Below are 144,179 nucleotides of genomic sequence, written 5' to 3'. Positions count from 1 at the left end.
TAGTTTGATATAATACTTTTTTTATCATATTAATTCTGATACAGTAATGCGCGAAGTATTATGTTCATTGCTGATATTGAATATTTGATAATAAAGCTTTTTTTAGTAATATGCTCTATTCATATTTGCCTATCTTATTTATCTTAATCATTATTTTCTCTTCTATTTTCGAGGTATTTTCAACAGGAAACAGAATGTCGTGACACCGACGAAAGAAGAAAAGTATTAACAGGAATTGCCATGTTTTTTTTGTTTTTAATACTTTATTTGATATAGATAGATTTAGAATTAGACCCATTCCCGCCATTAGGAATAATAGGGTTTTTATTAGGCTTAGATACTTTTAATGTTATTCTAGTTTCTCAGGCACAGAACTATAAAGGAACTGGGAAAATTAGGAAAAGACTGATGCAAGGAAAATCTACAAATTACATGTAAACATTTTTACGAATTTTATTAGGCTTAGATATTGTTATTATTATCTTAGCTTCTCAGGCTCAGAATTTTGAAGGCACTGGAGAAATTGAAAAAAGACAAAATCAGAGACAAATCTGAAATTCCGGTAAGTATGTTACAAGTGTTTCATTAGTCAGGCTTACTTCTTCTATCTTGTGTTTATTTAGATTTTAGTTTGATATAATACTTTTTTTATCATATTAATTCTGATACAGTAATGCGCGAAGTATTATGTTCATTGCTGATATTGAATATTTGATAACGAAGCTTTTTTTAGTAATATGCTCTATTCATATTTGCCTATTTTATTTATCTTAATCATTATTTTCTTTTCTATTTTTGAGGTATTTTCAACAGGAAACAGAATGTCGTGACACCGACCACTAAAGAAAAGAATTAACAGGGATTGCCATGGCATTTTTGTTTTTAATATTTTCTTTTGTTAGAGATAGATTTAGACCCATTCCCACCGTTAGAAATACCTGCCATTAGGATTAATAGGGTTTTTATTAGGCTTAGATATTTTTAATGGTATTCTAGACTTTCAGGCAAAGAATTATGAAGGCAATGGGGAAATTAGGAAAAGACTGATACAAAGAAACAATGAAGAAAATAGGAAAAGACTGATACAAGGAAACAATGAAGAAAATAGGAAAAGACTGATACAAGGAAAATCTACAAATTGAATGTAAATATTCTTACGAATTTTATTAGGCTTACATATTGTTAATGTTATCTCAGCTTCACATGCAAAAAGTTTTGAAGACACGGAAGAAATTGAAAAAAGACGGAATTAGAGACAAATCTGAAATTCCAGTAAGTATGTTAAAAGTGTTTACTTAGTCAGGCTTACTTTTTCTATCTAGTGTTCATTTAGATTTTAGTTCGATATAATACTTTTTTGATCATATTAATTCTGATACAGTAATGCGCTAAGTATTATGTTCATTGCTGATATTGAATATTTGATAATAAAGCTTTTTTAGTAATAAGCTCTATTTATATTTGCCCATCTTATTTATCTTAATTATTATTTTCTCTTCTATTTTTGAGGTATTTTCAACAGGAAACAGAATGTCGTGACACCGACGAAAGAAGAAAAGAACTAACAGGAATTGCCATGTTTTTTTTGTTTTTAATACTTTATTTGGTATAGATAGATTTAGAATTAGACCCATTCCCGCCATTAGGAATAATAGGGTTTTTATTAGGCTTAGATACTTTTAATGTTATTCTAGTTTCTCAGGCACAGAACTATAAAGGAACTGGGAAAATTAGGAAAAGACTGATGCAAGGAAAATCTACAAATTACATGTAAACATTTTTACGAATTTTATTAGGCTTAGATATTGTTATTATTATCTTAGCTTCTCAGGCTCAGAATTTTGAAGGCACTGGAGAAATTGAAAAAAGACAAAATCAGAGACAAATCTGAAATTCCGGTAAGTATGTTACAAGTGTTTCATTAGTCAGGCTTACTTCTTCTATCTTGTGTTTATTTAGATTTTAGTTTGATATAATACTTTTTTTATCATATTAATTCTGATACAGTAATGCGCGAAGTATTATGTTCATTGCTGATATTGAATATTTGATAATAAAGCTTTTTTTAGTAATATGCTCTATTCATATTTGCCTATCTTATTTATCTTAATCATTATTTTCTCTTCTATTTTTGAGGTATTTTCAACAGGAAACAGAATGTCGTGACACCGACCAAAGAAGAAAAGTGTTAACAGGGATCGCCATGGCATTTTTATTTTTAATATTTTCTTTTGTTAGAGATAGATTTAGACCCATTCCCACCGTTAGAAATACCTGCCATTAGGATTAATAGGGTTTTTATTAGGCTTAGATATTTTTAATGGTATTCTAGACTTTCAGGCAAAGAATTATGAAGGCAATGGGGAAATTAGGAAAAGACTGATACAAAGAAACAATGAAGAAAATAGGAAAAGACTGATACAAGGAAACAATGAAGAAAATAGGAAAAGACTGATACAAGGAAAATCTACAAATTGAATGTAAATATTCTTACGAATTTTATTAGGCTTAGATATTGTTAATGTTATCTCAGCTTCACAGGCAAAAAATTTTGAAGACACGGAAGAAATTGAAAAAAGACGGAATTAGAGACAAATCTGAAATTCCAGTAAGTATGTTAAAAGTGTTTCATTAGTCAGGCTTACTTTTTCTATCTAGTGTTCATTTAGATTTTAGTTCGATATAATACTTTTTTGATCATATTAATTCTGATACAGTAATGCGCTAAGTATTATGTTCATTGCTGATATTGAATATTTGATAATAAAGCTTTTTTAGTAATATGCTCTATTTATATTTGCCCATCTTATTTATCTTAATCATTATTTTCTCTTCTATTTTCGAGGTATTTTCAACAGGAAACAGAATGTCGTGACACCGACGAGAGAAGAAAAGTATTAACAGGAATTGCCATGTTTTTTTTTGTTTTTAATACTTTATTTGGTATAGATAGATTTAGAATTAGACCTATTCCCGCCATTAGGAATAATAGGGTTTTTATTAGGCTTAGATACTTTTAATGTTATTCTAGTTTCTCAGGCACAGAACTATAAAGGAACTGGGAAAATTAGGAAAAGACTGATGCAAGGAAAATCTACAAATTACATGTAAACATTTTTACGAATTTTATTAGGCTTAGATATTGTTATTATTATCTTAGCTTCTCAGGCTCAGAATTTTGAAGGCACTGGAGAAATTGAAAAAAGACAAAATCAGAGACAAATCTGAAATTCCGGTAAGTATATTACAAGTGTTTCATTAGTCAGGCTTACTTCTTCTATCTTGTGTTTATTTAGATTTTAGTTTGATATAATACTTTTTTTATCATATTAATTCTGATACAGTAATGCGCGAAGTATTATGTTCATTGCTGATATTGAATATTTGATAACGAAGCTTTTTTTAGTAATATGCTCTATTCATATTTGCCTATTTTATTTATCTTAATCATTATTTTCTTTTCTATTTTTGAGGTATTTTCAACAGGAAACAGAATGTCGTGACACCGACCACTAAAGAAAAGAATTAACAGGGATTGCCATGGCATTTTTGTTTTTAATATTTTCTTTTGTTAGAGATAGATTTAGACCCATTCCCACCGTTAGAAATACCTGCCATTAGGATTAATAGGGTTTTTATTAGGCTTAGATATTTTTAATGGTATTCTAGACTTTCAGGCAAAGAATTATGAAGGCAATGGGGAAATTAGGAAAAGACTGATACAAAGAAACAATGAAGAAAATAGGAAAAGACTGATACAAGGAAACAATGAAGAAAATAGGAAAAGACTGATACAAGGAAAATCTACAAATTAATGTAAATATTCTTACGAATTTTATTAGGCTTACATATTGTTAATGTTATCTCAGCTTCACAGGCAAAAAATTTTGAAGACACGGAAGAAATTGAAAAAAGACGGAATTAGAGACAAATCTGAAATTCCAGTAAGTATGTTAAAAGTGTTTACTTAGTCAGGCTTACTTTTTCTATCTAGTGTTCATTTAGATTTTAGTTCGATATAATACTTTTTTGATCATATTAATTCTGATACAGTAATGCGCTAAGTATTATGTTCATTGCTGATATTGAATATTTGATAATAAAGCTTTTTTAGTAATATGCTCTATTTATATTTGCCCATCTTATTTATCTTAATCATTATTTTCTCTTCTATTTTTGAGGTATTTTCAACAGGAAACAGAATGTCGTGACACCGACGAAAGAAGAAAAGTATTAACAGGAATTGCCATGTTTTTTTTGTTTTTAATACTTTATTTGGTATAGATAGATTTAGAATTAGACCCATTCCCGCCATTAGGAATAATAGGGTTTTTATTAGGCTTAGATACTTTTAATGTTATTCTAGTTTCTCAGGCACAGAACTATAAAGGAACTGGGAAAATTAGGAAAAGACTGATGCAAGGAAAATCTACAAATTACATGTAAACATTTTTACGAATTTTATTAGGCTTAGATATTGTTATTATTATCTTAGCTTCTCAGGCTCAGAATTTTGAAGGCACTGGAGAAATTGGAAAAAGACAAAATCAGAGACAAATCTGAAATTCCGGTAAGTATGTTACAGGTGTTTCATTAGTCAGGCTTACTTCTTCTATCTTGTGTTTATTTAGATTTTAGTTCGATATAATACTTTTTTTATCATATTAATTCTGATACAGTAATGCGCGAAGTATTATGTTCATTGCTGATATTGAATATTTGATAATAAAGCTTTTTTTAATAATATGCTCTATTCATATTTGCCTATCTTATTTATCTTAATCATTATTTTCTCTTCTATTTTTGAGGTATTTTCAACAGGAAACAGAATGTCGTGACACCGAACAAAGAAGAAAAGTGTTAACAGGGATCGCCATGGCATTTTTGTTTTTAATATTTTCTTTTGTTAGAGATAGATTTAGACCCATTCCCACCGTTAGAAATACCCGCCATTAGGATTAATAGGATTTTTATTAGGCTTAGATATTTTTAATGGTATTCTAGACTTTCAGGCAAAGAATTATGAAGGCAATGGGGAAATTAGGAAAAGACTGATACAAAGAAACAATGAAGAAAATAGGCAAAGACTGACACAAGGAAACAATGAAGAAAATAGGAAAAGACTGATACAAGAAAAATCTACAAATTGAATGTAAATATTCTTACGAATTTTATTAGGCTTAGATATTGTTAATGTTATCTCAGCTTCACAGGCAAAAAATTTTGAAGACACAGAAGAAATTGAAAAAAGACGGAATTAGAGACAAATCGGAAATTCCAGTAAGTATGTTAAAAGTGTTTCATTAGTCAGGCTTACTTTTTCTATCTAGTGTTCATTTAGATTTTAGTTCGATATAATACTTTTTTGATCATATTAATTCTGATACAGTAATGCGCTAAGTATTATGTTCATTGCTGATATTGAATATTTGATAATAAAGCTTTTTTAGTAATATTCTCTATTTATATTTGCCCATCTTATTTATCTTAATCATTATTTTCTCTTCTATTTTTGAGGTATTTTCAACAGGAAACAGAATGTCGTGACACCGACGAAAGAAGAAAAGTATTAACAGGGATTGCCATGTTTTCTTTTGTTTTTAACACTTTATTTGGTATAGATAGATTTAGATTTAGACCCATTCCCGCCATTAGGAATAATATGGTTTTTATTAGGCTTTCATTGCTGATATTGAATATTTGATAATAAAACTTTTTATAGTAATATGCTCTATTCATATTTGCCTATCTTATTTATCTTAATCATTATTTTCTCTTCTATTTTTGAGGTATTTTCAACAGGAAACAGAATGTCGTGACACCGACCACTAAAGAAAAGAATTAACAGGGATCGCCATGGCATTTTTTCTTTTTAATATTTTCTTTTGTTAGAGATAGATTTAGACCCATTCCCACCGTTAGAAATACCCGCCATTAGGATTAATAGGGTTTTTATTAGGCTTAGATATTTTTAATGGTATTCTAGACTTTCAGGCAAGGATTTATGAAGGCAATGGGGAAATTAGGAAAAGACTGATACAAGAAAACAATGAAGAAAATAGGAAAAGACTGATACAAGGAAAATCTACAAATTGAATGTAAATATTCTTACGAATTTTATTAGGATTAGATATTGTTAATGTTATCTCAGCTTCACAGGCAAAAAATTTTGAAGACACGGAAGAAATTGAAAAAAGACGGAATTAGAGACAAATCTGAAATTCCAGTAAGTATGTTAAAAGTGTTTCATTAGTCAGGCTTACTTTTTCTATCTAGTGTTCATTTAGATTTTAGTTCGATATAATACTTTTTTGATCATATTAATTCTGATACAGTAATGTGCTAAGTATTATGTTCATTGCTGATATTGAATATTTGATAATAAAGCTTTTTAAGTGATATGCTCTATTTATATTTGCCCATCTTATTTATCTTAATCATTATTTTCTCTTCTATTTTTGAGGTATTTTCAACAGGAAACAGAATGTCGTGACACCGACGAAAGAAGAAAAGTATTAACAGGGATTGCCATGTTTTTTTTGTTTTTAATACTTTATTTGGTATAGATTGATTTAGACCCATTCCCGCCATTAGGAATAATAGGGTTTTTATTAGTCTTAGATACTTTTAATGTTATTCTAGCTTCTCAGGCACAGAACTATAAAGGAACTGGGAAAATTAGGAAAAGACTGATGCAAGGAAAAGCTACAAATTACATGTAAATATTTTTACAAATTTTTTTAGGCTTAGATATTGTTAATATTATCTCAGCTTCTCAGGCACAAAATTTTGAAGACAATGAAGAAATTTAAAAAAGACGAACCAGCGACAAATCTGAAATACCGGTAAATATGTTACATGTGTTTCATTAGGCAGGATTACTCTTTTTATCTGGTGTTCATTAATACTGATACAATAATGCACGAAGTATTATGTTTATTGCTGATATTGTATATTTATTATTAATAAAGCTTTTTTTGTAATATGCTGTATCCATATTTTCCTATCTGTTTTTGTCATAATCAATAATTTCTCTTCTATTTTTAAGATATTTTCAACAGGAGCCAGGATATCGTGACACCGACAAAAGGAGAAAAGTATTTACAAGGCTTTCCATGGCTCTTACGTTTTTAATATTTTATTTGTCATAGATAAATTTAGACCCATTCCCGCTATTAGGAACAATAGGATTTTTATTAGCCTTAGGTTTTTTCTAATGTTATTCTAGATTCTCAGGCACAGAACTTTGAAGGCACTGAAGAAATTAAAATCAGATACAAGGAAAATCTACACATTACATGTAAATAATTTTACGAATTTTATTAGGCTTAGATATTTTTAATGATAAGAAGTAAGTGAATTTTATTAATAATTTCGATTCTATTAGATGTTTTTATTAAAATATTTTTTGTTTTCAGAAGATTACTTACCGAGAAATAGAAGAAGCCGAACAAGATCTGTGATGACAATCACGATGAGATATAATATAATGCATTAATGACTGGGTGGGTTTTTATAATTTTGACAAGCCACTATTTGTGGGAGTCAACGTTTTGAGTGTCCACTGTGGTTTTATTGGTATAGTCATGTATCCGTTTGGCATTTAAATATGGGCATAGGGCGTTTCAGATTTTTCTGGAGCGCGATAGGACCCCATCAACAAGTCCTAACGAGTGGGGAAACCGACACCCCTTGGGTCCACATGGAAGCTCGGTATTATATTTTGACATTTTAAAAAATACTTTTTTATTTTAATTATTAAAAAATGCAATGTTACTATATGTAATTAAATATATATTACTTTAAATATGTGACTACTCCACTTACTTTGCAATATGTTTTAGTTGTATCTTGCATATATATAGTAAATGGAGAAAATATATCTGTATAATAAAATAAATTTATTTGCTTTGATCGATTTTGACTGTCTTGTTCTATTTCGTTTCGAAAGGGCAGAGCTAGTCCACAGTTAAAGTGATAAGTGATATTAGTTACTAGACAAATATGCCGAAAGACTATTACCAAAAGAAATGCAGTGAGAGGACACCAAGTAACTTCATGCATGGGTGGTGAGCATGGTCAGTTTTACTTCGCAACTTCATGCATGGGTGAGCATAGTCAGTTTTAATTTGTAATGTCATGCATGAGTGAGCGTAGTCAGTTTATTCGTGGGGTTGTACTTTGTAACGTCGTGCATGGATGAGCGTAGTTTGTATTACTGTAACTTCATGTTTTACTGTTATTTCAGTTTTTTTTTCGTATCGTCGTGCATGAGTGAGCGTAGTCAGTTTTACTTTGAAATGTCATGCATGGCTGAGCGTAGTTGGTTTTACTTTGTAAAACTTCATGTGTCATGCATAAGTGGGCGTAGTCGGGTTTACTTTGTAACGCCGTGCATGAGTGAGCACATAGTCAGTTTTACTCTGTAACTTCATGCATGAGTGAGCATAGTCAGTTTTACTTTGTAACTTCATGCATGAGTGAGCACATAGTCAGTTTTATTCTGTAACTTCATGCGTCATGCATAAGTGGGCGTAGTCGGGTTTACTTTGTAACGCTATGCATGAGTGAGCACATAGTCAGTTTTACTCTGTAACTTCATGCATGAGTGAGCGTAATCAGTTTTACTTTGTAACGTCATGCATGAGTGAGCGGAATCAGTTTTACTTTGTAATGTTATGCATGAATGCACGTATTCAGTTGTACTTTGTACCTTCATGCATGGGTGAGCATAGTCATGTCTACTTTGGAACTTCATGCGTGAGTGAGCGTAGACAGTTTTACTTTGGGACTTCTTGCATGGGTGAGCGCAGTCAGTTGTACTTTGTAACTTCATGCATGGGTGAATTTTCAGTTTTACTTTGTAACATCATGCATGACTGAGCGTAGTCAGTTTTACTTTGTAACGTCATTCATGCATGAGTGAGCCTAGTCAGTTTTACTTTGTAACGTCATGCATGGGTAAGCGTAGTCAGTTGTAACTACATGCATGGGTGAGCGTAGTCAGTTTTAATTTGTAGCTTCATGTGTGGGTGAGCGTAATCAGTTTTACTGTGTAACATCATGCATGACTGAGCGTAGTCAGTTTTACTTTGTAACGTCATTCATGCATGAGTGAGCCTAGTCAGTTTTACTTTGTAACGTCATGCATGGGTGAGCGTAGTCAATTGTAACTCCATGCATGGATGAGCGTAGTCAGTTTTAATTTGTAGCTTCATGTGTGGGTGAGCGTAGTCAGATTTACTTTGTAACGTCATGCATGAGTGAGCACAATCAGTTTTATTTTGTAACTTCATGCGTTGGTGAGCGTAATCAGTTTTACTGTGTAACATCATGCATGACAGAGCGTAGTCAGTTTTACTTTGTAACATCATTCATGCATGAGTGAGCATAGTCAGTTTCACTTTGTAACGTCATGCTTGGGTGAGCGTAGTCAGTTGTACTTTGTAACTCCATGCATGGGTGAGCGTAGTCGGTTTTACTTTGTAACGTCATGAATGGGTGAGCGTTGCATGGGTGAGCGTAGTCAGTTTTACTTTGTAACGTCATGCATGAGTGAGCGGAATCAGTTTTACTTTGTAATGTTATGCATGATTGCACGTATTCAGTTGTACTTTGTAACTTCATGCATGGGTGAGCGTAGTCAGGTCTACTTTGTAGCTCCATGCGTGGGTGAGCGTAGTCAGCTTTACTTTGTAACGTCATGTATGAGTGAGCACAATCAGTTTTATATTGTAACTTCATGCGTTGGTGAGCGTAATCGGTTTTACTTTGTAACATCATGCATGACTGAGCGTAGTAAGTTTTACTTTCTAACGTCATGCACGAGAGAGCGTAGTCCGTTGTATTTTGTAACGTCATGCATGGGTGAGCGTAGTCAGTTGTACTTTGTAACTCCATGCATGGGTGCGCGTAGTCGGTTTTACTGTGTAGCTTCATGCGTGGGTGAGCGTAGTCAGCTTTACTCTGTAACGTCATGCATGAGTGAGCATAATCAGTTTTACTTATTACTCCATGCGTGGGTGAGCGTAATCAGTTTTACTTTGTAACATTATGCATGAGTGAGCGTAGTCAGTTTTACTTTGTAATATCATGCATGGGTGAGCGTAGTCAGTTTTACTTTGTAACGTCATGAATGGGTGACCGTAGTCAGTTTTACTTTTTAACTTCATGCATGGGTGAGCGTAGTCAGTTTTACTTTGTAACGTCATGCATGAGTGAGCGGAATCAGTTTTACTTTGTAATGTTATGCATGAATGCACGTATTCAGTTGTACTTTGTAACTTCATGCATGGGTGAGCATAGTCAGGTCTACTTTGTAGCTTCATGCGTGGGTGAGCGTAATCAGTTTTACTTTGTAACGTCATGAATGGGTGAGCGTAATCAGTTTTACTTTGTAACATCAAGAATGGGTGACTGTAGTCAGTTTTACTTTTCAACTTCATGCATGGGTGAGCGTAGTCAGTTTTACTTTGTAACGTCATGCATGAGTGAGCGTAGTCAGTTTTATTTTGTAATGTTATGCATGAATGCACGTATTCAGTTTACTTTGTAACGTCATGCATAGAGAATTTTCCTTCTAGGGTCACTTTGGCCAAGATCTTGATATTTAAACCAAAAACGTGACAATTTATACCAGCCAATCCTTAGTTTCGTCACGCAGTTTTGTACATATATGTTAAGCTAATACAGCAGAGTGTGTCGATATGTTATGTAGAATATGAGCGACTTAGTATTAATTATGGGGCTCTATAAGAAGCCTATAACGTGTTGGGCGGTGACATTTCGGGCTATTAACTTCCTTTGATGTATCCCTGCCATGTTTCACGATAATTAACAACTTCACCACTTTGAATATGTAAATGTGATGAATGAAACGACGAAATTGTGTGGTGATAAAAACAAATGATTCCAGTATCGTAGATATAGACGTGTAAATAATTCTTGCAATGTAGAGGTCCAAATAAATATATAGTAATGTTGAGGGCTGCTAAAGTTTACGGCAAACCCAACAGGCAGGTTATTAACATACTTTATTCTAAAATATGCAAACAATAGCAACATTAAATTATGCAAAACAAATTAAACCTCATCATTTAACTTAAAAACAAGCAAACATATCCGCTCATTGCGGCAAGTAAATTAGCACTACTCAACGGCAAACTCCTAACACTAAATAAATAGTAAACAGCCGACTGGCAATGATTCGAAATAATAAATAAACAAGAATGAGTGAAAAAGAAAAGACTGATAAAGGGTTTTGTTTACGCCGAAATGCCTATTCCTGCCCACGGACAGATGGTGAAATTGTTTCAAAAAGGAAGTAATTTATGAGCGGTCAACCAAATAACAAAGCTCAATGATCGATATCTCTTAAAATAAACACGGTCAAATATATACAAAATAAAACAAAGAAACTTTGTCTGTAACATGTTACGTCTAGATGTTAATTAATTAATTTAAGTCGCTGCTTAAGATAGTTATTTAACCCGATGTCAGTCATTCAAAGCTTGCACAAGGTTTTAAAATGCCAGCCCAAGCCCCATAAACGGCGCTCCAGAAGTGTGTGTACAAATATGGAGGTAACTAATTTTGTTGCCCACTTTACATCAAGGACTGAAACCTACGGTAAGGGGTATATTTACTTGGCCAACACAGGCAGTCCGATTTCAAAATATAACGAAAATAAGGAAAATCTGAATAAAGTTATGGTATATTAACCCTAACCCAGTTCACATACTACGGGAATATTCATCCTATAAACTTGGCAATGTGTAGAAATATGAACCAGCTTGCAATTTTATTTACAATTACCAGAATATTAATGAACGTGAAAGACTTCTAGCATACTTCCCCCCATGTTTATTTTTTTGGTTAGACATGGGCATTTGTCACAATATTCAAACATAGGTGAAGCAAGTGTTTGCCTGAAGCAGCGGGCTTATATTTTTTGCCATCTTGTAATTTTCATGGCATAGAACGCATCTGTTATTGAAGCTGACGTTTGCTATCTGTGCCCAAATCGTGCGGTACTTACCACCGTGTCTATTTGATACAGAAAACATGAGATTTTAATATATACAACGATGACTTGTAATATCTTGTTACAATGGAATTGTTTGTCGGTCAATGGTACAGAACAGTCACCTAAAACTGCATGGTCAGCGAAAGTCATTTTGCTGTCACCGATTTTGACAGACGGATCTTGATGGGCGACGTACCAACAGTTGAAAAGATGGATTGGTCTTCTTGTACAAGAGCTTATTTACTTGTAATTACTGATAATGTTGGCAGTTTTGTAAAGCTGGGCGATTTTTGCTGCGCAAACATACTTCTATAAAAAGCCACGATCTGCATTGTGCTGATAACAATATTGCCATATCATCTCTATTGTAAATATTGTATAATGCCCAGATACGTTTAAATAATACTCCTACACCCCTCTCTTTGAAGTCCCAGATGAGCAATTTCATAAAAAAAATACAAAAAGGGTAGGATTTGGGTCAAGTCCCTGCTCCCTTGGCACAAATAGAAATAGCTACTCTGAATTCAAGTTTACTGGTAATGCGGTTTATTAGTTTTCAATATTCAACTTATTATTTAGTATACTTGCGTTATTAACATACAGATCTTCCGTACAACGGAAATTTTTATATTAATTTATGACATCATATTACATGAACATCTTTGTTATGACGTCAAAATTAATTTCACTTAGAAAACCATATGACGTCACTATGATTTTTCGCATTGTTGAAATACATGATACTAATTACATTAACTGGCGTAACCTTTTTCCAACTATCCATAATCAAATGAATTATGGTAACCTCTCGTACATTGTGAGCTATTTTCACAGAGATATATAAATATGGAGTGTGCTTCTAACTCGTTTTCGCGGGATCATTTAAAGCCTCTCTCGTTTTGACGATATGCTTCCAAATTTTCCGATGCGCGCAATGCATTTCTTATGGAATTTTACAAAAAATAATTATTTGCGTCGATTTTTTTTTGCATATTCGCATGTTCTTGATTCGTTTCTCATTATATATCAAACTCTAATATACCCCAGTCCACCATACGGTCTAATTTTGGCAGTTATATGAATATGCGTAAGTCGTGGTTACTATTATGGCCAATGTATCAGTCAAAAGCGAACAAAAACGACCACAGAACATCAGCCAAGATGGCTTATCGGAATCGATTCCCCATTTGCCTGTATTTGGCCATATTTTATTGCCGTAAGTATTTTGCGTGGCCTGGCGCCGTAGTGGCCTACCCGAGATATATATTTAAATTTGCCAATATGGAGGTAACTAATATTGTTCGCCTACTTTACATCAAGTTGTGTAAAGGGACTGAAGGGTATATTCACTTGGGTAACACACAAAGTACCCGAACTCGTAATGTAACTAAAATAAAAAAAAAGTCGGAATAAAGGTATGGCCTAACCCCAACCTGGTACACAGACTACGGCAGTATCAACTAAACTTCTCTTCGTCTTATACTGGAGACTTACGTGAAATCTTCCCCGTGGAGGTTATTACATTTTATTATACCAGGCAAAAACAATTGTTTCCACTTATATCTATTGTACAATCGTCTAAACCTAAACAACCAACTTTTTTCAAGAATGAGATCCACATCAGGCTCTAAAAATACAACTCGAATACAATTGTATTTGAATACCCACAAAGTGTCGCATATACATTCATATGCGGCGCACTAGGTAGTACAATAGACAAAAACTGGCCAAAACCATATGCAACACGAAGAAACTTTGGAAGCATAGATGCCAAGATGGCGGCGATAATATGATCCCGCGGCGAGACAACGCAAAACGAGAGAGAAGATCGTTCCATATATTTTCAGTTCAGTGGCTATTTTGGACGAATCCCACTCGGAAAAATACATTACCTGGAAATCGGAAATTGAACGCTGCACAGTTGAAATTCAGATTACAAGGAGCTAATTAGCCCTAAAATCTATTCTAACAAACTGTGGTATATTTGAAAGCTCTGTGACCTTTCAGCGGCTGTATTCCTAATTAAAAAATGGGATTCAACATGTTATTGAGACTCGTGGAAATGTAGGAATTAGGACAACTCTCTATACCGCAAGTCTAAGTCGCTCATGCCGATACCAAGTTGTTTCATTTTCCACTTTCATTTCTTTTGTTCTCCAGTTGGAATTATATAATTAAGCAAACTCACCGTCATCAGAACACGAAACTTTGCATTCAATAGGAAAGGAAAAGTTAGATGCCTTCCTAGACCGAGCTATTGGATTTAATTCTGCGGGAATTCGAGTTTTCATACATCGCCGATTCTTCTTCCCGTTCCCGAAATGGTAACTATATTTGTTTAAAAAATTGTTAATTAATCAGGTGAAGGTTCGATTTAATGATGTGAAGTACCAAAATGCTAGGTTTAGTTTTAACTTGCTCATATAAATACTTTTAATTGCTAATACATTATATTATCGCTAGAAAACCTAATAATTACGGCGAAATTGCGTTTTTGATAACATCACCATCCATCTTGAAGCGATATTTTGAGTTTTTTGCCTAAAGTTGATGAAAAGCACGTGCAATCCACTTGTTATATTCAAATATATTTGAATACAACTACAAAAAAACGAACATCAAAGGCCGAAAATTAAATTATAATCAATGAAACCCTAGTAACTTAATTCGATATGCAATAATAAGTTTCCCAACCCCATTTATTTGCAAATTTGAAAATTTTCAATTTTTTTTCCAGCTATCCAGCCATTAAATAATATATCGTTGAAGGCGTCTCTCAAATACCAATTGAATGGTAAAAACATTTTTGGTTTGTTTTAATTATATCAAAAGTTATGACCAAAAATCGATGAATAAAAAAAATGTTGAACCCAATTTTCTCGAAAACTATTCAATGAATTTTGATTATAATACTAGTTGTGTTTCATTAAAATAGATTCGAGAATACTAGAATTTTGAGTACAGCTTCAACAGAACAATTTTTATTTATTTGGGGGTCAAAGGTCAAATATGTAATTGAAACCACTCCGGCCACGATTGGGCACCAACTCTACTATATTAATAAACGAACTGTATTACTTGCGTGACATTTTGTCATACCATTTTCTATTAAAAACCGCTAAAAATAACGCTGCGAGTAGCTCATTATATGCCACAGAAAACGAGTGGCCCAACTGCAGCAAAATATAGCATATGTATATGTATATATATATGGAGAGAGAGTCATTCGAATGATTTACATAAACAGTCAATGTATTTTAGATGCATGTACTCTATTCACATGCCACATCATTGTGTCTGTGTTATCGACTCAACTCCGATAAGAAAAGGATTCGCCTGCACAACTAATATTTATCTCAATGCATTACTGGTAGGCTCGCAGGCCGTGGGCAAATGTAACTGCCAAATTTTGAAAATATAGCTTTATGCGAAAAGCGAGAATATGGTTTCGCGAGCACGAATTACATTTCCCAAAATAAAACTACTGTCAACCCTAACCCTAACTCTTGGTTGGAAGAATTTAGGTTTGCGCGTATGAATTTTTTCAGAAAAGGTCCACGGAATTTCGATGCCAAGGCTTTTTTAATCGAAATCAAATAGACTTGGACACAGTATATGCACAAATTAACCTAAGTTCTACAAGGAGAATTTGCAAACATCATGCGATAATATATCTTGAAGAAAATATCTTGAAAAAGTTTTACTATATATTGCACGTCAACACAGTTTTTGTGATATTCTATAATAGCATATATTTAAGGAAACGTTTTTAAAAATAGAAAGTCATAGATTTGACAAAATACCGAAACTTATGCCTTTTTAATAAAACAAACTAAGCACTGTTGCAATCTATCGCCATAACAAAAAGGCGACATGCGATACTTTTGTATAAAATACACCAAGTAACCCTTGAGTAAACGGAAGAAATCTAATGGAAATCCCATTTTATGATCTGATTTTTTCAATATTTGTACATTACTTTCTATTGTGACCACTTGTAACACAAACATTTGTATAACTTATGTGTATATTCTTACAGTTGAATCTCATGCGAATAGCAACACAAAGATTTTATTTGCATCAGATTATTTAGCATATATTCTTGCTGTTGATTGTAATAAATTTGAAGGTAATTTTTGAAGTGTAACAATTGCAGGGAACAAATTAGTTTTTACTTTGCGTGAAAGTAAACGTGAGTAGAAATCTTATATTTCAAGTCCCCGTTTCGAGAAACATCAAATGCGATAAATGAGACAAAAAAACATAATAGCATTGTGTTTCCAGCGCAATCAGACACGCACAAGATAACAGATGTCATAATCTAATAAAATGAAATAAAATCTAAAGTGTGTGAAATTTGATACCAAAACGGATACCTTGGTGTACTTAGTTTTGATCAGTTCTTACCAATATCCACTATAGTAATTATTTTCATAATACAACATTATTACAACATACTCTCAAACTTTTCGAGTTTTCGATGGATTGGAGTGTTTACACCAGTGTTTCCCAACCCGAGTCCGCGGTCTCAAATGAGTCCGCGGAGCGTTTGAATGAGTCCGCAACGAGCCGGAAATTCACAGCGGGCCGCAAACGTTTTTGCGAAACTTAACCATCAGCCAAGTTACTATTTACGTTAGAATTTACATAAAACATAGAAAACAAGTTTATTCACATAACATTAATCGAGTCAATAATTACTGGATACTGAGTAGGACTGGGCATATTCGAATATTAAACTAAATAGCAATTTACTATTCGAAAATTTGGTAACAGGTGACGCGACAGGTCACTTGCGAGTCGCTTAATCAAACGATTGGATTTCACAACTCACTTGCGGATTTCCGACAAAAACACGAGACGGCACGCGCATGGATAGATAGATACCTAAGTGGTGTTTCTCGCCTGCTCGAACAACGGGGAATCATTTTTATCTGGTGTGTGTCAATGGTGACAACCTAAATTTGCTAAATTGTAAAGCGACAATAAAAAATACTAGAAATAAAACGGAGAACACCATAACTTTTGTTTCAAATTAAAAACGCTATTTTAGACATTGCAAATCGCAAAATTTTGGGTGTTACTGTAGTATACGTGTATCAGGGCATTTTCCCTTAATCTTGTATCAGGGCATTTGCTTTACTGCTTCCACATTAGTAGGTACAGTACTGGAGCGCCGTAAATGTTTTACGGACAGCTCAGATTTGTCGTATTCACAAAAATACGAATCAAAACAAAATATAATCGGGCACCACGCATTTTTGTGTCCACTGATTGTCATAATATTTTCTGAGTAGTATTGCTGCAGATTAAAATGATCACAATAAAATAAATATTATTTAAAGCAAGGCGATGATATATATTTTTTGATTTACTAATATACTTGAATTATATTTTTAATAAGTACTGAATCAAGTTGTACTTTCTGGAAATTTATAACAGATAGTAGGATTTTTCTAACGGCGTTAACAAATTCGCAAGATCGCGAAAAATATGTATCAAAACTAAGTATAATGGGGCAATGTATTCTCACATTATTATGTTCGCAGATGGCCGTGGAATTTTAAAGAAGTAATTCTTTCATCTTGTTATAAGTCGACGCAACCGCGAGTGACCACGAACACAATTAAATTAAAATAGAACAGGTTTTTCCAGTTTTAAAATTCTGTTGTGTTTGGTTTTATTATTTCTTCACACAGAGTACGGTTGCAATAAACGCACGTTGAGTCCGCAAAGGTTTTCGCCGTTGAAAAAATAGTCTGCGACCAAAAAAGGTTGGGAAACGCTGGTTTCCACCAACACCATATCCAACAGCGGAAGATCTTCTTAGCGTCAGAAATACTTTGATTGATTTGAATGTGACATCGCCTCCAAATTTTCTCAATGCCACGGCCGAAAATTAAATGGTTTGACTCATATTATATCCACTCATCCTATTATAGAACGATATAGCAAATAAATATTCACACGCATAACAAAAAAATATTCACCAATTTCACTGTTTGTTTGATAGACAATGTTTGGAATACTAGCTTTATTTACTATCGGATCTCTCTATCAATCTCTCTTTCACTCTATTTCAAAGGCGGGGTATTACAGAAAATGTATTTGGAGAAATTGATTCTATATAATTGTTTAGAACGTAGCGCCTAACGTTTCCACAAAGTTTCCACGACAAAGGAATTTTCGAGGACCGCTTATGTCAGTGGTTCTTTAACTTTGTGAGCCTGCCGAACCCCTACGCTATTCCGCAAGCTTCTGTCGAACCCAAAATATTTGAACTAAGAGCGCAACCTGAACTTATTAAGGATAAGTCAATTTTGTACAAATTTATAAAAAATTTAACCGCCTTCAATTGATAAAATATGAATTCGTTGCCTTACTGATGAGCATAGGTTATTTTTGCGATTTAAAATCGAAGGAAATGCTTTGTCAAGAGAGTATCAACCACCGAAAAAAAAACTGGTTGCTCCATTGGTTGTAGCAGAATAAATTGCAACAAACAGTAAACTTCAATTATTCATTAAATTCATTAGCGATACTTCTGCTGCTGTTTTTGGGTAACCAATTAAGGAATAGGTGGCTTCGATTCAAAAGGGGCAATTCTCACGTCATTCTCGCATTGGAGTCACGTTCAGTTGAACCGGTAAAGCCATATTGCAAATAGTCATCAGACCAAGTTCTTTTCTTGGATGACATATTTAACGAAAAAAATCCTCGGAATTGCAAAGAGTTTTTGTAGAAAAGAAACGTTGAACCTATGTGAAAATTGTGGTGCAATCTTATATATATACCAGTACGCCGGGTCGAAATGACTTGGAGGTCATTTGTAATATTTTTTATAGCTTGACAATTGACTACTCTCGAAAACATTCCATCTGGAGATTTAGATGACAGATACCAGAAAAGTTAAATATAGTTTGATCTTATTTGCAATTGGGTATTGAAGAGTTTCCCTAAATTGCCGCACCCCATTTCGAAGGGCAAGTGTACTCATATTTACTTATTGAAGTATTCCATTAGTTTAGCATGTATACCTCATACATCAAATACGTTCATAAATACTTGCCTGAGACCAGTCTACATTCTCTTTTGGTGTCAAACCACATTTGTCATAAATGAACGAGGTTGGATGGCTATGGACATCTATAACCAAAGTAATCCACGCTGCTAGAAATAGGCTGCATGTCAACATAATGAAGTTTATACAACCTTCTTCCAGCAAGATTTTCAGAATCATATCGCCAGATGTAAGCCATTCCATATATATATCAGACGGGATAGAAAATGACGTTTCAAGAGATACTACATGATTTCTACAGCTTTGTTTACAATTCTCTTCCATGTACTGTCATATATCTGCACATTTTCTAGGTGTACTTTACAGTTGTAATGTTTTAGGTTTTCGCAAAAACAAACGGCAGAATATACTTCAGAAAATAAAAATCACTTTGAAATTAACGCCTTTCGAAATCAAAATTTTAGAAAAGTTACAGTAAGGAATATCGATCACGACATTCTTCATTTCGTCATATTATATGATACTACGTTTCAAAATCATTACTGAGAGAATATTATTTGACTGTTTTATTATGCTTTGAAATAAATAACCAGAAAAGAGAAATGTTCATAAAATTAAACGAAACCATGCAGTAAAACGAAATTCGGCATCTTTTCATTATTATGGCGGTATGCAATTGACACGGATATAAAACCTATAGTTACGCCATGGAAAATTCTGTTGCATTTCTGATGCTAATTTTACTTCAAGCATATATATGTTTGCTCATTTGTTCAACTAAAGCTAATTCATCACGAGTTTATTGAAATTTGTGATAAAGGCATAAAAGCTTTCAAAGTTCATATATATATCCTGAATTGAGTTAAGTAAATATTTGTGTGAAATACATACTCTTGACATATCAAAAGTTTTATATGTATTGCAAAAAAAAAACAATTCGTAGCATGAATTGGTGAGAGATATCACAAAGTGTTGTTCAAATCATTGTCAAAGTAGTGCCGGACTTTTTTCTCTCCTTGCACCCGATTAACGAGAGGAAATATATATACGAGGTGCGGCTAAAATGAAACGGGACTGACGTCACAGATTGCGCAACACGATTAACCATCGGTAATCAACACTTTTGCAGTGTGGCGTAATATGTGTTCTTTGTTTAACAGCTGTTTTGACACAATATTGCAATTATTTTTGCTTTTCAGGATCCATAACTGAATGTGATATATTTCTTGTTGAAAAAAAATGCTGTGCGAGGTCTGATTGAGTTTTTTGGCGATAGGGGGTTCAATTGCAGAATGACGATTGAGCAAAGAATTAACATTAAATTTTGTGGCATCTTCTTTCTAATCAATAAAGTGTGACTTCGTTCAACTTATTTTATATATACTGTAACAAAGACATCGAGAGCGAAATCATTGAGGGTCATTGGTCAAAAATTTGGGTGGTCAACAGCAGCAGCCTCAGTCAAGGCAACTTTATTACATATTCTTATCGATACCACCGATGTGGATTGCTTCGGCGTTGAGACTTGATTTGCTATTTGGAATTGAAAATGTTGAATGATCAGATAACGGACTTTGTGGTGAGTTACGCGTCAAAATAATTCGTGTCCCAATTGTATGATTGTCACCTCATGTGAATACCGTAATCATTTGCTCCAAAATATATATATATTCTATAATCTATATGATAACAGTTGGAATAGTGGGACATTTGGTATATGTGAGACAAATGTCGTAAAATGGCACAAATTAGAAACGACATTTGTAGACACCGTAGGCTACCGGTACTGTGTCATTGTTAGTCATTGTACATTCGTACCCATCTTCGGACATTGCTCTCTTAGAATGGAATAAATAATAAATACTTTTTTGGAATAAAAACGAAGACTTCTGCATATTTCAGAGAAAAACGGTGTTTTTCATTCTCGTTCAATCTGACCAATTTATTTCTCTGTGGAACTGGAGATGAGTGGAATTCTATCAAACAAAAGCTGAACGCTGAGACACGGGACATGTGGCAAATAAATCCATTAAAACCGTTTTTCCTGCTTTTACTAGCTATGAGACACCAGGGACTCTATTGAGCCCATTTGCCTTTGAGTCACCGAAAGTTTTTAGATGTTCTTACACAGTGCATAATATTCTTTCTTTATTTTCTATCAGCTCGCTCTATCTGTATTTTTGTCTATTTAAAAGGTAAACAAAAATTAACATTTACATAAAATCGGCTTAGGTTTCATGGCATTATTTGTAGGGTTTGAATCAGCAGAAATCGATTACAGCCACTTCAATGAACCGAGCTGACCTTAGAGTAGATGACGCTGGAAGCAGAGTCCGATCCCAAACTTTGATTCAAGTTATATATATGTCTTCGTAAGGTACCATTATTTTCTATATTTGATTGAAGCTTCCCTTCGCGTAGGTAAGTGGAGAGTAAAGAGAGAAAGTAATTCACGGAAGGACGCATATTACAATATATATCATATATGTGATGTACTTTTTGGTAGGAGAGTGGGTTCTGAAGTGCTGATTGTGTAACTAGTTTGGGGTTTCGTATTCGGCTTGTAAGATGTGTACATAGTAAAGTTACTTCCAACGTAAATGTACCGCACCGTCCTTGGAGATTGCATCGTGCGCCGCCTACATGCTCACATCATATTCAGTGTGATGCGAGATTGTAAGGTGTTCAGAATGTCAGAAGTTATTGCATGAAGACTTTTATTTGGGGGTCCAAATGACAGGACAAGGCTTCAGTAATACCCTATAACTCGGAGCCGTTTTAAAGAATATTACCCTACACGTACTGATTTCACCTACAGGGCTTTCAATCATATTAGTGTTAATTTTGCTTTGAATTGATATAATTTATGTATTTCGAAATTCTAAAAATCGGGTAAATATGTGAGTATGATGACAGAATAAGTGGCGACGAATAGGAAAATAGTAACAAGAGCGGAATTATGTGCAATAGAAGTTCTACAGAAGGGATCAAGTATGAACTTGAATATATTGCTGAGAAGCTTATAGTGCTTGAAATCAGTATGATCGAAAATAAGTTGCACCATGAACGTCTGGAATATGGATATGAGAACAAATAAATAAGAGCCTAGTGTTAACGATATCACAAATCGTGGATTCGTGAGTAATGAACCTAGTTGTATTACCCAGATTTTCCGGTTTACGATGTCATACTTGTCCCAAAGTGATGAAAATTGGCGTATAGGTGAATTGTACATGATTAAACTAGTGTAATCATTGTGTCATCAAAGTGAGACAATTTGAGCGACAAATTGGACACGTGGCACAAGTGAGGCAATTGAGGTGGCAAATGGGATACATGGCACAGGTGGGAAAATTAGGACGAGTGGGACACGACATTTTTGAGACGCCCTTCTTTTTACTGCCTCATGTTGGGTAGGGTCTATACTGCGATCTTTGAAGTGACTGCAATCGACTTTTACTTAATAAAATTTTACCTCAATTGGCAAAGCCAATACTCCATACAGCGGCAATTCGATGATTCGTTCAGGTGTAGTTCTCATTTAGATCGCCTTTTGTTGTTCAGGTATACCAGTATAGGTCGATAAAGGCGCTTCACTACTTTGATAATAATTTAGGCGCTCCCGTAGTATGTGCACAGAGATGGCGCACAACCTCAACCCTAACCTGATACACATACTATGTTCAGGTTGTGCGCCATCTTGGTGCAATACTACGGAAACACCATAATTTGACCCCACACTTTGTGATATCTCTCATCAATTTATGCTACGAATTATTTTTACGACTCTTATAAAACTTTCAATTTGTCAACAGTGTGTTTGACAAACATAAATTTTCGAGATAAAACGTTACTTAACTTGTGATTCATTAATTTAGACATTTTTTATGGAGAAGTAAGAAAAGTTTAACGAAATAGGCAAAAATATATGCTTAAAACTTAATTAGCCTGAGTAATTAACAAAATTTTCCACGGCGTGACTGAATTTTTCTATGAATCTCATTCGTTTCAGTTGCCTACCGTCATTATGTTTAAAGATTTGCCGGTGTTTGACAATGTATATCCATGACGTCGTTTCACTCGTTTTCGTTTAATTAATTTTATGGGCATTTCTCCTGTTTGGTTATTCATTCCAAAGCATAGTAAAATATTTGAGTCCGTTGTGATACATATTCCTGACTGTAACTTTTTTAAAATCTTCAATTTCAAAAGGCGCAATTTTCGGAGTGAATTCTTTCTGAAATATATTTAGCCATTTTTATTCTATAAAATACCCAAAACTTTACAACTGTAAAGTACACATAGAAAATGTACAGATATATGCGAGTACATGGTAAAGGATTGTAAAAAAGATATAAAAATTATGAAGTATCTTTGGAAACGCCATTTCCTATCCCGTCTGATATCAATATGGAATGACTTGCATCAGCCGATATGATTCTGAAAGTGTGCTAGAGGAAGGTTGTATAAACTGCAAAATAATTATGTTGATATGTAGCCTATTTGTATTAGTATATATAACTGTGGGTATAGATGCCCATAGTCAATCAACCTCGTTCATTCATGACAAATGTGGTTTGACACCTAAGAAGAATGTGGACTGGTCGCAGGCAAGTCGTTGTGGCCTGAAGAGTTAAAACATGAAAATGACTCTGTATGAAGCGATATACTGTATGAAAATATAGAGGTCAAAATAATAAAATATTTCGAAAAGAAAAAACGAAATACAGAGTTACCTAAATAACAGAACCCTTAAAGATCCCAATTACTTCTTCGAAATTTGAGAAAATTTATCTAATTTTTTTTTACAGAACTTTTTGCTGAAACCACTAATCGTCTTAATCATCAAAGTCGTCTAAATAATGTCCAGCACTTCTCCAGCATCATCACATAATATTCCATATTCACTGTTTGATATTCGTTTCCATATTCGTAGGGAACATTACGTACGCAAATGTCTACACATTCCGCGCACTGGGTGTGGCGTTCTCTGTAAGACTTCCCAATGTGCCCCTCCCTGTAAACAATATTTTTGCTATTGACATGCCCAGGTAGCCGGAAGTGCGCTTCAGCATAAAACCACAAAACCAAGACAATTTTGCGCAGCGTATACAAGTCTGTCTCCAACATCATGAAGATAGTTTAAATTATATAACATATATATTCTAGAATCTAGAGCAATGGTTCTAAACCTTTTTTCATTCGTGGCACATTTTTGCTGCACAATAATTCTGTGGCCCACTAACTTTTTCATGCTGGAGAAAAATTTCACGAAAAACATGAAAATTTTCTGCGTAAATTGACACTTTCACTTTAATAATAATTAGGTGGAAATTACCACCCTGTAACAAAAAACAGCATCATCCGTTGCTACTACCATCAAATTTAACTAACTTTATCAGCAACTCTAGCAATTTTTAATAGATCTGTAGCCCACCTTTAAATGTTCCTGTGGACCAGTGGCCATGGCCCACTGGTTGAGAACCAGTGTTTTAAAGCAGGGGTCCGCAACTACGCGGTCGCGACCCAAATTTAAACAATTTAAATTTTCCATAGATATGCGGATCGCGTCTGTGCAGCGTATTTATGTATAACAACTTTAGAAATCTCTGATTATAATTATGAATGTTTCCCCGAGTATACACTTCCTTATTTACTGCCGTAACATTGGCCTATCAGCATAAGTGCAAAATTGAAGTAACAATAAACGTTTCAGAAGCGCTCAGATACTTTTGCCATTCAGACAGTTCGTGGTTGTGATATTACCTCGTTTTGTTGGTTTTCGCGTGTTATTTGTTAGATTTTAGTTGTGTTTTGGTAAATATAAGTCCTAAACTCGCAAAACCTTTCTTGAAATAAGTACCAATAATTTTGCAATGGTAGAGTGTAAAGAGGAAGAATTCAAGAGATCAAAAGTCGGGGAAACATTCGTTACTTAGTTATTCGCATTGTTATATTCTACTCCGTAGACTTTGTGTTCTCAAAGTGCTCCGTACGGAGCCTCAGAACTCCGTTAAAGACACTTAAAACTGTCCTCGACCCACTGCCCTATCTCCATCTACTTACCTATACTCGACCCACTGCCCGATCTCCCTCAACTTTCCTATCCTCGACCCAATGCTCCATCTCCCCAACTTTCGAATTCTCGAACAACCGCTTTATCTCCCTCAACCTCTCTCTTTTCGACCTACTGCCCTATCTCCCTCAACTTGACTATTCTCGGACCCACTGCCCTATCTGCCACAACTTACCTATCTTTGACCTACGGTGCTACAATATTCGGTACTTGACCTAACGGCGCTTTATTCACGACCCGATCGCCACACTGAACTTTACTATCTTGTGACCAACTTCCATGGATTATACTGGTCGTGTATGCCAATGTGATGATTCAATCGTATGTCGACAAAACATGATTGGCAGCATTTGTATATATGTAGGCTGGAATCTCGAAGAGTAAACAATAACCTTAATTGGCAGTTTAAAAATGTTTTACTAATTGGGCTACTGATGGTTTTTTGTTAGAAATAACAGTTTTCTAAGTTTTAACAAGCCGTTTTATGAAAAAAAAGAAGCCGTTTTATGCCCTTAATAATTGGTCATGTCGAAGGTCTTGTGACAATGTGATGCTGATCCAAAATAAGCAATAGTGCTCTGGTCCGTATAAAGTATTTTTCTTCAACATTTTATAGTAAAAGCGATGCCAAAGATTACGTGATAAGATAAGCTCAATTTTGGGACTATACGCTGAATTAGAGGGCAGTTGGCAACGCTAGCTCCGACAAACCATTTCAAGGCTTAAAAATAGTTTGGAAGGGATTACACTCACTGAACGACTTATATTTTTGACTGTTTTTGACTTTTCAGCCTTCTCAGTCACGTAAAAGAAATTTGTATATACAACAGAATATGGCAGAACATTCGTTGAAAATGACCAAGCGTGCAAATATTCGATTATTTCCTGATCGTTTTGCCTTGCACGGAAATACAGGCGACATTGAATGAGTTTCTGAAAACGAACTCGGGTATGTCTATATCGAATGGCCTTTCAAAATTTTAAAAACAGTCACCTCAAACCCGATGCAATCAGTAGCTTAATTAGTAGCACATTATTAAGCCACTAATTATGGTTATTGATTACCAATTGAGATTCCAGCCTACATATACAAATGCCGTCAATCATGTTTTTTCGACGTACGATTGAATCATCTCATTGGCATACTCGACCAGTATAACACATGGAAGTTGGTCGCAAGATGGTAGGGTTCATTTTGACGATCGAGTCGTGAATATAGCGCCGTTAGGTTAGGTATTGGGTGGTATAGCGTTGAGGCAGATAGTGCAGTGGATAGCGGAAAGAAAAGTTGAGGGAGATGGGGCAATGAGTCGAGGATAAAGAGGTTGAAGGGGATGGGAAGGTTGGGGGAATAAGACAGTAGGTCCAGTATAAGACGGTTGAGGGAGATAAGGCGGTGGGTCGAGGATAGGAAGGTTGAGTGGGGCGAGGTAGACAGGGCAGAGGATCGAGAATATGAAGGTGGAGGGAGATAGGGCAGTGGGTCGAGGATTTGAGTTGGGATGACTGTATAACTTCACTGGCTCTAAAGTCTTAAAGGTTGCAAATCATTGGCGGGTAGCACGTATTTTAGAAAGTTAAAAACCAAAGGAATGGCCAATGAATCACATTTTTTCACCCAGAAATTTCAAGCAGTGCGCGAAGACTGATCATTTGAATATTTTCAGCGTCATTAAACCATTTGCGCTCAGCATCAACTTTTTTACGTTCTGTTGCCATTTCTCTACTTATAATCAATTTAAACGAGTGATTGTGAATTATATACTTGTAGGTTATAGTATAATTTAGTTTCTCAAAACAAATTTTGTCACGTAAAGAATATACTCGTCAATAAAGCTGTTTTGTTAATATAATTGAGTAAAGAGTCGCGGGCCGAATCCGGCCCGCGTGCCGTAGTTTGCCGACCCCTGATCTAAACCCTCCAATGAAAGTTTGATCATTTTACTGAGTCGGCCGATATTTGTCCAATCACTGCATCTAGAAATCACTGATACATTTATGCATAGACCGAATTCGATATGAAGGTATCAAATTTAATTGGCTTCATAACTGCAAACTCTCCCTTAACAACGAAACATTACGATAATCCTAAGTGCTGAAAGAGCAACTCAAAAATACGATTTCAATCCATTCATTGCTAGTAGACGGTTTAACAAGTATTTCATGGTTGCCGTAGTATATTAGTTAACTCAAAGGCGAGCAACGATGAACACAATTGAATTGATATGACATGACATTTTAAATTCTCGGGTCGGCCATGGATTGAGCGATGAGTGTTGCTCGGAAGTTTTCTATTCTGAACTTCCTCTATTTTAGAAAACCATGGCTGCTGCGCCCATAGGTATAGATAATGTTATATTTGAATCACTACCACATTTCGACACCACCATCGTCAAATTTTATTAGTGATAGTGACATTAATGCTTCTTCTCAGATACAAAATTAACCAAGTCAGTTTTTCTAGTGAACGAATAGCTCGCGGAGCCCTGAGGCTCCGTACGGAGCACTTATAGCAGTGGGGATCAACGCCCGACAAAAGACTTCTTTTCTCACCCTCATCGAATGGAAATACATCTCTCAAACCATACATATAAGCGGAAAAACAGCGAATAATGTATAAAGATTAGTTTCACGTGTAGCTTACAGCAAAGCCTCCAAAATTCATTAAAAAAACAATACATTTTTTCCCGCCTATCAGCGTTTTCATACATAAAATACAATTACAGATCAAGGCTAGAGGTAGAAAAATATCTTTGGGAGTTGCCGTCTCCCAAATTAAACCTCGATTTGATATGTTGTGTATTATACACACAGCTTATAATTTGCATTAGTCATAATGCACGCTATTATTCACAATTTTATTTGATAAGTTTCATATAATTATGTGTAAGAAAAATGTTAATGTCGACAATAGTCTTAAATTCGATTAATAATTACATGTCTACCAAATGCTTGGGTCGCGAGAAGTTAGAATTTTTTTTTTTGGGGGTCGCGCTAAAAATTAGTTGTGGACCCCTGTTCTAGAGAGAACATGACTTTTGTGCAAAACGTCCTAGACTACTGTAATTTTCTGGTATAATCATACACAAACAGAAGTTCATGGGTAAACAATGTTTATTAAATTTACTTCATTTTTGTACAAGTATGTGTTCTCGCTGCAATATGGTGCTGCAATGCGTGCTCGGTCTCACAATCATTGAAACTATGAAAATATGGTAATTCTGGGAGATAATAAAAATATATTTTAATTGATATTCGATAATATTTAACTTTGTTTTATGAGATTTCATCGTCAGATTGGTATCTTTTGTTCAAATCATCAGATGAAATATATTCGAAAGTTGTCAATTGTCGAGTGGTAAAAAATATCACAAATGACCTCGAAGGCATGTGAAATTTCATTTTAAGAACTATTATTATTCTGGGTAAGTTACTATGATAATGATATTGTTGAGTTTAATGGGCATGTTGACATCGCATTCCCGCCGCAGCAACATTCTGTTATTAGGGCTCCAAAGCATATCGATTGCGCGGATAAATAAATTTTGAGTGTATCCTGTGAAGGATTGTGCGAAGCACATTAACAAATTGGATGTTCACCTGCTATTTCTTTTTTAGTAGATAATGAGAAACATTGTTTTAGAAAGCTTAATATAAAATGAATCTAAAGCAGCTTCATAATTGTATTTTTACAAGCAATCTATTACACGTTATTTATATTTCAAACATAGAAATGAGCCTAAAGATTTCGTGGTCGCACTTTTCAAAAGCAAGGAAACAGCAAGATATCGAGGAATTCGTGAGTTCTCAGTCGTTAAACACTACCTGATTTATTAGTTGCAAATTGTAACTATTCCTATAAATACAGAAGACGCAGATCATAGAGAAGCCGACTCTCGAGTTTCTTCACCCGTCCATGACACAGCAGCTGCGCAGGAAGGTATTGTGTTATTGGACACGTAGTGGACATAACGATCGTTTCAATATTATGTTGTTGTTGTTGTTGTTCTTGTTCTTTGACACGTTTTTAAAAAGTCGCTTTTCTCTTTGATTACTGGACTAATTGCTTTGAAATTTTCAGGGGTTGAAGATGAAATTTTTCTCCAGAAGGCTATTACTTTTATTTATTTCAAATATTTCTGTTAGCTCTGTAAGATTTGTTTTTGTTTGCTATGACGTCACTAAACGTTCTGCGGATATCGGACGCCATTTTGTGTCCAACGGACCATCTTGCAATTTCAATTCACGCTGTCACAAGACAGGACCTTCTAAAGATAGAGAAGTTCTGGTACCGTAACACAGTGCGGTGACACTGAACTAACTCGTAGCTGTCAAAAGCCTGAAAATCCATACAAATATGACAAATAAAAAGATGAAACTTGGCAGGTGGGTAGAGTTGTGTTTCTTTTAACCATATTTGAAAGTTTCGCGTTTCTACATTTGAAGGAGGGGGAATAGGGGGTGTGCATTTCCGATACGTCGATAATATCTTTGTCAACCAATTTGCGGCCACCGTGTTTTCGTCTGTTTGATTGCTGTGATGTGGTGCTTTGTTTATAATTTAACGAGTTTTGTTCGAAATAACCGTGTTCTTGAAATATATGACGGTCAGAAATGCAATTAGAAGCCCAATGTTTTCACGCTGTCACAAGACCAACAATTGTCAACCAATTTGCGACCACCGTGTTTTGTCTGTTTGATTGCTGTATGGCTGCGTATGCGATAGTCTCGACGCAGCATAAACGGTGATCAAGGCTTGAAATCCGTGGTCGCACACTGGTCGGTCGCAAATACGTCTTTCGAGTGCCGTACTTTGGGGATTTGTATAGCTTCAACCCTTTGTCGTAGAAAGTTAATACGAGGTTTAGCGTGTAGAATAAATGCCGCCAATGCACCCACGGTGAAAAAATTAACGGGTTAGATATATTGGTTTTTGTTTTATAGCGGTTTGAATGAAATTGTCCGCAGACTGGCTACACTACCCTAGGCCTGGTGAGTTGTCCGTGTAGTCGAATTGTCCATCAGCCCTAAACGGCTATGACAGTCACTGTACCAAAAATTGTACCCCGATTCGGCTGGTGTTAAGTTGACGCATGTTATTTAGTAACGTTTTTATGTGAAATGTTTGACTGTGATTCGGTACCTGATCCGATAATACGGTACATAATTGACTCATATCACGAGATATTTCAACTGATGTTTCAATTGTCACAGGACCTAAAATATCTATGACAGTCCCTGTACCGTCACGGTACCCCGATACAGGTACTGGTAAGTCACCGCCGGTATGTTAGTCGTTGGTCACCGCATATATATGATTTTTGGGGAATTGTTCTGCGTGTCCATATATTTGAGCATTGCTCTCTTGTTTTCAAAAGGAATTCATCAGAATTTAACGTTGATTATGTTTCACAAACTTATAGTTATCATGAGGCATTTCAGATAAGTACAAAAAGTATATACATGTTCGAAAGCAGCAGACAGGCGTAGCTGAAGAATGAGCTTTTTCGCAAATACAGCCTTGCGTGAAAATGGGTTCCATTACATTTGAACCCACGTACATTTGAACCCATGGCAATTGCACCTGTATGCTATTGCACCTATGGAATTTTTTTGTTCTTCGGATAGTTGAACCCACACTAACCCTAACCCATGGGTTTTAGCACCCGCATATAGATTGAACCCGTGGATATACACATGGGTTCAAATGTACGTGGGTTCAAATGTACGGTCACCGTGAAAATGTGGTATTGAGACAACGGACGAGATACTAAATTATTCGACTTATTTAAAAAGTAACTATGCACTGGAATCCATTTTTAGCAAAAAAGCAATATATGATATCTAATAAACCAAGCAACTCATTAGTCAACGAGGGCAGTTTTAAGAAATTACATTTTATAATCTGATTGATTCAATATTTCTATATATATAGTGTGAACAATTACTTCGATTGTGATCACTATGGTAACACAGCCGTTTGCATAATCCATGTGTGTACGTACGGTAAAAGTTGAATCTAATGAAAATGGCGACACGGAGATCATGGTTGCAACCGACTATTCAACATACATCGTTTGTATAGATTGTAATATATTTGAAGGTAATTTGTTTAGGATTTGGAAGTGGCAAGAAACGAATTATTTTTTTTTATTCATACACAACCGTAAGTTTATGAAAACGAGTAAAGCATCTTATTTGTAAATTAACTGTTTCAAGTTACAGCAAATGCGTTAACTGAAATCGAAGTAAAACTTTGAAATGTGGTTTTGAGTATTGTGCTGCCAGGGCAATCAGTCAGCACAAGATAACAGCTGCCATTATCATCTACTGCTACATAATACCTGAAATGGTATGCCACTTATTGTTGATCAATTCATACCAATATAAAATATGTGATATTTTAAAAAACAATGTCAATTAAAACATAGTTAATATCTTGCAGGGATTCGGTTCATCGGAGTGTATACATCAACACCATATTCATCAGCAAAAGACCTTCTTGACATTAGGAATGCTTTGATTGATTTGAACGTGACATCACGTCTAAATATTTGTCAATGCTCAGATGTTATTGTTGCTTCTGACATCTCAACAAAATAATGCAACGACACAAATATTACATTGTCTGACTAATAAATATCAACTTATTTTATTATTATAGAACAAGGTAGCAAATAAATATTCAGACGCAGGATATAGTAGAATGTTTCTTTTAGCATAGTAACTTTGCTTTCGACAGGCCTGGGAAGCGTTATTTTTACCTTTTGTATAATCTGATGCGATCGCTTAATTGTGGAAGTGGAAATAAGTTGAGAGCCAACAAACGAAAGTCGATAACTCGGGAGAGGTAACAAAATTTGTCGCAATACCACAGGAACGCTAATTAATGCTCTACATATTATCAGTAATTCCCTATTATATCACAATGCGAAACATATTGAACATAATTGCTTTTGGGTCACCGATTTTAATAATCGTTCGATATACATTGTCTAGAATAGCCTACTTTCCATATTTCAAAGAATTTGATTCTGTTCAATTATTTAGGAATTTTGGTTTACATACAGTCGATCAAGTTTCCAAGTAATGAATTTTTAAGGAACACTGAGGGAAAAGTGTGCGAAATGAACTAGAAAGTGCTTTGCTATATTTAAACAGCAATGGTCTAGGTCTAGGTGAAGTATAGGGTCCCATAGTAATCGGGGAAAAAATGAATAAATTTAATAAAGCTGCTCTGGCTGCTGCTGTTGACCATCTATGTTAGGGTCGTCAAACCCGTGGCCCGCGGGCCACATGTAGCCCACCGAAGGTTTCCGAGTGACCCGCGTGGTATTATTCGAATCCCAATGTCTTTCACAAATCTGAGCCTTTATTGAAACCTCTAATAAAAAATGTTGTTCAAACGCACGAGAAGCAACACCTAGCTATCGAAAGCTTCTTTTATGTCCATTTATGGTCGTTATTGCTAGTAAGACATGTTTGAATTTATTTTTATCGTCTGCCATGTATTTCAATCTGTTTTCCTGTATTTTTTCTGGGAAGCTAGAAGTGGCAGTTTTATGACCTCAATACTTGACAGCATTCATTTCTACGAGCAATTTTTTTCACGGATGAACCAAGTAAAATCCCCCGTGAGACACCAATTTCTGACAGCCACCTGAAAAATCCGCTCCGCATTTCTACATCGTTCATTGCACCTATGATTGATTGGCAAACTTGTCGGATAAACGCAGTGCCATACTTCCCATAAATATTTATGTGTGGTTAAAACTTTTGACTTTACTGTATCTTCGTATTTTCGTTGTTCTTATAATTTAGGTGCTTTGTTTGTTTTTTCTTTGATCTGCATTGGGTGAAACTAGAATATAACCACCATGTCAAGTGGACCATGCAATCATTTGTAAACTAAATGTGGACCTTCGCCAAAAAGGTTGGACAACCCTGGTCTATGTTATGAGCTTATGTGCCTCAATGATTTATGTTACTTAAGCTGAGTGAGGCCACACTTCAATGGTGAAAAAGATGATGCACCCCAAAACAAGTTTGAGACCAATCATATTCATAACTCATTTGATATTGGTCATGAAGATAAATAACAGTACTGGGAGCACCAGCACAAATGTGGCAACAATACTCCATAATAGACTCCATCTTCAGATTGGTATCTTTCGTTCAAATCATCAAATGAAGTATTTTCGAAAGTTGTCAGGTGATAAAAATTATCACAAAATGACCTCGAAGGCAGTGCAAAATTTTAAGAACTATTAGAACTAACTAATCCCATACCCGACATGGAATGGTAACCGGACGAGAGGCCGTGGTTTGCCATATGGTTTAAGCTTATTTCAAAATACAATGTTAATAATGACATAGTCAACATCTCGCAGGGATTCAGTGGATCGAAGTGTACACACCAACACCATATCCATCGGCAAAATACCTTTATGGCATTAGGAATACTTTAATTGATTTGGACGTGACATCGACTATAAATTATTCTTAATGCTCAGATGTTATGAGTGCTTCCGACTTCTCAACGAAATAATGCAACGACGCAAATATTACATTATCTGACGGTTCTTAGGACTTAGAATTATCTACTCATTTTATTATAGAACAATGAAGCAAATAAATATTCAGACATAGGCTATAATAGAATGTTTCTTTTAGAATAGTAACGCATTGTTTTCAACTTTTGTATGGTCTTATGCGATCGCTTCATTGTGGAAGTGGGAATAAGTTGAAAGCCATCAAATGAAAGTCGAGCACTCGGACGAAGAAACAAAATTTGTCGCAATGCCGCAGGAATGCTTATTAATGCTTTACATATTATCAGTGATTCGTTATGTCACAATCCGAATCATATCTACCGTAAATACTTTTGGGTTACTTTTTATTGTTCGTTTGATATACTTTCTTTAGAATACTTTCCATATTTACTATCTATTTTGAAGGTAGGTTACCACGGAAAATTTATTTTCGAGAATTTGATTCTATTTAATTATCCAGGACTTTTGGTTTACGAAAGGTCGGCTAAGTTTTCAAGAAATGAGGGATTTTTGAGGAACACTGAGGAAAAGTGTGCGAAATGAACTAGAAAGTGTCTTACTATAAGTAAACAGCAAAGTTGAATATCGAGTCCTGTAAGAATCAGAAACAAATTGAAGAAATGGATTTATTTAAAAAACGTTGCACTAACTGCTGCTGCTGTTAATCATCGAAGTTTTAGGCCAATGTGACTCAACACTTCATTGGTGAGAAAAATGACGCATTCCGAAACAAGTTTGATACAAGTCATATTTACAACTCTTGATATTGGTCAAAGTTCTAGGTTAAATATCGAGTCCTGTAAGAATCAGAAACAAATTGAAGAAATGGATTTTTTTAAAAAACGTTGCCTCAACCGCTGCTGCTGTTAACCATCGAAGTTTTAAGCCAATGTGACTCAACACTCCATTGGTGAGAAAAATGACGCATTCCGAAACAAGTTTGAGACCAGTCATAATTTCAACTCTTGATATTGGTCATGAAGCTTAATAACAGTAGCCTACTGGGAGCGCCAGCGCAAATGTTGTAACGATACTCCATACAGCGTCAATTAAGTGAATAGTTCAAGTAATGCTCTGATTTCCAATCATTGTTGGACACGAAATGGACATGACGATCGTTTCAAAATTACGTTGTTGTTGTTGTTGTTCTTGTTCTTGTTCATTGACACGTTTTTAAAAAGTCGCTTTTCTCTTCGAATACTGGACCAATTGCTTTGATATTTTCAGTGGTTAAAGATAAAATTTTTCTCCAGAAGGCTATTCCTTTTTTTCCACGCTATGACGTCATCAAAATTATTGCCACTGGCGCTACGTGTCCATATATTTGAGCATAGCTCTCTTGTTCTATTTGGCTTAAAAAAGACTCTTCACCCCTTTGATTATAATCTGAACCAGACCTTGTAATATCTTTCATCAAATTATGCGAGGAATTGTTTTTACGACCCATATATAAATATATAACTTTTAATGATATGTCAACAATATATTTTATATAAAAAGATGTCTGACATGAAACCTTACTAAACTTGAGATATATGAACATTGACAGCTTTTATCCCGAACGTTATTGTCATCGTTATGAATTAATTTAGTCCGAAGAAATGAGTAAATTCATATATTATGGTTAAAATAAAATTAGCTTCGGGAATGAAACAAAATTTTTCTCGGCGTGACTGAGTTTTCCTTTAAATTATATCCGTGCCAATTGTATACCGTCATAATATCAAAAACTGCGCATGTTATCGTTGTTTTTGTTTGATTTTATGAGCCTTACGCTTATTTTTATTCATACAAAGCATATTGAAATATCTAAAATAATATTCTTTCAGTTGTGATTTTGGAACCTAGTTTTGTAAAGTGGGACCTCGAAGCAATATATCTTGGGAAAACCCGAAAATATAATTGTAATTAAGATTTGTGGTACGATTCAGCGGGTTCGTGCGAACCCGTTATTGGAATGAACGCGTTCTTGTTTTAGACCAGGGGTCACCAAACTTTTTTGACCGCGGGCCGGGTATGACTCAAATTGTGTTGAAACGGGCCGGATGAATATTTTTGTCAATGCAATACAATAAATTCACAAATGTTGGGAATATCGCAGAATATAGATCGAGAACATCCTAGGAAAAAAAAATCATAAAAACGACTACCTGCTGTAGCTTGGAATTCTATTAAATTTTGACATAATTTAGATAAAATAAACAACTATTATCTGGTATTTGATTTTTTTCATTAGCGCATAAATTTCCCAACATTCGACGCTTTTAAAAATTACGCTCCAGTTATACGTAGTGCAAATTAATGATATTGTCTATGGACACCAATAAAATGTATGTGGACGTGTGTATTTCTTTCCTAACTTGATAAAATTTTTATGAAGTTCGTACAATCAGCACATCGTTAATTATTACCCACAATGAACCACTGTCAAACTATCATGCACAACTCCAGCGTTTATTTGCGACGATCTTTCGGCGGTGTCAATGACCGTTGCCAGAATAAAATTCTGAAATAGTCTCAATATACCATAGATGTGACGCACATCGAAAGATTAGTGATTGATATGTGGTATTTTTCCATATTTAGTTCAGTTCTTATAAAAAAAGCAATACAATCATTATATGGAAAAAATTGGCCTGTCGGGCGATACTAAAATTCCGATATCTTCGGTATTGTTTTCTATTTTTACTCAGATCTTTCCACTGAAGCAGTTTTTATTTAAATCGGATGGACAGTTTTTTTGTAACCTACCTACATGAATATCCGCATTAAAGCAGTACAAAAGTTAGTGTGGCATTTAAAATTGGAGCAGTACGCGAGGGATTACAGTACTGCACAAAATGCACATTCGACGTTTATTTAAGCACAAAAAACAAACAGTTTCGTCGAAAGCACGCGCCACGAGTGTAGAAGTGTATCGCAGAAAACGTTACGTACTGGTAGCAATGTTACGAAAAAACAAAGACGACGATGCTCGTGAAAATCTTCCTTGAAAAAAAAAATTTAGCTATTTTTGTGTGTTACTGCGGACCGGATAAAATGACGCCGCGGGCCGGATAAAATGACGTCGCGGGCCGGATCCGGCCCGCGGGCCGTAGTTTGGTGACCCCTGTTTTAGACGTTAAACAAATGCAACACCGTAGTTAACGATTACGATTATATTTGGCGTTCCGTAGAACCTGTTGTTGATGAGTCAATACAAAAGAAAACCCATTTTTAAATTTTCGAACCCAGCACTGATTAAGATTCAATAATATTTCAACTTCTTTTAAAGGATTTATTTCTCAGTGGTATTTTTCATCTAAATCTTCAGATGAAATATTTTCGGAGGTTGTTAATTGTCAAGTAATAAATATTTTACAAACGATCTAATAGGTGCTGTGAAGTTTCGTTTGACAAATTACTATTATTCGGGGTGAGTCACCATGAAAATAAGATTGTTTAGTTTGGAGGACATATAATCATTCCATTTCCGTGGCCGGAACATGCCTTTGCTTAGTTCCAGAAACGGATCAAATGTGCTAATATTTATTTGAGTGTGATTACAACCAACATTGCAGGGGAAGATGGGGCACGTTGGGACATGGGGCACAGTGGAAAATCAGCTCTCGCACTGATACTATATCCGCAATCCTGTCCGCGGTCCGATGTTTCAATCCGCCCTTCGGTGAGTTACAACGTCCCCGCGAATGGACAACGGACGGGTAGAGCGGCGCAAGCTATGAGGTGAAATTGGTTTTGGGAGGTTGAAACTAAAATTTCACCGTTCCATTTTTTTTTTCTAGTTTAGCTTTTCCGACATGACAAACCACCGTCTGATATTTTTCAGCTTTAGTCCACTGTAAAATATTCAAAACGTTGGCGAGTGGATGAGCTTTCCGAATTTCGCCGTGGTATGGTCTGAAAATATATATTTGTTTCCTATGGGGGACAATGGACCGGGGTTCAGTGGGACATGTCCCACAGGGCACAATTCGAGAGTGTTTGATACAATAAGTGCTCAGAGACCTAGAGATGCGGTATATTTTGTGTAAGATTATGATTTCTTTCGACCCATGACCCAATATGGAATATATTCGAGAATCAATAATATTTCCAGATTTAGATTCGAGGAAGGAAATAATCAAATTTGTTTGCGAAATTTTTTGTCAAAATATCTGAACTATTTCAGTTGAACATTGATTTCAAAAATATTAAATCTTCAAATTTGAAGTCTCCCTGTTCTTTAGATGATTATGCTGATTAATTGCTCATTTTTAAGGGCATACTTGAATTGACAGACCATTGTGCCCCAGGGTCTGTCCAAATGTTCCCCACGAGCGGGGTACAGTGGGACACTTGACAGACGTTTTCAAAGCATTTTGGTAGTAAGATGTGTGTCTCTCATCAACAAGTTCCAGTCAGTCATTTGCTTAATTTGTAATACAAAATATCGAGTTAAAATAAACTAAAAATTGACCAAGACCGAGAAGAGCCGGAACTCGGGCACAATGGAGAGTAAATTGCCTTTCTCCTCAATTTGTCGTTATTCAGTGATAATGCATGTATTGATCCAAACTTTTCAACTAGTATTGCATTGTATTTTGCAAATTCGAATCCGTATACAGTCACCAAATCAGTGGGCGCTTTGTCTATGATTCATGTTTTTTTGAAGAGAAATTATAACAGTTCGACGATTGAAATCTATTCATCTTGATTTTTCTCAAATACCGATGGGCCGATTATAGAGTGCCTTTTATTTATTTTCAAAAATAGCACATTGCTCGCTTGTACGTATTGTGCTACAAAATCCAATTTATTACCTAATCGATTCCCTTACTAGTTTAGACCCGTTTTATGGTGGCCATACGTTATTACCCGTTGCATATTCATTTATATATAGGTGAGGTTTAGAACATCAATATTTTCTTAGATATTTGTACCAGTGTATGAACAATTGTTACATTGATGACAAAATAATTTTAATGACGACACTAGGGATGATAATCTGTAATATCTTTCGAATTTTGAACTAACATACATATTCATACTAGACTTAAACCAAGAGAAATTTTAGGCGTGTTTGGATATTGAGATGTGACGTTAAAATAAAGTAAGGCCAGATATATTCGAATAAGAGAAAATTGTTTGCGAAACATCTAATCTTCCATGGCCATATATTTCCGTTTGGTATCCATGTCTTTCAGTTGCGTTGCGTTCTTCATATATAGCAGAAGGAAATGAAAAGTTTTGACTTTCAGATTCCGTTTCTTCTTTGAACGACATTTCCTGTCTTTGAAGTCGTCTTTTTCTAAAGCTTCCGGTATTTGAATGTATACTACCATCACGATTGGAGACCACACGGGTGGTTTGTTGTTGTATAGATGTTATAGATTCCATTTTAACATATTATAGTAATTAGACGTATTGATGTACAGCCTAATTCTAAACTGCTCTCTGTGTCCTAAAGTACCACTAAGAACGGGTATATAAATGAACATCTTCCGTCACTCAATGCCTTATGCATCAGATGAATGCTTGATCAAATTTAACTTTCGACCGATATATCTCGATACAATATGAGCTAAGAGGTCACTGATGACAAACTTTTTTATACAACCACGAATTTCCCTATAATTTGCATTTACGTGGTTTTTAAATTATAGGTGAATTTCAATAAGCAAAATATATAAAGTTACAACACATTTTATCTAATAAAACAATATTCTTTTCTTTTATTCGCGAACTTTTCAAAGTTATTTGCTATTATACTGTATAGATACTACGTTGTCGAGTTTAGGGAAATGTTAGGTATGGTCATAACATAAGGTGATTATTAGTCACTACTCAGCTACATTCAAAAGGCGGTAGACATAAACGGTAAAGTGTTGAAGGTACCGACTAGGTATTTTTCATATGTTAGTACTCTAGATATAAACTCTGCATAAGTAACAATTTAATTAGTATATATGTATATGTCAAAACATATTTTGACTTCACCTGCTGTGTACCAGTATATCATAATCCTAATTGTTCATTAAAACACATAAAGACACAAATATTTGAAAAGGTATGGCTTTTAATAGACTAATACTCAAAAATCTGAATTCGGGTAAATTGAAAATGGTTTGAAAATAAAAATTAAATTCCGATTCCGAATCGGACAATAAAATTATTCGTAATAGGCATTGAGGTGGACGAGATAATTTAAATAACAAATTCACTCGAACAATGTGTATTTGGCAGCAGAACCTTCTATCTCTAACTTAAAATCATTTATGAACCTTCATGTATGTTTGTTTGTTTATTCACAATATTCTTTCAAGATAAACTCAATCTACGCCCTGACCTGGAATACCTTGTGCGACTTATAAATTCGTACCTGTTCTCACTTCCTTATGCAATAATTTCTTTGGATTATCTTATAATTTTAATGAATTTCTGCAGCAACAAACGTTTCATTTCGACATTATGGCACGGCTTATTTTATATTTACTTAAGACTCACAACAATTCTTTGATCGCTATGGTTTCGACTTCGCAACCAAATGGCTTTACATTCCATTACTCAAACCTATAGACAGTGTTTTGATATGTAAGGCAGATGAAAATTCTTTTTTTAAAACTCCAAGCAAATTGCAGGTTTCTTACTTGGTTAGTCATAATAATTTGTCTACGACATGAAAGGTAAGGTGATCACGAGCAAAGGTAAAATAGATTTAGCATGGTTTAGGTTATTTATGCATCAAAACTTGTATACTCCACGCTTGGTATATATATAGTAAAAAGATATCACCTATAGGGAAGTTGATTAAGACGTGGGTTCCTTCGTGTTGTCATCAAATTGTTACAGGCGGATATTTAAATTTATTTTCCGGTCGTTGCTAATATACATAAACCGACAACACAGTTGCTGATGCATCATCGGCACAGTTTCGAAGACAATAAGTTATAGTAGGGAATACAGAATTACCGTAAGCACAATTACCTAACCAAGGTAGCTGCTGACAGGTAGACCGAATGGTCATTTCGCGGTTATCCTGTCCATTCTGGGCAAAGTCATGAATATGTATATATATATTTTTAATATTGCTTTAACTTTGTTGTGCCCGTTTGCCTGCATGGATGGCTAATAAAAACGATTTGATTGATTGAATTATTCGTGACTATGATTATTTTAAGTTACAGTTTTTAATTGTGATAATTTTGATTCTTTGAGAAATCATATAGCACGGATAATATTTTTTAAGATGCAAAGAAATTTCAAAATAACGTAACACACGCATTTAATAGCAGGTTTTGTGGTATTCACCACGATAACAAGTAACCTATTTTAAAAGATTCAAATCCCGTTCACTAAGACAATTCAGGAAAATGTAAAATACCATAAAGGTCCTAGATACTCAGCTCTAGCTCCTTAAAGGCAACACGGCTTTCGCCACCAACCCAATCAATGTATGTCGCCGGAACATTTATATATATATATATGACTTACCATATTCATTGTCGACGGTGTTGGTAATCGAGCAGTAGACTGCGATTGAGTGGAGTTGTAGCTCATTATACGTTCATCGAAGAAAAATATCACTGGGCAACTGTATTTTACTAAGTAGCCTATGTGTTTCAGATAATGAAGAAATGTTGTCTTTCAATCGTGGGTTTACATTATCAAAATAGTGTATTTCCCAATCAAAATCATATTAAAATTAAATGAATATATCGATTTATCGGTATTTTTTATATAAACAAAACCAGCTACCCAAACTAGTAAATATCTGACATGTGGGATAGTATGAGTTGGACCCTTTGTACAATGCTATTAGACGTACGGTCATTCACATATAACAGATTGAAGAATTTGGGAAAAGGGAAGGACAAAGAAATATTTTACATGCATACTTGATTATAATTTTACGCCACGATTTAAATCAGATGCTAACCACAAGTGTCTATGTGTTATACGGCTATGATAAATTTAGCTTTCAATAACGCACCCAGAATAATAGTAGATTTTCAAATCATATATATTGCACACCGTCTTCGAGGTTATATTTATGACTTTATCATTGGCACGTTATGAATATACCTCACCTGAGGATTGAAATGAAAGATACCAGGTATCTATCCAAAGTGCTGTGCTCTGTTGCAAATAAGCTATGAATGAACACGCAAGCAAATCTATCAATATCGTGCTGGGTAGGAAATGAGGCATTTCCCATTTTCGATATCTGTCTTATTTATTCGGATATATTTGTACATGTATCATGTGTATGGTGTTAGTTTATTTTAATTTTTTTTTCACAAATTAAAATAGACGAATAGAATTAAGAAGCAATTTGAAAAGACTTTTCCAATGGTTCTGGAAAAATTCGAGATGAATGCAATTAAGCAGCACTAAAGTGGTACTCTGTCCACCATTTCATATAAAACTTGTTTTCGCATCTGATTGGTACGCTTGCACAGAAAATCGTTTGCAAATTGTCATTTGCCAATTGCCAATTGCTTTGAAATTTTCCGTGGTTAAAGATTCTATTTTTGCTGGAAGGCTATTACTTTTATTTGTTTCTTAGTTTTCTGTGAGATCTGATATTTCATCCAAATTGCGAAATTTCCGCTGTTTCGTCGGTATGCTAAAATGAATTATTGCAGTGTACGCTACTAAAAGCTCAAGATCAAATGCGAAGTAGTTGCTTGTCCTATATTGAATGGTTTTGAAAAAGAGGTGACCAGTATGATTTGGATGGACAAGCATTGTTCCAGATGCTAGTTCTGATTTAATCCTTTGGAACGACTGACGCGTGTTTTTGCTCTGACAAAATAGTAGGTTACTGGTTCAAAAATCCCCCAGAGCAGATGAAAGCAGCTTTGATGATATGCTGTCGAAAGGTCGCATTTGCTAAAATATTGTCAATCATGAAATTTATTAGTGAAATCACGCATGCGGGGTATAAGGTTGCTAAGTATGACTACTTACAACTTACAAGTAATCGTTTCTTATCCTATTCCTAAATACCTCAGAACCCACAGAGACTTTTGAAATAAATAGACGTCAAAAGCCTTTTAGCGATAAACACACACACATATATGCACATAGTGAAGTTTACGACGTGGTAGCAACTCAGCATAGCAGTGAAGCAGTTTCCAATTCTAGTCGATTCCGCGGAGAATCGATTCTGTAATCGAATCCAGACTCGATTCCGCCATCCCTAGTGAGGAATTGATTATCTGTCTGTAATCGTATGATTTTATGGAGCTCTATAGTCAACGCAAATTCACACCTCATCGCTAACCGTTTTTGGTACAATCTATGGGAGACGAATAAGAGGAAGCGGAAAGAGCTGTTTCTCAATATTTTTATAAGTTTTTAAGTTGGTCCCTGACTTTTTGACGTAAATAGAGCGGGAAAGGTGTAGCTTTAGAATGCACTGGTTGCCCGGTTGTAATATTACGGTGGATCGTGTTATGTTTCGCGCTAACATCTGTCAGGGCGAAACATGAAGTTGAAAGAAATGAATGAAGTTTGCTATTGATTTATTGTTCTGACAGAGAATTCCCTACCAAATATGGGGGTATTAGAGTTTGGGATGAAGAGGCGTAAGTCGACCAAAAGATCGTGTTCTGACAAAAAGCAGCTCTTAATGTTGGTTGCGTAACACGTGCTATTTAGAAAATGAAAAAATTTGTGATAGTTTCATATATTGAAAGAGTCAGAACTTGTTGACCCTACCATGATATTGGCGTATCGTTGGTCGAGAACGTTACAACTTTCAAATGTGGGGGATTAAAGAAACTGTTGCTCCTGTATCAAAAGGAAATTTTCGACTGCCTTTTCTATCAAATAGCAGAGAACGTTTGTGTTTGAAGAACTGGAATTAAATTTACGAACTGAAGTTATATGTCGCTGTGATGGTCTTTACTACGCCCTAGGCAGAAAATATAACCTCGTTTGCAAAAGGTAACGGGCTGGACGCAGTCGCGTGCTAAATTCCCATAACGCTGATAGTACCAGCAGGACGTTGTAGCATTGGATAAAGATTGATGATTAGAGTAATTGACTTTGTTTTTACTGCCACTCCCATAGGACAGGGGTTCACAACTACGGGGTCGCGTCCCAAATTTGGGTCGCGAAGCCCTCCGCTCTGGGTCGCGAAACAATTTAAATTTTTCATAAATATGAGCATCGCGTCTGTGTAGCGTATTTATGTATAACAACTTCATAAATCTCTAATTATAATTATGAATGTTTCCACAAGTATACACTTCCTTATTTACTGCCGTAACATTGGCCAATCAGCATAAGTGCAAAATTGAAATAACAATAAACAATTGCAGATAAGATAAGCTCAATTTTGGGACTATACGCTGAATTAAAGGGCAGTTGGCAACGCTAGCTACGACAAAACATTTCATGGCTTAAAAATAGTTTGGAAGGGATTACACTCACTGTGCGACTTATATTTTTGACTGTTTTTGACTTTTCAGCCTTCTCTGTCACATAAAAGAAATTTGTATATACAACATGATATGGCAGAACATTCGTTGAAAAAGACCAAGCGTGCAAATTTTTTGATTATTTCCTCATCGTTTTGCCTTACACGGAAATACAGGCGACATTGAATGTGTTCCTGAAAAGGAACTCAGAAATGTCGATATTGAATGGCCTTTCAAAATTTTAAAAACAGTGACTCTAAACCCGATGCCATCACTAGCCTAATTAGTAGCACATTTTTAAGCCACTAATTATGGTTATTGATTACCAATTGAGATTCCAGCCTACATTTACGAATGCCGTCAATCATGTTTTGTCGACGTACGATTGAATCACCTCATTGGCATACTCGACCAGTATAACACATGGAAGTTGGTCGCAAGATGGTAAAGTTCATTTTGACAATTGAGTCGTGATTGTAGCGCCGTTAGATTAGGTACTGAGTGGTATTGCGTCGTGGGGCAAAGATAAGTAAGTTGAGGGAGGTCGGACAGTGGGTCAAGGGTCGGAAGTTCGAGGCAGATAGTGCAGGATAGATCGAGGATGGAAAAGTTGAGGGAGATAGGGCAATGAGTTGAGGACAAAAGGTTGAAAGGGATAGGACGGTTATGGGAAATATGACAGTGGGTCAAGGGTACAAAAGTTGAAGGAGATAGGGCGGTGGGTCGAGGATTGGGAGGTGGAGCGGTTGGCCGAGGCGAGGGATACAGGGCAGCGGATCGAGAATAGGAAAGTGGAGGGAGATAGGGCAGTGGGTCGAAGATTTGAGTTGGGATGACTGTATAACTTCACTGGCTCCAAAGTCGAAACCAGAGGTCGGCAGAATTTTGTCGTTCATGGGCCAAAATTAAAGGTTGCAAGTCTTTGGCGGGTCGCACGTATTTTAGAAAGTTAAAAACCAAAGGAATAGCCAATGAATCACATTTCACCCAGAAATTTCAAGCAGTGCGCGAAGACTGATCATTTGAATATTGTCAGCGTCTTTAAACCATTTGCGCTCAGCATCAACTTTTTTACGTTCTGTTGCCATTTCTCTAATTATAATCAATTATAGGCTCATTAAACGAGTGATTGTGAATTATATACTTGTTACGTTATAGTATAATTTAGTTTCTCAAAACAAATTTTGTCACGTAAAAAATATATTCGTCAATAAAGCTGTTTTGTTAATACACTTCAGTGTTTGCCGTAGTTTGCCGACCCCTGATCTAAACCCTTCAATGAGAGTTTGATCATTTTACTGTGTCCGCCGATATTTGTCCCATCACTGCATCTAGAAATCACTGATACATTTATGCATAGACCGAATTCGATATGAAGGTATCAAATATAATTGGCTTCATAACTGCAAACTCTCCCTTAACAACGAAACATTGCGATAATCCTAAGTGCTGAAAGAGCAACTCAAAAATACGATTTCAATCCATTCATTGCTAGTAGACGGTTTAACAAGTAATTTATGGTTGCCGTAGTATATTAGTCAACTCAAAGGCGAGCAATGATGAAATACTAATTAAATTGAATTGATATGACAAGACATTTTAAATTCTCGGGTCGGCCATGATTGAGCGATGAGTGTTGCTCGGGAATTTTCTATTCTGAACCCCCTCCCTTTTAGAAAACCATGGCTGCTGCGCCCTCAGTTATGGATAATGTTATATTTGAATCACTACCACATTTCGACACCACCATCGGCAAATTTTATTAGTGACGTTAATGCTTCTTTACAGATACAAAATTAACCAAGTCAGTTTTTAAGTGAACGAATAGCTCGCGGAGCCCTGAGGCTCCGTACGGAGCACTAATAGGAGTGTGGATCAACGCCCGACAAAAGACTCATCTTCTCACCCTCATCGGATAGAAATACATTACTCAAACCATACATATAAGCGGAATAACAGCGAATAATGTATAAAGATTGGTTTCACGTGTATCTTACAGAAAAGCATCCAAAATTCATTAAAAAACCAATACATTTTTCCCGCCTATCAGCGATTTAAAATACAATTACAGATCAAGGCTAGAGATAGAAAAATATTTTCGAGTTGCCGTCTCCCAAATTAAACCTCGATTTGATATGTTGTGTATTATACAAAAAGCTTATAATTTGCATTAGTCATAATAAACGCTATTATTCACAATTTTATGTGATAAGTTTCATATAATTTTGTGCAAGAAAAATGCTAGTGTCGACTATAGTCTCAAAATCAATACCTAATTACATGTTTACCAAATGCTTGGGTCGCGAGAAGTTAGAAAAATTTCTTTTGGGTCGCGCTAAAAAGTAGTTGCGGACTTCTGGTTTAAATAACACGTCAGCATACCTTCAGTAAATGATTGCTAGCTGTACAGGTATATTTGCGTAAAACCAGTAAACAAACGTGATAGAAATGGTATGGGTTATAGATTGTCAATGTTAAACGCTTCCAGTACCGGTACCGTACCCAGAGGGTGTAAAAAATATTCTATCCTCAAAACTGCACACGTCTACATTGAAAGATATCTAAAAAATTACAAAAAAATGCAAATTTCTGCTCTGGTGATCACATTCACCATAAGAGCTGATGTCAAAATTGTTTTTTTACATCACTTTTCTTTTTGCGCGTAGGATGGGTTTTTAATGAATAAGGTCTATTGGCAATTAGGTGTATTGTTTTTTTTTTTGACGCCCGGTGTGATTTCGTACCTAAATGATGATTTTACTCTATGAATCTTTTTGTTATGTTTCATTTATTAGACAACAAGCTTTATGTAATATCACATCAAATGTGATGTTTTCTACTAAAATAGAAATGTCATGTTACTTCGCAATCCAAGAATATAGTTTTTGCAGTTGTAGCGTACCGACAGTCTATGAAATTATTATACAAGTTCAGAATATCTTCCAATATGGTATGATGTCAAGTTTCCTCTCAATATTCATTTCAATTCATACTATTTTGTTCTATTTATTAATTATCCTCCAATGAGACGGTTAATACAACCAAATACTAGCTACTTACAATTTGCAAAACAGGCTGAAAATTAACTTATGACAGGCATTTTAAAAGACGATAAACAATTCTATATGTGCACAACATTCGAACAGTACTGATGATAGCTAATTTCATGATAAAACTGAAAATACAACACTACAGGAACTGCAATGGCATCACACTCAAACCACAACATGATCACACTGCCCAGCACAAAACATCTAATCAATCCCAATCCAACAGTCACAAAACCACAAACAAACATCTCCGATCACCCACCGGAGACCAGAGGCACTACCACAGACACAAAACAGCCAAAGTCCAACCAAACACAACCACACTCAGACAACTGAACCCTGCCAACCCACAGCACACGCCAACATGCCACACCCCAAAAGGCGTCACAGCGTCACAGCGCACCCGTGTCCCCAATGCCAAAACACCAAACACGGAAACAACATCACATGACATCACCCAACAGACAAAACAAGGTCCGTCACACAGTTAAGTATGTCTGCATCGAAAGGATATCAATTTCCACACAACTTTGCTCGACATTTCAACTGCCAAATAAAGAAAACAATGTCAGTGATTCGGTTTCTGTTTTGTTGAAAATGCATGTAAATTGTACGCACCTGATTTTTAGTTAAAGATGTAGGAAGATTCTACGCACCGCAACAGAGATCATGTTCACGCACATACCGCATCGCTGACGCTGTAGTATCGTTTATATTCAACCATACAAAGCACAGCCAACTCAAACAAAACGGGCATTCTCCCAACTACACTCCCACGACAGTACAAGTTTGGTATAACTTACCATGACATATTGTGTGTAGTGTAGCTACAAATTGGGAAATGATAAGTCCGCATTTGCAAACGTACCCAGGGTTGATATAACCAAAATGAAAGTTTTAAATTTTTACCGGGTTTATATCTGTTGACCTTCGCAACCTTTTCTTTACTGGCCTTAGCTTACTGTAAGCTCCGACTAACTCAACGCCGCAAATTGCTTTTTAAAACCAGCAGATCCCGCACCTCCGCTTGATCCTAAACTAAAAAAAAACGTTATTATGTATCAAATGTAGCACAGAACAAGTCAAAAATTAAAAAAACGAATAAAGAAATAAATTAAATATCTACCTTCCAAAACCAAACTACCGATTTCTGCTTATAACTCGTTTGCAATAGCATTTAGTCCGTTAAAATTTTGTGCTATAAATACGCAATTATCGTCCAGTGCATCACCATTTGCACTTAGCTAAATTAGAAGATTTGTGTCAAGTCAGTAATAGAAAAGCTTTCGAATTCATATTGGACAATAATATGGTGAATAGGATTATAATGTTCATTTCAGATTCTTTTTTCCTTTCTGTATACACTATTTATTCAAATTTTCAACGATATAATAATTGTTATGACAGTATCAAACGAGAACATATGTGTAACACAAGTTTTATTTGCTCTTAATTATGTTGTGTTAACGTTCCGTGCACCAGCCAGCTCCAACGGCGTATGTAATCACGCCAATATCCCGTAATTTATCAGCGTTCCTGGATACGTCATTTTTGTCGGTGGCTCTGCAAAAATGTCAGACGGTGATGGAAATTCTACATAAATAAATCGACCTCCACGGGTGAAGATATAAATAATCACCGCAAACTTTAAATTTGCACTTTAAACCTGCAAATTACTTACGTTCCGTCAGTGAGTAAAAAAAATACCTTGTTTCGTTGTCTTTTTGTTGTAGTTTGTAGTGTTCTGGAAATCGATAGCTGCTTTTTTCAATGAAAATTTGTGTTGCAGGAATATACAGTAGGCTACTCTTAAACGACAAATGCATTCAACGACGTTTGAATAGCCTTTAGCTGGCAGCGATGGTGGTTGGTTTCAATGTTCCATATTTCATTTAAACGCAATTTATGATTTAATGCAGATTAGACATATGGCATTTATCAATTCAAATCGTTCGTCACTATTTCCCATATATACTGAGTTGAGACTAAATAACTCATCGACTGATATTTTAGAGTGTACATCACATAAATAGCTTCATATTCAGTCGTATATATTTTCATATGACGTTGTATGTACATTCCTTTAATGGCTGTATATGTATATCGAGTTGGCTGTATAAGTCACTGACATTGGCTGAGTATGTACACTACTTCAATAGCTGTACATGTATATCGTATTGGCTGCATTTGACATTGACTTTTGTGTATTGATTTGACTGTATATGCTTATGATATTAACTTTCGTGTATTTCTTTGACTGTAAAGGATGGCTTTGCCTATATTGAAAATGCTCTTAGAAAATTTTCTGAAATTCTCATTCAACTGCCCACCACAGGAGGGAGAAAAGCAATTATCACTCTCCACATTGCCAGGGACTCTTGCGAAACGGTCTTTTTTAAATCTAGCTTGTATGTTGTTGAAGCCAATCGAAGCAGTTTTTTCATATGCCAGTCAGAGCGGATCGATGCTCTGATTTCACTATTTTAGACTAAAAACACAGATTCGCAGATCCCAAACGCAGATTGTATGCACTTCAGTTACTTCCCTCAAATGGTAAACTACGAATTTGCCGCCATTCTTAGTTTTCAGTAGTTGTAGTGCAATAAACTCTCCTCGCATCAAAAAATGCGATTGTGATGTAATAGTGGAGAATACATGGTGCGCCTTCGAAATAAAAGAAGAATGCAAGATGTATCATAATACTGTATGTTTAATCGAAACGTGATGAATCGTAGTTTGCAAAGTATTCTCCCCTCAGACTGACCAATCCGAAAAGAGCCGCATAAAATCAGCTCGCGAGCCGCATGACAAACCTTAGCATGAAAAAACACTTCGAGTACCATGGTAGGAGTATTTTGATCAAAGGGGTAAAATCGTGTTTGGAATATTTTAATTTCATTGAAACTGTTATGATAATACATATTAGAAACAACAATTTTGAAGTTTCGTTATATTCCCTTCAGGAGAATTGAGAACGTTAGCAAAAAAATTAGATTCTGCTCCTATCCCCCACAGTATATCTGTTTGAGCAAGAATGTCCATCATTAACAGTAACCAAAATGAACAGTCGCAATCGTTTCAACTCTGGCCATGATTTATATGGTTTTCACCAAGATAGAATCGAGCATCAAGGACGTGAGGCACAGGCTCAAATGTTACCAATATCATCGAAAAGAGGATTTGAAATACTACAAATTTTTGCAATAGTGTCCTACCGTGCGTAATTGAAAAAAAAGCCAGATTGTCGTCTCGATCTTTTTATTTACGTTTAGCTCTGAAACGCGGAATTTGCGGTCTATGGGTCAACTAAATTCAAATTTGGTCCACAATGAAGAAGTTTGGGAACATATGCGTTGCGTGTATTGGAAAAACGCATGCATGGGCTAATTGATAGATTGCTATTGTGTTTGTTCATTAGGCTACTACCGTAGTATTTTATTCACAGAGGTAAAAATAAAATACCTAGGGGAAAGAGTGAACTTTTTCATCCATATTATGAAACGAGTTGTAAATCTAACATGACAATCTTTCTCGTCGCCTTGACTAATAAACCTGGTATGAGTTGAATCTAACACATCCTAGTTAAAACCCATAGTATATCTAGGAAGAATTTTGTAATATAAATTTCTAGTCTTCGAACATTTTTATGGTGTAAGTCACAAATTCGTTTGTAAAGAGAAAGAGATTTTATTGTACATTCATCTGAAATACAGATCCTCCACACTGTTGTAGATGGTAAACAAAGCCTATTGTTTTCGGAAGCCTACAAAGAATTTTGAAGGGATATGATGTTTGTCTTACATAAAATAGTTTTCAGGAAATTTAATTATTTTTTTATTATGCAATGACATATAACGACATATTGTTAAAAATTACAAGGCTTCAGAAGAAGGTGGTTATATATTGTATATTAAATATATAGCCTTTATGCTAGTGAGTAGACTGGAACGTGACGTATTCGGGCACAAATAAGTGATTCTCGAAAACAAGGATTTCCATAGTTTAATCATTCTGAGTGTTTCAATTGAGATCGGAGAATAGACGAAATGGAACAAGGAAAAGTGGGTTCTGCGCCTTATGCGTCATACACTGATCCACCTGTAAAATACAGTTCCCAAAATATAGTTGTAACAACTCCTGTGTCGCAGGAAATTCAGCGATCGAAGTGGTCAACAGGACTTTGTGGATGCTGTGAAGACACCAAAAGCTGTAAGTTGAATTCAATTCCTAAAATTTAAATGCGTTATACATAAGTTCTGGGCTTCCGGCAAACTTATCCTTCTCGATTGACTTATTTTTTATATTTCAACTATTATATTTTCATGTCTCGCAAACGTTTATTTAATAATTCCGTTATTTGAGTAGTTTTTTGGGAATATTCACTCATGTGAGGATATTATGGGTGAGTGGTGGATAACTGTGATATTGATATAAGTACCGTGATCGTACATTTTTGGACAAAATCATATTTGCACAATAAAGTTACTACAATCTAACGTCGATACTCATTTTAGTTAAAAATAGTCACAAAACTATTATTTGCAACTATTTGAATTTCAAGGTCTATGTGCATATTTCTGTTTTCCGTGCTTCTTCTGTAACCTCGCTACAAGGTTTGGAGATTCATGTGCGTATGGTTGGTGTTGTCCTCACCATTTCGTAACAGTTGCCCGTCCGTATCTCAGAGCCAGACACAATATTGTTGTAAGTTGTTATTCAATTGACTTTAGAAATGTTTGCAATGTTAAATGCTACTGTTTTAGATCTTACAGTAAATTATCTGACATGTAGATTTCTATCGCACACTATATAAAATTGTTGAGTGCCATAACCAGTCTTTTAACTGGTACGAGCAAATTTAGTACAGCTAGTGCGTCTTAACGACCTTTACTGTGAGGCAAAGATGTTTGTTTTGACAAGAGAAGTATCTCATTGCAACCTTTCACGACAATGCAAGATCTATATATAATTATACGATGATTGGTTACCCCTGATAGTATTGTGTTGATGTTAAGTTGCACTATATACAGGGCTGCCATCGATATATGAACCCAAAAATGAGAACATCAGGAAAACATAATAATAAGATAACAAAGAACGAAATGTAATAAACAATGTTTTTACGTTTACCATTTTATCTTTTATGATGTTCCAAATCTAAACTAAATTTAAAATATAATTTACCGGTATAGTCGTGTTTTGTCTAAAGCACTGATTATTGAATAGCTAGAAAGTTCAAATTTAACGCGTGTGGAAATGCTCGGGGAAAAGACAGTCGCTCAGAACGTCAGAAATTAATTTGTTCAGTCGCTTAATGAAAATTAATTTGCTCTCATGTCATAAATGCGCGAAGCAATCAATAGGTTCTAATATTATTTCTAGCAAATCAGTCATTCGAAATGACCAAACTAAATGCCCGGTATAAAAACTTCTACCCCTAAAATAAAAAAATAAGGACACATGTCAAATGAGGACGTTTCTTGGAAATAAGCACAGAAATATTTTCTGGGACAAAGACCTTCAAAATAAGGACAAATCTTAGAAATAAGAACGTTATGGCAGCCCTGACTATATATAATTGCAAAGACCTACCTATGATGTACTTAATGAATGAAACTGACAAAATTTAATACATTAGTACCTTTATCATTAAACCGCATTTATTAGAACATAGGGACATTATATGACCAGCATATAATAATGCTCTAATAGTCTAATCCAGGGGTTTAATTTAATATGGCGAGTAATCACTTTGCGTTGCAAACCTATACCTACCAATAAGTAGTACAATTTATTATCTATGCCCATGACGTTACTACTAGAAAGCTTATGTCAAATCAAGACGCGGCCCGCGGTTTCATCCAGTATTTCATATCTGGCCCGCCTGTATCAAAGGTTGCACACCCCTAAACTATAATAATTTCATTTTGGAGTAAATAATGAAGTGAATGAAATTTGGGAACAATTAACTAGAATGTCTTTCCATATGGCGAACTAAAAGTTGATATATCTCTCAAATCTCATTTCACACGCACAAAAAATTGGATTATACCGACTACAGATCTCTATTTATTAACATTTTTCAATATCTGTTTTAAGGGTGGACTTTGTGATGATTGTTGCGTGACTTTTTGCTGCACTCAATGCGTCCTGTGTCAGATTTCAAGAGAGATGGACCATCGTGGATATCCGAAGGGTTGCATGTTTTAGTTCAACATGATGTGACAGCAGCAGTAGTGTCTGTACATATACCATCATTTTTCTTCAAATTATCTAAATACGTGGTGCTAACTATAACCCAGGGGTGGGCAAATTACGGGCCGCTGGCCAAAGTGTTTCATCTGGTTCACTCGTGTCTTCTGAAATTACGACTATAGTTTTTATAGATTAAAATTTCTGTTGAAAATATCGAGAAAAATAATAAATCGTCGGCCAAAATAAATGCCGTAATTACCCACGCTTTGAATATAATGTGTAAAACGAGCCACATATACAAGCGGTCTGGGAAATTAGCACAAGCTAATTCGAGCCTGATATAAACAAGCGTTCGGACGAATGCAGGACTCTACATCAGTCCTATTAAGCAATTGTGCCACTCGATAAACTAGCTGTTCGTTATTACATTAGCTGTTACGCTAGTTATTTGTAAATGAACTGTTTTTTTTTTATTCATAGTTTCATATGGAGCCTCCGGCCCAGTATCCAAGTTCATTATCTGTAACTGGTCCACTCAGGAAAGTAATTGCCCACCCCTGATATCTCCCCTACTTTTTATGTACATAAATTGCCAGTTTGTTATACACTGACCTATCAACATTCAATGAAAACGAATTGACACGAAACGAATTGAAAAGAAGGTCCTCGCGGAAATGAAACTAGTCACCACACAACTCAAGTCCCAAAGTCGCAGTTTAAGCAGTCGCTAAACAAATAAATAATTTTATTGTATATGTAAGAAACGAAAAGCGGAAACCTAGAATAACACATAGCGAACAAAAAAATTTGTTACAATTGGACCCGAATATCTGATTTGATATTCGCGCTTATTCAACCAATTCCCTTTTTTACTAAATAATCAGTTTATTGAAGAGAAAGCTATTTTTATCGATCTAAATGACCAGGCGAAAAATTATGACATTTTAATTATTGTGCATTTATAATTTAAAAAAAAAGGTATACATAACAATGTTGTTCATATAATTTTGAATCATCAGACCAGTATAAAAAATATATTTATAAGAAGAAAAAAAACGCATACAAATTTTCCTAGACACTCGATGACTTTATCTCTTTCTTCTTATTATAAAATCCCATACCAACCTATACATTAATATACTTTTGGTGATTTACTCACGACAAGATTTCATGCAACGTTTCTTATGTGTCAATGCCAAGGTGATTGGTGATCTAGAGTCGTTTAACTTTCTATTATATGGGGTAGGATCCTATTTATCCCGGGGGAGAGGAAAGCCCGTAAGACGGATTAACCATATGGCGAACCACGGCCTCTTGTCCGGTTACCATTCCATGTCGGATATATATCGGATTAGTTAGTTTTCGTCAGCCTGAACTTAATGATAGAGGAAGCCGTAACCAACGGTTACGTGAACCACCGTACGGCGGCGAGGAGTCCACGAGTCCAATCCTCTCGCAAATAGCCATCCCTGCATGGGATTCGAACCTGCGAACGCACGCAGAGTAATCAGAGGTGTGGTGGAAAGCGTATTCTTAACGCTCAGCATGATGAGCCACACCGCCGCTTCTTTGTTAGTTAATATTTCGGCTGCATCACATTGACCTAAGACGGAGTTCAGCTAGCTATAGACATTCCGGTAATATACGTTTTAATATTACAAGAAGACAGAATACGCAGACTCTACTCAATCTGATGTCTGTCTATAGTAACTATAATTCAGGGTCACCATATTTGAAAAAGCAAAATTCCCTACAGTGCATGACTATTTTCATGACCCCGTAGTAAGAAATATCCGCACGGTACGAAATAACAATGTTCTGTATAAGCAGTGTGCACAGTACGATTGCAGATGCGGATTCAGGACATTTGAGCATTTTTTTAAATTCTTCCCGGATGCAAAATTTAACCCATTTTCCGGACGGTATGGCAACCCTCAACTATATGAATTGCTAAATGGTATTCAATATTTTTGTTATCACCGGTTCAGCCGCCATTAAATTCGACACTACCATAGCGAATGAGAATAGTAACTATGACGTCACAGTTAATTAATTGTCAATGCGGTCCTTTTTCTGAGATTTTCTGAATGCGGCCCATGCAAAAAAGAAAACTTTGCCCTTGAAGGTGTCACGCATGCCACAAGATTGATGACATGTTTTCCGCCCTAGCTCAAGAATTGGCTTTTGTTGGACACGAAATGGCCATATGGCTATGGTTCATTTTAAATAAATTGTTGTTGTTGTACTTTTCTTCTAATCGTTGTCCTACAGTAGTTTGAGATTGTTGTTGTCGATTTGAAGAGTATTCCTTTAATAAATTTCATCCAGAATTTCGCTCTTCTATTTTTATTCATGGAAACAAGGCCTTTAACACACCAAGCGGAACGACCTACGGTAAGAACATCTTCAGTTTTGAATTTGCGAAGTCAGTAGTCCTACTAGCTCAACGTAACTTGTTTGATAGCGAAATGCCAAATGAATAGACTCACAACTGTAGTATCAATTTTTTTTTTACAATACTTTAACTTTTACAGTAACTCACCATACGTTGCCTAGTCCAGTGGTTCCCAAACTTTTTGTACCATCGCTCCCCTACAGTAGTTTATACAACTTCATCCCCCCCCCCCCCCGGCACTGCAAAAAAAATTGAAAGTCTGAAACGAATATATTACAGACCAAATAAGAAGACAGATAATATTTTATAGTGTTTTCTAATGAGATGGATGAGCTTGGTGTTCTATGTGAATCAGCTTTTTGGTGTCGCTGCTTTCGAGGTCACTCGCGACTCCTGTCACACAATTAGGGCCTTCTGGAGGAAAATTTCATCTTTAACCACTGAAAATTTCAAAGCAATTGGTCCAGTGATCGAAGAGAAAAGCGGTTTTTTAATATTTTCACTAGATGTCCAAAAAGTGTCAAAGAACACCAAGAACAACATAACAACAAAACGATCGTTATGTCCACTAAACGTGTCCAATAAACAGAGAAGTCGATGTTCTGGGAAACATCCATTACTTTGGTTATCGCTATACTTGGATGATTTCGCTAGAACGAATTCCATCGGGGGAATTCCCTAAATGGAACACAAATCTTCAAGAAAACGCTGAAAGTAGGCCTATGGTCAGACAGTCAGAATGGATTTGGATCTTATCTTCGAAAATGCCGTCAGATATTTGAATTTCAATGTAAGTTAAATAAGCATTTTTAAATTTCCGGTTGGTTTTAAATCTGAAAACTGTTCGATAACTTACCGGTATTGTCCAGTCTAATTGCCTAACTTCGGACACATATCGTACCGTAAACTGCCATGTTCTTCAAATTATCTTGACTAAAAAGCGCCGTATATTGATCAATTATTATGTTACGTTTAAATCTAATATTAACTTTTTGTGAATGTTGCATAATTCTGTAATTAATTTTTCATTAAAAAACGGAAAATTTTGCTGGTAAATGACACATTCAAGGACACAGAGCGTCACTCCTACTAGTCAAAATACCGGGTCTCATGTAGTTTCTTACCTAACATACTTCTAGTGGGCGTAGCATGACAATTTTTTCGCGTATCAATCCTAACCCCCACCTGACTACACCATCCAAAAATTACGTCATCACAACGTCACAGTGACGTAATAGAGCCCTTCAAACTATACGAACTGCCATCCAAGACGCGCAAACGAGCACCCGAAATCGAACAGTTATTTCTCTCGTTTTCTTGTCGCAACGATTCCAATAGGAGAGAGACCAATAACGTCAGTCAGTTCTTTATCGTCGGCACCAATGCCATTACGGTCGATCGTGCGTATATTTGGCAAGCTCTATGACTGGATTGTGATGTCGTAGCGATTTAATTTTTGGATGGCGTAATCAGATGGGGGTTAGGATTGACATATCAAAAAATTGTTATGCAATGCCCACTAGAAGTACGTTAGGTACGAAACTACACGAGACCCAAAATACCATCATTAGATAGAGGAAATTGAAAACCATATACCGTATTTTCCCGAAATTACGCCAATATCGAGAATAGGCCGACTCCCTAAAAACGGCCTTAATGACAACGATTTTATAAAAAATCGCACGTAAGCCGGTCCTTCGAATTGTTACACGCCGGACGCTTCAAGAAAAACGTAATAGAGAACAAAATTACTGTAACGCAAACATTTCTCACGTTTATCGTTTCTGCACGTTAGCGAGGGCCGTAGGTGGATTATTACCCGTAAGTCTTACTTGTTAATTTATGTTAATAAAGTCTATATTGCTTTCCAATGTGTCGTGATTGTGTCGGGAGTTTAAAATAGAGTTCCTGAATCAGCATAAAACAATTTCCTTTGATCGCCACAACGAAGATTAATTTCGTTCCTTGTCCGTTTCAAGGAAAGAAATAACGCTGTATTAACACATTCTTATAAATCACTACGAATCTTAACATGCCAGACGCCTTAAGAAAGGCGCAGAAAGAAAACAAAATTGCTGTAACACAAATATTTCTAACGTTTATCATTTCTGTTTGTTAGCGACGGCCGTAGATCCTTACTCGTAACTCTTACTTTATTGCTTTTCATGCGTCATGATTTGTATTAATGGAAGGGATTGTTGTCGGGAGTTTAAGAGAGTCCCTGAGTCAGCATAAAACAGTTTCCTTTGATCGTCCACAACGCGGTTAATTTCGATAAGAGTCCTTATCACCGCCCTTTAACGAATAACATATCCATATCGTAAAGGTGATTAAAATTTGTGCGCCGTTAATTGCCTCTACGGCGAAAGTGCACCAAATAATAAAGTTTTCGCCATGAAACAACTGACCGTAAATCGACACTGTTGCTGTTATATAAAAGAAACACAAGCGAAAACAAACAATCACAGCCTGCACAAGCGTCACATGTTAAACAACCAATCACAGACTGTACAAGCCATTAGCTGTATGATAAGACAATCCACTTTCACAAGCGAGTGTGTGTGCGCGACACTTTTTATCGTGAGAACTTGGTATGGTTTGAAGCTTTTGGAATTACCGGCAAGTCAGCATAATATCATCTCGTTGCGTGATCAAATTCTGATACGTGAATGAGCCGATTTTTTTGGTGCAATCTGAGTCTTGCGTGTATAAGACGGTCCCTTGGTTTGGCAACTTTTTTTTTGAGTTTTAAACACGGCCTATACGCGATCATATACGGTAAATCATGAGAGGCGACATGTTGTACAAGTAAAACCTAGAATTCTGATTTTTAGATTTCGCAAAAAAAAATTGAGGTTTGATGCTGCGCCAAAAGTTACATCAATCTCATGTAGATCATTTTTTGGTCACCTACCTCAGGGGTTCTCAAACTTTTTGTGTTGCGGAGCCCTTGAAAAGGTTGACTATAATTCACGGAGCCCCAAAATAAATGTTAAATTGTTACTTTCCAATTAATATTCCTGAGTATAAGTTAAAAGTACTTTACTTAATTTAAACTGTAAATTTGACACTTGGCAAACATATTAATAATTTAGGGGTCGAATCTTTTCCCTTTTGACATTTTTGGAAGATATAAAGGGCCGCTAATAACTTGCGCGATTGCATTTTGTTACAATTGCCGTTTGTTTTCGTCAGCATGGCGTGTTTTTAAACCTCAAACATCTTTACGCCAGTGTTTATTCTCCCTAAATCGAAAATTTCCTTTGGCATATACATGTATTGTTCCACAATGACGACAATAATTGATTTTTTGTTCTCGTGGGAAATTATGTGTTCAATGTGAAAAAAAATATTATGGTGATAGGCGACGGAATGCTAAAAATAATAATTGATAAAGAGGTAAATCCGCAACTCAAATATCTTGATCGAAAAGCGGCATTCTAAAATATATATTAAAACTAAAACTTAAAATGGAAGATCACACTATAAGTTTGGTTTCAGCAGACCTTAAAACGCTTTTATAAACATTGTTAATCACAAATTTTGGTGTTATGTTAGGTTTTCTTTGGTTATTCATCGTAGTAACTGCGAAATCGAAACAAAGTCAATTGTGCGCGCGATGTAGGCTACCTTTTTTCATTCTGAAACTACCGACGGAGCCGCATGCAATAAAATAAATTTCAATCGTTCGTATTTTGCCCAGACCTTGTGATTTTTTAAACGTGATATCTTGCTCAAAAATAATCTCGAGTGCGAAAAAACAAATCAAGTTTGACAAATCCCAAGCTCGCAAAAACACGACTCCAGTTTTGTTTATAGTTGGCAGTTTATCACGTATTTTATGTTATGTTAGAATAGTATTTTTTCATTTTAGTAATCCTAATAGTAATCTCGAATCAAACGTGAGTAACGATGAGCCCAAATAAATTATAACGACAAGACACTTTAAATGCTCGCATCGGTCATGGATTGAATATTTTACGCAACAGAAATCTCGTTATCCTTTTTAATCGCGAAGAATGTTGCGCGGAAATTTCCTATTCCAATTTTGAACCCCCTCCCTCCTAAGAATCCTGGATGCGCTCCTGCTTATAAATAATGTCATTTTTTAATTCCGCCGCTTTGCCATATTTCGAGGCTATAATGTTGTCAAATTTTATCGAAGCTGTTATTGCTTCTTTGAACAGTTACCAAATTAGCCAAGTCAGTATTTTGAAAAGTAATCGAATAGCTCGCGGAGCCCCTGGGTTTCTCTCGCGGAGCCCTGGGGCTCCGTACGGAGCACTTTGAGAACCTATGACCTATCTGATGATTTTTCATTGAATTATAACATTCACATGGTTGAACTCAGTATCATAAAAATAATTTTTTTGAATATTCTATTCATAGGAAAAAGCAGATGTAAACTGGAAAGAGTCTGATATAATTGGAATGAAAAGAACATTATCTTTGCTACAAGAAAATAATTTATTAGAATATTATGAACTTCTTCTTTATGATAATTTTCGAGAAGATTTAAAAGTAAGTATTGTACTGTTTCAGCTTTATGTCTTTGATTTTATGCTTGATATTTTGCTTATATTCATAATTCATGTAATTAGAGATGTTCTGATGCTACTTTTGCCGCCAATACCGATCCGATACCAACTAAAAAAAATGATGCAGATATTTCAAAATAGCCGATATTCCGATACTGTGTAATTATTTTCTCAAGTGTGCAGGGAAGATGGTTTAAAACAATAGCCTTTGAGCACTATTTTTAGTGCACATCATTCCAGATTGAAAAATGAATATGTCACATATTAAGGAATTGATGTTTGTGATCCAGATGCGTCAATTGATTCAGATGCATGGTGCACTGACGCTTGTAATCAATTAGAAAACTCATTGGGTTTGGCCACCATGTGTATGTAGTAAAATAAATAAATGTTTAGTATACTTTTCCTATCAAACTAATACATTGAGTTACGTGCGCAGGGTTTGTGCCAATATAACGTATGATTCTGTATTTTACACATCAGAAAATCTACTACTATTCGATTGATATATTTCATCATAATTGCCATGTATAATTGAAAATGTCAATATGAAAATTTGGCAGTGAGAAATAGCCGAATTAGTTGAGCTATTTTGGCTGAAAACAGGTCAGAATCCCATTCCTGTTTCTACTTGCGGGGGTGGGCGCGTGCATGGCTCATAGTTCATGATCCCTCCTAGCAAAAAAACAATTTCAACATCAGTATTCTAACTTATTTTTTAAAACATTCTGGAATCTGGATCATATTAAAAAGCTAAATATATCGGAAATATCGGTACAGTACCGATACCAAAAAATTGGCCGATATTGTCGATACCGATATATCGGTACATCTCTATTGATAATCTGTGTAATATAGAAGAGTATATGTACTGTCAATTCTATCATCATAAAATTTAGGACTCTGTTATACATAATTTTTTGCACACCTTTGCAAGAAAAAAAATGAAAATTGTGAACCATGTCACTTTGATGTTACTACAAGCTTCAAGCCTGTACATTACAGATTTATGGGACATATTAGTATTCCTTCAAGAAAAGCTGTGCACAAGCAGTCACTGCTAGGTAAAGAACCAATATAGTTTGGATTTTAGAAGGATCAGAATATTAACAGTTTGGTATCGCCTACCCAATTTATTATATACATCTTGAACATGGAGATATCCACATAATATTTTCAGGAAAGAATTGTTCCCATATTTCGTAAACAAGTTCTATTCGGAGGAGTGACAAGACTTGCAGAAGCAGTGAAATCATTACATCAAAATATTGCATGGTAATGCAAACAGGTTTTACTATTTTCAACTATTTTTTATTTTTTGGCAATGGAGGTCTCTTTCTATTTTAACAAGATAGACATGTGTAAATAATATATACAGACTCCAAATAAGAAAGTCCTTCATTGTTAAACTACTGTCACTTATATAGGTTGTTGGCTGACTCTTTATAAAGATTAGAAAAATTTAATAAGGAAATAGCTGGATCTGATTTTATTTAAAGAAATTTAAATTAATGTTTTTGGTATATCAATGACAATGGCAGTAATACAAGCAGTCTTTTAGAAAAATCATGAAGCAAAATTGCTTCTTCTTATTCTCATCATATAGCCGTATCATGCCATCAAGTTTCTTTTACAATTTTCAAGGCAGTTTTTTTTTCAAGGTACACCAAACTGATAGAATTATGGCCTGATAATTACAGATGTGCTGCAAAAATTAGAGAAATTTTTATCTCGTGTTTGTTGTGGGATCTTGATTCGAAGATGAAAAATGTTTTTGCTGAGTTTTACTCTCATGCATTTCAAGTAAGTCTTTACGTAATCATTGCCATCATCAAGTTCATATTTTTCTGTCAAGTAACATAATTGCCTATATATTATTGGTGAAGGAGATGCACAGATCAAGTAGCGACACCTTCTAATATTTAATGAAGATGGAAAAAGCTGGAAACCTTGGTTTTTGATCTATCTTTATCTCATGCAAATAATATTTTTTGCAAATTTATATATGACACAAAAATGTTCAATCTAGGCAGCTAAGCTTCTGGAACACACTTCTCCTTTTTATTCCTGATTTGAAAAAAAATTGTTTTAAAAGTTGTAAATTTATAGAAAAAATAATCCCTAATTTTCAATTAAATTGTTAAAATGATTTTTAACAGGCATTAGTTTCAAATTCTGTTTAATTAATGTGAATACTCAGGTGATTCTAATAGGATCTTTTTCTGTTCAATATCTATTTTGCCTATATACGCAAATAGGAGACTACTCGGCACCCAAACTGAGTTTCTTTGAGTAACTTTTTTTAAAAAAAAGAAATTGCGGGATGTTTTTTTAGGTTAATACTTGGATATCAGGGCAAGATTCAAGCTTGTCAGATATTTCTATGGAAGAAGAAAATTCCTCTGAAGGGGAATCAGTAGATCATATTGTTCTGGAATGGAATGGCAAAACACGCAAAATGCTGAAAAACGATTGTGCAGATTATTTACAAAATGAATTTACACCTTTGGCATCAACATATTTGTAAGTGAAATGAAAGATAACGTTCAATGAAATCGATGAGAATATGTAGTTATCTGTATTTTATGAATGGCAAAATATTCTGGGTTGAACTAGCATAAAAGAAAGGTTATATGCATCTCAATCCACAGCACATTGTCACTGGATAGGATTTACATATTTATCCCGGGGGAGAGGAAGCCAATAAGATGGCTCAATCATATGGCGAACCACGGCCTCTCAATGGGTCGTAACCGACCAGCGGAATGCCATAGGTTGCAAAACAGATATTTGGTTCAAAAAATCCATTTTTTTCAGTATATTTCTAGTAATGATAGTTTATTTTCGAGTAGGATGAAAAAATTAATAAATAGTTTAAGAGATTTGTTTTGTTGCCATTGTATAACTCCGCTAGATGTTATACCCTGGATTGTTTTAAACTTGAATGCAACAATGTGTTTATCTTCAAAAGGTATAATACCTAACAAAGTTTGGTTACCTCATTACTTTCTAGATCAGCATGATTCTTTAATATCTGAGATAGATTAGCATTTTCATTTCCGAATACAATACATTTTTTATGTTATATTTATTCAGATTTGATCTAGATTTGTTGTTTCTTCTTGCTGAACAACCTGTATCACAAGTATTAGAAATTGAGATCAAACGTTATGTGGAAAAAACTTGTAAAGGAAAATATGAGAAATCATGGATCCACTCTCATCTAAAAACAGTAATTACAAACTTTCTTCTAAAACTTTATTATTATTAAGTATATTATATTACAGTATTTCTCTTTAGCTATATAATTTTCATATCAGCCCTGAACAATACTATATTAAGAGATATGGATGACCAATATCCGATTACTACTCTGAATAATTTCTGGATTGAAATTTCAAAAGTGGGATTTTGATAACATTTTAAACTACCGGTAAGTCATTTTCAGCGAAGAAATTTACAGGGAATATTCTATCTCGTTAATATATCAAACTAAAATATTCTAATTTTTTTCCTAAAATTAATGATTTACCATATTGAATATAACCTCTTTCGAATCTATTTGATATTCGTTTCATTTTTGACGTACCTGACATGCAGATCAATAGTATTAAATTAGTGGTTCTCAAACTTTTTAAGCCACGTCCCCTTTTTGAAATTTGTCAAGTTTTGCGCCTCACCTCAAAAATAACTAGCTACGAATACGCTACAAATAACAGATAGTAAGGCGAAGGTATGTTTCATTTAACAAACACGTTGAAAATACATGGATGGAACGTAAATATCCAAAATAAGGCTGGCAAGATCAAATCTAACAAATCATTTTATTTTTAAATTGCTTCACGCACTATGAGATATTCTCTGCGATCAGCCTCCCCCCCCTTTTTTTTTCCGAACCACTGTATTAAATAACAAATGGATATGAAATGACTAGATTGCTTTTGATTTATAATCAAATAAAGCTACTTAGTAAAACTTAACCTTTATGTAAACAGTGGATTGAAACTCAAGTTATGACATGGCTGGAAAAAATATTTGGAAGAAAATGGAAAGAGGCAAGTGAAGCAGAATGGTTTGAAATTGGAGGTCGGAGTAAAACAGCAAGTTACTCAAAAAATCATTGGAATCAAAAATTATTGTTTATTTTGTATGAAACGTATACAGAAATGAGAATTAGTGAAATGTTTCGAATTATTACAGGTAAGATAATGAAAATAAATATCTGGAATTTGTTTTATCGTTATATCGAGTTTAAATGGGTATTGAAAAATCTATTTTTAAAGTGCCTATTTTTTCAACAAAATTTGTCTAAAGCAAAGCACTTAGAAATAAAGGAGACTCTTCTCTGTCATCTGCCCAAAGTCTTTGTTGACCACAAAAGTGCCAAGAACAAAATTTTAGTTTAGAAATGCATTGCACATAAGTAAATGCCGGATAATCGAGACGCAAACAGTTCATGCACAATGATCAGAAAAACAATTATGATAACATGATAAATTCTAAATAATTAAACTGAAGTTGAATATTCTATTCTTCAAAATTTTGCATAATATTCCAGTACCTATTTGAAGTTCAACATTTTAAGACTGTGATAAAAAATAAAAATATAAGTTGAATTAATTTAAAATAGATTTATATAGTGAGTGTGATGACCTAGCAGTTAAATTGTTTATATGACACTTGGGAAATTAAGGTGGCGACCTCTGCCTTATTAAACTTAAAATAACTATGGTAGAAAAAGTTGAATAATATTACAACCAAATCACGACTGTCCAAATGAGTAATATGTACGTATTGTCATATGTGACACCAAAGAGAGTATTATTGAGGCTACCTGGGGTTGGTCATCTGCATTGTAGATTACACATCTCAAATTCAAATCTCATGCCCGTCACCTACACCCAGGGTCCACTACATTAGGTAGGCAGGACCGAACCAAAAGAATTCTGGTTCTTGAAAATATAGTAGCATCTTACATAATCGCTAGTTATCAGTGGAAGCTCTTACAGAGCCTTGTTTGGAGCCAAAGGGGTGAATAAGTGTCTATAATGTTGTCTTCTCCTATTTCAGAATTCCCTGAAAGCTCGCCTGCAATAGAAGATCTCAAGTTATGTTTGGAACGAACAAATCAACGTCCTTTTTTGATCAAGACTTTGAAAAAAGATTTATCAAATAGAGTTTTGCATCCAGGTAATTATCAAATATATCCTCTAGAATTCATAATTTCTCCATAAATTTTTCGACTCGTTTCTTATGGATCAAAGTGCAATAATTTAAAAATATTTATTTTATTCTCTAGGGGAATTCGTAAAGTTTAATCAAAATTGAGAATTGGAAGATGTATTTTTAAAAATATAAATAATATTGGTGGTATTGGTTACGGTAATTGTCCTGTTTTATTAATTTCCAGGGGTCTGTACAGAAGACATAATTACAATGTATATCAGTGCAGTGAAAGCATTACGGTTACTTGATCCCAGTGGTGTTGTGATGGAAATCGTACTGGAAGGATATACTAAATATTTAAAGTAAGTAATAAAAAGGGAGGGGGGGCAAATGGCTGAAGGGTTTAAATCAGGGGCAACAGGCGGCCCGCGGGCCACAACCCGGCTCGCCAAGCCTTGTCCTTGTCAACACTCAGATTTTTCCCCATCAAGCATAAAATCTCATCCCTTGAAAAGGTGCTCACTTGTTGCTGCATTAAATCTTTTGCTGTTTTGCCCAGTGCATTTATTATTGTAAGGCTAAGCGATAACTTCATTCTCTGCTCTTGCCTTTCATTGCTAAGTTTTTTGTGTGACCCAGCTTAATGTCTGAAGTTTATTATATGGCCCACCGAAAAAAAATGGTGGACAGTGGACACCTTAGGTTTAAAGGGTTCAGCATACTATTAATGCATGTAATTACCATCTAAAATATTTATTTCAGGACAATTTATTGCAGTAAAAATTTAGATAGCGGTTTACATGAAGTGTATTATCAGTAATACATCTTGAAAAAAAGGCTTTGACTTATTAATATTATTCACTTCAGTTAGGGGAAATGGAATTGCTCAAAGCAGTAATGTGCAAAACCGAATTATTCAATGTTTCCGTATTCCTTTATGTATGTATGCATGTTTATAAATATATTTTTTAGCATTTAATACTGAATATCATGTTTGATAGAAGGGCATAGTAGTTGTACATTAATTAATTAAGAGTGATAGGTTGCTATAATAAAGAGAAATGACGTGAAGTATTGCAAATAAACTGAAAGAACAGTATACAGATATTTGATTCAATTCTGACAACTGGATATAAAAATATTTTAACCATTTTCATTTATTGGCCAGGTAAATGCTGATCGGTTGTAGCCAGTTGAGGTACTCTTCAAATAATTTTAATATTATAACAGCTATTAGATGTGGCTGTTTTTATAGTATTATATAATATTCAAATATTAAGATGACTTTTTCTACTTTTCAGGGAACGAGATGACACTGTGAAAAAGATTATGGCTGCTCTATTGGATGAAGATCGTGATAACGATTTAGCAATTGAATTAGCTCGTGGCACCAGTGAAGCAGATACCGTGACACCCATAAGTGCCACAGCTTCTGCTGATTCAAATTTTATTGAAGTCACAAAGCGATATAAAAAGTGGGTTCCAGATCCAAGGGAAGCGGATCCAGGTTTGTTGCCTGCAGATTTTGTCTTTTTTAATCCTGATCATTAAAATTCGTTGAACATTCGTTTTCCTTGCTGGGAAATTTTTTTGAGAATTATGCCAGGACTTATGAACAAATAGGGGTTCAAATCATAGACATATAGGAGTTTAACAATAACAAATTGCATGAGAAAGATTTGCATGTATTTACAGATTATAACTATTTGCCTTTCTTATATGGGGGATGGGGGTAATCGCTCACTGGATATATTGCACAATTATATATCAAATGGAATCAAATAATTTTACTATTTTTATATATTATGAATTGACAATTTAATAATTTCTAAATTCAGAATATTTTTAAAATAATTTACTTTAGTCCATAACACTGAATCTATTACAGGGGCTCTACACTTATTTTCGCATAGACCCCTGATATATTTTTGGGGTTTGTGCTGACCCTTCCGCAGCCCAGACTAAAAAATTTTAAACAGTAAAAATGGACAAAACCTCCATTCAATCTTCAATGAGATGGATGTTATTGTATGCCCTCAACAGGAACATCAACTTCTGGCTTTGGGACAAATCTATTCCTTTTCTTTCCCCTGAAGCTATTTCTCGTACTCCTCCGTGTACCCCAGTTTACGAAAACCGATCTATTCTGTTCTGGCGTATTGCTAGAACAAACACTGTAATTTTGATGTGAAATGAGATTTTTAGTTGTCAGTTCGCTATTCCCATCTTCAAAATCTCTGTTTTATAGATAAGGCAGACAAATCGAGGCGAACATCAGACATTATATCATTACTCGTTGGAATGTACGGGAGCACAACTTGTTTTATTGAAGAATATCAAGAATTATTGAGTCGTAGATTGCTTTCCAACTGGTGCTCAAACACCAGTGAAGATGCAGAAATCAAAAACCTTGAACTTTTAAAATTAAGATTTGGAGAAGAAGACATGGGGAAATGTGCTGTCATGTTAAAGGTTTGTACAATAAATTTTATTAAATTTATCAATATGTTTTCCTCATACAGGGCTTATTCAAACCTTTTGCTCCAAACAAAGCCCTGTACAAACTACCACTGTTTGAAAGAATAGAATTTTGCCAGTTCGGCATTGCCTACCCAATTTATTGCACCCTGGATGAGGTGGGGGCATGGGATTTGAAAATAAGATATGAGATCGATCTCTAACACAGTTAACCCCAATGCTTCAATCGCTAGGTCATTTTGTCGCCCAAATTATAATTCAATAATATCTATATTATTTATCAGGATGTAGCAGACAGTCGTCGGATCAACACTTATGTCAAAGATGAGTATTCTAAAAAGAGTGAAGTTCCGGTAAGTTTCCTTATAACATTGATTGTTTTCGCAGTTTGTATTTGAATCTTCTATATAGGTTGTATGGAAAAGCTTAGAATAGATTTTTTATATTCGAGTTGGCTGTGTGAAAACATTGAACTTATACTTGAATTAGACAATGTTGACGGAGGAAGTGGTAACCACCCAAATACAGCTAAGAAGTACATCCATTCTCTTGCACATGATTGTATCAATGGGATTCAAGTCTGAAAGATTCCTGTTGAGTGATTAGTGTAATTGTGGGAAATATATTCTGGTGCTCCAGGCTATATGCAAACTGTTGGTTTCTTCTTATGTTTGGCATATTGGAAAAAGAAATTCAGTTATTTCTAAAACTTTTATTTACAGAATTGTACTTGTATAATTATTTCCCAAAATTTCTTATCGGTATATGTAGGTACAAAAAGCAAATGGTAAATTATGGCATTCAATAACAAAATAAATTAGGTTGGGATTTACATATTTATCCCGTGGGATGGGAAAGCCGATGAGACGACTTAATCATATGGCCAACCACGGCCTCTCGTCCTGTTACTAGTCCCTGTCTGGTATGGAATGAGTTAGCCAGTTATTTGTTGTCGGCAGCATGGACTTCACGGTGGAGGAAGCCGTAACCGACCAGCGATTACGTGAACTACCCTATGGTGGCGAGGAGTCCAGCTATTCTCTCGCGCATAACTATCCCAACATGGGATTCGAACACACAAAGGGTAATCAGAAGTGTGGTGGCGAGCGTATTCCTAACACTTAGCACAATGCTCCACACCGCCAAAGAAATTGATATAAAAATATAAACTGTACTTTTAATTTAATTTTACGAATGTTTTTAACAAGCATATTCAGAAACTTTAACAAGACAATTTTATCATTCTATCAAGGTTGAAAATAAGCTTGATGTAAGTACTCTGATAGTATCCTCGGAATATTGGCCTGCACCAGCATTTCAATCACATGATATAAATCTACCTTCGGCTATACAAAGTGCACTTGATAATTTCAATAAAGGATACGAGTCACATAAGGTATTGTAATAAATGTGAACTGTGTAAATATGTTTCCATTTATTGAAAAATTGGTCTTTTATAACAATTCTTTTATTCTTAGTGTATTGTCAATAATCAAATTTATCTTCAATCATATCTGCATCAAGTACAAACATGTGGTAATATACATGTGGCCTTATTTTGATATCCTTGTTTTACTCACAATGCTTTAGATGCCACATACGGTGTTTCACAGAAAGTCTAGGTGGCCTTCCTGAAAACCCTGATAATGTGATTATTCTTGTATATTACTCTGCTACAGGCATCAAGATCATTGAAATGGATTCACAGTGCTGGTCGTGTTGATATTGAACTTGAATTAAAAGATAGAACCCTACAATTTCAAGTCACTGTGTTACTGGCATCAATAATTTCTCTATTTCATGACAAAGGTATTTAATTATTATGTTGACTAACGTAAATGTTTTTAAAGTAGAGAACGAAAGTGTTGCCCAAGAGACATTGTTTATTTGCACTCTCGTGTGAGTGATTTTTTGTTTAATTTTGGAATATTTGTTTTTAATTCCTAGAAACATGGACTCTGGAAGAAATAAGCAATGAAGTGAAAGTTTCTGCAACAGTGTTGAAGAGAAAAATTGTTTATTGGTTACAACAAGGCATTCTTAAGTATGTCAATTTTCTATTAGCATTGCCCGTTATTTTGACTTTGCGAAAGCCTTGAACTAGCGAGCATTTTCTTCAGTACTCCTGTAGTACGTGTACCAGGTTAGGCCATAATTTCATTCCGATTTTCCTTATTTTAGTTCTAATACGAGTTCCGGGACTGTCTGTGTTAGCCGAGTGAATATACACCCCCTGCCCATAGGTTTCAGTCCCGTTACACAACTTGATGTAAAGTGTGTATGAATTAACAAGCTCCAAATTGCCAATTATATTGGTACATGGATACACTACATGGAAGCACAACCTCAAGAAAGCAATTTGCGCAATATCAGTTTCTTAAGGCAAGCTATATTTTTAGAACTGATGAGATTATATACCTGACATGGGCAAGGTACGACCCACGGGCCAAATACAGCATGTTGGGTAATTCAATCTGGCCCGCCTGATGCTGCCACAACCAAACTAAAACCAAATTTTGAAGTTTTAGCTAAAAATAGTCCAAGGAATTTGTTAAGATTGCGATTAAACTAAGTTTTGGCACGAGGCTTATTGTTTTCCACTTTTGCTTTTGTAACACTGTAAATATTGTCCATAAAATGTAAATTTGAAGTCACACTAACATGGCCCAGCAATCTAGATGGGCAAAATGGGCACCTGGGCCAAATACCTTGTTTTATACCACCACATGCATGTGTGCTACTGAAGAAATATATTCATTGCTCCATAAAACTTCGCCACGCAATTAATTTGCTGCTCTAAGCATGATTTCATTTGCAGAGAAACTGCTCCTGACACTTACTCAATCATAGAAGAGCAGCCAATTGGATCAATGCCCCAAAATTCAGCTGCTACTAAAAACGACCTTGCAAATTTGCTTGAGGAAGACGAGGAAGAAGAAGATACAAAAGCTGATGACTTGAAACAAAAACAGCAAGAACAGGTAAGATTCAAAACAGGTCGTTGATCTTGTACTCTTTATGCATGATTCTGGTTTCAAGCAGATGCTATCTATGAGCAGTGGTTCCCAAAATTTTCCTGCGACCCCAATTTTCGTAAAATTTAAGATTATAGGTATTCGCGAGTCGCGACCCAACATAAAAATCAGTAGATCCTGTAAGTTTTCGGAACCTTGGTCTGGTGGTACAGGATGAACAGTAGCATATCAGTGCGATACAGTGAAATAATTTTTCTACCCCTTGGTTTTGACCCAATATTATGGATAACCCCCAAGCTAGCAAAAGACAAATTAAAGAAGACAAGAGATTGGCTTTTAGATGTCATCTAATATTTGAACGAAAAAGCAAATTTCAATTTCCCGCATTCAAATCCGAGCATGCTCCTCATTGTAATTCAGCAACCAGTATTCCGATTACAGTAATCCAAGGACGCGTTCAGAAAACTAAATTGGGACCTCCTGAAGTATGCGCACCAAGATGGCGCACAACCTGAACTCAGGTTGTGTACCAGGTTAGGGTTCAGGTTGTTCCGCATTTTGGTGCGCATACTTCAGGAGTACCCTAAATTGAATGATGACTTCTATAATTCCAATGATCATGTGTTTTATGTTTTTCAATATTTTCAGGTATTATGGAACTACGTGCAAGGGATGTTAATGAATTTTGAATCGCTACCTCTCGATCGCATACATAAAATGTTGAAGATGTTTGCAATGCAAGATTCTTCAATGAAACTCGATCAACCAAAACTAAGAATATTTCTAAACAGTCGCGTTCAGTCTGGGCTTCTATCCATAGAGGGAGGAAAATATCGAATTAACAAAGATTCATGATGAACAATGACATCTTGAAGTCTTATTGTTGTATATTTTTTAAATTGATGCTTTTTTCAAGTTCCTCAACGATGTTCCTTATGGTGGGAAATATTGTTGTTTGTGTTCGGTGTACATCAAGTAAATGTTGAGGAAAATAGAGCTGTCCTCTTCATGTTTATAACAATTGTAGAACAGTTTTGATACTATAATTGAGTACCTTCATCTTATTTGCGCTAGATGTTCGAATTCTGTTGTTTTATACATATAAAAGAAACTGTATATCAAAACAAAAACAATACTCGACTTCAGTCATCATCTGTTCCTATGCACTGCTGGGTTAGTTTCTCCATTTTTGATACTTAGCTGGAGTTGAGATTATGGTATCAACGATATACATTTGCCCAATGCGACGAAAACGAAACAATCTCAATTAAATTGGATGGCCAATAACTTTTCACTATTGAAATTACACATTCATACATATGATATGCCCTCATGGTCATCACCAGGGCTGCCATAACGTCCTTTCTTCCTAAGAAACATCCTTATTTCAACATGTGTCCTTATTTTTGTTTCATTTTATAGGTTCTAATACCGGGCACTCAGATTGGTCAATTCAAATTATATTTTAGAACCTAATTGATTGTTTAAGTGAACTTAGTAGTGTGATGGAACAGATAGTTTCTAAGAATAAAGAACTGCTGGTGCAAATCCTTGCTTGTGCAAAGTATGATTAGACATGGGTCGGGCTGGCATGTATACATTTTGTCTGTTACATTTCGTTCTTTGTTATCTTATTGTGATTCATATCAATAGCAACCCTGGTTATCACCAATATATTAAATATGAAAGCATGACCGACGGAAGCAAATAAACTGGTAATAAAGCTTAAAATGTGCATGTCGAATTATCCTATAGAAGTAGAAACATACTCACACACGACAGTAAAATTAGATTCACTGAAATCCGCACTCTGTAATAATAAGTATAAGTTTATTTCGACTCCATAATCAGCAATAGACGATAAAAAAATAGATAAAAGTAACTGATTATAGAATCGGGGAAGCGAACAAAACCTAGAGTAAGGTTTGAAATGTACAGATTTTAGATGGAAAGGTATTGATAAAAGAAGTAGTGCGTGTTCGCTCACCCACTCATATGATTGTAAAGTTTATTTATTCTCTCATACATACATACTCATTTTGTTTTCGAAGCCACTGAAATAGGAAATGATAGCATACAAAATTAGGAAAAAAGCAAATCTTGCTCGAGGAAGGAAGCCCCGGGAAGCAAAACTGGGTCTAATATCGAAATTAGGTTTGAAAGATCGGGAAATTAAATATTTTCACAACATCGCCCACTTGATATTATAAGACAGGGGTGGGCAACCCCTTGCACGCCAGCTAGGCCTCAGAAACGAGATCATTCTCTTTCAGATGAAATGTTTCGAGACTCGAGATTATATGATGAAACTCGGAGTTCGTTTATTCATTATCGTTTCTTAACAATTCGTTATTTATTCGAACTCGTTTTGTCTTTTCATGACATATGGCTAGAAAGAAATATATTATGACGTAACAACTTAGTGAGCTCTCGACGAATTTTGTCGAGAGGAACAATTTGGCTACATTGTTACGTACATTGTCTGTGCCACCCTTTTTCTTAACTTCTGATTGATTTATGAAGTTGTACAGCTGATGTTGGTTGGAGCTATTTGCTAACTTACTGTTATAAACTGATTTCGAAAAAAATATAAGCGATTAGGGAAGGGAATACGAGAGAGAAGTGCAGAAAACGAACTATTGCGTGATTAGGATGCCATTTCCGAAAATTTTTCACATCCTAAAAACTTTGCAACTGCATTACTATCCATGTTTTCATCTACATATGCTTGTGAATCTCTGTTATGAACTTTATTAAGTCTCGTAACAGGAGTAGCCTGAAAGATGAAACCAGCTGTTCGTGTATTTTTTTGAAACTTAAAAAATATAAACCCAATGTAAAATCTCTATCAGCGGTAATGCAGCAGCAGAAGTCTCACTGCTATATAACAGGAAAAGTAATCAAATATATTTGTCGGACTGATATTTCCCGAATAGTGAATCTATTATTGTGTATTTTTGCTTTGAAAGTTGCAAAGCATTGTTTTTAATTTCGGTCGGCATGCGGAAGAATTTTGTGGTCAAATTTAGACGATTTTGGCACGCGAGACGAAAAAGGTTGCCCACCCCTGCTATCCCCTATTTAATATTCCTGATTCTTTAATCACTTTGTACTATATTTATCCGTAATTTTATTATCTATTATGCTTATTATGGAGTCCACATAAATAGATTTATCCTCCCTCCAAAAAAAATTCTAATGAAACAACAGATATTATCGTCAGTACTACCACGCATTACAACTACTAGCAAGACATTTGCTATAGAAATACACTCAAATACACATACACGCCTGGAAATGTGTTCATACGAAAAAATAGTCACTCGAAAAATTTACATATTTTTCAAATTACAATGATTAGAGTCTCGTTTTTTACATGTTTAAAATCGAAATTGTAGCATTCAACTATTTAAACACAGGTAACATCATCGCTGTGTGAAAGCTTCAAGTAGGCTACATCTATAATCAATAAATTTGCCTTTGAATTACAAATTAACAATACTGCAAATATACAAATTGTCGCATGTTCACTAAACGCCGTAGGTACTTCTAGTTGGCGGGCAGAAACATTTTTGCATATGTTAATCCTAACCCCTTCCTGGCTACCTCATACAAACAGTTCGTCACTACAATTTCACAAACACGTTATAGCGCTTGCCACAAAGCACGAAATGGCATATGCGCCGACGATAACGAACTTTACATACATTTTTATAACTGATTAGTTTATCAAAAACACAGCACCTTAAACAGCGAATAAATTCCGAAAAAATTGATGAACTTCACAATTGTACTACTTGGCGCCACACCGGCCTTGTTATGTATAGGCACTTTGCCACGGCGGCTAACTCGACATAGACAACTAGTCTTTGGCGTTAGTTAAAAATTTAGTAAGGCTTTTCTTGTATTTACCGGAAGAAAGGATAGGGGGTGAAGTAGTTATTTACCTTCAGTAGTGGGTATAAATATATTAAACCATGCCTAGTTAGCCGCCGTGACGAGCTAGCCGTCAGCCGCCTTGTGGATGGCCAAAACGATTTACCGACGTCAAGCAAGCTGCTTTCGTGAATTCAATCGCTCGCGGCTGTTTCTGCACATTTCGCTGAAGTTTTCTAATTAGTCTGAACATTAATGGGATTTTGTATGGGAATTGTCTTATTCTGATAGCTTAATAGTGTACCATTTATTTATTGAATAATCCTCATTGTGGAACCATAAAAAAAAGTGTAGGCCTACCATCTAAGTGAAAACCTAAAATGGACAATGCGTATGGAGGAGATGAAGGCTATGACGAAGAGCAAGATCAAAGCGAATATGCGGAGGCGAAGCCGAAATTAGGAAACAACTTACCAGTTTGGGGTAATCCACGAACTATGAACATTAATAACTTGATATTGACAAACATACAAGCATCACCATATTTCAAAGTTAAACTTTACGAGCTTAAGACATATCATGAAGTTATTGATGAAATTTATTACAAGGTGACTGTTTATACTTTTATATATTTATATTTTATTTCTGGTTGTGCCGTACTGTACGGTACCCTACTGCAGTTCTGGTATCGGTGCTAAAATATTTTGGTTTTGACCATCATGCAGTGGTTGCCTTCTGTCAGTTAATATCTTGACTAAATTGCGTCCTATTGTGGTTTTAGCAGTTCTCATAGTCATTCCTTATATCTTCTAATCTATTATTGTGTTCACCCCACAAAAATGGGTGCAAACATTAATCAACGAACATTTAAACATTAACAAAACAATTGGGCTTGGCTATGTCATTATGTGGCGCATCGGGATAAGCGATAAGCGTTGAACTTCACAACATGGACTGGTGAGCGGACGAGATGCCGTGGTTTGTCTTGTCGGCTTTCCCCCTACCGGCTCTCCAAAGGGGATAAATATGTAAATTCCATCCTAAATTCTAATTTACCATATATTCATATATTGGGTTTGATCCGAGGCCAAACCGCGAAATTGGCTGTTTTTAATATTAACTTCATTGCAATATTATTTTACTTCAAGACATAATACTTAATCAAATTTATCAATTAATATTTCAGATTGATAATCTAGAACCTTGGGAAAGAGGAAGTCGAAAAACTGCAGGTCAAACTGGAATGTGTGGTGGCGTAAGTCGATTATTTTTCAAGTAAAACAGTTGGTTGCTAATGTGTATATTAAATTTTTTCATATTTGATCCAATACTACTCCACAGTCTTATTTGAAGTATGGAACTACTACTTCTACTGAATACTACATGTCATATAGTTTGAGGCAAATGGATTTTTGATTATAATAACTTGTGCTAGGTTCTTGGTTTTCAATAAAAAGCATAATCGAATTTATATAAATCACTTAAAGTATTAATAACAGTATAATCTCAATTTATTAGACCAGCGATTGCTTATCTTTTTGTCCCTGCGGCGTAAAATTATTAGAGAAAAAAACACGGCGCTCTTACATGAAAACACTGCTTTTAGGTAAAACCCAATTTTGGGATCGTTGATGCGAATTTTATGCCTTTTGAAGTTTGTAAACATTTAGGCCTAAAGAATAGAGAAAAGGGGGCAGCTCTTCTTCCTCGTCTCTGCCTGATTTACCTTTTTAGGTACCGGTACCTTAATATAATGACCATCAAATAGTTGTGTCTATTCTGCCAGAATCTATATTGAGGGGTTCAACCCTAAATGGCGAAACTTGAAAAACATTGCTTTGAGAACAACGTATATTTTTTATTTAAAAATTTTCTCAACTTTTTTTAATTACTTTGGTAAATATGGCTTCAAATGGTTATCAGGTTAAAAATCCCTGACATCTTTGTAATATTTTCAAATGAAATTTTCTCGAAATTAACACATTTGTCTTTTTGTTTTGAAACCTTTGATATCATAATTCTCGTGTTTTGTTGTTTTTAAAAATCCCAAGGGTTTGTTAAAAAATAACCTTTGTATTCATATGGAAAGATCGCTAATTTGAATGCTTTTTAGGTTCGAGGTGTCGGCACTGGTGGAATTGTCTCTACTTCCTATTGTATTTTATATAAACTTTTCACACTAAAGTTGACAAGAAAACAGTTGAATGGAATGTTAAATCACACTGATTCACCGTACATTAGAGGCCTCGGTTTTATGTACATCAGGTACGTTTGGGAGGTAAGACCCTTAATTTCTTCTTCAAAATAAATAATTTGCTCAACTGGATAATGTTGAGTTGTTGAGTGTTGTAATGATAAGTTGGGTTGTTCAGAAAATTTAAGTATTAATTAAGAAACACTTGGAATAATTTTGTAATCGTATTGGTATGCTTGGGTATGGGATTGACACTTTATAGCCTTGGAGAGATTGTAAGTAAGAATGTCTTGGAAGCATCAACAAATCTAAATTTTTGTAAAAATTACTATTGTAAAACTGTATTCTAACACTATTCTAACACCATATTTCAGATACTGCCAACCACCAAAAGATCTTTATTCATGGTTCGAACCTTATTTTGAAGATGAGGAGGTGAGTGACCTTATTGCCCATTATTACATCTTTTTCTGGTATCACTTTAATCATTTTTGTTAATTATAACCATGAGGATCCTACAGAATGGCAATCCCTGATATTATCCTTTGTAAGTAATTTAGAAAATGAGATTTATTTTAAAAAAAGGGAAAATGATAAAACACATTTGCGGGTGGCTGATGTGAGATATTTTTGTATAGCTAGTTACTGAAATTAGCGAACATACGGTAATCTGTTAGAAGAGTGGTAATTCGAGCTAACCCAACCTGGAAAGAAAGGATTAGACTTGGGCTTTATTTAGCGTAAGACGTAAGCATAATAATGTTACTTTAATGACCTTCTGGATTAATCTGGAGGATTCTGTATCTTCGGAACCTATTTCAAAAGTATTTGCTCAAGGCAAGCCCATGTTTACACATTCAAAAGTAAAGGGGCATAGCGAAGTTATAGACAATCCTCAAAAAACATTCAATCTAGATAATGCAATATTTTTCTCTGAATAGCTGTCTCGCCATTTTTATGCTAAAATTCCATTCAAAATTATAATTTTACATTTCGAAGGAAATTGATGCAAAAGCAGGAGGTGGGTGTCTCATGACAATTGGAACAATGGTTCGTAATCTCCTGACGAAGCTTGAATGGTTCGACACGCTTTTCCCAAGAATTCCTGTACCGATTCAAAAACAGATTGATGAAAAGTTAAAGGTCCGTCTTCTTCCAATTACAAGGTTGAGTGAACTGCTCATGTGTCTAATAACTTATTTATTGTTACAGTTAAAACACGGGTGGGCAAGGTTTTTGAACCAGGGGCCAAAAATTTTGCCCACCTAGACTGGCGGGCCATTGTAAGTGTGTTGTTGTAAAAAATTACATTTTATGAACAATATTTACAGTGTTACAAAATCAAAAGTGGAAAACAGTGAGTCTCGTGCCAAAACTAAATTTAATCACAATCTCAACAAATTACTTGAGCTTTTTTAACTGAAACATCAAAATTTCGCTTAGGTTTGGTTGTGACGGCGTCAGGTGGGCTGGATTTGGCCCACAGGCCGTAGTTTGCCCATGTCAGGTTTAAAACATGTCTGACATGATAAAATTCCCATATTAATTCCAGGGAGAGGTATGACAGCTTAAGCGTATGGCATTCCACACCCTCTCATTAGGTTACTGGTACATATTGGGTATTAGTTAACCAGTTATTCCTTTGGATGCATGGACGATGCTATAATCCAGGTGTGCAACCTGTGGCCCACATAGAAAAATTGTGCGGCCCGCGAAGAAGTGCCGATTTTCAATGATGTGCCGCCTGCGAAACGAATTTTTAATTTAGTTTAATCTGGTACGTGCGAGTAATTCCAACCTGGGCCCAATTTATTATCTATGCCTATGACGTTACAATGCCCGAACAGCTAGCTTGTGCGAAGCTAACAACACATGTCATAGGAATAATAACCTAAATTTTTATGCTCGTCGCAACTACTAGAAAGCCTATGTTAAATAGAGGGAAGGCCCGCAGTTTCACTCAGTTATTTGTATCTGGCCCTCCTGTATTAAAGGTTGCACACCCTGCTGTAATCGATCAGTGGTTACATGAACCAGCAATCTTCTTGCACATCATAGTTTTCCCCAATGGAAATTCGAACCTGTTACCCAGTGCAAGGTGATCAGAATTGAGACAGCAAGCAGTCCACTGTCTAATTTTTCAATGTGCTTCTTGTTCGGCACTTGACATTTCATCCGTTGTAATTAATCAACAACAGATTGATTTACTGTATTACATTAATATAGTCAACAGACTTGTTATTAATGATAATGTATGATGACAATATTTGAATTGCTTATAGGCTAGAATGATGACTCAAAAATGGGAAGCAAGAAGCAAAAGTCAAGGTGTAGAAGACAGAGACTACGAATCAAATAGAAGGTAGGTAGGTGTCTTAGTAATATAGTTTACTCGTGGGCTGTGGCGTCAACAGTTGAAAATTCATAATAACTTTATTTCTGTTTCATTTATTACTACTATGATTGATGGTTGTTCACTTTGCTGCTACTGTGAACCACGGATTCATTTTTTTTAAGAGCTTGAGGAATCATTTTGAACAGTTGTTATTATGACAAGCTATTCAACTAAATATTGGTTCAATTTACCTAATTTTTATATTTATTTCAGTTATGACCAAAATCCAGGTCGAAGCCGCAGTCAGCAAGTGGAGAGGACCAGGTCTGTACAGACGGTGGAAATCGAATGGGTAAAAACCACTGAATAGATTTAACCATATTAAATATATTAGGTATAGGATATTCGTGTTGTAAATATATAAGATAGATAAGTAAAATTTTCAAATTTTTAGAATAATGCTTTTGTTAACTGATATATATACTTTATGTTGCAGGCAAAAATCACGATCTCGTTCTAAAGATCGTAAGCATTCCAGAAGACGCTCACATGACAGAGATAGGGACAGACGTGATTATAATGACCATAAAAGATCGAAGCGTAGTCGTTCAAGGTGAAACATTTATATAAAACTCTTCTTTGTAAAAAAAAATACAAATTTTGATTCCGATAAACTCTTTTTGCATTGCTTGGGCTGTATGTATATGTATAACACTATAATAAATATGAAAGTTTGATGGTCAGAACAGAAGTCAGAACTCAGAACGGTATTTAGTTACATATTTAATGCTTCCTGCATATGAGTTATCTATTTGGAACTATTGAGGCCTAAAGCCTAAAGGAATATGCAAACGCTATCCTATTGCATTTATTTGTTTCATAATCGTTTTGAGGTATTTCACTTATGAATATTTTAAATTGCTTATTTCCATATCAATATTGCTGAATATATCGGAAATATTCTGAAACTTTTATCATAGATATGCAGATAACCGTTTTTGTCAATATATATAATTACTGGTACATTCAATTTTGAGGTTGTTTAGACTTTAAACAGTACTCCCGTAGTGTTTGTACCAGGTTAGGGTTAGGCCATAATTTTATTCCGATTTTCCTTGTTTTAGTCCTATTACGAGTTCGAGACTGTTTGTGTCAGCCAAGTGAATATACCCCATGCCAATAGGCTTCAGTCCCTTTACACAACTTGATGTAAAGTAGGCGAGCAAATTTAGTTACCTCTGTATTGGTACACAGTACACTACCCACACTTCTGAGCACCTTAAATTGTTCATTTACCCATCAATATCGCTGAATATATAAAAAATATTCTGAAATTTCTATCATAGATATGCAGATGCCCGCTTTTGTCATTTAAAATATATATTTGAGGTTGTTTAAACTTAAGTAATGCGACTAAGATAATCCAGAGTCTTCAATATTTTTTTTATTTTTCAGGGATAGGGAAAGAAGACGAAGAAGTAGGAGTGGGTCACATAAAAGAAGTCATAAGCATCGCAGTCGGTTCGTTTATTTGATTATTCGTTTTTATTGCATTACACTCTGTGAATTGGGTGTTCATGAGAAACTGAAATCTTCTTTGTTGAAAGATATAATTTTTTTACGAATGTAGTTACTGAAGATAACTGTTTTCTGCAAAATTTCACATTCCATTAATGAAAAAAAATATTTTTTACGTTCTTTTTAATTCATTCAGGACATTCAAAAGGGAATATTCTTGAATACTGGTTTATTTGGATACATATTCTCTATTTGTACTATAAAACTTCACATTGGATTGAAACAGTCACATTCTTGAATTCTCTTATGTTGTTCAGATCACGCTCCAGGGAACACAAGAGAAAAAGATCCAGAGATCGTGATGAAAGACGAAAAGAACATTCGCACAGGTCTAGATGAAGAAAATACCCTAAAGCATAATTGCTTATAAGGGCATTACAATGCTATGTAAAGTCTCCTAATACGTTTACACTACTCGGATAAAATTTTTGATGATGTGAAGAATTTCAATTTGTTAGGTCTAGTTTTTATTATTTGATCGGACAATTTGCAGACACATCACCTACGTGTTTTCGCTTTTTGGAATTGCCTCCCATCTACTACTTCTTGATAATGTTGACTTGAATAGTTTCAAATCTCGTCTACTGAAATCTGTTTAGAAAAGACAAAACCGATATATAGATTTTAGCTTGTGTTAGTGGTCACTCTCAATTCCTCCTCTGGCTAGTTTTAATTGAAGGGTCTTTGCTGGAAAAATAGGCGATTGTGGAAGATGGACAGCCTTGTTGTATGATCGAGTGTTATTGGATGTATATATTGACGAAATACTTTCACCTTTTTCAATGTTTAATGCTAGTGTGGCGATTACTTTTTTGGGATTAGTTTGAAACGCTACAGTAACAGTCAATAAGGAATACCGATATTTTATTCCTATTTGGGTTTGTAGCAACCTACCCATTTGTAGCAAACTATGGAATTCGGCGGAATTTATTATAACAGGTTCAGATTGATAAAATATTCAATGCTTTTGCTACATAATGTTTAAGATTTGTCAGTTAATGTAAAAATGTGGCCTGGCAATATCAAAATAGCTGCTATCTTGCATCAGATTTTACTTTTTTATTAATGCCTGGATTGCTTTCTTGGCGGCTTATTATTGGACCATTGACTTTGTACATATCCTTGTGTCGATTTTCAACATCTTTCTTTTGTTATGAAAGTGTTGTTTTGAAAAAAGTAATCATAGAGAAATTGGATTTTGTCTTCGGTAATTAGCGAAAATTAATTCGGGGGTTCAAGCTCATTATTTGCGTGCACTTCACCTAATTCGAAAAGTACGAATGAAATGTAGCTCAATGTAATGCACAAGTTGAGAATATCAAGAAAGTATACATGAATTAATATGGAACAAGAAGTGTTTGAAGTTCACTGAATACTAGAATTCGCAGCAAAGAATATGGTAGCAGATTTGCTTGAAAATACCATCATTCGTCCTTAATATGAGTAATACGATATCTCTATTTCCGTAAGGTAATGTACAATGCTTTGATCCTTGCATCCAGGTTATATGATGTCTGGGTGATGGATTCACTTGCCATCCTATTTCAAAAGATCATTCCGAATCTCCATAGTTGTAATTTTTGCTTCCGGTATCTTTCTCCTTCTAGCCACCCATGGTCCGCTCTCTGTTCACGATTCTAGGCCATCTTGATTTACTTTGGTAATGCCGAAAGCAAAGTAGCTGTCGTTCCATATAAGTCTTTAATACCTTTATGACGACTGTCTTGCAATCTAGTGAAACGTGCATCATAAGTAGACTAGGTTCGACGGATGCCTGAATGTTAGATATGCAGCCAACCAACTGCAAAGGTTCAAATTCGCACTGAGCGCAGAAGTTGCATCAGTGGTTCCCAACCTTTTTTGTTCATCTCGCGCTTCGGTTCTGCTCGCCCTTCCACGTTATACCATTATTATTATCACAGGTATTCTCACTTTTGCACAACCTAATTCTTTTCAGGTACAATTCAATACGCTTCTCCCATTGCCAAAATCATTCAATAGTTGTATTGTCGCCACTTGCGAGAGGAATGGAAGGGGCACCGTAAACTGCATTTCATCACAACAATTATTTATTATTGCTAAAAACACTATATTGGTTTAAAGTTGTTATAAACCACTGGACGTATCTTTTCACGTTATGATACCTCGTGCAAGGCCCGAACATATATTGATGGCAATGATCATAGCATTCACTATGTCGAAACGCTTATTCGACTTTTCAGTCTGCAGAAACTATTCGTTTAACCGTTTTTTTGTTCGAGATATGAAATAATCGTCAATTCTACCACGCTTTCGTGAAGAAGTGCAATTTACTAAATTTAATGAAGGTTTTATTAAGTTTCATTGCATCAGTGTTTGGACTACCACTTGTTTCGCCAGATTACTGGCGTGATTACAGATCGCAAGGGAGGGCAAACGTAGAATATTTTTTTGAATCGAATAATTCGAATTGTCGAATATTTAGTCATTTTTAGTATATATACAACAGGCATCCAGAACGCAGGACATTCTAATGTTGATGAGCTGTTTCCACCCGTCCTCTTTTTTTACCAATTATTACACAACGGCAAACGTCGAAGTTTGACTTTATAATACTGGGAGAACTATGCGTGCATATCGGCGACACATGTTAAAGACAGCTATTAAGGAGTGAATTCGGGATTTTATTTCGATTTTTATCTTTTGCGCAGGCTTTGATCTTTCTCCCCACCGTTTGTAAATTACCTGTTCCAATTTTAAACTAACAATATTACCATTTCTGACGCCGGAATGCGGATATCTATGAGGACGGTGGTTGATCTTCTTATGATTTTACTTTCTATCGTGCCTGTTTTATTGTCGTATTAAATAGTGAATAAAAACCCGGCAAAAACATTGCGTGAATCCTGAATAAGTTCAAATTATTAATTCAATATATCAGCAATAATGGCAATTCTACTAGTCAAATAATAATCCCTTGGTAAAATTTGAGAAAAAATTCGCACAATAATTTGTTACTTTGTTTGACATTTTCAATTTTACGAACCGGTGTCGGAGCGCCTCATGCAAAACTAAGAATTGAAACAATACCCAAATACGACTCCTCAAATTTGACGTTTCTGGTGGCAAGAGCTGTGGGGTAATTCTAGCGGAACTCAAGAATTTGGAAAGGAATTAAAATCAATCTGACGCGTAGTATTGTGACCCCTAAACTGTTCTGTTGTCCTCTTGCCAGACCACGGGCCCCCGGCTGGTAACCACTGGTATGGTTATCTTTTTCACAGCAAGTATACTGCGGCAGATATTTCGTCACTGTGTATCGATATCTGAGGTATTTTATGAAATATGTCAACCGATGAAAGAGACTTAGTCGGATACTGGTGGTGGTTCGACAATGCTTGTCCTTGGAATTTAAACCTAGAACCTCTACCTATGCTCAACAATAACGTCATAAATTTATGCTCTATCAATATGAGGTTTCTTTTTGTATAAACTTGCACAATATTAACTTCCCCCTTTAACGGTAGGGTTTGGCGAAAGCTTGCAAAATAAAGTAGGGGTTCGGCAGGTTCGCCACAGTCAAGAACCACTGCACTAAACTATCAAAATGAGCGTTCCCTAACTACTACATAAAACAAGTGCGTTTTGTGACCATCAAAACTTTACAGATTGAAAAAGTAGTTTTTATGACAGTGTGGAAGGAATAAAGAGTTCCAAAATAGGCGAGCTGAGGAATTTATTGAAAAAAGATTAGGAAGCACTGTGCTACATTATATGCGCTTCAGACGTTTTGATGCTTCTATTAATTACACATTATATTGCGAATTACTTTATTCTATCCTCAAATTTATTAGTTGTAATTTTCTAGAATAGTATAAACTCGATTAAAAAGAATTGCATGTGGTCTTGGAATGTATTTATTTGTTACTGGGAACGGTGTGTTTGTCTTTGATGGCGCAAAAGTCCAATCTAATCTTCAAATCCATTTTTGTTATCTCACGTTCCAGAAACTAATGGAACATACGGAGGCAATGATGAGACTCGAATGTCTATACATGGTATGATTACATCAGCAGCATCCTAGATTAATATAGAGAACAAAGACGTGACACTTCCGACCTAAATTAGTAAGAAAAAAGGGGAAGGATATACAGTAATCCTACGTCAATCGAAACAAGAGTCATTTGGAATTGTACGATTCGTGGATACCACAGATCCGCTGACACAGACGGTTGAAATCTACGGATCACACAGGCAAAATGCCACATAATATTTTGATATGTAAATCATTGATATTTGCATGTTTAATTTTGAAAATCTATGGATTCAATTTGGCTTTGGACGAGAAAACAGCAAGGTATATGGTATCACCTGTGGTGGAGCAATTGGGGTCCGGCACTCCTCCTCAACTTCCAAATACAGCGAAGAGTTCGTTCTATGGATACGATTTTAACTTATTTACAAAGAAAGATGGGACCATAAGGTAAACTGATATTGAAATTACATATTCATTTACATAATTAGAGCGAAGTGGAACTGTTCTTATGAAAATATTAATTTTCACTATTGAGTTATTGTATCCAGTATAATATTTTATTTATTAAGAAAAGGCAAATTTGTGTACAAAGATCGTACGATTTAGACATTGTACATCTAGAATATATTGTAGAATTTGCTATGATTTCCTAGGCAATTCACGGAACATAGTATTTTAAGGTTTACTGAAAGTTTCAAAGGCTAGAATTGGAACAAATTGAGAATAACATAGACCAGGATGACTATGCTGTAGTATGAACAAACTCTCGAGGAATTAACCTAAAAAATGAAAAATTGTCGTTATCTCTTATATATATATATTTCAGGTAATTATACAAATCTTACATGTAGTTTTATCTTGTTTATTCCAGTATGACAATCGGTTCCCCCAAAATGACTGATCCAGCATTACCCGGTTTACAGGACACGAGCGCAAAGGTAAACCAAGGTGAGACCTCGTCAGTCACATCATTTATCTATTTTATACAGTATATACTTGCACAAGGAGGGCGTGTAGAAAATTTCCATATATAATCGTATTATATAGCAATGACGTACTTTACTCAATGTACTGTTGACTAATATCGGTACCCCAGTAACGTTAATCTTGTCCATTCTTTACATTGATTTAATCACGGATAACTACTTATGAGTAGTTTATGCGACGCCGTCGCAAGGTCTTATTTTTTAATTTTTTACAGGGGCTAAAGGAAGCATTCTTTCTTGTGATGTCAAGCCTACCTTTGTTAAACGTGTTCCCCCGAAATGTAGACCTGCCCATCCCGCAAATCCGCAAGTGGGAGATGGTTTTGGAATGTTCGTACCAACAACTCCCACGGGAGATGCACAGGTGTGTTAATTGTAATGTTAGCTTTATAAATGAAACAGCGTGAAGAAATCTGCGTATTCATCCTATCGACCTTAATTGTTCTGAACCCACGTTTCAAACTCATGATAATATCTATCCTGGGACTTCGAAAACGAGCTAATGTCACAGTGCAAACCAGGCCGGTCTGGTTACCAGCCAAGATTGGTTGTTGTGATACCAGTTAATTGGTCCAAATGCATGACTTTGAATTCACTAATACATCGGAAATTACAGATGTAAATCATTTATACGATAAAATTTCCAGTCACACACTTATCTCCTATGAAGGCCAAGAACGCAAAATCTCATGATAACACCAAAGAATAATTGTTCCCCAATCGGTCCTCAATTTTGAAGTATTCAATTTACACGAGTTATTGATACCGCATCGATTGTTTAAAATGAAATCTTTATGTTTTATTTATTTAGGCATGTTCAACAACTCGGGCACAAGATTGTGGAGATTTGAGATATAGTCCCGGATATTGTTATAAATCAACAAATTTTGGTTCAACATGGCAACAAAACAAAGAGACAAAATCACTGAGTATGTAGGCTATGTACATGTCAGTGCAAAATAGATGACTTCATAGCGTTTTTATAAATCTTTCAGTTATAATCTGATGAAACTTCAGAATTGAACAATGTGTAGATTTCAGCGGCATAAGCCTTTCTTCCGTTCATTCTATTGCTAAGTACTAGTCAATCTGTTAGAATGATGTACGCATTTTATTTTGGTCTTCATAAGCTGCTTCCTTTGACTAGTTTAACTCCATTAACAATATGTTTGCAATCAAAAACCTTTTAATATCAGAATGAGAATTGTCCATCTTTCTCATTTTTCATAATCTTATTTGAACAAAAGCTTAATTTTCCAAAAATGCGTTTTAAATGAATCATTCCACATTTATAACAGGTTGTCCAACCACAGATGTCGAAGTTTTATTTGTATTGGATGGATCAAGTTCAGTGGGAAAAGACAATTTTGTAACTGTCAAACAATGGGTGAATGATATCACAAGGAAATTGAACATCGAAAAAGGCGGGGTTACTGTAGGCGTGGTACAATACTCTCATTATTCTGATAGGTATGTACATAAGAGTATCCGCCAGCAGAGTGAGAATGGTTTACTTTAAGAGTGGGTCACTGAGTTCAATATTTTTGCATCATCACGTTTTTGTAACCATCTCGTATCTACAGGAATGCGGCAAACCGATTAAAATTAAATTATATATATGAAATTCGATATGTTGTGATAGTATCAAAATACATTTTTATTTTCTGGTTATTCTCTTTACGAATTTTATTTTTCAGATATCCAATTACCAGCCAGCCTTGGATCGTGACACACATCAAAATAGGAGAATACAAAACATATGCTGCGTTTTCTGTAAGTAATTAATTAGACACTGCACGAAGCTGAATACCGTCACGATACTTGCCTTTCGTTAACTTATTGCTTAATTTTATATTAACTAAGCCAATGAGTACGTTACTTAAAACGTAAGTCCAGAGCGTGACCATCATAGCAACCTTCTAGTCCTGCATTGAACCCAAATCAAGTAAAAAAAAAATAGGCAAAAATTCAAAGTTAAAACTCGAAAATACTATCAATATCTATCTTATTTGTATAGAACTGTAAAAAATTTATTTTGAATCTTTTCAAAAAACCATTAAAAATTAGAATAACATGTATTTTCTATGGTTCCACCAGTACAAATGCATAGACGAAGGATGAGTAGTTAGTCTCGCAGAAATTAAATCTTTTCTGAAAGTTGTAATTCAGGCTGGACTATTTGGGACAGATTATCAGTAAAAATTAAAAAAACATAAACATTTTTAAAACATCATTTTAAATTATTGGTCGACTTGTCAGGTAGTCTTTATAAACGTGGTTGCTATTCCTTTGCTAACTTTGCGTGTATCGCGGAAGTCCATGCTTCCGAAAAAAAATAACTGGCAAATAACTAATAATCCTATATACGACTTGGACTGGTAACCGTAAAAGAGGCTGTGGTTCACCATATGATTAAGCCGTCTTATGGGCCTATCTTTCCTGTCGTATTCTATTCGCAGTTTTTATTACCGCGAGGGTTATGTTAGAAAGGTCTGTTAGACCCTCCGCCGTCTCGAGTAGTTGTTGTTATTGTCGTTGCAGGGACTTGAGGTTGATAAATTTTTGATTCCGACTCTTATTCCAAATTAACGATAAACCCAAATTTAGATGAGAATAACTTTGTCATATGTAAGCCTTCTATGATGGACTGTTAAGATTCCTATATCACTATTGAAAGTCTGATATTTCCACCCTGACTCCAACCCCCACAATTTATATCGATAAACGTCAAAATGGCAAGCTGTCGTTGGACTATTGCCTCAGCCATACAAAATCTAATTCGGTGATATTTTTTGGGGACTATGCTTAAACATCATTCCATTTCCAGCCGCTGATTAAATAGCCAAAATCGTAGGTTACCTGCTTGTGTTCGTCTGCAGGGTGCTATGCAAACTATGTGTTAGTTCTGAATGAATAGGTTTATTAATAAGAATATGAATAAGTTTTACGTAATGGCAAGAGGAAAAGATAAAAATATACCCGATTACTGTTGTATCTGATTGCACAAAAGAGTAAAACTATTAACACATGCAATAATAATTATATTGCATTATGAATTTTTTATGAAAAATCCTGTCTGGACTAATTCAAGAGGACTGAAAGTCTGTTTTGGGAAATCGTGCACTCTCCTGCTAAGACAATATTTCAAAAATCTGACGAGTGTTCAGGACTTTAGAAGACATGCAAGTAGAACTAATTTATAGTAAAAATGTGTAATAAATTTAAGATTTTTACAGTCTGCGGTTGATAAAATTACGTTGCAAGGATTCACGACATTTACTGGTAAAGCATTGGAAAAGGTAGCTGTTGATTTCAAGAATACGCCAAACTACAACAAGCCGACAACAAAACAAGTTATGGTTTTACTCACCGACGGAAAGTAAGTAACGTAAACAAATTTGCTGGGAATGAATCAGGATACTGATTTCATCAGTGTCGCCATGATGAACGGAGAAGGTTGTAGCCGACCAATCGTTCATTTCAGAAGTCCACCCGCACCTAAACGTATTCCGTATAGCTTTGAAATCTGCTAACAACGCATGGGTCACCAGCGGTAAGAGGAAAACATGTTTTGGGCACTCAGACTGTTCAGGCACAAATTGAATTTCATGCCCGCGTTTATGCTACTGGTTCCTAATTGATTTCTTTTACAAATATTATTGGAAATTCTCATCTATGTCCCTCAATTTTGATCATTGGTACAATTAGATTTTTTACAGAGCATCCGACAAAGATGACGTACCTGGGAATGCAGAAAAGTTGAGGGATATTGGCGTAATACCCTACGCCGTCGGAGTTGGTGGTGCGAAGAAAGTGAACAGAACAGAATTAAGAGTAAATAAAACTTGCGTTACACATATACATATATTCTCGTTCGATACTGTTATTTCAATTAATATATTGTTGAAGTATAGCAAAACTTCAAATAAATAGTGTGTATAGAAGGACAAAAGAATCTGAAATGAGCAATATATATTAATACTATTCACCATATTATTGTGGAAGATGAATTCAAAAGATATTCTTAGTAATGACTTGACACTAATTTTTCAATTTAGCTGATAGCAAATGGAGATGCGGCCGACGATAATCGCGTATTTATGGCACAGAATTTTGCCGGGCTTGATGCTATTGCAAAAGAGTTACAAGCAGAAATCGGTGGATTGGTTCTGGAAGGTATTCAATTTATTACTTTTATTTTTTTTATTATATATCCGACTTCTTCTGTGCTATTTATAAAAGAAAATAGAGTGAAATTCAACGTCTTTTTATATAGGATCAAGCGGGGGTGCTGGAACTGCTGGTTATAAAATGCAATTTGCAGCCGTTGGATTAGCCGGAGCTTACAGTAAGCTGAAGCCAGTAAAGAAAAGGTTGCGAAGGTCAACAGCTATAAACCCGGTAAAATCTGCAAACTTTTGACTTGTGTGAGAGTGTGTGGTTGAGAGAATGCCTGTGTTGTTTGTGTTGGCTGTGTTTCGTATGGTTTCGTATGGATACGCGTTACAACAGTGTCAGCGATGCGGTATGCGCGGGAACATTAACATTATTACGGCTCTTAGAATCTTCTAACATCTACGACTGAAAATCAACGTATATATACCAAGGTGCGTACAATTCACACGTTTTTTCAACGCATCGGAACCCATATCGATAACAATGTCTTTATTTTATAGATGAAATGCCACGGAAGACACACTCGACTCGAAAATAAATATTCTTGAATTGCAAAGTTGCACGAAATATATATTTTTAGAAAATAAAATGCATGTTTTAATGTGCTAATATGTACAGCTTATTTTCAGTAAATTAGGCATAACAGAAATAGTCATAGAATAAAGTCATCATTTATGTAGAATACATATACTATTAGAAACATTGTATATTACAATACCTTACTTTTCATAAGTAATATGAAATGAGAGTTAGGCAATAAAAATATATCTGTTTATCCACTTGGCATAGTTCAAAAGCCCATTGAATCCTCTTTGTCGATAAGTCCAATTGATTCTATTTCTGTTATTACTACAAAGAGCCCGTGTGGTTAAATCAGTTTTGTGCAAAGTTTTTTTTTTGCTCGGGCCGCATTCAGAAAACCTTTTTGAGAAGGGCCATATCATGAAATTGTTACCGTTCCCAGTCCCAGTGATAGTGCTGTGGAATTTAATGGCGACTCCTGGCGGAACGATGCTATAAACTGACTATCCATTAACAGAAAAAATGTAGGCTTGAAAATGTGTAGGCAAATACAAATAATATCCAGATATAACCACCTGAACGAGATTTGAAAGGGCGCAACCAGATAATATAAAAGTATCGTTGTAGAATAATGACTGGACGCGAATTAAAGTAAACAAGAGAGCTACGCCGAATATATGGACACGTTTGCAGTACAGTACGGTTTACCGTACCGTCAGATCACAGTCTACAAATATATTTACACCAAGCGAACCAGTACAGTCGGACACAAAATGGCGTCGGTGTCCGCATAACGTTGGGTGACGTCATAGCAAGCAAAAACAAATCTCACAGAGCTAACAGAAATATTTAAAATAAATAAAAGTAATAGCCTTCTGGAGAAAATTTTTATCTGTAACCACTGAAAATTTCAGAGCAATTGGTCCAGTAATTAAAGAAAAAAGCGACTTTTTAGATTTTCCCTTAGGTGTCCAAAAAGTGTGAAAAAACAACAACAACAACATAATATTGAAACGATCGCTATGTCCACTACGTGTCCAATAATTAGGGAGAACAAGAACAGAGATGTGTACGAATTGCAAAGAGTGGGGTGAAATAAAAAAAAATACAGAAATGGAAGAGGGAGGTGAAAAACTTCAAAATTGTTTGGTTTTGGACGTCAAAGAAATACCTATAACCGATGGGTTATTTTCGCGATCTTTTTCCTGATTGGCGAAAGTGTTTTGGGAGTTAAAATACCAGCGTCCTAGAATGTTATCGTCGATATAAGTTATAAAAATTATCTCATACATATATATATATCGCATTTTTCATATATATATACTTAGCCGAGGCCACAGACGGCATTCCGTGTAATATGGAAAACGACGGCTATCTCTAATTTGAACTGATAGTACGTATGAAAATGGCTTTCCGTATTATTATTGTTCACTTCTTAAAGTCGAATGCGATTTAAATTCGTTAGATTTTTAGTATAGAAATTTCGTTGCAACGTGGAAAATTCCACATTGTACAGTTTCACATCAATGCCTGAATACAATGTCATATGTAACGCTCAAAAGCCCTTCCCTTTGACTCACACTCCATTCGAAAACTTGGATCATAAGAAGGCAACCATTTTTGTGTCTTTATATGGTATGGTGATATTAACAGATTTAAATAGACAACAATGAACGTGGACGAAAAATAAATATTTAAGCCAGCGTTGACCGAGTCAGAGTAATTTAGTTTCTTTTCAATCTTTACCTGCGTGGAACCAGGCATTCTCAGACACGATTGTATCGAAATACCGGATCGCGTCACTGGCAATATGCCATATCATATTTTGATATGTAAAACTGTAATACTTTTCATGATAATTTTAAAAAGCCATGGATTCAATTTGGATTTTGGCGAGAAAACAGCGACATATATGGTATCACCAGTAGTGGAGCACTTGGGAACCGGTACTCCCCCTCAGCTCCCCAATACAACGAAAAGTTCGTACTATGGATACAGTTTCAACCTATATGCACAAAAAGATGGGAGAATAAGGTAAACTAACAATGAAATTATCACGGACCAGAATGTATAAACAGTACATATAGTGGCATTCTAATACTGCATTACTGGATTAATTTATTATATACGGTATATATATATATATCCAATTTTTATTTCATTTAAATATACACAAACTGAATATGATGAAACAGATGGAGTTTTGTAAGTGAAATGTTTTAGTAGGGAACAGAACAGTACGCAGTTCTGAATACTATGGATTAGAAATAACTATGTCGTAAAGCCTACACGGGGTATTCAAGAAATGAAAATTGCTGCTATGTCTTCGTTTTGTTTGTCTGTTAGCGGTAGAATACAATTCGAGTTGTTTTACTTGTATTATGTGCCTGGCCGTATTATGCATAATTGGACAAATCTTCACGTTTTATCTTTTTTTATTATAGATTGACAATTGGCTCCCCCAAAATGATTGACCCATTATCACCTACTTTACAGGATAAAAGTGCAGGGGTAAATCAAGGTGAGAGAATGAGTCACGCCATACCTCTTTAATTGCCAATAATTGGGTGCTGATATAATATTGATTACTAATAACGGTGATCGGAACAGTAAAACTCTATCCTTTTTTTCTAACGGAGTAATTGTATATAGCTTAGCTACACATATACGTAGTTCATGCGACACCGGTTGCTGGAATATCAATGTCTAATCAACCATTTTCACAGGGGCTGAAGGAAGCGTTTTATCTTGTAAAATCAAGCCTACCATTTTTGAAGGGGTTGCCCCACAATGCAAAACTGCACATCCCGCAAATCCGAAAATGGGAGATAGTTTTGGAATGTTCGTACTAACATCTCCGATGGGAGACGCACAGGTAATTTTAATGTTAGCTATATTATAAAGCAGGTAAAAGTAATCTCCGTATTTTGCCAATGGACTTACATTGCTTCGAACCTGCGCTCAAACGAATAATATCTATCCCGAGGGGGTAGCCGACATGACGGCTTATACCACATGCAAAGAAAAGGCCACTACAGTAAATTGCTCCAGTTATATGGGTTTGGATACAGTAAAACATTGGGCATTTTCTCATGAAACAAGGTGCTAATCATGAGCTGAAATTTTCCGCAAAGTCTGGGATGAATAAAAATGTAATCCGGCACGTCATGTTTTGAAATTGTGAAATTTTCATATCGTTGGGAATTTTTAAAAATTTTTCAGGCATGTTCAACAACTCGGGCCCAAAATTGTGGTAACTTGAGATATATTCCAGGATATTGTTATGAATCGAAAAATTTTGGTAGAACATGGAAAAGAGGAAAACAGATAAAATTACTAAGTACGTATGATTAGTATATACCAGTGTAAAACAGATGACCAGAGCGATTTTATGAATCTTTCTTTCATGATTTGAATTGCAGCAACCCACTTTGCCTATTATATTATATTCCCTTTTCAAGTATTAGTCATCATTTCATCAATCGAAACTGCTTGAATGAAGCGATTCTACGTAAGCAATATTTATTGGTATTTGAATACTGTGTTCCGAAAAATATGCGAGCAATTCGAAAACCGTTCATGTATAGTTCAGTTTGTTCAGTTTCATATTATAGAATGGAATTTCCATATGCATTCATATTATGATTATACAGACACATCAACATAAATACAAATATTCACGAGCAATTGTTTTATAAAATTTTGCATTGAACGAGGAAACACTCGCCATGTAGCCAGCGAGCTGCAGCATCCTTGAAAAATATTCTCACAGTGCCTCTGGAATATAACAAGATGTAACGTGTTTAATGTTATTTAGGTTAAAATCTTATGTGTATTTGTTTTTATAAGAATAGTTTCCACTAATATTGTGTTTGGTTAGTGACTTTATATGCATATTAGGAGTTGCATAGATATGTTATGCTATCAGCCTCTCTGTAGCACGACAACGACTACCGTCCAGCCAAGTTTTTAATTTAGTCCATCAAATTTTATTTCTAGCTTGATTTTCCACAGACAATATCTCGATTGCATCTCATTTAAGGCATTTTCAAATTCATATCATTAAGGTTGTTCGATCCCAAATGTCGAAGTGTTATTTGTTTTGGATGGATCGGCGTCTGTGGGAAAATATAACTTTCAGACTGTCAAAAAATGGGTAAATGATATAACAAGGAAATTGAACATCGAAAATGGCAAGATTTCTGTGGGCGTGATGCAATACTCTCATTATTCCATCGGGTACGCATATAAAGAATTTGTCAAGAGCAAGAATATAGTCTGCATTTCTATATTTATATTGTTATATTGTTTATGCATGTGAGTGGTTTCGGGTTCTTGCTGTGAGAAAATGTTTGTATGCTACGGTCATATAACAAACCCATCCATATTTAGTCATATGGAATATATATGTGATAATGAAGTGAATCAAGTGAACTGCACTTTCTAGTATTCACTACCCAAAATTCATATTTTAAATTTATTTTTATCACCAGCTCTCCAATTACTATCCAGCGTTATATGGAGACACACATCAAAATAGGAGAATACAAAACATTTGCTTCGTTTTCTGTGAGTAATAGCACAGCGAATTGAATTGAATACTAACCCGATTCTTGCTCTGTGTAAAATTATCGGCAAATTTTATTCACACCACTGATCAGGCATAAGGATTAGGAATAATAATAATCATCTCAAACCTCTTTCCAAGTCGGCCAGAAAGAAAGAAATTTTCATCGCGTTGCCAATTGCCTTGTACGTATATACGAATGCTTGATTTCAGTTGAATATAATGTTATTACAATCTTTGCTGTAACGGAGAGGTTCACGTAAACACCTTTACTATACAAGTTCATGCATAACGCACAATTCGACTCATAACCGAACAAAAGGTTGTGGGATGTAACATTATTAATTCGACTTTTCTTTACATGGGGAAAATATGAAAATGCTATCCTATACGCTAAGTTACCGATCCTCAACTAATTCCTTCCTAGTAAGATAAACTCTATTTGGTTGATCATATTATTTTGGGTTCCTTCGATTATTTTGAGTATATCCAGTGACAAATACCGTAGTTCCCAATAAGACGCCCCCCCCCCCCCCCAAAAAAAATCAGGCCGAAAATTTGGGTCTAGAAAAGCGACTTATTCGCCGGGAGATCCCATGGGATGGGACAGTACACATTTATATTTCTCATGGGATACGAAAACCGTATGATTTTCGGGGAAATGATGGTACAAAACTTTGTGTCCATATATTTGAGCATAGCCTTCTTGGTATTTATAAAGTACAAAATATATTCAGCATTAAGAATATACTTCGTAAAGGGGCTGATGGACACATTGATAATAGTTATGAATATAAAGTTAACAAAGTCCATAAATTTTGTTGTTTTGCATGTCTCTTAGTACGTGTAGTCCTATTTATTAGACGCTAAACCCAAATTTAACAATTTTCACTGAATTTTATTTCCAATGGGAATGGGATGGGACAGGCATAATTGCTAAAAAGCCGATTTAAACATCTGTGAATGTGTTTCTCGCTTAATTAATTAAGAGCACTGTATATACCTAAAACACAAATTTTCAGTGAAAGTGTAATAATGCCTTTACGATGATTTCACAGTCTGCTGTTAATGATATTACTTTGCACGGGTATACGACATATACTGGTAAAGCATTGGAAAAAGCCGCTATCGATTTCCAGAACACTACAAACTACAACAAAACGATGACGAAACAAGTTATGGTTTTACTCACCGACGGACAGTAAGTACTTTGCAGGTTTGAAGTGAAAATTTTAAAATTTGCAGTGATTATTTATAATATCATCTCCCGTGGAGGTCGATTTTATTTATGTAGGATTCTGATATTTTTGCAGAGCTATGGACAAAAATGACGTACCTGGGAACGCTGATAAGTTACGGGAAATTGGCGTAATAACATACGCGATTGGAGTTGGCGGTGCACGGAAGGTTAACACAACAGAATTACGAGTAAATACAACTTGTGTTTCACATATGTTCTCGTTTGATACTGTCATAACAGTTAGTACATCGTTGAAGTACAATAAAAAATAAATTAAATAAATAGTGTATACAGGAAGGCAAAAAGAATCTGAAATAGGCATTATTAATACTATCCACCATATTGTATGGATTTCTCCAATACTGTCTTGACATAAATCTTTCAATTTAGCTGATTGCAAATGGCGATGCATTGGACGATAATCGCGTATTTATGGCACAAAATTTTAACGGACTAAATGCTATTGCAAAAGAGTTACAAACAGAAATCGGTAGTTTGGTTTTGGAAGGTAAATATTAAATTTATTACTTTTATTTTATGACTTCTTCTGTGCTATTTTTGAAGGGAATTAGTGAAATATCACGCCTTTCTATATAGGATCAAGCGGAGGTGCAGGAACTGCTGGTTATAAAATGCAATTTGCAGAGGTTGGATTAGCCGGAGCCTACAGTAAGCTAAGGCCTGTAAAGAAAAGGTTGCGAAGGTCAACAGCTATAAACCCGGTAAAAATTTCAAACTTTTGACTTTTGTTCAAGGTATATATCAACCCTGGGTACGTTTGCGAATGCGGACTTATCATTTCCCATTTATAGCTACACAATAAGCTATGGTAAGTTATATATACCAAAGTTGTGTTGTTGTGAGAGTGTGGTTGAGAGAATGCCTGTGTTGTTTGTGTTCCGATACACGTTACAACAGCGTCAGCGATGCGGTATGCGCAGTAGCATTAACGTTATTGCGACTCTGAGAATCTTCTAACATCTTCAACTAAAAATCAAGGTGCGTACAATTTACATGCATTTTTAACAAATCAGAAACCAAATCGTTGACATTGTTGTCTTTATGTTGCAGCTGCAATGTCGAGCAAAGTTGTGTGAAAATTGTTATCCTTTCGACGCAGGCATTATTCTTGGATTGCAGAGTAACAAGACATTTCTATGTTTAGAAGAAAACATTGCTTTTAATGTGCTATTACACAAAGCCTTTTTTTTTAAATAAATGAGACATAACAAAAAGAGTCCTAGCGTAAAGTCATCATTTAGGTACGAAAAAAATAAACACTGGGCGGGCGCCGAAAACAAACAATTACACCTAATAATACTGGATTCATAAAAAATAATGGAAGTCGATGCTATACAACTGTCAGTAAAACAAAAACTAATTTCAGATGTATAATATTCGCATATTTCGAATTTTCTTCGTATTTCCTGTAGAAACCGAAAACTTGAACAACAGATAAAGGGTGCAATGAACCACGATAAAATAAGTAGCTGCTTCTTTTTATCTTTATTTATTTGTTGAGTCTGTCCGCTTCTTATCCGCTATCCATACGATTCTAAAAACAACAATGCAGGTTTTCGACGAATGAACTTGATGAATGTGAACATCTAATATATACTAGAGCAGTGTTTCCCAACCCGAGTTCGCGGTCTCAAATGAGTCCGCGGAGCGTTTGAATGAGTCCGCAACGAGCCGGAAATTCACAGCGGGCCGCAAACGTTTTTGCGAAACTTAACCATCAGCCAAGTTAATATTTACGTTAGAATTTACATAAAACATAGAAAACAAGTTTATTCACATAACATTAATCGAGTCAATAATTACTGGATACTGAGTAGGGCTGGGCATATTCGAATATTCAACTAAATAGCAATTTACTATTCGAAAATTTGGTAACAGGTGACGCGACAGGTCACTTGCGAGTCGCTTAATCAAACGATTGGATTTCACAACTCACTTGCGGATTTCCGACAAAAACACGAGTCGGCACGCGCATGGATAGATAGATACCTAAGTGGTGTTTCTCGCCTGCTCGAACAACGGGGAATCATTTTTATCTGGTGTGTGTCAATGGTGACAACCTAAATTTGCTAAATTGTAAAGCGACAATACAAAATACTAGAAATAAAACGGAGAACGCCATAACTTTTGTTTCAAATTAAAAACGCTCTTTTAGACATTGCAAATCGCAAAATTTCGGGTGTTACTGTAGTGTGGCGTACCAAAATTGATATCACCACTCAGGTTCTTTCTGCCAGCTTCTTGGACGTTGTAATTGCTATAGATGTCGATCACAAAATAATCTTCTTGCGGTTCCAAATACAGCGGAGTAACTAAGTTAACTAACTAGATTAATTATACACCTGTAAGAACTTAATACAACCAAATACTCCAATGAGAAATACAATAAACAAATAAAAACATGAAAAACACAGTACAAATACCGTAGGATACATACGTAACACAAGATACGGAATTGGTCTATGACGTCACAGTCATGAACTATTTACTTATAACGGGATACTAAAAACCGGGTAAAACATACCTAGATATACATAAGAATAACTAGTATGACACTAAAGATACAACACAAATCCTATCTTATCGACAAACACGTAATAGACATGGAAATACGCATAGAAATACGGAAATCACACAGGGAATAAACTGCGAAAGTAGACTAGTTACGGAAGTGGTAAATACAAGCTAACTAGTGAACAGAGCTATGCCAAACTGGCGAAATAGTAAACCTGTACTACTAATATCATTTTACAACAAGAATTACATAGATTTACGGCATTAAAACACTATAATAATAACCTAATACACAGAGGAAATATCTACACTACCGGCAGTCTGACAGACCAGCAGAAAGAGAAAGTTACACAGCTGCTCACTAGTGACTCAAGTGGTAAGAATAAATATGGGCATACAGAATAAAACAGAGTTATAGACGTGGTCGTCTCATTACTCCCCCCTTTTTCAGATGGGAAATTACAAAGAAATTTTCCATCTTCAAAATTGAAAAACCATAAAAATGTGAAGAAACTGTAAAGAACTATACACTCAAATGAAATGTCTATCTAAAATCAAAACAATGAACTGTTAAAAACATGATAAAAGCACTATCACAGTCAAATTAAATGTAATCATCCAAATATCTAGGCCTTCGCCTAGTACGTTGGCCATTATCAGAGTTCGCATCAACTGTAACTTCTTCTGGTACAGTGTCTGGCCTTGAAGAGAAAGGTAATACATCAAAAATATCATGAGCAATCTGCTCATCATTTTCCATAATAGGTTCCACATCAGGTAAAATGTCAAATCCAGTCTATTCAATATCATTGTCTTCTTCATCTTCATGAAGGTAAGGTCTTAACTTGTCAACGTGTACAATACGAGAACGTGTTCCCGAATTCTTCTGAATCCTATACAAGTGATTAGGTAAACAGTCCACAATTCGATAAGGTCCAATCCAAGGAATACTCAGCTTGCGATGCTTAGGTGGATAATAATACCACACCAATTCATCTCTCTGGAAAATAAGTGGTTTAACACCCAGATCAAAATTTCGCTTTTGTCTGGTTGCAGCAGCATTTAGATGTTGCCTAGCATGAAGAAAAGCTTTTTCAGTTGCACAGGAAAACCATTCGACAAACTCAGTGTAACAAGGATGAGTTGATGACTCTGGTTTGCCAAACATAACATCAACAGGCATCTCGATTTCTCGTCCAAGCATTAACTTGTTCGGTGAATATCCTGTACTATCATGTACGGTGGAGCGATATGCCATACAAAGATATGGGAGATGGTCGTCCCAATCATTTCGATTCTCATTTACAAAAGCTTTCAACATCTGCTGTATGGTCCTGTTGAAACGTTCAACTTGTCCATCTGAACGAGGATGATATGGAGTTGTTCGAGTCTTTTGAATCCCGAACAATTGACACATTTCTGAAAATAATTTTGATTCAAAGTCTCTTCCTTGATCTGAGTGGAGAATTCTTGGTACCCCAAATCTCGAGAAGAATTGAGTAACCAATGCATCAGCAGTGGTGTCAGCTCGCTGATTTGGTAAAGCAAAACATTCCACCCATTTAGAGAAATAGTCCGACAAAACCAAAATGTGTTCATTTCCATTTTCAGTTACAGGCAATGGTCCAAGAAAATCAATGGCGATCCTTTCCATAGGAGCTCCAGATATAAGTTGTTTGAGATCTCCTTGTCTTCTTCCGTAAAGCATCTTGGTCGAAGCACAAGACTTGCAAAATTTGCACCATTTGAGAATGTCCCTTTTGAAACCAGGCCAATAAAATCTGCGCCTTATACTCTTGAAAGTTCGATTAGCACCAAGATGACCTGCAGTGCGCAAAGAATGTAGCTTATGGAACAAATCCTGCCTCAAATTTGATGGAACAATCAATTGGATATGCGATTCCTCCGATTTACAATCAGGAATCCAACGACGATAGAGAAGTCCATTATCTACAAAAATCAAATCCCATTGTGACATCAAACGTTTGGTCACTGTTGATTCAGGCATGTATTCTTGAATATCAGGTTTCTGAGCAGAAAGTTGTTTCCACCTCAAAACAGCAGAAATATCTGGATCTTCACTTTGCCAAGATTTAATTTGCTCATCTGTGTAGGTATCTAGCCAATTACAATCGGAACCGTCTGACGATGATTGACCGGACTGTTTTGATATTGCACTTACAATAACATTGCTCACAGCCACATCACCATTGGTACCACAATCAGAACAATCTTCTCGTTTGCATTTGCGAACTTGGCGTGACAATCCATCAGCATTGCCATGTTTCACGCCAGGTCTGTGTTCAATCTTAAAGTCATAAGCGCCAAGTGTTAATATCCATCTTGCTAACATTCCTTGAGGTTCACGAAAATTGATCAACCATTTCAGAGCAGCATGATCTGTGCGAATTCTGAACGGTCTCCCGAGAAGAAAATGACTGAAGTGACGAACAGCCCACACCACAGCTAATAGTTCTCGGTGTGTAGCACAGTATCTACGTTGAGACTTGGACATAGTCTTACTGGCATAAGAAAGTACACGTTCATGCTCGTCCTGTACTTGAGATAACACCGCACCAATTCCAAAACCACTGGCATCAGTATCCAATACAAACTCGCCGACTGTTCTAGGAAAGCTAAGAATTGGAGCTGATGTCAGACAATGTTTCAACGTCTCAAAAGCCTTTTGACATTCATTACTCCATACAAATGGAATATTCTTCCTGGTCAATCGATAAGAGGTCCAGCAATTGTTGAATAATCCTGAACAAACTTCCGGTAGTAGTTCGCTGTACCAAGAAAACTACGAATATCACTAACAGTGTTGGGAGTTTTCCATTCTTTGATAGCCGCAACATTTCCAGGGTCGCAACAGACACCTTCAGATGAAATAAGATAACCAAGATAAGAGGTGCTTCGACGGAAAAGTTTACATTTCGAGGGCTTCAAGCGTAAACCGGCACGGCGAAGTCTTATAAAAACTTCCCGAAGATTTGAGAGTGCCATTGAGAAATCACTTCCATGAGCCAAAACATCATCAAGAAAATTGAAACACCCGTTCCACAGGAGATCACCAAGGATATTGTCCATCATCCGTTCGAATGTTGCGGGAGCATTCGCCAAACCGAAAGGCATCACTACAAAGTGAAAATGACCACGGCCTGGGATGCTGAATGCTGTCTTTTCACGGTCTGCAGGATCAACCTCCACTTGCCAATATCCGCTTGCGAGATCAAGAGTTGAGAACCATTGGGCTCCGTTTAAGGACTCAATGATATCCTCAATACGCGGCAAGGGATATGCGTCCTTGTATGTGACGTCATTAAGCAATCTAAAATCCACGCAAAATCTGGTAGAACCATCCTTTTTGGGAACTAGGACAATGGGAGAAGAATATGGGGAATCGCTGGGTTCTATGACACCGTGAGCCAGCATATTATCAACAGCTTCTTCGGCTATCTTCCTACGCGCCCACCCCATTCGACGAGGAGCCTGCCGAATCGGCTGTGGTGTGGTTGTGATGATCCTATGCTTTGCTGCTGAAGTACGGCCTAGTTCACCATCTGGCCCTACAAATACATCATGAAATTCACAAATCAAATTGACCAACTGTTCACGTTGACTCGGGGTTAGATCATCGGCGGAATTGACCATGTCATGTAGATGCTCTGGTAATTCAGAAGCTATAACCCGATTATCGGATTCGTCAACTTGAATTTGTGCTACAAGTTGAGGATGTGCAATACCAATCAAAGATCCAGTCCTGATCTTAAGTTGTCTGCCGTTCTGGTTGACTGCTAGAACAGGAACAGTGGACTTTCCTGGATCCACAACAGAAGGGATCAGCTGAATGCCATCAGCGAGAAAAGAAGAATTCAGCGGTTTAACAAGAGCAGCAACATCTAACGAGATGTTTTTCGGCCATGGATGACTAAGTTGTGCAGGGATAACAACCTTAGAATATGGCGGTATAGTAATATCTTCTCGAACAGTTACACGACAACACGGTACAGACTTTTCAGTAAACAGTTTGATTTCATGACCCTCTATCATCATGTGTCCAGATGATAAGTAAAGAACACAGTCATGTTCTCGGAGATAATCCATGCCTAAAATACCACTAGTCATGCCTAAGTTGGCAACAATCACAGTGCGTCGTGATACAAACAAATCAATCGATAAATCAACCTCCAATGTACCCAGTGGTGATAAATTATGTCCTCCCACTGCAACAAGAGATTCTTCGAGCGGTGCCAATTGTGCTTCCTTCCCACCTATAGCCTCAAAGATGGAAATGTCAATAAGAGTAGTCATAGCACCACTATCTACAAGAAAATTGAACGGTTGATTGTTTACAAGTACATTCGCATGCCAACTATTGTCATATTGCAAGGAACAAATATTCAGGTCTATATTCTGGTTCGTTGGTCCGTCATCAAGTAATAATTCAGCGGACACTGAGGACCTCAAGCCCGCTGAGTGTCGTTTAAATTTGCGGTCGAAGAGGAAGCAGCTGTTGCAGGATCAGCGGGATTCTGAAGATGTGGACAATCCCGTTTAAGATGACCGGTCTGCTTGCAATTAAAACATGCCTTGCAATCCCTGCCCCAATGACCATGTTTACCACATCGAGGACACGGGTTGCGTGGTGTACCAGCAAAGTTGCGATTATTGTTAGAGCGTGGCGCCACATGTCCTAGTATCTCATCCAATTTTGCTAAAATGCGCTCGCCTATACTGCCTTCGAAAGATAAGTCGTTTTGCTGGTTAGCTGCATTACCAGGATTACTCTGTTTCACTGCCGCAATACGCGGTTTGGAAACGTCAGAGCGGTTAGTATCCACAGAGTAATACAGTGTTGCAAGAGACAAAGCACTTTCAAAATTATCAGGCTGTTGCATGGTAACATGTTTGATCATGCTTTCATCGGTTAAACCGGCGAGAAACTGCGATTTCAAAATATCATCCTGACCAGCAATATCAAGATTTGGGTAAGCCAGAATAACAAGCTCTTTCAACTTGTTACCATAATCCTTTGGCGCTTCATTTGGCTTAATCCTACGACAGTGAAATGTAGTACGGTATGAACTCTCATTTCCAGCAGGTTTAAAGAAATGATTAAAATGAGTCACAATATCACGATAGCTAGTACGTTTCATTTCGGGTAAATCTTTCAACACATTAAGAGCCTGCCCTGTCATGCAAGTAGCCAATTCTAACCCTGCAGTGTCATCATTCCACTGATTATAACAAGAAACCAATTGAAAATGACATAAATAACTAGGCCACGCCATGACAGTTGACCCATCGAAATACATAGGCCTTTTGGCATTTCTCACCATCATCGTAGCATTGGCTGTGTTATTGAGAACACTATTGCTGACGTTGGCATTTGCGACACTGCTAGAACTCACTGGAGGAGCTGATTGCGTAGCCACTGAAACCATTTTCGGATTAGCCCTGGGTTGTTTTTTGACAGTATTAGAGCCCTCTTTACCATTAGTACTCAGAAAAGGGACCACAGGTACAAAATTACTCACGTGAGCTTCCTCCGAAAATTTTACTTCTATTGTCTGTGAGAATGCGTTCCGCTTTCCTTCTGGCTGTCCATCTTCAGATCCAAAATCTGAAATTTCATCATCCTTGAGAATAGGTAGTAATTTAGGAACAACCGCTGCTGGTGTTGAAGTGATCAGACTGACATCTGGTTCATGTGACATGGGCTGGGTTTCCTCGGGATCAGCAACTTTTCCTGTTTCTATCTTGCCAGAAATATCTTGCAGCTTGCTGAAAATTTGTGAGCCCATTTTTGAATTCTGGAGTTCAACCGATTCCAACTGAGTTCCAATCTGTTCTATACGACTGTCCATCAGCTGCAAACGGCTGTCCATATTCTCTTGCATTTCCTCTGAATCTTTAAGTTTCGCTTTCAATACCTGTATTTGCAGATGCAAAAGTTCATTCTCCTTTGCTTCCTTCGGTGCCGGTACAATCTTTCTTCTCTTAACCATTTTTCCAAAAATACAGGCAAACGCAGTAGTAAAAAAAATATCGGCAATTATCTGTCCAATATTATCCAAATATTATCCGTCACAGACTAGCCTACCTAATCGGCTTAGTCTTAATAGTCCCTGTTTCGAATAATATATCCTGGCGTGCTCGCCAAAAATTCGTATATGTGGCGTACCAAAATTGATATCACCACTCAGGTTCTTTCTGCCAGCTTCTTGGACGTTGTAATTGCTATAGATGTCGATCACAAAATAATCTTCTTGCGGTTCCAAATACAGCGGAGTAACTAAGTTAACTAACTAGATTAATTATACACCTGTAAGAACTTAATACAACCAAATACTCCAATAAGAAATACAATAAACAAATAAAAACATGAAAAACACAGTACAAATACCGTAGGATACATACGTAACACAAGATACGGAATTGGTCTATGACGTCACAGTCATGAACTATTTACTTATAACGGGATACTAAAAACCGGGTAAAACATACCTAGATATACATAAGAATAACTAGTATGACACTAAAGATACAACACAAATCCTATCTTATCGACAAACACGTAATAGACATGGAAATACGCATAGAAATACGGAAATCACACAGGGAATAAACTGCGAAAGTAGACTAGTTACGGAAGTGGTAAATACAAGCTAACTAGTGAACAGAGCTATGCCAAACTGGCGAAATAGTAAACCTGTACTACTAATATCATTTTACAACAAGAATTACATAGATTTACGGCATTAAAACACTATAATAATAACCTAATACACAGAGGAAATATCTACACTACCGGCAGTCTGACAGACCAGCAGAAAGAGAAAGTTACACAGCTGCTCACTAGTGACTCAAGTGGTAAGAATAAATATGGGCATACAGAATAAAACAGAGTTATAGACGTGGTCGTCTCAGTAGTATACGTGTATCAGGGCATTTTCCCTTAAGATTCTTTGCTTTACTGCTTCCGCATTAGTAGGTACAGTACTGGAGCGCCGTAAATGTTTTACGGACAGCTCAGATTTGTCGTATTCACAAAAATACGAAAAACAAAATATAATCGGGCACCACGTAGTTTTGTGTCCACTGACTGTCATGATATTTTCTGAGTAGTATTGCTTTTGTTTCATCAACACAGCCGCAGATTGAAATGATCACCATAACATAAATATTAATTAAAGCAAGGCGATGATATATATTTTTTTTGGGTTACTAATATACTTGAATTATATTTTTAATAAGTACCGAATCAAGTTGTACTTTCTGGAAATTTATAACAGATAGTAGGATTTTTCTAACGGCGTTAACAAATTCGCAAGATCGCAAAAAAATATGTATCAAAACTAAATATAATGGGGCAATGTATTCTCACATTATTATGTTCGCAGATGGCCGTGGAATTTTAAAGAAATAATGCTTTCATCTTGTTATAAGTCGACGCAACCGCGAGTGACCATGAACACAATTAAATTAAAATAAAATTAAATTAAAATAAAGGTTTATGACAACAACAGCATTTACCGTTCTATTTGAGATATACAGCAAATATTTGTTATCGGGATTTCATTCTCGGAGTTTGGAACTGGAGTTTCAAGACCCAGGGTGTAGGGAGGTGTCTAACTTTCTGCTGGCCGAGACGAGTTTCTGATAATGATGCCCCTTATTTCTCCCACCTTCTCCAATAATTTGGGGGATAAACAAATTAAAGAAGTTGTTATGCATTGGGGGGGGGGGGGGGTGTCACTTGTGGTGCATGTTATAGTTTCGTTGCTTAGCCTTAGATGACTTAATTGAATAATAATATTACAAACATTTCACTTTTACTTGGCCTTCATTCTCATGTATAACAACTCTATAATTAGTTTATCCGCCAATTTATATTCTGAAGTTAGGTATAAGTAAAAAAAAATATTTGTCGTCATGGATTGAATATTGTGCGACAAAAAAGTCCATTTATACACTAAAAAAGTCGGCTCTTTAACAAACGCGTAGTTGCGGCGAATTTCCAATTTTAAAATTTTGTTGTGTTTGGTTTTATTATTTCTTCACACAGAGTACGGTTGCAATAAACGCACGTTGAGTCCGCAAAGATTTTCGCCGGTGAAAAAATAGTCCGCGACCAAGAAAGGTTGGGAAACGCTGTACTACAGAAACGTAAACTGAAAACGACATTAGGATTTACTGTTCACTAGTACAATTTTTTACATTATGTAAGACACAGTTTTATGCCAATGGGAAGATCGTAAAAAGGTAGATTTAACTTACGTCATTAGAATCAGTGGACAACATAGTATTGATGCCATTACAATCCATATAAATGAGTAGGAGATAGCAAGAGTTGCTGGATATAAAGTCAAAACAACAATTGGGGTGAATATTCCGATAATTCCATTGACAAAAGACAGCAAAGCAAAGACTGAGCCTGAAGCATGTAGATAAGGCTATATCAAATTATTCTTATCTGATAAATATGTATTTTCATGATGTATGCTGCTTACCTTGTTCGAATGACGATACTAGTGATGATATCCCTCGTCTCAAATATGGTGACGTTATATTACTGAACGGGCCTATACTGGTAGCTAAATATTTTTAATAATAGAGTTTACATAAATCGTATTATTTTTGAATATGAAACATAGTCATAGACGAGTTTATGTTTTCGAAGCCACTCAAATAAGAAATGATAGCATACAAAATTACAAAAAAGGCTAACAGCAAATCTTGCTCGAGGAAGGAAGCCCGGGGAAGCAAGACTGATTCTAATATTGAAATTAGGTTTGAAAGATCGGGAAATTAAAGATTTTTGCAACATCGCCCACTTGATATTATAGGGTGTTCGCTGGATAAGTAGAAAGTTCGAAAGTCAGATGCGATCACTAATAAAATGCATATAGGTTGAATTGAAATTATATCCCGCAAGTTAACTTCCCGAACGCTACTCAAGCTTGGACTTCTATAGTTTAACCACTGATCTGAAGTGCACGGGCGACATTTTGAGCTTCTGTGAATGTAATATAACATATGCCTTCAAAAAACTTTATAAAAGTTATTCTTTCTAAAAATGAATAGCTGTTTGACAAATTTTATGTTCTTCTGGCGATCACGCAGTATATCGAAGAGCCACGCAGCCCACCAGGTGGCCAGTTACGGTATTCCCTATTTCATGATAACTTCATGAAGCGATGATGGTTGTGCTACAGAAAATATTAGGAAGGGTTTTGATAGTAGCTCTGATATCTACTTGAAATTATACTCCTTAGTAGTTGGTTGGCTGTAGAATGTAGTTTTCTGTAGAATGAACAGTGGGGGACAGAGAATGAAGGTAAAATAAAGCAGATACAGAAAACCAAATATAATTCCAGAAAGATAATCGAATATAACATGCAATAACACATAAATGTGAAATTGTGATAAGACATTTGATAAAAAATAGGTATAAAAATAGATAAACTGTTACGTATTGCAGTCGACCAACTCAACAAATGTACAGCATAAAAAATATATACTAAATTTCCTAATTATGCCAACGACACGACATCCCGCATTCAGTTTAAATTTAGAAAGAAATTTGTGATATTAATTACTATTTCGTATTGTTTGTATTTGGAGTATAAAGATCGACTTTGATGAATTAGAAATAATAAGTGGTATTTTCTTGTGTATATAATGCACTAAATACATCAGAGAAATCTTACAAATAACTCACCAATAAAGATAAGAGTAGCTTCACTCGAACAAAACATCAATAGCGAGGTAGTAAAACGAGCAAACATTGCAGTTAGTAATATTGCCTGACTTTCCATATGAAGTACGTTTTCATAAAAAATGACAAGGAATATTGAGAAAATTATAGACGAAGCGTCGAGACTCTGAATGAAAATGTTAAGTCGGTAAGCGAAAAGGAACCCATGTTGAAATAATAGCCTGGAACAACGAAGATTAGAATTCTAAACATTAATATATCAAGGTATTGATTTCACGCAGGTTATGAAACTTTTGAAAGCTGATTGGAATCTGATAGGTGATAATAGAGAAGATGGTGGTTCATTGCTGTCGAGTAAAATGGGTGCTCCCGTAGTATGTGCACCAACATGGCGGACACCGGAACGTAGTATGAGTACCAGGTTTGGGTTAGGACATAATTTTATTCTAATTTTCCTTATTTTAGATCTATTACGAGTTCGGGTACTAGCCAAATAACTTTTTGAACCAATTCCCTTGTTTTTCCGAAACGATTGTTTTCGACTTATTACGAAGTCATATAGTAAAGACTATGCTAGCTGAAAATACACTCACATTCTGGGCTCCGACAAGTTCTGGAGTAAAACAAATTGGTCGAGAAATGAAAAACATTGTTTGAAAAAGGTCAATCCCGTTCACGACGAACATATACAACGCATAAGCGATGATATAGAACCACAATCTCCATACACGGCCCTTGTGTGTAGTTCCGGAGTGTCTGCACAATTTAGCATTTCCTATAAAAAGAAATCAATGAACAATTTCTAATCTAGTAAATTGAACTATATCATTAAACTTGAAAAATATATAATGATTAAATGAGAGGAAAGTTTCACTATGAATAGGCGAGTAGCATCTCACATGGTATAGACCAGAGATCACCAAACTACGACCCGTTTTCAGTCGTGGTTGTGAACGATACCTCGTTTTCGCGATTTTGAATGCTATCCGTTAGTTTTTAGTTGTGTTTCGGAAATCTAGGTATGAATCAAATAAGTCAATCATCAATTTGCCTTCCTAGAAGTTTAATTGCGTTATTCAAAAATTAAGCTATAAATAGCTGTGATAAAATAGGCTAATACTCTCCACCGGTACGCAACGTTTTCTGCAAAGGATGCACTCGTGGCGCGTGCTTTCGGCGAACTTCTGTGAATTTACCTTTTGTGAATTTATTATGTTGCGTTTACAAATATATTTGTCCGGCCCGTTTCAACACAGTTCGAGTCATACCTGGCCCGCGGTCGAAATGGTTTGGTGACCCCTGGTATAGACTATAGACTGCTGAATATTTAGCGTATATTTGTACTTCTCAACATCTGCAACAATACGCAATCTTGTCGTTCAATCAATTATTCTGTACGCCTTCGGCAACTTTATAAACAGGTTATAAGAACGATTGTGGTAGATAACAATTCAGACAGGCAATTCTTTCACGTGATTTCATAAAGTAATAAAACACATTTGAATTTGAATAATAATATTAGCTATTGATAATTCATGTGGTCGCATACTGCCCCATGGCATAGAATTTTTAGGAAATAGCGAAGATGATTTTCGCCATAAACTTAGCTGTACTGTTATATAGTCCACACATAAAACCGCAAAATACACGATCACATAATAATGAACGGAGGCGTCGACCACTTGAATCTTATTGAATTTTTGATTTTGTTATAAAAATCTATTACTGAATACAATTTAGCCTGAGTAACGTAATGTTACGCAAGTATAATGGCGATATGGCTATGCTCATTATAAATGCTTCCGAAGTTCACGAAAATAATTGAAATCGCAACAATTATGGGTAATCCCGTAGTATGTGAACCAAGATGGCGGAAATCGGAACGTAGCATGTGTATTGTGTACCAGGTTGGGGTTAGGCCATAATTTTATACCGATTTTCTTTATTTTAGTTCTATAACTAGTTCGGGGACTAGCCAACTGACTCCCGTAGTATCTGTATCTGAAATAATGGCCCAACCCTAACTTGGTACACATACTACGTTACGGTGTCCGCCATTTTGGTGCATATAACGTACCACGGGAGTACATAAATATGTTTTGAATATGATGAACTACTTGCCCGTCTTCCCTGTTTACACGCTATTCGAACAAGTATGAGGCAATTACCACAAATATGCACGAACGAGATAGTAATAGACTACAAACTAGAATAGTATGATCTCTTTTTATGAATTGAATGAAATTTGTTATCGATAGATCGTAATCCAATTTTTTCAAACAAAACACAATAATATTAATTTCAACAAACAGTGAATTATAGTCGCTATAGGAAACGGCGTTAGGAAACAAAAAATTGCATACCTTGTACACAAATATGACATACGCTTTTATCACTTGAACATATTTTCCAAAATATTTTCGCTTGTATCCAAATGCCCAAATTAGTTTTTGTTGTAGAATTTAGCTCGGGCTCTTCCTTTCTATCCGTTGTTAATAAATTGACTGAGTCTTCATTCTCATGATATCTTGAGACGATATTCGTTGATGGAAGAAATGCGAGTAAAACTAATCCAACACAACTGCAACAAACTAGAAACAATGATGGGGGAACAAAGCCTTGATACTTGATCCAAAATCCTGTACCGAGAAGAGAAATTCCTCCGCCGAAATGTGAAAATACTTCCAATATTGTATACCTAAACATTACCAAAATTGGTTAATTTAAATAAAAAAATGAGTTTTAGCTTACTGAGTTGTACATACTATCTAATATATTATTGCTCCATTAATGTTTCAATTAAGCCAACTAAGGTGATTTGAACAAATTTTACCGTAAGGGTCTGTCAATCATTGTCCGGTCTAAATGCATACGAAAAAACTGAGAGGATAGTTTTCTGTCAATTTCTTTCAAAAGTTAAGGATTCCACCTAGCATTTTGGAATTGATTTTTGTATAGGTAAGCAATAATACTTCAAGTGAGATCATTCTCAGTATTATTTTCAACGTCTTGGTCGAAAATGTACTGCTTTTTTTGGAGTTTCGTTGTTCAATTATCACCGTACCGTAGACATTTCGTTATAAAACGATATGATCTGAAATTATGATTCATAATCGTTAATAAATTTTCTTCCGCGTCGACTTTGCTGGGTTTATTCATGACGGTATATTAGAATTGATTACTTTTTTTACTATGCTATTGAAACCAGCGGAACATTGCTAAAATATTTTTATTACATTTAAAATTATTATCGGGATTACCATAACTGGTACTCCCGTAGTACGTGAACCAAGATGGCGGAAACCGGAACGTACCGGGTTAGGATATTAGGCCATACTTTCAGGTACAAATACTACGGGAGTCACTTGGCTAGTCTCCAAACACGTAAAAGAACTAAAATAAGGAAAATTGGAATAAAATTATGGTCTAACCCTAACCTGGTAAACATACTACGTTCCGGTGTCCGCCATCTTTGTTCCCATACTACGGGAGTACCCAATAATTGAAAATAAAATAACAAACCTTTTCCCTCTGTTTTCTAACGACACAGTATCGGTGATATAGACGGTACACAAATCTATAAGGACGGCATAAGCACCAAACGCTCCTTCAAAAAATCCATTGATAACAATGTAAAACAGGGGTAATCTGCAAATAAACTCATTGTAAATATGTCAATGTAAGTAAGTTTACTGAAAGTTTATTTTTGAAGAATTTGCGTATTTTGTTTTTTCCTTCATCATTTTGATCTAATCCAAATTTCTCAAAAGTTTAGACTAAAATACAGATGTCAATACAACGCACTTAAACTTGATTATACATGTCTGAAGTGTTGAAGATATCACCATTCCCATTACAGGAAAAAGCAAAGCTTTTTTCCGTCCGATCTGGTCACTTGCTGAAGTAATTACCAAAGCTGCCACGACGTTGGAGATTCGCTGAGCCACTTTTTCATACATACCCCATCTGTACAAATTATTTAATATAAACAAAATTATCGTTGATCAATTTAAAATCCGAACGAACTTATTTTTTACTATAGGCTATCTAAATTACGCTACGCGATCCAGATTTCTTATATGGCTAGTTTGAAACCAATGAAATATATGTTGACTGTCGTTTTAATTTGATCAACTAGGTTAAGAATAGCCGTGGGAGTACCAGCTTGCATAATTTTTAAAATGTGGGACAATCAAGCCCGAATTGGTCGAGACAAACGTTTACGTTTTATAAAAAAGAAAAGACTGAGGTAGGATTAAATCGATTAACAATTGCTAATAAGTGAGTAATGTCTTTGAAACTTCACATAAATGAATGAATGAATTCGTATCTTTGGAAGAAGATGCTAGGAAAAAGGCAATCGGATAAGATTACGTAATCTGCCCCATATAATTTGGCATTATCGGTATCTCTGAATTACTCCCAAATCTACTTTGAGAATGTTCATCATTTTTATATGGAGAAATTATTACTACAGTTTTTAAGAAATAGCTTTCGATATTTTTAAAATGAGAATTAAAATAGCGATGAAATTATTATAAAATCCTAAATATCAAACAATATTGCTGTTTATTTGGTAAAATACCAATTGGACAGTAAGAATCGGAACCTTCACGTCAATTTTTGGAAGCCGATGCGTAAAATATCAAAGATATTATATCAGTATACTCTGACTAGTACAATTTAATATAATTGTGGAATTAGAAACTTGCCTTGATGTTTCTTCCGCTATAATTCTTCTTACTTCTGACTGTGTAAAGTTGTCAGCGCAGTAATTCAATAAATGATCTGAGGTGAAATTGTTATTTTCCGAAACGACCTGCATTTCAAGTAATTAAAAACTGCGCTTAGATCCTATGTATTGTGTACTCGTTGCAGGCATTGCGTTGCTTTACAGAGGTGCATTCATCGATACTTAAAAAAAACCTAGGGAAAACGATGAAATACGCATTTTCATTTAAACATAGGAAATAACCTACATACCTGATAAATGAATTCATTCAAAATTGTCCGCGAAGAGTATATTGTACAGCAAACGAAAAATACAAGTAGTTCAACATGAGGACATCGTAACTTTGCCATTAAGGCTGTAGAAGGAAACCCTACACGCTATGTTATTACACATAAAACTAGTAACCTAAATTTGTCCCACTCCTACTATCAAATTGTGCAGCCTACATGAAACAAAAATTTATATCAAATGTATATACAGACAGTAGGAATGGATATGTGGTCTCAATCGTAATTAGAATGGTCTCTTCCATGAAGGGCTTATTGGGCCTATTTTATCTCTTCTGTGCTCACTTGACTGCATCGTCAATGTTATATTAAACTTCATAGCTATTTAACGAATTGGTGAAAATATAAAATATCTCCTAACTGTTGGATTTTTTGTTAGCTTGTAGCTCTATATATCATATCGTCATCATATATATTATTAAAAGATAATTTCATTCACTTAACTCTGGCATGGAGTTTGTCAGCCAGGTGATCTGTGAAAGATGGAAAACTTGCATTAAATTTCATTTCAAACTCTGTTGGAATCATTGGTACTTTTACAGTATTTTTTCCCGAATTACATTCTATGAAGACGCCCCAATAACTATCTTCATGTCCACTCAAATCACTTATGAAAACATGGAATATATTGCCTAATTGAGTTAGATACTTTAAACAGACTTTTATGTATAACCTACTCTTCAATATATTGCCGTTGGCTATTTGTGTAATGTGAAATACTTCAAAATTCAATTAATAGTAAACACGAGATAGCGATCAGAGACCGCCGACTTATCGATCTTCCACATCACTAATTAATTAATAACTTGCTAATTATACGACATAATTTATTCAAAATCAATAAGCTTCTGGTCCGAGATATGGTAAATGCACATAAGTTCAATCTCGCTTTCGTGAGATATCGCGTAAAATACGAAAGTGTCTAACAGACAAACACACAAACAGACCAATACCTATCAACATACTTACCGATCGAGATCGATAAGCAATAAATACTACTTTCCTCTCAAAAATCGTGTGCCCTATGCGCCATTTCTTGGTATCATTTGTCTATTGCTTCATGAAAAAACCTCAATATTTTCCCTACATTTTCCCTACATATCTATCATCATGAATATAATCGTGGTGCTCAGGAAATGTGTTTTCGACATTGCCGCAAATCTACCAGTCAATCAACTGCCTTCTCGTTTCACTGATGGTAAGTAAGCATTAGGTATATTAGGTAAGCAGAAGATGGAGTAAATAAAATTAGAAGATTTACGCTAAACGCTGATATATCAGGCGCTAGTCTTGGCAGTGACGCTAGGGTTTTAGAATGATATAAATAATTCGGATGTACGAGTTTAACGTATATGTGGCTCGTTTTCCACATTATATTCAGATGCAGATAATATATGGGGGATTACGGTCTATATTTTAGCTGACGAATCGTTATTTTCATGGACATTTTCAACGATAATTTATATCCCTAAACACTATAGTCGTAAATTCTACAGGCACAAGTGGGCCGGATGAAACATTTTGGTGGTTGTTGGAAACGAAGTGTACATATGTGTCGTTGTGTTATTTCTGTTGTTAGTATTTTTTGTGTTATGATATTACTTTTATTTATTTCTAAATGCATCCTATATGAGATCTGATATTTCTTCCTCCAAGTCTCACGACGGCTACGCGAGTCACTTAGCTAGTCCCCGAACCCGTAATAGAATTAAAATAAGGGGAATTGAAATAAAATTATGGCCTAACCGTAACCTGGTACACATACTATATTCCGGTGTCCGCCATCTTGGTTCACATACTACGAGAGCGCCCCCAAATGTACATTGAATAAATAGTACATGGTCATCATTCAGTCTATTGTTGCAGGTTGGAATCCCGTTTGTCGATATAAATTGTACCCTGTATCGATATTCACGTGTGGCATATCCGGTTCTTGATGTTGCTTAAGTTACACGTATGGTATTACATAAAGCAGTTATTCAATTTGAGTTCACGGTAAACATAGTAATATACTATAAAAGCTGCATAATATCTTCTTTTTATAGTCAAAATAATCAGAGGTGCGGTGACAAGTGTATTTCTAACGCCTAGTACGATGTGCCACATTTTCAACGACCAGCCAGGACTTTTTTGAAATGATGAATGGTAGGTTTGTCAGAGTCATTACGCCTCACAGAACGCAAATCTATCAGTCGAACGCCTGCCTGATAGTTTCACTGATGTAATTAAATATCATTTAAAATTATAGAATAACAACATAATTTGTCAGGCTAATAACCGAATTGCGTGAGTCATTTTTGGCGGTTTTGAGTTTTTTTATAAAATAGATATTTGTGTAATGCTGCGCACCTGTCTGTTAACTCAGATTTTATTTTAAGAATTCCGAAACCCATAAAAATGAAGATTTTGTATGACATGCAAATTTGTCCAATTGACATGACTATTGTGACGCCACAAAGGCAAAATAACCTCGTCTAAGGATTTTCGAGTGTTTGCAACTCAGATTCTAGCTTAGCGCTTATAAATTCGAATTTATACTACAGTATAGGAAGGCGTGCATTTGTGATATTCACTGACTGAGTTCAATTCACTTTGGTTGGCTACTATATAAGGGTTAGGGTGGGTGGTTCACGTAACCGCTGGTCGGTTACGGCTTCCTCCACCATCAAGTCTATGCTTCCGAAAACAAATAACTAGCTAACTAATCCCATACCCTAACCGGACGAGAGGCCGTGGTTCGCCATATGATTAAGCCGTCTTATCGGCTTTCTCTCCCCCGGGATAAAAATGTTAATTCTATCCTAATTTCCTACATTACTGTTTTAATCTTTATATTTAATCTTAGTCTTATTTCGGTGGATGTGCAGAGCGTGTTATATTGGTGAAATATATATTTTCAAATTGAAACAGATTAGCTATTTTGGGGATTAGACATCGTAGATACTAAGAATTACATTCGTTTTTAGGTTGTTTGGTTTTTAGGACTGGTGCATATAGTCAAATTGCAAAATTGCTTATGTCCCCAAGTCATAGACACATTTCTGCCTAAGTCACAGTGCGCCATTTTGACGTCACATGACTGCGTCATACAAATTAACTTAAACCGGCTACGATCAAAAAATTGAACTATGGCAAATTATTGACTCTCAATGGCATAGCAATATCATTAGGAAGTATTTTACGTTTTTCTCAAAACCGCTAAAAATGACTTACGCAATACGGTTATTAGCGTGACGTTCCTTTTTGCACATTGCTGGTTCTTTCATTCGTTTCATTAGGAAAAGTATAAATAAAGTTATTCGTAGATTATTTACTGGTTGTAACCGCTCAAAGATAGTGATTCGGAGGAGCTAAACAGAAAATTCTAGTTATATTTATATATATTCATATATATAATAGTTTCAGTTGTTTGAACTTTAAAGTTTAAACATACTCTATCAATTATACCCCCCTTGAATTTTTTCAGCAGGTATTTTTTTATATTATTATTTCTAATTTGGTATTGTTGTCAAAATAGCATGCAATGCGCAAAATTTGTGTATCATCACGTCTCATATTTTACAAAGACGTGTATCGTAATTTTTTGTAACGAAAAGATATACTACTGAATTTTGGACATGTCGAAAACATCATTTCATTCGAAACCATAGAATAGAATTTATCGTCGCAAAACAATACAAACCTGATCCTAATTCAGTTGTCATATAACTATTATTGATTAGTACTGCACTCGCTATCAAACTGCAATAAATAAATTATTCCCTGGTAAATAAATTTGCTCAAAATTGTTTTCAATCGATATATTGTGAAGTAGTCAATTGAATAGCAAGTCGCTTAAAGTTAGGACAAAAAATGTCAACATCAACATTATGTATCTGACATCTTCAATTCATATACTTTGCTATTGTAAGACTAAAATCAAAAATCAAACTGAAAATTACAATGATAGGACACAATTTAGCAAATTTTTAAAGATAAATAAATTAGGCTATTTCCTCAAAATGAACACTATATGAGTATCTACCTACGTCCTCGAGAATATTTAAAAACGTACTACATATATGTTCAAAATCATTATATTTGAAGTTAGTGACCTAATCTAATTTGCATACAAATAAAGTTAGGGTACAATGTTTGAGCTTGCTCATATTAAGTTAACAAACACAAATCTGAATGGCGAATCACGTAAATCTACCATTCGTTCTAATCAGAAATTCAAAAAATCTACGAAAGAAATATTCCTCAAGTACACGACGGACAAACTTTGAGGCTGTTCTGAATAAGAACAAGTATCTGTTGTAGATAGCCACCGCTCCTAATGCAAAAAAGTGAGATTTGAGAAACACCCTTTACAAGCATAAGGTATCGATGACTGAAATGCGTGTATTGAACTTGAGCATGCTTTCATTCGAAATATCAACGGTACATTTGCCAGTAAACCCTACGTACCCTTGTGTACATTACACATCGTCGAAAACACGGCATGTAGCTGTCAATACACTGCCGCGTTGCTGTTGTTCTTTCCTCTGTTTCAGGTTCAGGAAGATTTCTTCAAAGTCCTTCTGATTGTTAATATTCACAAAATAATCCACAACTACAAAAGAAACTTGTAATCTTATGAGTCCAAGTCTGACTTATAATTAGGGAAACGTAACAAGTTCGAAATTCTCCCATGCTTTAGGAATATTACCGGCTTGTTCTTCATAGTGTGAATTAAAATATTAGTGATCGATCCGAACACCGCAGGTTTAACAATACCCAAAAATTATATTTAACGGCACCATATTATAAAAGCTCCGATAAAAGATATGCTTATACCAAGGTAGCAGACATATAGCTTTGCCCTTGTAACGTCAGACACATTTGTTGCGTTCCATGAAAAGATTTTTTCACCTTGTTTAAACGTGCTTGAATCACCAATCAATCGAGTATTACTGAATGGATCTTTAGTCTCTTTGCGCGAGATGTTGTGGAGAGTGATAATTGCTTTTCTCCCTCCTGTGGTGGGCTGTTGAATGAGAATTTCAGAATATTTTCTAAGAGCATTTTCAATATAGGCAAAGCCATCCTGTACAGTCAAAGAAATACACGAAAGGTAATGTCATAAGCATATACAGTCAAATCAATACACAAAAGTCAATGTCAAATGCAGCCAATACGATATACATGTACAGCCATTCAAGTAGTGTACATACTCAGCCAATGTCAGTGACTTATACAGCCAACTCGATATACATATACAGCCATTAAAGGAATGTACATACAACGTCATATGAAAATATATACGACTGAATATGAAGCTATTTATGTGATGTACACTCTAAACTATCAGTCGATGAGTTACTTAGTCTCAACTCAGTATATATGGGAAATAGTGACGAACGATTTGACTTGATAAATGCCATATGTCTAACTGCATTAAATCATAAATTGCGTTTAAATGAAATATGGAACATTGAAACCAACCACCATCGCTGCCAGCTAAAGGCTATTCAAACGTCGTTGCATGCATTTGTCGTTCAAGAGTAGCCTACTGTATATTCCTGCAACACAAATTTTCTGTGAAAGTGTAATAATTTATTAACGATTATTTTACAGTCTGCCGTTGATGAGATTACTTTGCACGGACACATGGCATTTACTGGTAAATCATTGAAAAAAGCAGCTATCGATTTCCAGAACACTACAAACTACAACAAAAAGACAACGAAACAAGGTATTTTTTTACTCACTGACGGAACGTAAGTAATTTGCAGGTTTAAAGTGCAAATTTAAAGTTTGCGGTGATTATTTATATCATCACCCGTGGAGGTCGATTTATTTATGTAGAATTTCCATCACCGTCTGACATTTTTGCAGAGCCACCGACAAAAATCACGTATCGAGGAACGCTGATAAATTACGGGATATTGGCGTGATTACATACGCCGTTGGAGCTGCCTGGTGCACGGAACGTTAACACAACAGAATTAAGAGCAAATAAAACTTGTGTTACACATGGTGACCGTACATTTGAACCCACGTACATTTGAACCCATGTCTATATCCGCGGGTTCAATTAATATGCGGGTGCTGAAACCCATGGGTTAGGGTTAGTATGGGTTCAACTATCCGCACAACAACAAAATTTTCATAGGTGCAATAGTATGCAGGTGCAATTGTCATGGGTTCAAATGTACGTGGGTTCAAATGTAATGGAACCGTTACACATATGTTCTCGTTTGATACTGTCATAACAATTATTATATCGTTGAAAATTTGAATAATTAGTGTATACAGAAAGGAAAAAAGAATCTGAAATGAACATTATAATCCTATTCACCTTATTATTGTCCAATATGAATTCGAAAGCTTTTCTAATACTGACTTGACACAAATCTTCTAATTTAGCTAAGGGCAAATGGTGATGCATTGGACGATAATTGCGTATTTATAGCACAAAATTTTAACGGACTAAATGCTATTGCAAACGAGTTAAAAGGGGAAATCGGTAGTTTGGTTTTGGAAGGTAGATATTTAATTATTTCTTTATTCTTTTTTTTTCATTTTTGACTTAATCTGTGTTACATTTGATACATAATAACGTTTTTTTAGTTTAGGATCAAGCGGAGGTGCGGGAACTGCTGGTTTTGAAAAGCAATTTGCGGCGTTGGGTTAGCCGGAGCCTACAGTAAGCTAAGGCCAGTAAAGAAAAGGTTGCGAAGGTCAACAGCTATAAACCCGGTAAAAATTTAAAACTTTCATTTTAGTTATATCAACCCTGGGTACGTTTGCGAATGCGGACTTATCATTTCCCATTTTGTAGCTACACTACACACAATATGCCATGGTAAGTTATACCAAACTTGTACTGTCGTGGGAGTGTAGTTGGGAGAATGCCCGTTTTGTTTGAGTTGGCTGTGTTGCGAACATGATCTCTGTTGCGTTGCGTAGAATCTTCCTACATCTTCAACTAAAAATCAGGTGCGTACAATTTACATGCATTTTCAACAAAGCAGAAACCGAATCGCTGACATTGTTTTCTTTATTTTGCAGTTGAAATGTCGAGCAAAGTTGTGTGGAAATTGATATCCTTTCGATGCAGACATACTTAACTGTGTGACGGACCTTGTTTTGTCTGTTGGCTGATGTCATGTGATGTTGTTTCCGTGTTTGGTGTTTTGGCATTAGGGACACGGGTGCGCTGTGACGCATGTTGGCGTCTTTTGGGGTGTGGCATGTTGGCGTGTGCTGTGGGTTGGCAGGGTGCAGTTGTCTGAGTGTGGTTGTGTTTGGTTGGACGTTGGCTGTTTTGTGTCTGTGGTAGTGCCTCTGGTCTCCGGTGGGTGATCGGAGATGTTTGTTGTGGTTTTGTGACTGTTGGATTGGGATTGGTTAGATGTTTTGTGCTGGACAGTGTGATCATGTTGTGGTTTGAGTGTGATGCCATTGCAGTTCATGTAGTGTTGTATTTTAAGTTTTATCATGGGATTAGCTATCATCAGTACTGTTCGAATGTTGTGCACATATAGAATTGTTTATCGTCTTTTAAAATGCCTGTCATAAGTTAATTTTCAGCCTGTTTTGTAAATTGTAAGTAGCTAGTATTTGGTTGTATTAACCGTCTCATTGGAGGATAATTAATAAATAGAACAAAATAGTATGAATTGAAATGAATATTGAGAGGAAACTTGACATCAGACCATATTGGAAGATATTCTGAACTTTTATAATTATTTCATAGACTACCGGTACGCTACAACTGCAAAAACTATATTCTTGGATTGCGAAGTAACATGACATTTCTATTTTAGAAGAAAACATCACATTTGATGTGATACTACATAAAGCTTGTTGTCTAATAAATGAAACATAATAAAAAGATTCATAGAGTATAGTCATCATTTAGGTACGAAAACACACCGGGCGTCAAAAAAAACAATACACCTAATTGCCAATAGACCTTATTCATTAAAAACCCATTCTACGCGCAAAAAGAAAGTGATGTAAAAAAAACAATTTTGACATTAGCTCTTATGGTGAATGTGATCACCAGAGAAGAAATTTGCATTTTTTGTAATTTTCTAGATATCTTTCAATGTAGACGTGTGCAGTTTTGAGGATAGAATATTTTTTACATCTATTTTGATATTTTTATCATGATAAACATGGTCAAGATTTTTGATAATCGTTCATTAAAATTTTAATGAGCGCGGTGTTTCCGATGACGTCATTCTCACTGGACCATGAGATTCTGCCAACTCGCCGTGCTCCGTGGGATATGCGCTGCAAATGCGGCGCTAATGTCGCTTTGGGTACGGTACCATTACTGAGAGCGTTTAACATTGACAATCTATAACCCATACCATTTCTATCACGTTTGTTTACTGGTTTTACGCATTTATACCTGTACAGCTATCAATCATTCACTGAAGGCATGCTGACGTGTTATTTAAACCAGGGGTCCGCAACTAGTTTTAAGCGCGACCCCAGAAAATTTTTTCTAACTTCTCGCGACCCAAGCATTTGGTAAACATGTAATTAGTTATTGATTTTAGGACTATTGTCGACACTAGCATTTTTCTTGCACAAAATTATATGAAACTTATCACACAAAATTGTGAATAATAGCGTTTATTATGACTAATGCAAATTATAAGCTTTGTGTAAAATACACAACATATCAAATCGAGGTTTAATTTGAGAGACGGCAACTCGAAGATATTTTTCTACCTCTAGCCTTAATCTGTAATTGTATTTTGAAACGCTGATAGGCGGGGGGAATATTTTTTTTTTTTCTAATGAATTTTGGATGCTTTGCTGTAAGATAGCCTACACGTGAAACCAATTTTTATACAATATTCGCTGTTATTCCGCTTATATGTATAGTTTAAGTGATGTATTTCTATCCGATGAGGATGAGAAGATGAGTCTTTTGTCGGGCGTTGATCCCCACTCCTATTAGTGCTCCGTACGGAGCCTCAGGGCTCCGCGAGCTATTTGTTCACTTAAAAACTGACTTGGTTAATTTTGTATCTGTGAAGAAGCATTGACGTCACTAATAAATTGACAATGGTGGTGTCGAAATGTGGTAGTGATTCAAATATAACATTATCTATAACTAAGGGCGCAACAGCCATGATTTTCCAAAAGGGAGGGGGTTCAGAATGGAAAATTCCCGAGCAACACTCATCGCTCAATCCATGGCCGACCCCAGAATTTAAAATGTCTTGTCATATCAATTCAACTAGTATTTCATCATTGCTCGCCTTTGAGTTGACTAATATACTACGGCAACCATGAAATACTTGGTAAACCGTCTATTAGCAATGAATGGATTGAAATCGTATTTTTGAGTTGCTCTTTCAGCACTTAGGATTATGGCAATGTTTCGTTGTTAAGGGAGAGTTTGCAGTTATGAAGCCAATTATATTTGATATCTTCATATCGAATTCGGTCTATGCGTAAATGTATCAGTGATTTCTAAATGCAGTGATGAGACAAATATCGGCCGACTCAGTAAAATGATCAAACTTTCATTGAAGGGTTCAGATCAGGGGTCTGCAACTACGGCCCGCGGGTCGGATTCGGCCCGCGACGCTTCACTGAATTATATCAACAAAACAGCTTGCTTTATTGACGAATATATTTTTTACGTGACAAAATTTGTTTTGAGAAACTAAAATTATACTATAACCTAACAAGTATATAATTCACAATCACTCGTTTAATAGGCCTATAGTTGATTATAATTAGAGAAATGGCAACAGAACGTAAAAAAGTTGATGCTGAGCGCAAATGGTTTAATGACGCTGATAGTATTCAAATGATCAATCTTCGCGCACTGCTTGAAATTTCTGGGTGAAAAAATGTGATTCATTGGCCATTCCTTTGGTTTTTAACTCTCTAAAATACGTGCTACCCGCCAATGATTTGCAACCTTCAAGACTTTAGAGCCAGTGAAGTTATACAGTCATCCCAACTCTAATCCTTGACCCACTGCCCTATCTCCCTCCACTTTCATATTCTCAATCCTCTGCCCTGTCTCCCTCGCCTCGGCCAACTGCTCTACCTACCTCAACTTCCTTATCCTCGCCCTAGCTCCCTCTACCGTCTTATACTCGACCCACTTTCCTATTTCCCCCAACCTTCCCATTTCCTTAAACCTCTTTATCCTCGAATCATTGCCCCATCTCCCTCAACTCTTTTTTCCACTACTCACTGCACTATCTGCCTCAAATTTCCCACCCTCGACCCACTGTCCGACCTCCCTCAACTTCCTTATCTTCGACCCACGACTCTATACCACTCAGTACCTAACCAAACGGCGCTATAATCACGACTCGATCGTCAAAATGAACTCAACCATCTTGCGACCAACTTCCATGTGTTATACTGGTCGAGTATGCCAATGAGGTGATTCAATCGTACGTCGACAAAACATGATTGACGGCATTCGTAAATGTAGGCTGGAATCCCAATTGGTAATAAATAACCATAATTAGTGGCTTAAAAATGTGCTACTAATTAAGCTACTGATGGCATCGGGTTTGGGGTGACTGTTTTTAAAATTTTGAAAGGCCGTTCAATATAAACATACCCGAGTTCATTTTCAGAAACTCATTCAATGTCGCCTTTATTTCTGTGCAAAGCAAAACGATCAGGAAATAATCGAATATTCGCACGCTTAGTCTTTTTCAACGAATGTTCTGCCATATTCTGTTGTATATACAAATTTCTTTTACGTGACTGAGAAGGCTGAAAAGTCAAAAACAGTCAAAAATATAAGTCGCTCAGTGAGTGTAATCCCTTTCAAACTATTTTTAAGTCTTGAAATGGTTTGTCGTAGCTAGCGTTGCCAACTGCCCTTTAATTCAGCGTATAGTCCCAAAATTGAGCTTATCTTACCACGTAATTTTTTGGCATCGCTTTTACTATAAAATGTTGAAGAAAAATACTTTACACGGACCAGAGCACTATACGGCTCTTTTTTTTCATAAAACTGCTTGTTAAAATTTAGAAAACTGTTATTTCCATTTTTTTTAAAACATTTTTAAACTGTCAATTAAGGTTATTGTTTACTAATTGAGATTCCAGCCTACATATACGAATGCTGTCAATCATGTTTTGTCGACGTACGATTGAATCATCTCATTGGCATACACGACCAGTATAATCCATGGAAGTTGGTCGCAAGATAGTAAAGTTCAGTGTGGCGATCGGGTCGTGAATAAAGCGCCGTTAGGTCAGGTACCGAATAGATTAGCACCGTAGGTCAAAGATAGGTAAGTTGTGGCAGATAGGGCAGTGGGTCCGAGGATAGGTAGGTTGAGGGAGATAAGGCAGTAGGTTGAGTGAGATAAAGCGGTTGTTCGATGATTCGAAAGTTGGGGAGATAGAGTGGTGGGTGGAGTATAGGAAGGTTGAGGGAGATAGGGCAGTGGGTCGAAGTAACGAATGTTTGCCCGACTTTTGATCTCTTGAATTCTTCTCTTTACACTCTACCGTTGCAAAATTATTGGTACTTATTTCAAGAATGGTTTTTCGAGTTTAGGACTTATGTTTACCAAAACACAACTAAAATCTAACAAATAACACGCGAAAACCGACAAAACGAGGTAATATCACAATCACGAAAGACTGTCTAAATGGCAAAAGTATCTGAGCGCTTCTGAAACGTTTATTGTTACTTCAATTTTGCACTTATGCTGATAGGCCAATGTTACGGCAGTAAATAAGGAAATGTATACTCGGGGAAACATTTATAATTATAATCAGAAATTTATAAAGTTGTTATACATAAATACTGCACCGCTGCACAGACGCGATGCTCATATTTATGGAAAATTTAAATTGTTTAAATTTGGGTCGCGACCCCGTAGTTGCGGACCCCTGCTTTAGAACACTGGTTCTCAACCAGTGGGCAATGGCCACTGGTCCACTGGAACATTTAAAGGTGGGCCACAGACCTATTAAAAATTGCTAGAGTTGCCGATAAAGTTAGTTAAATTTGATGGTAGTAGCAACGGATGATGCTGTTTTTGGTTACAGGGTGGTAATTTCCACCTAATTATTATTAAAGTGAAAGTATTAATTTTCGCAGAAAATTTTTATGTTTTTCGTGAAATTTTTTTCCAGCATGAAAAAGTTAGTGGGCCACAGAATTATTGTGCAGCGAAAATGTGCCACGAATGAAAAAAGGTTTAGAACCATTGCTCTAGATTCTAGAATATATATGTTATATAATTTAAACTATCTTCATGATGTTGGAGACAGACTTGTATACGCTGCGCAAAATTGTCTTGGTTTTGTGGTTTTATGCTGAAGCGCACTTACTGCTACCTGGGCATGTTAATAGCAAATATATTGTTTACAGGGCGGGGCACATTGGGAAGTCTTACAGAGAACGCCACACCCAGTGCGCGGCATGTGTAGACATTTGCGTACGTAATGTTCCCTACGAATATGGAAACAAATATCAAACAGTGAATATGTAACATTATGTGATGGTGCTGGAGAAGTGCTAGACATTATTTAGACAACCTTGATGATTAAGACGATTAGTGGTTTCAGCAAAAAGTTCTGTAAAAAAAAATAGATAAATTTTCTCAAATTTCGAAGAAGTAATTGGGAAATTTAAGGATTCTGTTTTTCAGGTAACTCTGTATTTCGTTTTTTCTTTTCGAAGTAATTTATTATCTTGACCTCTATATTTTCATACAGTATATTGCTTCATACAGAGTCATTTTCATGTTTTAACTCTTCAGGCCACAACGACTTGCCTGCGACCAGTCCACATTCTTCTTAGGTGACAAACCACATTTGTCATGAATGAACGAAGTTGACTGACTATGGGCATCTATACCCACAGTTATATACACTAATACAAATAGGCTACATATCAACATAATTATTTTGCAGTTTATACAACCTTCCTCTAGCACACTTTCAGAATCATATCGGCTGATGCAAGTCATTCCATATTGATATCAGACGGGATAGGAAATGGCGTTTTCAAAGATACTTCATGATTTCTATAGCTTTGTTTACAATCCTTTACCATGTACTCGCATATATCTGTACATTTTCTATGTGTACTTTACAGTTGTAAAGTTTTGGGTATTTTATAGAATGGAAATGGCTAAATATAATTCAGAAATAAATTAAATTCACTCCGAAAATTGCGCCTTTTGAAATTGAAGATTTAAAAAAAGTTACAGTCAGGAATTTGTATCACAGCGGACTTAAATTATTTATTATGCTAATGAATAACCAAACAGGAGAAATGCCCATAAAATTAATTAAACGTTTTATCTCGAAAATTTATGTTTGTCAAACACACTGTTGACAAATTGAAAGTTTTATAAGAGTCGTAAAAATAATTCGTAGCATAAATTGATGAGAGATATCACAAAGTGTGAGGTCAAATTATGGTGTTTCCGTAGTATTGCACCAAGATGGCCCACAACCTGAACATAGTATCTGTATCAGGTTAGGGTTAAGGTTGTGCGCCATCTTTGTGCACATACTACGGGAGCGCCCTAATTATTATCAAAGTAGTGAAGCGCCTTTATCGACCTATACTGGTTGGTATACCTGAACAACAAGAGGCGATCTAAATGAGAACTTCACCTGAACGAATCATTGAATTGCCGCTGTATGAAGTATTGGCTTTGCCAATTGAGGAAAAATTTTATTAAGTAAAAGTTGATTGCAGTCACTTCAAAGATCGCAGTATAGATCCTACCCAACATAAGGCAGTAAAAAGAAGGGCGTCTCAAAAATGTCGTATCCCACTCGTCCTAATTTTCCCACCTGTGCCATGTTTCCCGTTTGCCACCTCAATTGCCTCACTTGTGCCACGTGTCCCATTTGTCGCTCAAATTGTCTCACTTTTTCTATGTGTCCCACCTATCCAATTTGCCGGCCTAATTGTCTCGTTTGTACTATTCCCTACCCCACTTGTCGGACGTATCTCACTTGTACTACAAGCCCGGCTTATCCCACGTGTCCCGCTTGCCCCACTTATCCTACATACGGGGAACAAATGAGACACGACAAATATCAATTTAATATGTTCTGGAATACCTGTTCGTCAATCTGAAATAAAGATAACTATAAATATAGTTTGCAGAAAACTATTTCATCCTGTCTGTCTCCTACAATTCAGATGAGGAATAAATATTATCGGAATATTCTTATACATAGTGATTACAATAGTTAAATCATGTACAATTCACCTATACGCCAATTTTCATCACTTTGGGACAAGTATGACATCGTAAACCGGAAAATCTGGGTATGACAACTAGGTTCATTACTCACGAATCCACGATTTGTGATATCGTTAACACTATTATTTATTTGTTCTCATATCCATAACCCAGACGTTCATGGTGCAACTTATATTCGGTCATACTGATTTCAAGCACTATAAGCTTCTCAGCAATATATTCAAGTTCATACTTGATCTCTTCTGTAGAACTTCTATTGCACATAATTCCGCTCTTGTTACTATTTTCCTATTCGTTGCCACTTATCCTGTCATCATACTCACATATTTACCCGATTTTTAGAATTTCGAAATACATAAATTATATCAACTCAAAGCAAAATTAACACTAATATGATTGAAAGCCCTGTAGGTGAAATCAGTACGCGTAGGGTAATATTCGTTGAAACGGCTCCGAGTTATAGGGTATTACTGAAGCCTTGTCCTGTCATTTGGACCTCCAAATAAAAGTCTTCATGCAATAACTTTTGGCATTCTGAACACCTTACAATCTCGCATCACACTGAATATGCTGTGAGCATGTAGGCGGCGCACGATACAATCTCCAAGGACGGTGCGGTACATTTACGTTGGAAGTAACTTTACTATGTACACATCTTACAAGCCCAATACGAAACCCCAAACTAGTTACACAATCAGCACTTCAGAACCCACTCTCATACCAAAACGTACTTCACATATATATATGATATATATTGTAATATGCGTCCTTCAGTGAATTACTTTCTCACTTTACTCTCCACCTACCTACGCGAAGGGAAGCTTCAATCAAATATAGAAAATAATGATACCTTACGAAGAAGTATATATAACTTGAATCAAAGTTTGGGATCGGACTCTGCTTCCAGCGTCATTTACTTTAAGGTCAGCTCGGTTCATTGAAGTGGCTGTAATCGATTTCTGCTGATTCAAACCCTACAAATACAGCCATGAAACCTAAGCCGATTTTATGTAAATGTCAATTTTTGTTTACCTTTTAAATAGACAAAAATACAGATAGAGAGAGCTGATAGAAAATAAAGAAAGAATATTATGCACTGTGTAAGAACATCTAAACACTATTGGTGACTCAAATTCAAATGGGCTCAATAGAGTCCCTGGTGTCTCATAGCTAGTAAAAGCAGGAAAAACGGTTTTAATGGATTTATTTGCCACATGTCCCGTGTCTCAGCGTTCAGCTTTTGTTTGATAGAATTCCACTCATCTCTAGTTCCACAGAGAAACAAATTGGTCAGATTGAAAGAAAATGAAAAACACCGTTTTTCTCTGAAATATGCAGAAGTCCTCGTTTTTATTCCAAAAAAGTATTTATTATTTATTCCATTCTAAGAGAGCAATGTCCGAAGATGGGAACGAATGTACAATGACTAACAATGACACAGTACCGGTAGTCTACGGTGTCTACAAATGTCGTTTCTAATTTGTGCCATTTTAGGGCATTTGTCTCACATATACCAAATTTCCCACTATTCCAACTGTTACCATATAGATTATAGAATATATATATATTTTGGAGCAAATGATTACGGTATTCACATGAGGTGACAATCATACAATTGGGACACGAATTATTTTGACGCGTCCACATCGGGGGTATCGATAAGAATATGTAATGAAGTTGCCTTGACTGAGGCTGCTGCTGTTTACCACTCAAATTTTTGACCAATGACCCTCAATGATTTCGCTCTCGATGTCTTTGTTACAGTATATATAAAATAAGTTAAACGAAGTCACACTTTATTGATTAGAAAGATGATGCACTCCGAATAATTATTTGGACCAATAATATTCATAACCACGGCGATTGATTGTTTTTGTTCAAAGCGGATTTCTTATATATATATATATTTCCTCCCGTTAATCGGGTACAAATGGGAGAAAAAGGTCAAGCACTACTTTGACAATGATTTGAACCACACTTTGTGATATCTCTCGCCAATTCATGCTACGAATTGTTTTTTTGCAATACATATAAAACTTTTGATATGTCAAGAGTATGTATTTCACACAAATATTTACTTAACTCAATTCAGGATATATACATGAACTTTGAAAGCTTTTATGCCTTTATCACAAATTTTAATAAACTCGTGATGAATTAGCGTTAGTTGAACAAATGAGCGAACATATATATGCTTGAAGTAAAATTAGCATCAGAAATGCAACAGAATTTTCCATGGCGTAACTATAGGTTTTATATCCGTGCCAATTGCATACCGCCATAATAATGAAAAGATGCCGAATTTCGTTTTACTCCATGGTTTCGTTTAATTTTATGAACATTTCTCTTTCCTGGGTATTTATTTCAAAGCATAATAAAACAGTCAAATAATATTCTTTCAGTAATGATTTTGAAACGTAGTATCATATAATATGATGGAATGAAGAATGTCGTGATCGATATTCCTTACTGTAAATTTTCTAAAATTTTGATTTCGAAGGGCGTTAATTTCAGAGTGATTTTTATTTTCTGAATTATATTCTGCCGTTTTTTTTGCGAAAACCTAAAACTTTACAACTGTAAAGTACACCTAGAAAATGTGCAGATATATAACAGTACATGGAAGAGAATTGTAGGCAAAGCTGTATAAATCATGTAGTATCTCTTGAAACGTCATTTCCTATCCCGTCTGATATATATATGGAATGACTTACATCTGGCGATATGATTCTGAAAATCTTGCTGGAAGAAGGTTGTATAAACTGCATTATGTTGACATGCAGCCTATTTCTAACAGCGTGCATTACTGTGGTTATAGATGTCCATAGCCATCCAACCTCGTTCATTTATGACAAATGTGGTTTGACACCAAAAGAGAATGTAGACTGGTCTCAGGCAAGTATTTATGAACGTATTTGATGTATGAGGTATACATGCTAAACTAATGGAATACTTCAATAAGTAAATATGAGTACACTTGCCCTTCGAAATGGGGTGCAGCAATTTAGGGAAACTCTTCAATACCCAATTGCAAATAAGATCAAATTATATTTAACTTTTCTTGATAGATACCTTCTTCAGTCTGGTATCTGTCATCTAAATCTCCAGATGGAATGTTTTCGAGAGTAGTCAATTGTCAAGCTATAAAAAATATTACAAATGACCTCCAAGTCATTTCGACCCGGCGTACTGGTATATATCTAAGATTGCACCACAATTTTCACATAGGTTCAACGTTTCTTTTCTACAAAAACTCTTTGCAATTCCGAGGATTTTTTTCGTTAAATATGTCATCCAAGAAAAGAACTTGGTCTGATGATTATTGGCAATATGGCTTTACCTGTTTAACTGAACGTGACTCCAATGCGAGAATGGCGTGAGAATTGCCCCTTTTGAATCGAAGCCACGTATCCCTCAATTGGTTACCCAAAAACAGCAGTAGAAATATCACTAATAAATTTAATGAATAATTGAAGTTTACTGTTTGTTGCAATTTATTCTGCTACAGCCAATGGAGCAACCAGTTTTTTTTCGGTGGTTGATACTCTCTTGACAAAGCATTTACTTCAAATTTAAATCGAAAAAATGACTTATGCTCAACAGTAAGGCAACGAATTCATATTTTATCAATTTAAGGCGGTCAAATTTTCTATAAATTTGTACAAAATCGACTTATCCTTAATAAGTTCAGGTTGCGCTCTTAGTTCAAATATTTTGGGTTGGAGAGAAGCTTGCGGAATAGCGTAGGGGTTCGGCAGACTCACAAAGTTTAAAAACCACTCACTGACTTGAGCGGTCCTCGAAAATTCCTTCGTCGTGGAAACTTTGTGGAAACGTTAAGCGCTACGTTCTAAACAATTATATAAAATCAATTTCCCCAAATACATTTTCCGTAATACCCCGCCTTTGAAATAGAGTGAAAGAGAGATTGATAGAGAGATCCGATAGTAAATAAAGCAAGTATTCCAAACATTGTCTATCAAACAAACAGTGAAATAGGTGAATATTTTTTTGTTATGCGTCTGAATATTTATTTGCTATATCGTTCTATAATAGGATGAGTGGATATAATATTTAAGCAAACAATCCAATTTTCGGCCGTGGCATTGAGAAAATTTAGAGGCGATGTCACATTCAAACCAATCAAAGTATTTCTGACGCCAAGAAGATCTTCCGCTGTTGGATATGGTGTTGGTGTAAACACTCCAATCCATCGAATCCCTGAAAAGTTTGAGACTATGTTGTAATTAATGTTGTATTATGAAAATAATTACTATAGTGAATATTGGTAAGAACCGATCAACACTAAGTACACCAAGGTATCCGTTTTGGTATCAAATTTCACACACTTTGGATTTTATTTCATTTTATTAGATTATGACATCTGTTATTTTGTGCGTGTCTGATTGCACTGGAAACACAATGCTACTATGTTTTTTTGTCTCATTTACCGCATTTGATGTTTCTCGAAACGGGGACTTGAAATATAAGATTTATACTCACGTTTACTTTCACGCAAAGTAAAAACTAATTTGTTCCTTGCAATTGTTACACTTCAAAAATTACCTTCAAATTTATTACAATCAACAGCAAGAATATATGTTAAATAATCTGATGCAAATAAGATCTTTGTGTTGCTATTCGCATGAGATTCAACTGTAAGAATAAACACATAAGTTATACAAATGTTTGTGTTACAAGTGGTCACAATAGAAAGTAATGTACAAATATTGAATAAATCAGATCATAAAATAGGATTTCCATTAGATTTCTTCCGTTTACTAATGGGTTACTTGGTGTATTTTATACAACAGTATCGCATATCGCCTTTTTGTTATGGCGATAGTTTGCAACAGTGCTTAGTTTGTTTTATTAAAAATGCATAAGTTTCGATATTTTGTCAAATCTATGACTTTCTATTTTTAAAAACTTTTCCTTAAAGATATGCTATTATAGAATATCACAAAAACTGTGTTGACGTGCAATATATAGTAAAACTTTTTCAAGATATTTTCTTCAAGATATATTATCGCATGATGTTTGCAAATTCTCCTTGTAGAACTTAGATTAATTTGTGCATATACTGTGTCCAAGTCTATTTGATTTCGATTGAAAAAGCCTTGGCATCGAACTTTCGTAGACCTTTTCTGAAAAAATTCATACGCGCAAACCTGAATTCTTCCAACCAAGAGTTAGTTATCGTAAAATTACATCCTCACGTAAGTTCGTTTCGGCAATTGAGCAAACGTTCGTTGTTGCAAAACTATATTGGCGAAAAAATCCGGGTTGACAGTATTTTGGGAAATGTAATTCGTGCTCGCGAAACCATATTCTCGCTTTTCGCATAAAGCTATATTTTCAAAATTTGGCAGTTACATTTGCCCACGGCCTGCGAGCCTATCAGTAATGCATTGTGATAAATATTAATTGTGCAGGCGAATCCTTTACTTATCGGAGTTGGGTCGATAACACAGACACAATGGTGTGGCATGTGAATAGAGTACATGCATCTAAAATACATTGACTGTTTGTGTTAATCATTCGAATGACTCTCTCTCTCTATATATATACATATACATATGCTATATTTTGCTGCAGTAGGGCCACTCGTTTTCTGTGGCATATAATGAGCTACTCGCATCGTTATTTTTAGCGGTTTTTAATAGAAAATGGTATGACAAAATGTCACGCAAGTAATACAGTTCGTTTAATATAGTAGAGTTGGTGCCCAATCGCGGCCGGAGTGATTTCCATTACATATTTGACCTTTGACCCCCAAATAAATAAAAATCGTTCTGTCAATGAAACACAACTAGTATTATAATCAAAATTCATTGAATAGTTTTCGAGTAAATTGGGTTAAACTTTTTTTTATTCATCGATTTTTGGTCATAACTTAAATAATTAAAACAAACCAAAAATGTTGTTACCATTCAATTGGTATTTGAGAGACGCCTTTAACGATATATTATTTAATGGCTGGATAGCTAGAAAAAAAATTGAAAATTTTGAAATTTGCAAATAAATGGGGTTGGGAAACTTATTATCGCATATCGAATTAAGTTACTAGGGTTTCATTGATTATAATTTAATTTTCGGCCTTTGATGTTCGTTTTTTTGATGCTGTATTCAAATATATTTGAATATAACAAGTGGATTGCACGTGCTTTTCATCAACTTTAGGCAAAAAACTCAAAATATCGCTTCAAGATGGATGGTGATGTTATCAAAAACGCAATTTCGCCGTAATTATTAGGTTTTCTAGCGATAATATAATGTATTAGCAATTAAAAGTATTTATATGAGCAAGTTAAAACTAAACCTAGCATTTTGGTACTTCACATCATTAAATCGAACCTTCACCTGATTAATTAACAATTTTTTAAACAAATATAGTTACCATTTCGGGAACGGGAAGAAGAATCGGCGATGTATGAAAACTCGAATTCCCGCAGAATTAAATCCAATAGCTCGGTCTAGGAAGGCATCTAACTTTTCCTTTCCTATTGAATGCAAAGTTTCGTGTTCTGATGACGGTGAGTTTGCTTAATTATATAATTCCAACTGGAGAACAAAAGAAATGAAAGTGGAAAATGAAACAACTTGGTATCGGCATAAGCGACTTAGACTTGCGGTATAGAGAGTTGTCCTAATTCCTACATTTCCACGAGTCTCAATAACATGTTGAATCCCATTTTTTAATTAGGAATACAGCCGCTGAAAGGTCACAGAGCTTTCAAATATACCACAGTTTGTTAGAATAGATTTTAGGGCTAATTAGCTCCTTGTAATCTGAATTTCAACTGTGCAGCGTTCAATTTCCGATTTTCAGGTAATGTATTTTTCCGAGTGGGATTCGTCCAAAATAGCCACTGAACTGAAAATATATGGAACGATCTTCTCTCTCGTTTTGCGTTGTCTCGCCGCGGGATCATATTATCGCCGCCATCTTGGCATCTATGCTTCCAAAGTTTATTCGTGTTGCATATGGTTTTGGCCAGTTTTTGTCTATTGTACTACCTAGTGCGCCGCATATGAATGTATATGCGACACTTTGTGGGTATTCAAATACAATTGTATTCGAGTTGTATTTTTAGAGCCTGATGTGGATCTCATTCTTGAAAAAAGTTGGTTGTTTAGGTTTAGACGATTGTACAATAGATATAAGTGGAAAGAATTGTTTTTGCCTGGTATAATAAAATGTAATAACCTCCACGGGGAAGATTTCACGTAAGTCTCCAGTATAAGACGAAGAGAAGTTTAGTTGATACTGCCGTAGTCTGTGTACCAGGTTGGGGTTAGGCCATACCTTTATTCCGACTTTTTTTTTATTTTAGTTACATTACGAGTTCGGGTACTTTGTGTGTTACCCAAGTGAATATACCCTTCAGTCCCTTTACACAACTTGATGTAAAGTAGGCGAACAATATTAGTTACCTCCATATTGGCAAATTTAAATATATATCTCGGGTAGGCCACTACGGCGCCAGGCCACGCAAAATACTTACGGCAATAAAATATGGCCAAATATAGGCAAATGGGGAATCGATTCCGATGAGCCATCTTGGCTGATGTTCTGTGGTCGTTTTTGTTCGCTTTTGACTGATACATTGGCCATAATAGTAACCACGACTTACGCATATTCATATAACTGCCAAAATTAGACCGTATGGTGGACTGGGGTATATTAGAGTTTGATATATAATGAGAAACGAATCAAGAACATGCGAATATGCAAAAAAAAATCGACGCAAATAATTATTTTTTGTAAAATTCCATAAGAAATGCATTGCGCGCATCGGAAAATTTGGAAGCATATCGTCAAAACGAGAGAGGCTTTAAATGATCCCGCGAAAACGAGTTAGAAGCACACTCCATATTTATATATCTCTGTGAAAATAGCTCACAATGTACTAGAGGTTACCATAATTCATTTGATTATGGATAGTTGGAAAAAGGTTACGCCTGTTAATGTAATTAGTATCATGTATTTCAACAATGCGAAAAATCATAGTGACGTCATATGGTTTTCTAAGTGAAATTAATTTTGGCGTCATAACAAAGATGTTCATGTAATATGATGTCATAAATTAATATAAAAATTTCCGTTGTACGGAAGATCTGTATGTTAATAACGCAAGTATACTAAATAATAAGTTGAATATTGAAAACTAATAAACCGCATTACCAGTAAACTTGAATTCAGAGTAGCTATTTCTATTTGTGCCAAGGGAGCAGGGACTTGACCCAAATCCTACCCTTTTTGTATTTTTTTTATGAAATTGCTCATCTGGGACTTCAAAGAGAGGGGTGTAGGAGTATTATTTAAACGTATCTGGGCATTATACAATATTTACAATAGAGATGATATGGCAATATTGTTATCAGCACAATGCAGATCGTGGCTTTTTATAGAAGTATGTTTGCGCAGCAAAAATCGCCCAGCTTTACAAAACTGCCAACATTATCAGTAATTACAAGTAAATAAGCTCTTGTACAAGAAGACCAATCCATCTTTTCAACTGTTGGTACGTCGCCCATCAAGATCCGTCTGTCAAAATCGGTGACAGCAAAATGACTTTCGCTGACCATGCAGTTTTAGGTGACTGTTCTGTACCATTGACCGACAAACAATTCCATAGTAACAAGATATTACAAGTCATCGTTGTATTAAAATCTCATGTTTTCTGTATCAAATAGACACGGTGGTAAGTACCGCACGATTTGGGCACAGATAGCAAACGTCAGCTTCAATAACAGATGCGTTCTATGCCATGAAAATTACAAGATGGCAAAAAATATAAGCCCGCTGCTTCAGGCAAACACTTGCTTCACCTATGTTTGAATATTGTGACAAATGCCCATGTCTAACCAAAAAAATAAACATGGGTGGAAGTATGCTAGAAGTCTTTCACGTTCATTAATATTCTGGTAATTGTAAATAAAATTGCAAGCTGGTTCATATTTCTACACATTGCCAAGTTTATAGGATGAATATTCCCGTAGTATGTGAACTGGGTTAGGGTTAATATACCATAACTTTATTCAGATTTTCCTTATTTTCGTTATATTTTGAAATCGGACTGCCTGTGTTGGCCAAGTAAATATACCCCTTACCGTAGGTTTCAGTCCTTGATGTAAAGTGGGCAACAAAATTAGTTACCTCCATATTTGTACACACACTTCTGGAGCGCCGTTTATGGGGCTTGGGCTGGCATTTTAAAACCTTGTGCAAGCTTTGAATGACTGACATCGGGTTAAATAACTATCTTAAGCAGCGACTTAAATTAATTAATTAACATCTCGACGTAACATGTTACAGACAAAGTTTCTTTGTTTTATTTTGTATATATTTGACCGTGTTTATTTTAAGAGATATCGGTCATTGAGCTTTGTTATTTGGTTGACCGCTCATAAATTACTTCCTTTTTGAAACAATTTCACCATCTGTCCGTGGGCAGGAATAGGCATTTCGGCGTAAACAAAACCCTTTATCAGTCTTTTCTTTTTCACTCATTCTTGTTTATTTATTATTTCGAATCATTGCCAGTCGGTTGTTTACTATTTATTTAGTGTTAGGAGTTTGCCGTTGAGTAGTGCTAATTTACTTGCCGCAATGAGCGGATATGTTTGCTTGTTTTTAAGTTAAATGATGAGGTTTAATTTGTTTTGCATAATTTAATGTTTCTATTGTTTGCATATTTTAGAATAAAGTATGTTAATAACCTGCCTGTTGGGTTTGCCGTAAACTTTAGCAGCCCTCAACATTACTATATATTTATTTGGACCTCTACATTGCAAGAATTATTTACACGTCTATATCTACGATACTAGAATCATTTGTTTTTATCACCACACAATTTCGTCGTTTCATTCATCACATTTACATATTCAAAGTGGTGAAGTTGTTAATTATCGTGAAACATGGCAGGGATACATCAAAGGAAGTTAATAGCCCGAAATGTCACCGCCCAACACGTTATAGGCTTCTTATAGAGCCCCATAATTAATACTAAGTCGCTCATATTCTACATAACATATCGACACACTCTGTTGTATTAGCTTAACATATATGTACAAAACTGCGTGACGAAACTAAGGATTGGCTGGTATAAATTGTCACGTTATTGGTTTAAATATCAAGATCTTGGCCAAAGTGACCCTAGAAGGAAAATTCTCTATGCATGACGTTACAAAGTAAACTGAATACGTGCATTCATGCATAACATTACAAAATAAAACTGACTACGCTCACTCATGCATGACGTTACAAAGTAAAACTGACTACGCTCACCCATGCATGAAGTTGAAAAGTAAAACTGACTACAGTCACCCATTCTTGATGTTACAAAGTAAAACTGATTACGCTCACTCATTCATGACGTTACAAAGTAAAACTGATTAAGGCCGGTATACACGGCAGTAGTATAACTCACCGCACAGCGACTCTCCGCACTGTGCAGTGTGCACGGAACCACAGTTCTGCGCAGTGTACTGTGACTTGAGGTCAGGCGGGAAACGGACTTGTCCTTCGTCTTTTGTATTATTTCTGTTTTGGATATTTTGGGGATCGTTGCAAGATTAATTTTATTAAAATGGGTATCGTATCGCGAAGAAGAATAAGTCGTTTTCGGTCACGGCGCTACAAGCAGTACTTGTACCGACATCAGCTGAAGTTATTGTTTGTGGTTCTCTGTATTAGATTAAAAGAGGATGAGCGCTGTGTCGGCAAGAAATTGTGGATGCACCCAATACTTTGCAGACGAAAGGAACATGGTAATTTTTTTTTACAATACCGGTACACTAAATGCATACGTCTCAGTCTCACGAAGCCTATACTCACCTTCTTTGCCTCTAATTTCAGGAGAATACTACAGATTGGTTAGGGAGATGAGAATGGAAAGAGAAGCCTATTTTAAACATTTCTTCCACATGACACCATCTACATTTGACCGTCTTTTGAATATGATAGAGAGCAAGATTGTGAAACAAACTACAAATATGCGTGAACCAATACCGCCTGAGGAACGACTTGCAGTCACTTTGAGGTATTTTGAAATAGGGTTTTAACCCACAGTATGAGTGAAATCGTGATTGATTGATTAAAATATAAATGAACAGTACCTAACGTTAGTCTACATGGCTGACGGACAACTCGACTACACGGACAACTCACCAGAGACAACTCGACTACCTGGAGACCTGGTGAGTTGTCCGTCTTTTCGCATTTTCTACGGTGGTGTTTTAGGTCTATAGAAATGCGTTTTTGATATTTTTAGTGCCCAAATGTTGAGAAAAATACATAAATATTCTCTAGAAAGCATTTTTATTTGTATAAGTGGCTTATTTTAATCATGTTGTATGAATACAAATACAGTCTACAGACGAAATTGAAGTAACGTTAGCGAAGTTAGACTGTTGACTTATAGGACTGTGTTCGTTTAATTTTATGAACTTTATTGGTATTAAATGTTTTGAATGAGCACATTTAAATATATTAAAACCTTTATACTTCACAGTAACACTTAAATATTTATGAATGTGAGCTTAGTAGTCTGTGGTTGCAGTCGTCTAAACTCGCCTTGGGCAGTCGCCCGTCAACTCACCAGTCGAGCAAACGCTCTGCGACGTATGTGATGTCATCGATGCTCGAGGTAAAGACAACTCGACTACCGAGCAACGAGAGTCAGACAACTCACTAGTCGAGCAATCGCTCTGCGATATAGATGCTCGAGGTAAAGACAACTCGACTACCGAGCAACGAGAGTCAGACAACTCACTAGTCGAGCAATCGCTCTGCGATATAGATGCTCGAGGTAAAGACAACTCGACTACCGAGCAACCTCACTAGTCGAGCAATCGCTCTGCGATATCGATGCTCGAGGAGAAGACATTGCTTTGCAAAACGCAGACTCAATAGTTGCATAGCATTTACTTAGTGCCGACTGATATTAGTTGTAAGCCAACTTACCACGGCAAGGTTTCAGTCATAGAGTTGGAAATTCATTTTGCAGAAGAAAACCAGGAACAGATAGGCACTGTCGCTGCGCCTGGCAAAGAAACTGGGCCGTAGAATGGATAAAAGATGTTTACTTTTTGTTACGATTAATGAATTTATTATGATATTTAAATACTAAACGTTATGGGGAAATTTAATGGATGGAAGGTTTTGTAATTTTATTTGAATACTGAACGTTATGGGAAATTTGCTGCGTTACATACTTACTCTTTGCAATACTGCGGCCCGTAGATCCTTGAACACCTCCGAGGAAGAGAGTCCACAGATAACTCTTCTTCCTTAAACTGTTCCCAAACATGTTGCACCCTCTCGTTGGCTTCCGCATGCCTGCCGTTGACACGCCCCACAACATTCTCTTCCAAAATATCCACAACGTCCGCCTCTATCCCTATACTTACCTCGTACATTGTTGAGATTAAACTGTAAAAAGGCATATTTTTCCGAGTTATACTGTTGTATAGCGATAAAGAGATGAAATGCTGATGATGGGATAAAGACTATCACCCTGTATGTTTAAGTTCGATTCCCGCGTTATTGTTTTGACACGCGTTATGGAATGTGACTCCAATCTGGACCCCTTCAGACGATAATAAGCACACCGTGTTGATGCTAATCGTTGTTGTATATTATGGGAAGATGCACAATCCAAATTCCGAAAACAGATAAAATTGAGACACACTTAACTCTTAACACAGTAAATCAGGAGTGAATCAAAACACATCACACTTAACGCAGTAAAACAGAAGTGGATCTAAACACAATATTATGCAGCCCTCTCGGCAAGCCGGAACGATACGTCATCAAATTGGTCGATACGAGAAAGGCAGTACATGTAATCAGTGTTGCTACAATAAAATGACCTATTGTGGGAAATGGAACACACTATTAAAATGAAAGGGTTAAATACATTATAATTCATAGTTACACAATGCACATTCGCTACAGTTGAAATGGCGGTGCCAACCTTCCAGATGATTGTTGGTTCTTATTTCTACGTCGAATACTGACCAATCCTTGGGAGTCCAGACACTGTTGTATAACCATGTGTTTTGAAAATATTCGGCGAAGTTCTTGAGATCTTGAGTATGCATCTTTTCTTTCAGGGATTTGAACCTGGGCGTGATAAACATAGTATATATAAATATGGTTAACCACTCACTTGTTGTATAGGCGAGCCAAATTATTGTGGCGCACATTCTTCATGATGGCCTGAGTGAAGTGGAAAGAGCATCCCTGCGTTTCGACGTCCGGCCATACTGGAGAAAGTGCTTGCCATGTTGCGGTTTCGATGTCCAGTACGAATCTCTTCACACGTGCACCGGAAAACGAAAGGGTGAGTAGGTTGTTAATTACATTGAAGATGTGGACGTAGTCAATTTTCCTGCGCCGGAATGTGCATGGATATCAGTGCCAGATTGGTGATATGAGATTAGATAAGGTGCCAGATCGGTGATGATGATGCCGCGCGCCGAGATTACTGCTCGGTTATCGCCGAGTTTACAGTCTCATTATCGCCGGCCTGACACCTTACAAACGTAAATACTCATTAGCCGAGGTCGTTTCCATCACAGTTTTTCTTTGTTTTAACATGTTTTATTTTGTTTTAGGGACGCTGGAACAAGAGACCTGATAAAGCATGTCATGGCGCTGTGTTATATACCTACTATGTTTATCACGCCCAGGTTCAAATCACTGAAAGAAAAGATGCATACTCAAGATCTCAAGAACTTCGCCGAATATTTTCAAAACACATGGTTATACAACAGTGTCTGGACTCCCAAGGATTGGTCAGTATTCGACGTAGAAATAAGAACCAACAATCATCTGGAAGGTTGGCACCGCCATTTCAACAGTATAACTCGGAAAAATATGCCTTTTTACAGTTTAATCTCAACAATGTACGAGGTAAGTATAGGGATAGAGGCAGACGTTGTGGATATTTTGGAAGAGAATGTTGTGGGGCGTGTCAACGGCAGGCATGCGGAAGCCAACGAGAGGGTGCAACATGTTTGGGAACAGTTTAAGGAAGGAGAGTTATCTGTGGACTCTCTTCCTCGGAGGTGTTCAAGGATCTACGGGCCGCAGTATTGCAAAGAGTAAGTATGTAACGCAGCAAATTTCCCATAACGTTCAGTATTCAAATAAAATTCAATATTCGTAACGAAAAAGAAAACAAAACCTTCCATCCATTAAATTTCCCCATAACGTTTAGTATTTAAATATCATAATAAATTCATTAATCGTAACAAAAAGTAAACATCTTTTATCCATTCTTCGGCCCAGTTTCTTTGCCAGGCGCAGCGACAGTGCCTATCTGTTCCTGGTTTTCTTCTGCAAAAAGAATTTCCTACTCTATGACTGAAACCTTGCCGTGGTAAGTTGGCTTACAACTAATATCAGTCGGCACTAAGTAAATGCTATGCAACTATTGAGTCTGCGTTTTGCAAAGCAATGTCTTCTCCTCGAGCATCGATATCGCAGAGCGATTGCTCGACTAGTGAGGTTGCTCGGTAGTCGAGTTGTCTTTACCTCGAGCATCTATATCGCAGAGCGATTGCTCGACTAGTGAGTTGTCTGACTCTCGTTGCTCGGTAGTCGAGTTGTCTTTACCTCGAGCATCGATGACGTCACGTCGCAGAGCGTTTGCTCGACTGGTGAGTTGACGGGCGACTGCCCAAGGCGAGTTTAGACTACTGCAACCACAGACTACTAAGCTCACATTCATAAATATTTAAGTGTTACTGTGAAGTATAAAGGTTTTAATATATTTAAATGTGCTCATTCAAAACATTTAATACCAATAAAGTTCATAAAATTAAACGAACACAGTCCTACAAGTCAACAGTCTAACTTCGCTAACGTTACTTCAATTTCGTCTGTAGACTGTATTTGTATTCATACAACATGATTAAAATAAGCCACTTATACAAATAAAAATACTTTCTAGAGAATATTTATGTATTTTTCTCGACATTTGAGCACTAAAAATGTCAAAAACGCTTTTCTATAGACCTAAAACACCACCGTAGAAAATGCGAAAAGACGGACAACTCACCAGGTCTCCAGGTAGTCGAGTTGTCTCTGGTGAGTTGTCCGTGTAGTCGAGTTGTCCGCCTCCCGTCTACATATGGTAGTTTATCGCTAAATACAACATTATATATTTTTCAGATATTTGGTGACGGGGGATTCATATCAGACCATCGGGTTCTCTTACAGGATTCATAAAACGACCATATCGCGAATTATTCCAGAAACCTGCGCTGCAATATGGGATTCCCTGCAGCCTGTGTTCATGGCAGTCCCAAGTGAAAATCAGTGGAAGATTATTGCAAACGATTTTAAACAATTATGGCAATTTCCAAACTGTGTTGGAAGTATTGATGGGAAACATGTTGTCATACAAGCTCCTGCAAACAGTGGTTCATCATTTTTCAACTATAAAAAAACTTTCAGTCTGGTACTGCTTGCAGTTTCAGACGCAAAGTACAGATTTATTTACGTGGATGTTGGAGCGTATGGACGGCAGAGTGATGGGAATGTTTTTGCTTCATCATCTTTTGGAAAAAAACTCCTCGATGGTTCATTTGACCTGCCAAAAAGCACCATATTGGAAGGGATGATGGAGCCACTACCACACGTTTTTCTTGGTGACGAGGCTTTTCCCTTAAAAACCAATTTGATGCGTCCTTTTCCAGGTACCGGATTATCAAGAAGGTCCCGTATTTTCAACTATCGCCTCTCGAGAGCTCGCAGGGTTGTGGAGAATGCCTTTGGCATTATGGTATCTCGATTCAGAATTTTCCGCAGGCCTATATGCGTATCACCAGCCAGAACAGACCATATCATTAAAGCATGCACAGTCCTTCACAACTTTCTTAGATATGATTCTAATTATTTTGAGGCGGATTTCGTAGATCACGAGGTCAGTGAAGGTGCAGTGCAGTGGAAGGCCGAAGAAAATTCAGCAATGTTAAATATCAGGAAGATTGGAAGGCCGAGTGCGAAGGAGGCAGTAAAAGTTAGAGAACAATTCAGCCAATATTTTGTTAGTGAGAAAGGGGCACTGACATGGCAGGATAAATATGTGTTCTCGAGTGGTCGAAATATGATCTAAATGCACTATCCCCCCTATCATTTTTTGGTTTTATTGCTTCGTTTCACCTTTTCTGAATAAAATTATGTTGACGCAGTGGAGATAATAGCAACTACGTGGAGGTTAAATCACCAGACTGGTTGACATTTTAGGTACACTATTGGGTTAGCACTTACAGGGATGTACGAAAGCTACTGAGCAATGATA

The 144,179-nt window shown here is 35.8% G+C and overlaps 6 protein-coding genes and 1 long non-coding RNA gene across 8 annotated transcripts in view; 5 read left to right on the top strand and 2 right to left on the bottom strand.

Moving 5' to 3' along the window:
- Positions 1-51,051: 51,051 nt before the first annotated feature.
- LOC120334157 (placenta-specific gene 8 protein-like) lies at positions 51,052-54,211 on the top strand. Its single transcript, XM_039401611.2, has 3 exons — positions 51,052-51,342; positions 51,695-51,837; positions 53,233-54,211. Exons 1-3 carry the CDS (start codon positions 51,180-51,182, stop codon positions 53,341-53,343), a joined length of 417 nt encoding a protein of 138 aa, XP_039257545.1. The 5' UTR covers positions 51,052-51,179; the 3' UTR covers positions 53,344-54,211.
- Positions 54,212-56,323: 2,112 nt separating this feature from the next.
- Positions 56,324-72,615, top strand: LOC120334179 (anaphase-promoting complex subunit 2-like). Its single transcript, XM_078113072.1, has 17 exons — positions 56,324-56,513; positions 60,113-60,244; positions 61,442-61,536; positions 61,923-62,064; positions 62,597-62,784; positions 63,358-63,493; positions 64,257-64,461; positions 65,332-65,451; positions 65,672-65,789; positions 66,729-66,934; positions 67,676-67,899; positions 68,190-68,258; positions 69,158-69,301; positions 69,585-69,714; positions 69,853-69,949; positions 70,724-70,886; positions 71,529-72,615. The coding sequence occupies exons 1-17, from the start codon at positions 56,463-56,465 to the stop codon at positions 71,733-71,735; spliced, it is 2,427 nt and encodes an 808-aa protein (XP_077969198.1). The 5' UTR covers positions 56,324-56,462; the 3' UTR covers positions 71,736-72,615.
- A 2,325-nt stretch (positions 72,616-74,940) lies between these two features.
- On the top strand, positions 74,941-82,057 carry LOC120344365 (pre-mRNA-splicing factor 38B-like). The gene is made up of 10 exons (XM_039413557.2): positions 74,941-75,364; positions 75,943-76,011; positions 76,870-77,021; positions 77,325-77,385; positions 77,950-78,093; positions 79,233-79,312; positions 79,559-79,609; positions 79,782-79,898; positions 80,741-80,806; positions 81,121-82,057. Exons 1-10 carry the CDS (start codon positions 75,137-75,139, stop codon positions 81,200-81,202), a joined length of 1,050 nt encoding a protein of 349 aa, XP_039269491.1. The 5' UTR covers positions 74,941-75,136; the 3' UTR covers positions 81,203-82,057.
- Positions 82,058-84,820: 2,763 nt separating this feature from the next.
- LOC120344358 (integrin alpha-D-like) lies at positions 84,821-90,740 on the top strand. 2 transcript variants are annotated; one of them, XM_039413547.2, is made up of 11 exons: positions 84,821-85,325; positions 85,750-85,826; positions 86,080-86,228; positions 86,676-86,793; positions 87,163-87,334; positions 87,562-87,637; positions 89,101-89,243; positions 89,584-89,698; positions 89,923-90,040; positions 90,141-90,265; positions 90,541-90,740. In XM_039413547.2, the coding sequence occupies exons 1-11, from the start codon at positions 85,102-85,104 to the stop codon at positions 90,586-90,588; spliced, it is 1,365 nt and encodes a 454-aa protein (XP_039269481.2). In that variant the 5' UTR covers positions 84,821-85,101; the 3' UTR covers positions 90,589-90,740. The 2 variants fall into 2 exon arrangements, 1 of the variants encoding a protein (XP_039269481.2); XR_005569706.2 differs by having other exon boundaries at positions 84,827-85,325; positions 90,141-90,471.
- Positions 90,741-91,523: 783 nt separating this feature from the next.
- On the top strand, positions 91,524-97,583 carry LOC120344350 (integrin alpha-M-like). Its single transcript, XM_078112533.1, has 10 exons — positions 91,524-92,596; positions 93,007-93,083; positions 93,289-93,437; positions 93,785-93,902; positions 94,630-94,801; positions 95,056-95,131; positions 96,188-96,330; positions 96,443-96,557; positions 96,760-96,877; positions 96,967-97,583. Exons 1-10 carry the CDS (start codon positions 92,373-92,375, stop codon positions 97,110-97,112), a joined length of 1,338 nt encoding a protein of 445 aa, XP_077968659.1. The 5' UTR covers positions 91,524-92,372; the 3' UTR covers positions 97,113-97,583.
- An 11,224-nt stretch (positions 97,584-108,807) lies between these two features.
- LOC144423013 (proton-coupled folate transporter-like) lies at positions 108,808-113,453 on the bottom strand. The gene is made up of 6 exons (XM_078113169.1): positions 113,341-113,453; positions 112,433-112,594; positions 112,151-112,276; positions 110,992-111,326; positions 109,222-109,403; positions 108,808-108,849 (listed from the first exon to the last, which is right to left on the bottom strand). Exons 1-6 carry the CDS (start codon positions 113,451-113,453, stop codon positions 108,808-108,810), a joined length of 960 nt encoding a protein of 319 aa, XP_077969295.1.
- Positions 113,454-144,129: 30,676 nt separating this feature from the next.
- The window catches only part of LOC144422969 (uncharacterized), a 1,439-nt gene continuing 1,389 nt past the window's right edge, over positions 144,130-144,179 (bottom strand). Inside the window, exon 3 of the long non-coding RNA XR_013475501.1 lies at positions 144,130-144,179. This exon is cut by the window's right edge and continues 196 nt beyond it. This is a non-coding gene — a long non-coding RNA (uncharacterized LOC144422969).

The sequence above is a fragment of the Styela clava genome, chromosome 5 (assembly GCF_964204865.1).
Source record: "Styela clava chromosome 5, kaStyClav1.hap1.2, whole genome shotgun sequence".
Taxonomy (NCBI): Eukaryota; Metazoa; Chordata; class Ascidiacea; order Stolidobranchia; family Styelidae; genus Styela; species Styela clava.
Note: the sequence above shows the minus strand (reverse complement) of the source record. Positions and strands in the feature narration are given on the sequence as shown.

What these genes read in the sequence shown, in the direction of transcription:
- LOC120334157 (XM_039401611.2), top strand. Translation starts at nt 51,180, where the DNA reads ATGGAACAAGGAAAAGTGGGTTCTGCGCCTTATGCGTCATACACTGAT. An exon ending in CTGTGAAGACACCAAAAGCT is followed by an intron (nt 51,343 to 51,694) that starts GTAAGTTGAATT and finishes TTGAATTTCAAG; the next exon opens with GTCTATGTGCATATTTCTGT. An exon ending in GAGCCAGACACAATATTGTT is followed by an intron (nt 51,838 to 53,232) that starts GTAAGTTGTTAT and finishes ATCTGTTTTAAG; the next exon opens with GGTGGACTTTGTGATGATTG.
- LOC144423013 (XM_078113169.1), bottom strand. Translation starts at nt 113,453, where the DNA reads ATGCAGGTCGTTTCGGAAAATAACAATTTCACCTCAGATCATTTATTG. An exon ending in ACATGTATAATCAAGTTTAA is followed by an intron (nt 112,277 to 112,432) that starts GTGCGTTGTATT and finishes GTTTATTTGCAG; the next exon opens with ATTACCCCTGTTTTACATTG. An exon ending in TTAGAAAACAGAGGGAAAAG is followed by an intron (nt 111,327 to 112,150) that starts GTTTGTTATTTT and finishes GGTAATGTTTAG; the next exon opens with GTATACAATATTGGAAGTAT.
- LOC120344358 (XM_039413547.2), top strand. Translation starts at nt 85,102, where the DNA reads ATGCCACATAATATTTTGATATGTAAATCATTGATATTTGCATGTTTA. An exon ending in CAAAGAGACAAAATCACTGA is followed by an intron (nt 86,794 to 87,162) that starts GTATGTAGGCTA and finishes CATTTATAACAG; the next exon opens with GTTGTCCAACCACAGATGTC. An exon ending in TGAACAGAACAGAATTAAGA is followed by an intron (nt 89,699 to 89,922) that starts GTAAATAAAACT and finishes TTTTCAATTTAG; the next exon opens with CTGATAGCAAATGGAGATGC.
- LOC120344365 (XM_039413557.2), top strand. Translation starts at nt 75,137, where the DNA reads ATGGACAATGCGTATGGAGGAGATGAAGGCTATGACGAAGAGCAAGAT. An exon ending in AGATTGATGAAAAGTTAAAG is followed by an intron (nt 78,094 to 79,232) that starts GTCCGTCTTCTT and finishes AATTGCTTATAG; the next exon opens with GCTAGAATGATGACTCAAAA. An exon ending in TCGAAGCGTAGTCGTTCAAG is followed by an intron (nt 79,899 to 80,740) that starts GTGAAACATTTA and finishes TTTATTTTTCAG; the next exon opens with GGATAGGGAAAGAAGACGAA.
- LOC120344350 (XM_078112533.1), top strand. Translation starts at nt 92,373, where the DNA reads ATGCCATATCATATTTTGATATGTAAAACTGTAATACTTTTCATGATA. An exon ending in CTCCGATGGGAGACGCACAG is followed by an intron (nt 93,438 to 93,784) that starts GTAATTTTAATG and finishes AAAATTTTTCAG; the next exon opens with GCATGTTCAACAACTCGGGC. An exon ending in AAACATTTGCTTCGTTTTCT is followed by an intron (nt 95,132 to 96,187) that starts GTGAGTAATAGC and finishes ATGATTTCACAG; the next exon opens with TCTGCTGTTAATGATATTAC.
- LOC120334179 (XM_078113072.1), top strand. Translation starts at nt 56,463, where the DNA reads ATGGATTTGGATCTTATCTTCGAAAATGCCGTCAGATATTTGAATTTC. An exon ending in ATTTTCGAGAAGATTTAAAA is followed by an intron (nt 60,245 to 61,441) that starts GTAAGTATTGTA and finishes TAATATTTTCAG; the next exon opens with GAAAGAATTGTTCCCATATT. An exon ending in AATGTTTCGAATTATTACAG is followed by an intron (nt 64,462 to 65,331) that starts GTAAGATAATGA and finishes CTCCTATTTCAG; the next exon opens with AATTCCCTGAAAGCTCGCCT.